Source organism: Papilio machaon, chromosome 19, assembly GCF_912999745.1.
Source record: "Papilio machaon chromosome 19, ilPapMach1.1, whole genome shotgun sequence".
NCBI lineage: Eukaryota > Metazoa > Arthropoda > Insecta > Lepidoptera > Papilionidae > Papilio > Papilio machaon.
Genome location: NC_060004.1, coordinates 5,783,457 through 5,927,341, shown reverse-complemented (window position 1 = coordinate 5,927,341; position 143,885 = coordinate 5,783,457). Strand labels below are relative to the sequence as shown.

Here is a 143,885-nt window from a genome sequence, read left to right as displayed (position 1 = left end):
AAAGTATCATAAAAATAATCGCCGTCTATGGTACTAGGGCTGTGTTAAATAATTTAAAATGTCGATGTTTTGAATTAATATTTAATGAAATAAACTTCTCAAATCTTCTCAAAAATGATACGAACCTATTTTTTTAATAAGTAGAAAGTACGTAAAACCACTTTGGTAATAATTGGGCATAAACGCAAAGAATATCATTACTTTTTGTATCAGATTCCGGCCCGCACAAAAATTATTGAAAATATGTTCCTTATAAAATCTAGATTACAATGATAATATAATTTTAAGGTTTGAGGCGCGAAATTACATAAAAACATATTGTAAATTGAACAAAAATGAAATGACAAGCAACCTAAAAATCGTGCGTCTAACAGATGTAGTGATGCTGACGTTCAGATCTAACCAAAGAGTTTTGACGTTAGTCTCTATATAGGCATATATTTAATTGCAATATGAATAAAGACATCGTCTTTCATTTCGACTTATTATAACGGCGCCTTCAGTTGTCAAAAATAAAGTTTGTGCAATAATATTAAATTTAGATTTTTTTAAAGGCATATTTCCTGGCCACTACAATAAGGTGCGTTCGAAAAATGATTTCCTTTCATACGCAAAATAAATAAGTACCTATTTGTTTCTTGTTGAGAGAGTTAATCTAACTGCACCCCCGACCAAAACGAAAATATAGTAAATTTTTTGAAAGTAATTTTAAAACGAAATAGATCATTTTGGGAAGTGGCCCATCCCTAAAAGCCAATTTTGGCGGGCACTTTGACACTCCCGCGCGTAAACATCTTGTTAGTACGTACCAAATACGAACATTTATAAATATAAATAAGGCGAAAAAGCGCGAGGATATAATACTTTACAATACAATGGGGGCTAACAAATGTTCCGCGTCGTTCGTTGTCACTTTTTCTATGTAAATTGCGTACGTAATTTGTGATCGTTCCTTTGTCGCCGGTCTGTAGGCTGTTGGCTGAATGTGCCTTCTTTTTGCGTCGGTGACGGCTGAAAGGAGGTGGGCTTACACCGAGCCTTTATTTAATTGAAACGAAAAAGCTTATGATTGTGTTTTTTCAATTTGTAATCTATATAAATCCATTTATGTATGATAATTTGGTTTTATAATATTCAAGTTTTAAAGATTATAGACTTGATTTCAGATTAGAAAACTGTTGTAAAAACAATTAACTGTGGATGTGGAATGAAGTTACATTTTGTTATAAATAGACAATCCTGTGGCATCTTAACTTGCAATGAAAAATAATCAAAAGATTTCAGAATTAATATACAGACTTATCATTTAATTGCTTTATAAATGTTGCTCTCGCTTGATTTCTATTCTTCATTTAAATACTAAAGTAAACATTTTAGTCTTATTTACATGAGGCGCGTAAAACCTTTATCATTTTATCCACAGACAACGTGTTACATATTTCATTAATTTCACTAGCTTTGATCAATCATAACGCATTTGTAAAGAAAACTCAAATCATTACATCTACTGGGGGTTCTGGACAATGACAAGTTTACGCCTTTGAATCATTGAGTTGAATGGAGAGGGAAATACGATGGAGGATTATTACAAATTGTTGAATAAATAGACTAATGTAGACTTATTATTATTAACTTGATAGGTGGCATAAAATTAATAAACTCATTTAATAATTCTGAGATAGAAAAAAAAATAATTGTCTTGATAAACGTTAGTTGTTATTTATCGATAAGACGTCCGACAGTATATTACTCTTAAATCATCTCAAAACTTTTCGCTAAGATTTTAATCTATTTAAATAACCTAGCTATAAAAATCTACTCGAGAACTGAATGCTTAAATAGTATGTTTATAAAAATATTTATACATCAGTGTACCGTATCATTTATAATGATCTTTATATAAAGCACAGCACCCTCTTCACAATAAAACAATTGTCGTTGTCACAACATTGAATAAACAAACCCCCTAATCTCACAACAACCCATAATCCGTTTATGGTTGTCCATCCCTTTTGTAGGGATTGCTGTTGGGGTTGCCAGAATCAGAACTCGGGAATTAATTCGCTTGCACGTATTGTGTCCCGTGGGTAAAAGATAAGCACATGCCAATAAATAATTGCTTTTTATCTTTGTTTAAAATTTTTGAACAATTTATAATTTTTTGGGTTCGTTTTTATAAGGGAATTGTAGTAGAAATCACGTATGTTTCAAAATGGTGCCTAAAATAAATTGTCTCAATTTAATTGTTTTTCTATTTATCTATTGTTAATTTTATTGGTTAAATATTAAATCAAATATAACCTCATTTAAAATGTATTGGAAGCGAAGATTAAAACTTAAAAAAAAAATACTGGTCGAAACCAGTAGCCGGGTCGAATTACACTTCCAAAACAATCAGTCAAAAGGAACATCCTCCATTATGCCCTAAAAATTAACAAAACACAACAATACACCTCCTTTCTCAGCACGCGCCTTCGTACAAACAAAAAAATATATACGACAATTATAAAATGAACTTAAGCTTTCTTATTATTCTTCTTTAACACAGGTCTCTTTATTACGGCAATTTTAAATCCAATATAAAAAGACTTCGGAGATCAACAAATGTAAAGGACATCAAAGACTTTGGTTGCTGGTTTTTTGTATAATTTGAGCCATACTCTCCAGTTACTTTTAAAGAATTTAGGGGTCTGAGTACACTGGAGGTTGTGTCAGACAATACCATATTGTGTATTGTAGGGCCGTCATTACTATGGTCAGTTTGCGGTTGACAGGTGATGTTTGTCCGCTTGTTAGTCTTTTATGTTTTTTTGTATTTACAGAACAAATTTAATGTCTGCGTGTCTTTGGAGAGTTCCGAAATGTCTTTGCATTTTTCTTTTCTAAAATTTTTTTACACGCACATTTATGTAGGTTAAATAAACATAATTTTTAATTTAAAAGACAAAACTGCGATGTTAAATTTTGTAACAAAATATAATATTATTTTGATAAAATTATTCTATTGTTCTAATTAAAGAATTCTGAATAAATAAAAGTAAATACATGTGAATCATCAATATTGCGCGCGAAAAATCACAGCTGTCACATGTCATATCTTAGTATGAACCATAAATTATACAATTTTTTTTCAACAAATGCCCGCGTGTCCAAAGCTTTGTAAGTGGCCAGCCACTTCCTGTGGCGATCGCATGTAACACTTTGTCCGTCTTTGTATCGGCCCAGGACACGTGTTACAAAATAAACAAACTTCATCCAGGTGTAACAATACGTCTTGTAATGTAACACATTCAAATAGATGTTACATATTTGTTGCAATGTATACAGGTAGTAAAATTGCGTTTTTTTATTACAAACTCCTTGTATATTTACACTTACGATTTAACGGTTGATGTTTTATAATGTTTAATTACACGAATTAGCAAAAACTTCTATATCGTTATGGTCGATTTAATAGTGTAACTTAGTTGTCCGAGTTTGTAACTTCTTGCTACGTTAAAAAAATACCTCATGTATAAACTTTTTATAGCGTAAACATCATGTATGAAGTGCTATTTTCCTGGATTTCGAGGTGGTCATGCATTAAGTGAACTTATGCAGAAACCTTTTTAAAGTAATTTACAAGTAATGATCTGCGGATCATTGTCACGACGAGCATACAAATGACTGCGTGAAAGAATTTCTAGAAATCATTAAAATTACCAGTCATAGAGAGCAGTCTTCGAGTTCGCTCCAACAACAATGAACACATCAGTCTATCTTGTTAGGTCTGCTTTGCACACTTTATTATTAGTTCTTATCAGACAATGTTGCTCCACATTCGATATTATTTTAGACTGCTGTAAGTTCCTGCATATCGGAAAATAGTGCCAAGGATGGTCTTAAACGCTATGTGGAAATACATAGCTTACCACTAGCAAAGAGACGTAGGTGCTTTTATATTAAAATTATTATAGGTAATCATATACTTAAATAAGAAATCTTACAAAACAACAATCCGAACAAAAAACTTTTTAATATCAAATAAGGTATCGTATCTTTTGATACCAAATAAGATAAAGTACGAAAAAAAGGTAACACCTAAAACTAGTTAACTTTACAACGCTTCAACGCTTAACCCAAATCTTTCGCACAAAAAATTAAAAAAAAAACGAAAGACCATCGACAATACTTCACTTGAACGTCACTGGCCGCTCACAAAGGCGGTCATTAATGTCAAAATATTTTCAAAATCCGAACGTTCGTCGCTGGAGGCAACACTTTGGCAACACCGCATGAAAGTGGATTAGTTACCTTTTACAATAGTCCCGGCTTGGGGCCATTTTGAAATGGTTTTTTTGTACACGCTGTGGGACATTTTCTTTTTCATTTGCCGACAAAGTTTGTAATAAATGTAGGTGAATTCGCGTTTACAATTAAAAAAGTTAGTTTAAATAAGTTGAAAAAAGCCAAAAAAATAATAATGTCATATTAAAGACATTTCCTGTTCGAATAGCAAATAAATTGCTTATTTAAAAATACAACAATAAAAGATTAAAATCAACAAACATTTTGTACATTACAAAATTCTTTTTCTATGCTCTAATTTACATATTACCAAAGTTACTCGATCGAAACGATTTTCTATTACAAAATACCTAACCGGATGTTATAAAGTAGCATTATGGCTCGATTATACTAAAAAAGTTCGACACTTCCGCTCCTAAAACACTCTGTGACTGGAATTGAAATGAAAGAATTACGATTTGGTTGTCATTAAATACGGATTGGCTTTACACCCTGATGCCGAATCCTATCCTAGTGATAAAAAAAAAAAGATTTAAACCCTTTATCTATGGCAACAGGAAGGCGGTTATTTTAATGTCAGCATGACGTTACGATTGAATGGCGGGAATAATTATTTATCTTACTAATATTATAAATGCGAATGTTTGAATGGATGGATGTTTGTTTGAAGGTATATCTTGAACGGCTCAATGGATCTTGATGAAATTTAGCACAGATGTAGAACATAGTCTGGTAGAACACATAAGCTTCTTACTATGTTTTTTAATTCCCCGCAGACGGAGTCTTGGGTGACAGCTAGTCTGTCATAAATGTAAAATGATTTTGTGCTAAATTTGTTCTTAATCTTATACGATTTTTTACAGTAGACAATATGAAACTAGTAACTAGCCCGCAGAATCTTAGGACAGCTGGCTAATGTAATGACAGAATGAAAAAAGTCGAATTAAGATTAGATGCAAGTAAAATGTATCATTAATTGTTTCTTCCTTACACTTATATAAATTTTAAAAGTATTTTTTAATAGAAAGTTTTAAAAAGACCTATAAAATTCATGAAAGAGATGTGTACGTGTTATTTAGCGAACTATGCAGATGAACGTCTTTCGACGTGTGCGGTCTGAGTTCGCGCGCTCAGTTGTTTTTTTTTTAATAAGTCAAAGGCCATGACATTTTTGAGACGTCATTTGAAAAATGTCGATCCTGGTATTCGATTTTTTATAAATAAAAATATAATTATTAACTTATTTTCATAGATGTTACGATTTCATTAACTTAATTTATTGAACGGTTATTAATAAACTAAAGCTATTTAAGACACGCAACATTCACATAAAAAGTTCGATAGTTTCCATAAATCAATCGAATCGCATCGATTACTTTTGTACAGAAAAAAAACATTATTGTTCCTAGTGTAGTAATAATTTCACTTAAATTTGCTACTGTTACCGCCATCTAGCGATCTAACGATGTAAATAAAACTTATTTGTAAAGTCATGGACCGTTTTTAAATGAGATGTTAATTTTTGACTTGTATTTGAATACATTCATAAACTAATTCTAAATTTAAAACTTGATTATAAAATAATTAAAGTAAAATAATGCGTTATTAAAAGTTTCGCAAGAAAATAGCGAACATGCCAGAATTTACTACACAAAAAAAATCTTGAAATTCAATAACATAATTTCTTAGATTTTTCTAAAGTTCGTGCTTTATAATTCACGTATGAATAAATAACACATTTGATTCACGAATCAACCATTAAAATCGACGTAGTTTTATTTATACGCTACAAATCGTGAATTCGATAAACCGAAGCAGGATTCGGGCCGTTTCAAAATCGTTAGCCGCAAAAATCGACACCACGGCGCGCCACGGCCGGAACCTTTACACAACAAACAAACAAACGTTGCGTTCTAAAATACAAAAAACGAATCTACAATTGGGTCGTCAAAGTAAGCAGTGCTCAAACTTTATTAAACTGAACTAAGCACTTCTTATTTCAATTACATTAAGTTGTATTTGTAAGTTAATAAACGAATGACAAAAACAAATTAATTATGCAATGAAACTTTTTAAACAATTACACTTATTTTTGAGATGAAGTTGGTTTTAATTTTTTTTATTTACAAAACTGATAACAATATTTAATTGTTGGAACGAAGTTCCTTATCGCGCGTTGTGAAAGGGGGCTAGACGGAAAAAAATCTTACGAAAAGTTGTCACGACACTTTTTGCTATAGTAAGTATGTTAACGACGAATGAGCGCTACTTCACCATGGCAACGACGTGACAATATATAACGAAAATTCATAGAAATAAAATGTACTTCTTGTGAAGACTTAAGTTTTTTATTCATAGAATAAACATTGGTTCCTTCACTAATTAATAGAAAGGAACTTCGTTCCATCCGGGTGTCCCTTGACACCTCTCAAGTTTTTTTTAATTTATTTCAAGGTTATTTCTTGTAATACAATATAAATTTTATTATGATTGTATAATTTTAACTCTCTATACTCTAACATATTCTAATTTATATCTAAAAAATGGCTATCAAATATTTATCAAACGTATATAAGTTTGAGAAGCATTGTCTTAGATACTTATCTACGGGTTCCTAATGGGCTATTGTCTCCTGAACGTCCCTTCGGAATGTCGAATTTAAAATGACTTTTTCTTGCTTCAGTTTAATTGCGGCAATTTTTACGGATGTCACTTGACCCTTGGGCTTTTTAAGGGACTGGGCCCTTTTTGATTTCGCCCATTGTTACTGATTTGTCCGGTTTCGATAACGAATGTAATATAGTATCTTTAAGTAATTATATTACACTGACGGCGCCTGACTCTATAAAAACATGTCTTTGTCGTCCGGAACCGATTATGATTCGGACACCTCTCAATACATGAATAGACTAAAAAAGTATGCAATTTGATTACGTTATCTGTCTTTAGAAAGAATTGCTATGTTCAATTTCATTAAAAGTAATAATTTTTTTACAAACTATTTAAACATATTTTGATGCTTATGCAAATGAGATTTAAGATTTTGTTTTGACTCGCGGTAAAAATAAGAATACATTTTGTAATAAAACTTAAAATTAAAATGTGTTCTTGTTTGGTGCTAACGTTTTCTAGATTAGAGAATTATACAAAACAACAAAATTAATCTTAACTTCACTTTAGTTCTTAAATATTTTCTCACTTTCTGAACGAAATTTTTTCAATTCAATTCAAACGTAAATATGTAAACACTTGAAACAGTATAAAGCTATAATAAATTGTTTTAAACATAAAGCTCGCCGCAACTTACCTGGAACTTTGGTTAAAACAATTTAAAAATAAAAGTATTTTTTAAAAGTCTCGAATGAAAAATGGCGCGAGATACCGATGAGGTTCTACCGAATTTTGAATATAGGATTCGTTTTATTTTTTATTATATTGATATTGTTTGCAATTTAATCTCGTCAGTAACCAGTTATACATAAAACAACATTGAATTTTATGACAAATATGTTAATAAAATTAATTTATAAGTTAACTGCGTTTAAATCCAGCGAAAGAACTTTTTTTTGTAAACAAACTATCTGACAATAAATATTAAAACATATAATTATTTACATGCAAAACTTTAACTAAATAATTTTTAAATATTTTACGGGACCTTTTCTCTGAATAAATAAATACCTTTTGTTTTTTCTTCGTAATTTAATGCCACACCGGTGACGGGGCGCGATAAAATGTTTACCGACTTATTTGCGGCCAGTCTCTCACTGCTTTGTTTTTAATTTATTTAAATTACCTTAATAAATGTTTTACCTCCTTCACTTTGAATACAGTAAGTTTTATAATATATATATTTACAAGTTACTTTTTTCATTTTTTTTTTAAGAGAAGGGGGCAAAGGAACAACACCGAGGTGATTAACGTCACCCACATTATTTAATTTTAAATTTTTTAAATTTCGAATTTTGTAGTTTTTTCTACATTACAACCTTAAATGATATTTATATTAGGACCACTAAACACGAACGGCTTTAAGTAGACGATAGTGTTAGCATTGCCGCCGCTACAAAACTCAGATGGCAGGGTGACTGTTTTAAATTACTGTTGTCGATTGCTAAAAGCTATTCGTGTATGCCGACCCTTAGACAGACTTCCTGATTTGCTATTGTAAAATAATATAAAAAAAACCTACCAAATAAAGACGAAACTTGATACAGACACAAAGGAGTTTCAGCTTGTTACAAAATCTAAGCAACAAGACATAGAATATAAAGAATATAGCAAAAAAAGTCTATCATTTCGTCAGCTAATTAGTTACAGACATTTCGTCCGGTTCACGTACGGGCTACGTTTTTCTACGGATCCCACGAAATGATGATGAGCCTGTGAAAATATAATTCGGGTTCCGTAAGATTTTGTTAATTTTCTAATCAAATTGTGTTTGGTATAATAATAAATTAGGACAATACGAAAAAGTTTCAACCAAATAAAAATTACTAAATTATTAACACAGTAATAGAGGAAGATAGTTAATGGATACACCAGTACCAAATTATTATAGTACAAAAAAATTAAGAGAAATGTAGGTATCTGTTTTGATATTTTTCTCGTGAAACTTCATATATATTAGACTAAACTTGTTTAAAAAAATATTGTTTCCTCGTTCACTTAAAAGAAACATAGATAACAGATTAGTGCAGTTATTTTTACAGAGGAAACTGATGTTAAAATTTTTAAAAGGTTTTTCATGTAACACCGAGGATCCCTAATAAACTGAATAATAAATAAAAACATTACAATACGCGTGTGCGTGTAACTGCATCTGTGTGCGTGATCTCAAGACGAAATTATCACATCTGTATTGTATACAGCGGGCTTGTTTTATTTTAAAATTATATATGTATACATTTTCCATAGATAAAAATCGCCATTTAACTTAAGTACTTAATTAACTTGTGGGTATTAATGCTTACACCGTTTTAATTTCATTCAATTACATGTTTAATTATTGTCTAACTTAACATGTTCTCTTTCGCCTTAAGTTAAACCTTGGTAACTTACTTTGTCGAGTTTACTAATGTAGGACAACTAACTTACCTACTACTGTAAGCAACTAAAAATGTATTGTTTCTTACACTCGTAATTAAAAGTAATTAGAATACTTGACAATTTTAAAGCACATGTGGTTTTTAATTACTTTTTATTATTTATTTATATAAAGTAAATGAAACACCATATAGTTTACACAAAACAGTAATAATCACAAACGAAATGCCGCCCATACACTCAGATAAAATAAAAAATACAACTTGCAACCTTTTCTAACGCATACAAATTATATCAACCTCTCTCACTCTAACCCAAAATGGTCGACCACAATATTAATAATTTATATAGATCCGATATAAAGTGGTCCGGTTTATTGAGACCGTTCCAAATGACAAGGTTCAAGACAAAATGGCCGCGGTCTCATCTCTAGCTCCCACAGAACACATATAATTTACTTAGGCTCCGTAAAATAATAATTATCTGTGGTTTTTTTTTTTCGACGCTGTCATAGAAATGTAGGGTGAATATGCTACAAAATATGGCGGGATTTAGTAATTAAGTGTTGTTGATAACCAAGCGTTGGTATTTTTACTTGCAACTTTATTAACGTGTTTACTGTCACAGCAAAATGTTTTAATAAGCGATGAAGCGCGCCATTAATACTTTATTGTTAACCAGTTCGGATACGTTGCACGTATAATGACAATTTAAGAAACGAGTTTTCATATCGATGAATTATATCGTAACATAAATCGATGTTGCTACTCGATGTGAACGTTACAGCTAAAAACAACTAACATCAGTGGAAATACTACTTAAAAACTCTGTAATACATTAATTCCTTCACTTAAAAGACTGGCCATAATTCTTTTTAATATCAGATTTAAAAGAAAAATAAGCGTTGACTCCTTTTGTGTTTGTTATATAGAATCGGATGGAAAAACTGGCTGGTAAGCTATAGCTTTATATTCGTATTATAAAAGATTCGTGATTAAGATGCGAAGAAATTACGAGACATGAATTAAAGATTTCATGTTAATTTTTGAATCACATTTGTACTATCCTCTTTTTTTATTTATTTTTAGTTAATACCTTATTCATCATCATCATCAGCTCGCGTCCCCACTACGGAGCTCGGAGCTTACCCTAAGTCAGGGGTGACTAGGCCATAATCAACCACGATGGCCAAGATTTTCTTGTGAGATGTGACTGTTTCATCACCTTTTCAGGTTACATCAGTTTTCCTTCACCATAGGATACTTTCTACATTTGCAACAAAATTATAATATTACATTTATAATTTATTGCTAACATCAAAACAATGTTGTCTTTGTCCTGAATTTTTAAAAAATTTCATTTAAACTCTATTCCAAATTCTGGACTATGGTTTCGGCCAATTTTCGTCGGATAACTTCATAATCTATGACCGAACAGATTACTATATATTTTAACTTTTAGTTACGAAATATAAAACAGAATACGTTTCACCACGATCATTGTTATTTATGACGCCCTGGTAGGTTTTAAATTATAAAAAAATAATATCTTATCATCAAACCTCAACCTTTTAAAGTTTATTTTGTATTTAATTTACTTCAAGCTTCAACAAAATTTTTTGCATATAACATACATACTAACTTTTCTTTCAATTACGTTCAAGAAATCAACAATTACAGTTCATTACAAATGCGTTTAATAGAAAAAAGTACATTAGTGTCGAAGTTCTAATACAAAGAAATACCAATCAATTTTCAGTTACAATATTTCATAACAAACGCCTGTGTTCTAGGAAAAATAATTGTAACCTAATTCAAACAGCAGTAGGTACTTACTACTTACTTGTTTATGAGGTACAAAAACTTGATACAATTTGTTACAAATACATATGTTATTTGTTTACACAATACAATTATAATTATACATGTTTTACATTGGTAGACTGAACCAGTTTTTTGACAATTTTCCTATACAAAAAGACTGCAATATTGGAGTTTTCCATCCGTTACATTTGGTACATACATTACGATAATTTGTATAGTAGGTAATAGTCAGGCTTCACAAGCTTAGTTTATTACTAGATTTTTTAATCCCGCACAGACGTAGTCACGGGCTGCTAGTCTGCTTAGTCTTTCTAAAATTTTAAGTGTGTAAGTTTAGATCGATGTTTGATTTGGTATGTTCGGAACGGCTAAAGGGATCTTAATGAAATTTGACACTAAAATATCCAGGAAGAACACATAGGGTACTTATTGAGTTTCCTTTTAATTCCGAGCAGAGTTGCGGGCGACAGCTAGTATAGGAATAAAAGGGAATTAAGAAACAAGTAACAGTAATTTGTACTGTTGTATACATGTTATAATAAAACCGCGTCACTATTTAAAATGTAGTAATTAAAAACGGACCAATCTGATTGCAAATTAAAAATAAAAATAGCACAATAATATACTTTTTAATTAAGAAATCAAGATTAAGTATTAGTATTTATAATTACTTTGAAACACGGAATGTTTTATTTCATTTTGGCGCCATAGGCGATTACTATGGTGTTCTTTTTTTTTACACAGTCTACAACATTCAACTCATTCAGCCAAACGAAAATTTATTTAAAAAAAAAAATTAATCAAACGCAAAATTAATTTATCAAAAGTCATGCAATCACGAAAGTTAAATACGATTTATTGTAAAAATGTAAGAAAAAAAAAGGTTTATTTTGTTGTGTTTTGTCACTTTGTGCGCGACCACCCATGTTTAAAAACACCGCGAAAGCAGTTTTGATATATGATAAAGTCCAGGTAAGGTTCTATTGATAGTAAAAAAAAAGTTTGTTAAAGTCGCCGCGCCCTATAAATAACAGTTAATAATGGACCGGTGGAAATGTCAAAACATTGTGTAATTGCGGGGGGTAGAGTCACAATGCTTTTTTGCGTGTGAATGCGCCTTAAGAAATATATCAAAGGTAATTGTTGTGGCGGCGTTTGTGAATAAAGTTAGTCTTGTTTGGAAATTTTTGCTTATTAGGAATATTGAAACGGATTTCATGTCACGGAAATAATTTTTTACGTGCATTTAAAAAAATATTGCTCTTTTCTAGAGCTACCTTAGGTCTCCGATGCCGAAACAATATACTAAACAGTAGTGTCATGCCAGTTTATTTCTAAGCAAATGGACGAAGAGCGATATATGTTTATAGGTATATCAACTGAAACCTAACTAATATTATAAATGCCAAAGTTTAGATGGATGTTTGTTTGAAGGTATCTCCGAAACGGCTCAACGGATCTTGATGAAATTTGGCACACATGTTAATAGTCTGGAAGAACACAAGTTTAGTTTTAAGTTCTTTTTGATTCCGCACGGACGTAGTCTCGGGCGACAGCTAGTAGTTGATAAATGATAATTTAGTTCTGATTTTTTACATAATTTATTTTGATAACAAACATCTGGAACATAAAATCCTTTAAACTTTAAAAAATAACTGGACAGACTCAAGAACTATCAATTAGAAAGTTTCTCAATAACCGCATATAAGGTGTATAATTTAACGTACATTTGATTTTCGCAAACCGACTGTCATTGCCGGTTTATGACATGTTGTGACCGAATGACCACCGGACGTCATCTGTCGTCACCACAAAATTACGGTCCGACGTCCGAGCATCGAATTACACTAACTAAAAAGTGCTTAAACCCCTTTAAAGTAGATTTTTCATACTAAATCACTTACAGACCCCTTTTTGACCATTAACCGACTCTCAATCCGCCTGTGTCTGTGTCAAACGCTAGTAACCATAAAATTTTGTTTGTAAACTATACCTTATTTGTCCAGTTAAATTAATAACATTAAAGCAATGGACGAACACACCGGATGGCGAAATGTCAGCTTTTTGCACATAACGAGGTCCGGACAACCGCAGACCTCAAATCGCGACCAACGGACCGACATACATAATCATATACGTGGTTAAGTCAAATCATAGTGCCCGACTCGAACTGCAAGTTGTCAAATAATAAGCATTTATAAAAAACCAAAAATGTAAAACAAAGTTGCAAGATAATGTAAAACGGAACAGATTCCGCAAGAGATGCTAAAAGGGTGGTCACAAAATCCCTTTAGTCTAGATCTAGAGTCTCTTGGTCATTGTGATCTAAATAGCACAAAAAATTAATTTTATATTATACTAAATGTCGCTTGCGACTCCATCCTCGCCGAATTAAAAATAAAACATAATAAGTAGTCAACGTTCTTCCGAAGTATGTTCTACATCTGTGCCAAGTTTAATCAAGATCCGATGAGCCGTTACCTTCTGAGAAATATCCATCCATCCATCTAAATTTTACTATCTACCAATTTTTTTATGTTTCACTCTAGTATTAAAATAATATGTAGATTGTGAAAAATTGTTCATGGAAAACTTGCAGCGCCATCTATAAGCGAGGTAATAAAACTTTGTATTTCGACTGAAGCCAATCGTAAATGCAAATAAAAAAACATATAAACATTAAGCAACATTCAAAATAAAATATATGCAATTGAACGAAGCCTGCACACTGCTATTTTATTTATCAACACGTCAGCCATGTTTACTGACCTGTATAATTTATTACATTCGAATGTAAATAGTTTAGCACATAAACAAACTTACATGTATACTGTTTACATTGCGTGGATAATTAAAATAACCTTAATTAACTACTGTTTTAATCTAACGGATATGTATATGTGTATTTTTTACTTGATTCAGTGATTCATTCAAGGATTTAGTTTTAAAATCTTATTGATTAAACTCGAAAATTTCATTCCCTTTGCCGAAGTATTGCTTGTTTTGATTCTGCCATGTGTTCAAGTTACCGGGCAAGCTGCAATTCCATATTTTCTGTCACTCTGAACATTAATCTGCAGTGCAATTCTTATTAAATTCAAGTTGAGTGTCCAAGAGGCAACAGTATAGGGTTTTTTAATTCTGCGCTGACAGACAAGTATCGGGCATCCTCAGGTGTTTAAAAATAAACGCCATCTATTATCCATTAGGGACTTTACTAAGATTGTCAACGCCATCTGTTATCGAATAGCGTACCTACAACGAATTGCAAGTGCGCCACTTTTGTTTCCAGAAAGTATTATTTACTTACATACAAAGATGGCGTTCATTTTAATTTAATTTGCAACATTATTTTCTACATTAAAAAATTGAAAATATGCAATTAAATAGAAAGACGAAAGTCGCACCACGTCTACTACGTAAATAAGATAAGACAGAGTTGAGTCATCAACTCTGCATGTTGCATGTCAATGCAACTCGCTAATTATCCCAATGAAAATTAAAATCTAATAATTAATAAATCTATATATATAAAAGAAAGTCATGTTAGTTACACTATTTATAACTCAAGAACGGCTGAATCGATTTGACTGAAAATTGGTGGACAGGTAGCTTAGAACCAGGAATAGGACATAGGATAATTTTTACCCCCTTTTTTTTTTATTCTGCGCGGACAGAGTCGCGGGAAAAAGCTAGTGTAAAATAAAACAACAAAATGCATGGTTAACATAATATGTATTTCTTACAAGCTATACATAAAAGTACATATACAAACATTGCACAACAGAACAGATACATTATGTGCTAAAACATACATATTTCACAAAACTAACAACAGTTTAATAAATAAAATGCTTATAAACGGCAAAATGTAAGGACATAAAATAAAATAATCAAACTTTTATAGGCGAGAATTGATTAAGCGAGAAACTTCTATAAGCGAGAGTCATTTTCCAGTCATGACAAAGACCTCATAAGCGAGAAATTCGGGTTAGAGAGAAAGACAGAAGTGAGAAAAATATCGCAGTGCTTTTAACTCTCACTTATCCAGCTTCGACTGTAATTAATTGCTAAAAAACCAAAATTAATATATTATTTAACAAAATATTTATATTATGCTTTTTGTTTTATATTTTCACGCTTTGGAGATTTATTTCCATTTATCATTTTTAAAAACGAATTTTTATATTTCAAGGAATGTCAATTTTTTTTTACAACTAGTATTGCATTTATATGAAAAATTGCGTAATTCATAAACATTTAAAACCAAATTTATTTAATAAAAAACACTAATAAACTGTAACTAAAGTAAAAAAATTAAACAAAACCTTTTTCATGTTACAAAATGAGTACTATAAATATTAACTAGCGGTACTCAAGGTCGTTAAACGGTCACTAATTGTTAATTAATATGAGAATATCTTCACTAAGGAAATCCTAACTGACCAATCAGTGAGTAGGGCAGTGATAACATTTTAAACTAACATATAGATAAAGCCAACCTCGATAAGTAAAAATCTACCCAAACTATAAAAATCTTAGCTCTTTCAAAGACAATATATTTTTATCCAAGCTAAGTAAAGTAAATAAGTTTTATCATCACTTTCCTTGTCTTTTCTTCTTCTTTCTCCTTCTCTCACTATACTCACTCTCTACCGTTCCACTTAAATCTTGATATCCTTCAGATTTATGGGTTTCATAATTAGGGAAATTAATTCCTTCCGTCTGTTGATAGTTCTCGGAGAATGATTCAGAAAATCTGGTGCTCAACGCTTCTGATCCGAAGAATTTATTTGGAAAGTCCTGACGATGAAGATTGTGGTATTTATCATGAGGGTAGATGGTGTTCAGTATGTTGGTGGCGAGGCCGGCGGGCGATGATTGCACGCCTTGCTGTAGCGGTCAGAACTTCAAATCCTGAAAGTTTATATTAAAAAAATACAATACCCAGTCATCATCAGTTCACTATACTAGGTCAACCACAGTCAAGTGCGTGTTGACTTCACACATATCATTGAATTTCTTCTCAGATATGTGCAGCATCACGATGGTTTTCCTTCACAGTAATAACGTCGGATAAATGCACATATGTAAATCCAAAAACACATTGGTACATGGCGGGATTCGAACCCAGGACCTGAATATTGCAAGTCAAGTGCTTAGCCCCTGAGCCACCGACGCTGTACGTATTACCAATATTTAATTCAAACTTATTAGCTCAGAATATTACATCAGTTTCTACAAAACACACAATTTAACATGTACGGGGCCGTAAAAAGGGAAGGGAGACATTACTTTCTAAGTACTTATTTTCAAATATAAGAGATTTATGTAGATATTTTTTTTTGGTGCATATAAATAACAATTTAAACAATATCATCTTCAGTAGAATTAAAGAACACTTAAATATGCAATAATTCAAGTCAATTAAACAGCGAACGTAAGGAACAATTTTCCTGCAAAAATTTCAATCATGTGGTCACCTATAGTAAACATTCTCAAAATGAAAATATTAAAAGAAACATACCCTGATAGCCTGCGGGAGATCAGGCAGCTTCATGTCTCTCAGCTGCTGCGGCAGGTTCATACTCTTGACAGCGGAGACTGCGCGCGCCGGCGCAGCTGATATCCCAGCCTGCAACGGAGACTGTAGATATTAACAGTGGTTGAGTGAACAGAAGCATTAGCTGCACAAATAGTCCACACAACTGGTTTAATACAACAACCAGACATACAGATGGTGTAAATCGGAAAAAAAATTCTAACAAGAAAGGTATTGTAAAGGTGAAGTAGAAAGTATATATCAAAATATCCATCTTACTAATATTATAAATGCAAATGTTTAGATGGATGTTTGTTTGAAGATATCTCCGGAACGGCTCAATGAATCTTGATGAAATTTGGCACACATGTAGATAATAGTCTGGAAGAACACATAGACTACTTATTAGATTTTTTCTTAATGTGCGGGCATAGTCACGGGCGACAGCTAGTAAATATATAATTCACAAATGAGGTAAATTTTTTTTGCTAAAACAATTGGCAGGTTGTTTAATTGTTACCTCTGCTTTCTGCATCTTGTTCTGCTCCTGTAAACGGCATAAGATATCCGCCATGTTGGTTTGCAGCACCATGCCGCCCATCACCAGCTCGTCCAGCACTTGGTGCGCCGCGTCCGCATGGAAGATCAGATCCAGTTCGCATACATTCTCAAAACACTTGTCTAACGTTTCAACAAACACCTGTAAATATTAACACTTTCAGTTCCACTCGGCTAGTGAATTCAATTTAGTATACATTATCATTCAATGTGTTACCGTTCGTTTCTAAGATCAAAATCTCTGTATAAAATATATCATTCCTGTCATTATCTTTGACAAAACAAAGATAACATATTTTGGTCTCAGAAACCCACAATTAAAGATATCGTTACCAAAGACCTGAAACCGACTTGTGTGTATGAGTAGATGTATAATAGAGATGTGTCAGGACTACACTAAATGAAAGTTCAAGATTTCTGTCGACCCCTCTAAATTAGGAGTGTAAGTTATATAATTGTTTGTGTAATTGTTACTAGGAAGACCTTTTTGTGCAGCTTTGACTACTGGTTGCCTGAATAAGGTGTTTTAACAGTCAGTGATCCACTAATTTTTACTAGCTTATGCCTCTACTGCTAATATTACTAGAGAAAAATTGGTGAGGACAAAGTTGTGATCTTGTCCGCTAGTTTTTTTGTTAACTTTGTAATGCCAGACGCGACGAGCTGAAAGCCCGACCATCTGCGGCTATCAGCTATAATTACGTGAACGGTGTGTGTGAGTTGAAGACAGTTGCCGTGACCAATATCAGCTGGGACTACATCATCATAACGTATTAATCAAAGTCACGGTGTAATAGAAAGACTAAATTAGTGATTGAAAATTGAAAAGTAGAAAGTTATAAAAGTGATAATTAAAATTCAAAATGATGACCTCTTTAGAAGATACTCCACTGAAAAGAATAAATATTGAAACTTATAACAGAAAAATAATTTTTACTTACTTGTATTAAGTCTAGAATACCAAGCTCACTCTCAGAGGAATCAACACAGAACACAAAGTAGAGTGTAGCGTAGTGCCTGTAGATTAATTTGTAATCTGAACCACCGATAAGGCTGAAAATTAAACATGGAAATGTTTGGTTTATTATTATCAGTATAAATGAATAGATTTTCATTTAGGTTTTTTGCTGAGTTCAATTGATGAAATACTCATACTCAAGAAGGGCATTATTAAGAGCTCCCGAAACTGATGTGCATAATTGCCTAGATGTATGATGTTGAAGAAACAAGAGAAGTACTTTAGGGCTATGCCAAATCGAGGTCCATGGTCTCTGCCTTTTTATATAATTTACTCCTCTAGGTTATTGTTGTATATTGTTATTCAATTCAATTTCCAAGCAGTGGCTTTTAGGTGTGCCATTTTGTTGTTATTGTTGCTTAATTCATGTATATCCAATAAGTTACAAGACATAACAACATATGAAGTTATTTTTATTTTTTATAGTAGGAAACTATAATAGCGAAGTGAATGATATGCATACAGATGTGAAACAAGCTACCAATTTGTTGCCTATCATTAATAAGACAAGGAGAGGATGAACAGAACAAAGATATTTCCTTCTTCCATCATCCTCTACCTGTAATATTGTTCCTAGAGATTCCAACACACCCACAAATCAGAGAGAGGCAGAGATTATGGACCTCCAATTTGTGCGGTCCTGACACACCTCTTTTGTTCATCCGATACATATAATAATATAGTAGTAATATAAGAATTACCCACCTGCCTCCTTCCAGAAAATTACAGACGTTATCATCTCTTTTGGACACCAATTGGAATGTCTCTTTTATTATCTGTTGCTGCATATCCTCATTCTGAAAAAATAATATGTTTTTTTCACTTTTTTATCCAGCACTTACATAGTGCTATGTTTAAAACTGAATACGAGAAAAAAGAGAAAGGAATTACAATGTTACTTACAAAATATTGATAGAATTTCGATAACCGTGGTTTCCCATGATTGTTGAAAACGAGTATGGCTTTAATCATTGTGAATTATATTAACAATATTAGAACCTAATACAATTTAGTAGATATTTATCAACTTATATTCTAATAAAGTTAAGATTATTTTAAAAATAAAATACAATAATCATGTACATTGATTTATTTCTTTTCTAAACAGTTGTCAATGTCAATAAAATCAGGTTGCAAGCTGTCTTGACAGTTGACAATTGTTTTTTTTCCGTTTGAACTTTTCCGGTTATTATCAACTAAAATATAAAATGTGTTATTTTCACTAATTTTAGACCTTAAAGAATTCCTTGGATGCCGAAAGTGGTGGGCCGCATATATTTTTGGATTATTGACATGATGCATTATTTTACACGTATATTTTACTATATCTATGATGGAAATAATTTTGACATTTTTTATATTATCTGTTGTGTTACGCTCCAGCGGTCGGGCTGATTGTTGGTTTCCGCGAGTGTCACAAAAAGAAATTCGTAAAAAATAAATGATTATTGTGTGAAATGAACTGAATTTGTGAATGTTCGTTGTTTTTTTATAATATACTGTTGAATGGAACCTAAATGTGACGTCTTTGAAACTTTTGATGCAAAAAAACAGGTCAGTATTTGTCGAATGGTAGACATGTCATACTTTTATGTCTTTATTTGGATGCCGGGTCGCGGTTCCAGCGTTGACGGTTGGCTGATTATAATTGCTTCTTCTTCTATCTGTGACGGCTTATAAGATAAACCCACGCGCACCGCATAATAAGTTTATGTATAAATGAGTTAGTGTACAGTTTTAGAAGCGCCTACTTAGTAAAATTATCGGTTTTAACATATAAGTTGAAGTAAAATGTAAACAAACTATAACTCTATAAAATATAGCCTTTAGAAATAGGATAATAATTTTTAATTCAGGAGAAAAAATGCTAAATTATCATACAACCTAATTTCAAAATATGGGTCATTACAATTATTAAAAAATAATTTCTATAGCTATCTTAATTGGATGTAGATTATAATGAAGCCATATTTGCAGTAAGCAATGTAGAAACTTCGTGAAATTATTATAAAAGGTATATTATATTCATTCAGTTGTTTTATCTTTAAATTAATTTTATTTATTTTCAGTAAAAATTTTAATTAAACAGAAAAGAAACCTATATCACTTTACATCAGTCAATAATGTAAGGAAATAAAGTATCCATTATGTATTTAAAAAATAAAAGTGCATGCACCTACACTGAGATATCATGCTATAAATTTAAAAAAATAGATTGTCCATTTAAAAGATATGTTGATATGATTTTAAATTAACTAAATCTTTGAAAAATTATTTGTTACTTTACTAGCTATTTTTGACAGTTTAAGGTCATTAACTTTCATATTTATTTTCAAACTTTTACTATATATTTCACACCAACACCATTGTGCAATGAAATCCTACTCTAATGGTTAAATTGGTCAATCTGCTGTCACCACTGTGAAACTCTACTAGTGTTACACATAATACCAGTATTGATATATAACTATATCCAATACATAGCAGACATTATAAAGAAAAAAAATATCTTAAATTTTCATGTCAACTTACTCTATGTCTATGTCCAATCAGTATGAATATACATAGAACACTCTTTGACTCTTTGACATACTAATTAGAAAGCATATTCAAAATATATTAATAACTACATTCATAAATATGAATTGATGTAAAAGAAGTATGTAAACTTGTCTAAAAATATTTATATTATTCACCTGCATCAGAATTTGTCATGTAAATATTGTTTTGTAACAAATACGAGATTCCGACAAAAGCGTTCTATCTACGCTGTTATGTATTCATTGAATATCTCGACGTTTTGTATTAGTGCGTATACATTGCGGCGCGGGTGTGTCATTTTATTGCGTGTAGGTCAGTGGGCCGACGATGTAGTGAACGTCATGTATATATTGTGGTTACGAAAATAGTTATTTTTACACTGCGCCGTCGTTATAACGAGCTAACATCGTAATGTGACGCTTCACGATTGCTATTTTATTCATGCGATTATGTACTCTATTTTGTACCGATTAAGAATGATTATTCTTTAATTGTTTTTATCTTTAATAATATAACTACATCCGAAGATGAATTTAATATTTATATTTTTACGTATCACTAAGCGGCAAGTGTTATAAGTTCGACTCATTATAACTGACGTAATTGTTTAGGCCTGTATGTTAAGTAAAAAGTTTATTTTCTTTAATAGACTATTCTTCGAATATTACGCTCCGCATAAAGGTAATTTCTGTTGCATTTATTTTTGGGACCTATCTTGTGTACTTAATTAAATCGCATCTCCCAAAATACAATATTTAATAATACTCAAACTAAATCTGTAAAATAACAACATGATATTTAAGAGTATGAGAAAGAAAAAAGATTAATGTATGACAGGTATTACTCATTTCACATATTTTGCCGGCTCAAGGTCATTAGCGCGTTGTGTCGTGTCCTCCCCCCGCGTCCTGCTACGCCCCGCTCTAACAAAAATTATGTTATGCGCAGCGACTCGCACGAAGTTAAGAGCAGCCAAGATATCTAAAAACTATAATATTTACATCGTCACCTGTTCGATTTTCAAGGTGCTAATTAGCGAACTTTAGTGGGTTGAGGCCGAAATTTGTGGTCAATAACCAGTTTAAATTAAAATGTGTTATATCTATTTATTTATTTATTTTATAGTTCAAAATTAACACAGTTTAATCAGCCATAAAACTATTTAAAACTTCGACTACTTCAAATGTTACCCCAGGTTAAGAAATATACATAAAATGGTAACTGGAGCGCGTTGGTAGCGGGTGTGATGGTTCGTGAGTGTAATACCAAAATATCCACGTCCGATCCGCACACGACACGTCACTCGGCTTGCGTAATAGATACCTAAGATTTAACTACAAATACGACACACTTCTTTACTACTACAATCAAAATGCCTAATGCCTTGTTTACATTATGCCAGTACAGTAAGACAGTAGCGCAGCGCTGGCATACAACTGGCTTAATGTAAACACTAACTGGCTCCACTGTGCCCATAGAATCTATGCTAGGCCATAGTAGCGGACTTGTCCTATTATACTGGAATAATATAAACCACTATAGGTTATAAGGGAACCGAAAAAAAAATGGATGGATTGTGTAAATAAGACGAAATGTGTAAGAAAACAGTAGTTCAACAGTTGTTTATCCCGCAACAATATTTGTTGGGTGCACGAATGTGCCAGGTCGACCGATGCAGTAATACCACGACCACACAGAAGACAGGTGTGAAGTGAAAGCAACTTCGCATTTCGTCAGATGAGTGTGTACCTAGGCCTAATTTTGATCCCTTTCACACCCTTTTCTTATAAGGAAAGGATGGGATGGGGAAGTGCATTTGATGAAATACAGGATGCATAAGAAGGGAAAATATTATTTTTCTGTGCGTTCCTTTGTTGATTAAAGGTAGGTAACGCATCTGCAATTGGGGATGATTTATTGGCAGCGGTCGCCTCGCTATTTCTGCGAATTCATACATCCACTCGCTCGTTTGTCACCTTATGATATTAAAAAAACTTTTACAGTTAAATGATAACAATTTTTACAAAAGCTAGTAGTGATGTCAGTAGTAATGTGAAATTATATGTATTAATATAATTTTTGTATTATTTTACAAAACTTCGTCTATGCATTTATATAGGAAAATCTGCTAGTTAACTCTGAAACTATCAGACGACAGATTTTCAAAGAAAACCTTTTTCACACTAAATTGAAACCCAAGTTAAATTTTACTAATATTATAAATGCGAATGTTTAGATGGATGAATGGACTATGTAGAACATAGTTTGGAAAAACACAGGCTACTAAGTTTTTTTTTTAATTCCGCTCGGACGTAGTCGCAGGCTAAAACTGGTACAGTTATATTTATACAAATCAGTATTTTTTTTACATTACAGATTATACAAAAGATTCTCTTGTAATATTTTTTATCTCATTTAAAAATAAAGACTGCCACTGTCTTCCTCTCAATTAGATTTTAAAAGACCTCTTTTATAATACTCAACTATTAAAAAAAATATCAATCGACCATTGATGATTTGCTTCAAGTCAGAGAATTAAATTTGCTACCCACTTTAAGATCGAAAATTGTCATCGTATGAATTTAGCTCTAACTTGCCTTCACAAGATTTTGACGTAATAACATTATGATCGTCAATTGACATTTCGCCGAGATGGGTAAGAAATAAACTTCCTCGATTGTAGTAAGTTAGTCATCGAAATACTCTTGGATTCGAACCCGCGACCTTGGGGTCAGGGCCCGTCGACCAATGCCGCGATTATCATTCCACTAGCGGCTTGAGGCGTTACGTGACAACAGCACGTATTACGTGATACGAGGACTTATCGCTAACAGATTACAGGAAATCGATTGCCAGCTACTTTGCTTTAATGATCGATGTTTGTGATCTCTGCGACCCCTTAATTAATATGTCATCCAATTGTAAGTACAAGACTAGAAGTCTAACTAGTCTTATGTATACACCATGGTCTACATCAGAGGTGTCAAACTCTATTTTGCATAGAACCATATATTGAATTTTTAATTCGTAGGTGGGCCAGATTGTAAAAAAATGAACTGAATTATTATAACATTTTATTTATAAAATTAGAATCGAATAAAGTATAAAAGCTCTAAAAACATGATTCTTTTTCTCTGACATTTTGCGATTGCGGGCCGTATTGATACGGCCTAAGGGCAGCTTTCGGCCGTATCTTTGACATGACTGGTCTACATTGACATGGATCCATGGGAGACTGTCCATGGTCCTGTCTGACTACGGACAGTTAGGACATGGTGTAAAAACGAATGCCAAGAAAGCCTGATGACCTGTTTAATGTACAATATTTACGATAAGTCACTAATTATTTAATATCACATTACCTTACATTAACAAAGTGTGTCATAACATTAACGATGCATATAATGTAAACTCGTTACATAATTAATTAAGCGATTTTGTCGTAGTTCAGTGTGAAAATATTGTTACATTATGTTATTACTAGCAGTCGCCCGCAACACCGTCCGCATTAAAAAAAAACTATATAAAATAAGTGGCCTTTGTCTTCTACAGACTATGTTCTACATCTGTGCCAAATTTCATCAAGATCTGTTGAGCAGTTCTGAAGATACTTTCAAACAAAAATCCATACATCAATCCAAACATTCGCATCTATATATACATGTATACATGTACATGTGTGTATAAAAGAAAGTTGTGTTAGTTACACTATTTATAACTCAAAAACGGCTGAATCGATTTGACTGAAAAATAGTGGGCAGGTAGCTTAGAACCAGGAAACGGACATAGGATAATTTTTAACCCGTTTTCTATTTTTTATTTCGCGCGGACAGAGTCGCGGGTAAAAGCTAGTTTATAATATTAGTAAGATGAGCCACTGATTGGCACCGTTACACGGCAGTCTAGTGTCATCCCTTATCTCGTTTGGGCTCATTACACCGTGTAGTAGTTGGGCTTCGTATGCAGATAACTCGATTAGACAATCTATTTTTAAATAAAATCTTCTACTATGGACGGAGTCGCGTGCGACAGCAGTATATAAATGTGGAGGTACACCGGTAGGGTTAGGAGTCGATGGTTACAACATTACAATAGTGGTTTATTTTGATACTTTACAAAACATAAAAAAGACTATGCGATGCGCCAAAATTAATTGCCAACTTAAATTAAGCTTTCACGTAATGTAATAAGCCGCAATGAAACATTTTGGCTGGGGATTAGAAGGTAATACTTTCATGTCCGACCTTCGCTTTGTTTACATCACAGATAATACTAAACTAGTAAGTAAACATCTGTTTATATCGCAGTGCATATCGCGTTTCCCTCCATTATGCTGTTTCATAATTAAAAACTACTAGCATTCGCGCGCGTCTCCGTCCGCGCGGATTAAAAAAAACATAATAATTAGCCTATGTGTTATCTTCCAGACTAAGTTCTACATCTGTGCCAAATTTCATCAAATTTCGTTGAGCCATTCTGGAGATACCTTCTAACAAACATCTATCTCTATCTAAAATTTATTAGTAAATGCATTAGTAATATTAGTAAGATAAGTATATTAGTTTTAGTTAATCTTTTATTAATCTATATATATAAAAGAAAGTCGTGTTAGTTACACCATTTATAACTCAAGAACGGCTGAATCGATTTGACTGAAAATTGGTGGGCAGGTAGCTTAGAACCAGGAATAGGACATAGGATACTTTTTACCCCGTTTTCTATTTTTTTTATTTTTTTTTTATTCCGCGCGGACGGAGTCGCGGTAAAAGCTAGTAGGTTTATATACTTTACACATAGCAGTGCACCGTTATAGCAAATGTTACGTGATACTGCCAAGATTTAACTGCACTGTAGTACTTTAAGAAAATTTATACAGTCCATTAAACGAGTACACAGGTGTCGCTAGTGCGTTCACTCATTTATCATTGCGTGGGTAACATTACGTTGGAAGTAAGACTACGTATACAATGAGTGCTTAAACGCGCGTTTTAAAAACCTTCAGATCCCTTACATTGGTACACGCCCAACAAATGCGCTTTTCACTTGTTTTAGACTCGATAGATGCCTTCTTTAATACTCCCACTAGATCTCCTTCCAATTCAAAACTATAACTATAGACAAACCATAGATTTAATCTCGTAAATACTAAAATATTTCTGGTAAAACATCTTTTGTCTTATACATCTAAAAAAAGCTTTCCGTACAATATCACTTTATCTACTCGCATCTATAAATGGACCGGCTATAAGATGTAATATTTTGTACCTATTTGATTATCTCAAAATCTTCACAAAATAACTGAAAAAGTGAAATATAGTTATACCATGCATGGAATTTGAGATTGTTTTGATTACTTTCAGCATTGGATCGTAAAGAAATTTTATTCACTAGTGTGTACTCGCTTTAAAATATACAGTAAGTTTCCACCATCGTTAGTAAAGCCCTGATGCAATTGAAAACAAGTAACTACATGGGTTTATCTGTTGAAATACTGATATGAACGAATTTATTCAATATAGGCTGTGGTTCTAACGGCAATACATGTATTTTGTCAGCGTCATATTGCTGTTAAAATTCCTGGTAGTGAAATATAAATATTTAATTTGTGTGCTAAAAACTATTGGCATGAATACGACTCATCTCTGACTGCACACGTATTGTAGTTTATAATTTGTTTACTCCGAAGTCTTTTTTACTTTCAAGAAAAGTATGACTCTACGTCTAAAATTGTCTACCCGTGAGTTATTTTGTTTTTAATTGGGAGTCATGACATTATGTATTTCGTCGTATGTAACGAATAGATTTTTTTGCAATATATTAATACCTTTGTTCTGTATGAGCGCGAAAATCTCAGTCAGTCACCCGTCAACCTATTAAGACGTAAAAACTACCATCACAAGAAGGGCCACAAAAACAGCGGTAGCCGTCTCTTTACATTACACAAGACTCGAGGAAATTAATAGACAATCATCCAATAAACAGATAAACTAAAAAAATCGACTCGAATGAAAGTTTTTTTCGTTTCAATCAAGTTAACTGTGATAAGAATGAAAACTTTACAATTGTCAACAAAGGGCGTTAACAATTTGCCTAATGGACCGTCCGATTTCGATCTCATTGTAAAAACGCATCCTTCCTGCTTCCGTATTGGTCGGCTCGTTTTTCCCGCGCTTTTCAATATAAAATGGTGTACATCGATTTGGTTTGAATCAGTTTTTGAATGTCCATCATTCCCAAAGGTTCACTGTGTAATCGTTAATGTATTTGTGTATTTGGATTTGTGCTCTTTAAAATATGTGAGTATTAATAACATATGATCTTGTAACACGATGTTATGTTTATCTTTTGATCCGATATCAACGAGCCATCGTACAATCGTTGGTGTCATTTGTTTGAATGGTCTATAAAATATTACGACAAATCAAAGTATTACGTATGTTCTTGTCTTATGGTACGAGAATTTGTGAACTTTCTAACTGTAATATTCCACACCTTAGAGTGAAAAACATTTAAAAACATATTATCGTCCCGCTCATACTCTTTGAAAGAACATGCGACTATATGCTTTTGTACAAATATATAATCAGTGCAAACTCTCCGCAATATGAACAGCTTTCAATAAACTAAACCGAATTTAAAACGAAAAATGACACATAACGTCTAGACTAGAAAGCTGGCTTGAAACAGCCCTAATAATAACTAAATTTAGGGTCTGTTTCAAAATACCCAAGTCCTAATTAAGTTTACTCGGAACTTATTTGTCAAAGGCCATCGTTGGCGTTACACAATCTCCAAAAAGGATGTGAAACAAACTATTTTGATAATTTATTTGTGAAATACTAACTATCGCCCGCGACTTTGTTCGAGCGGAATTAAAAAAACTGAATTAGTAGCCTATTTATACTTCCAGACTATGTTCTATGTTTATGTCAAATTTCAGCGAGATCCGTTTAGCTGTTCCGGAGATAGGTATCTCCGGTAACAAACATCCATCCATACATCAAAATTGTATTTATCTATACATATAAAAGAAAGTCGTGTTAGTTACACTATTTATAACTCAAGAACGGCTGAATCGATTTGACTGAAAATTGGTGGGCAGGTAGCTTAGAACCAGGAAAAGGACATAGGATAATTTTTACCCCGTTTTCTATTTTTTATTCCGCGCAGACGGAGTCGCGGGTAAAAGCTAGTTTATAATATTAGTAAGATTCTAAACCGTGTTCCGGAATCTCTAGAATTGTTGGCGAACCAACGAACCGATAAAATAACAATACGAACAATAAACCGTCGCTTTGTCTAATAGGAAAGTATACAAAAGCCATATTTTTTACTTTTTTTTTTTTTTTCTTATTTGTTCCGACTCAGGTCACCTAATATTTCTCTTGGCTTATATTTCCTAACTTGCTCAGTCTGTTAGTTTTAAAAACTAAATCATTCTATAATTTGTCCTATAAATTAATAATTAAAAAAGACTTAACTCACATAACAGTTTTTTTCATCCTGAAAAGTTTTTGTTTCAGACTCGTTCTTTCGACGAAGTATTATTTAGCAATAAGTAGTTACTTTTTTATTCTTTAAAAATATCTAATTTTCAAGTATGTATTTTGATGAGTTTTAAAACTAAATTTTGGGGCAATATATATTACTACTGGCTGTCGCCCGCGGCTCTGTCCGCGTGGCAAAAATTATTGTCGTCACGTCCAGACATTACGTGGGTAAAACTACCATTAGTACCATAGTATAAAATTAGTATAACATTTTACATCTACAATAAACCTTATCCCTTTCTCCTTCCCACCCTTTTCTTATTCGGAAAGGATGGGAAGGGGAAGTTAATTTGGCGGAAGAGGGGACGCGTAGGAAGGAGAATTATCCTCTTTCGGTGTATCCCCTTCTCCCTTGATTAAAGGTAGGCAACGCATCTGCATTTGCGGATGTCTATGGGCAACGGTCGTCTCGCTATTTCGGCGAATCCAGGTGGCCGTTTGCTCGTTTGCCATCTTATGATATAAAAAAAGGAACTTATTAGGTAACTATAAAACTCTAAGTTTGCCAGTTATCGTAGTTTATTTCTTCCCGGAACTAGCATCTTAAATGTTTCAAAATTGCCAGAATAAAGTTTTGTAAGTTTTTAATAATAAAATCAATTGATATTTTAGAAAGTTTATAACTGAACAAGGTTAAAATATTCAAATAATTTAAAATTGGCTAAAGTTAGTTAAACACGTGTTTTAACCCTTTGACCGCCGATTGATATTGTTGACGTCAACGTGATATATTTCACCATAAATATGTATTACCACAATGCTTTAGGTTCAAGTACTTCGTTATTTATTAGTAAAGATAGCATTTCGCAAGCCTACGAATAAAAATGTTTCAATAACTATGATTTGTCAAAAATCCAAAACAGTTGCTAGAGTCACGGTATAAAAAGGTTGACGTATGTTTAAGTTAGAATGCATTTGAAACACTAAGTTTTTTTTATGGTTAGGCCAATATATTTTAAATTTTTATTCCAAAACTTGGTATTTCAATTAAAAAAGAAAGAATACAATTACGTAAGCTAAGAACCTTGTTATTGAAATTACTGTAGTATAAGTCAAGGTATATAAAGCCTTTGTTAGGTAATGTCAGCAGTATGTATAAATATAGACACCGGTAACAATTGCCCTATTGTATTGCATGCAATATTACATACAAACACAAGACGAAACTAACATGCAATACCATAGGTATTTGCTTAGTTTACTATAGTCCCACCAACTTATTTGACCCGCTGGGCATAACTGTTACGAAATTAAAATACTTCAATAGCGTCGTCCTCTCAATGTCTACGTACCACAAGAACCTTGTCGGACTGTACCTGTCTTGAGTATAATTTTTTTATGTTTTTTTTAGGTTTTAAATATTTTCTCTAAGAACTAAATGCGATAACAGCGTCTTTGTAACCGAGCCATACGAATTTGTCGCACCATATACCACGAATAGAGTACGAACCATGAAATTGTATTTACACGGCCTCCAATGCTGCCGTGCAGACTCGATCGCTTTTTCCTTACCTTAACTATGTTACGTCATTGATCAGACATGCTCGCAGAATGGCGAATAGGCAGAAAACTATGTCAGGCAATTGTTACGGCAATTTGAATAGAAATAATCAACAAATACAGTTATGCTACATTTTATTTCCTGGTTTTTATTCATAATTAAACAGTTCCTATGTAAAATGTCCTTATACGATTGATCTATGGATAGGTTAGTCTTTAAAAGTGTGTAGACAAGTTTAGTACATGATGTGATAACTGAAAAATAGTGAATTACTGTTATTAATTAATAAAATAAAGAGGATTATGTATAAATGTTCCTTCTAATTGGTTTATATCATTATTTCCCTCAATACTTTTACCTTATCAACATACGTAACTTTTAGGTAAAAAAATGCACGAATCTCAATGGTTTTGCCGCGTCTGTTTTGCATAATCTATGTCCGTATAACGCCGCCGTGCGTTACGTTACTCGGCTAACGGGCGCGTTATCGTTGCGATAGAGTTATCGGCAGTCGATTACTCGTTATGTTTACTTAGCACACGGCACGCTGTGCTCGCCGAGTCTCGCGCGTTTGTCAGCAACGAAACGCAAACCGTGCGATTGTTAGCTGCCAGTATTTTTTATTGGTCTGTTTTTTAACTTTTTTTGTCGTGTCTGTTTTTTATTTGTTCTGTGGTTAAGTGTCTGTGATGTAGTGTATTGGTTTTGTTTTTGTTTTTTTTTAATATTCGTTTGTCATGTTATTGTAATTACTCTGCTTGTCCCTTTAATGATTTCGGTCGTGTCTGATGACGTCATCAGTTTGATTTGTTCCCCACATTGTTTATTAAGCGAATTTAATTGCAAATTATTTTGCCTTTGTTTTTATGAATGGTTTACAAGTCGATTGTTACGACTATTTTGTGATATATTGATTAGAGTTCCGCAGGCAAATGTGTGAAAATGATAACATATTATTTATTAATCAAATTAGAACTGATTTATCTATCTAATTATTGTAGTAAGGTCAAAGTTGTTTGAACTAACTTTACGTTGGGTTGTTAGAGATACGTGGTATTCCCGTAAATGACGAACGTAAATTTAAATGAATGTAAACATGTGTTTAAATATATGCCATTTTAGAGAGCGGCAAGCCTTTATGGATTTTAGAATCTTGTGATAAAAAACACTATACACTTTTTCCACTTGTCTCTGTTTATACAAAGGCAGTGTGAGGGATGACAGCTTTTTAATTATGTTTCGGGAGTGCAATCTCGGAATTATACCGAACCATCTACTAAAATTCTAGGCGCGCTTAACAGTTTAGTTTTTTTATCGGTCTTGTATTTAACGATTGTATAATTTTTATTGACATGTTTTACTGCCAACTGTCAATAGTAAGTTATATCAATGTTACTTGTGTTATTTGAAATATTACATCCGCGAAGAATAAGGTTATATCTTATATGGGTTCTCTATGTAAGATGTTGCTTTATTCGTCACAGGGGTCAATTGTGATTTACCATGGGTTTTCACTGCATATAACTGTCGTTCCTCTAATTCTCTTTTTAAAAAAGATAACATGTCTTAGACGGGTGTCTCGGCAATGGAAACCCAAGGTAAATGTGTTAATTTTGCCTTTATTTCTTGTTTCTTTTTTAATTATTATTAGATTCCAAAATTAATGCTTGAAATATTTTAAATTTTTAAGTCGCAACGATTTATTTATAATTCTATTATAATCTACGATTAAGATAGATTTTGGGTTGACTATTTAAAAATATAAAAAAAATCTAGATCAAACTTGTCCTTTAAAACTTTAAAATGATGTACATTTTTTTTATTTTCTTTTATAGTGGAAACGTGCACGTGAATATTTTTAAACTCGCTATCGATCCGTAGCCATCGTGTGTTTGACGTCAAACTGATGAAATTGATTTTGCACACACTTTTGTATAACTTTGACGTCTTTAAAGTTTTCCTACGTATTTTTATACATATTTTTCTTTTTAACCATTCACATTAAAGGATCTATTAACATTTTTATTTAATAAAAAAAACAATAATAGATAATCAATGCGTGGAATTCTACTATAGTCTGGACATCCTTAACATAGAAACCAATGTATTACCATATATTATCTTACTTCTTACTAATATTATAAATGCGAATGTTTAGATGGATGTATGGATGGATGTTTGTTTGAAAGTATCTCCGGAACGGCTTAACGGATCTTAATGAAATTTGGCACAGATGTAGAACATAGTCTGGAAGAACACATAGGCTACTAATAAAGCTTTTTTTTTAATTCCGCACGGATGGAGTCGCAGGCGAAAGCTAGTGCGTACATAAATATATCTAATATCTATCGAATCTGGTTTGAGACTTGTGTATTCAAAATAATATAAAAATCATCAAAAACCAATTAAAACTTAATCACGCTTAGTGATTAAAATATAACTAGTTTAAAAACAACTGCGGTATTCCATCACAGCATACGTCAGTTTAAACATATTTCGAATGTACACATTAGGGCTTTCAAATTATGATGACGTAGACTCAAAGATTGGCAACGAAATAAAGACGATCTGTGGCTAAATCAGCTATGAACCGAATCAAAAGTTCAGGTCATAGAGTTGAATAGTTGAGCTGCGGCTCGACAAATAAATTGGCAACTCACAGCTCATTGCGTTGTAACAACTGTTACTAGCAGTTCTCAGCTCGAAACGAAAATCATAACTTTATGCAGGTACAAATTGAGCAGAGATGTGAGCCGGATCAGCTTCACATATTTGAACCGCGCGCTGAACTGCAGATCTATTTTAGATTACACATGACAATCTGTGACCACTTGCCAACCTTTGACTCTAGTTTTACACCACAACATACTGACTCGAAGACATTGATGCCAAACCTGTTGCCTTAAAATTCAGGTTAAATCCAACCCTACTTAAGATTGGTCAAACGCTAGTTATAAAATTCATTGTAAAAAATCAAAAACAATACCGTCTGTTAGTCTGGCTTTATAACATGATTCTTATTACCTTCGAATTAAATATCAAAATCGATTGAGCAGTATTGTTTTTTGGTAGACAGATTCATAAAATAATGGAAAAAAAACTTCATACCGCGAACCAAGGTGTTTGCAGTTCAATGTACCAAAGGAAGGACGCCTGTGGTTATTTCAACGTCTGCGAATGCGGCCCGACTGTTTAGAGTTTAAAACAGGGGTCCGCAAACAACGGCCCCTTGTTGAGAACCCCTGATAAAAGTACCAGTGTAGTAGGGTATTTTAAATTTTAAAATGTAAAGAAAATATAATATGTCTATAGCATTCAGCTTCGTTGAAAATTGAATAAAAGTAGTAATCTTAGCTGTCTATGCATGATTTATTCAGCCGTCTAAGAGTTTATTGCTCGTTGCACCTCCGTTACAACGAGCAACGTGGCTATTACTGTTAACCATTTTGCATATTTCTTAGTACAAACTTTTCTGCTTACTGTACTCACTATTACGTAATGAGATTGAAAAATTATTGGACTCCAAATATTGTATATACATTTTCTAGGCTTCACATGTGAGTCTTTTTCATGTATTTTTGATACCATTTTGTGATTCATGACCAAAAGTTACAATGACATATGTATTTTGTTGGTTAGAATCGATTTCGTATCAATTTTCGATAATGGATGCAAGTTTTTTCACTGTAGCCTAACGAATTTATCATTATTTCGTTAGTCCGCAACACGAGAGCTGAGTCACGCGGTTATAAATGTAGGTACGTTGCGATTCCGTTTCCTATTCGTTAACTTGCACCAACGAACCCCTTTATTATAACGGAATAAAGTTTATTTTCGCTTAACCCGTATATAGATGCAACTTGTATACTTGTGACGTGAAAACAAGTGGCATCAACTTTAAAAGTATAGGAATAGAGTTCAATATTGTATGACTTAGCGTTTGTTTTAACTTTGTCATGAGTTGTAAATTCATATGGCATGAATGTGTCCATAACGTATGCTCTATGCGTATGTGTTAAAGTCCATTTTACCTTGATCTTCGGTTAGTTTAAATTGGTTTGTCTTCCGTCCTTGTCTTTCGTTGGAGGCAAGCGGAGGCTGATGTATTATAACGCCGTGTAACGACTAACGGGGAACATTCAAATGCCTCCGTTGTATTGGTAACGTATTTTATCGTTTGTTCATCCTTGAAGTTTTACATCCGTAAGCTGAATTACGTGAGTTTTTATTTATTTTAATACTATTTATAATATGTTTGTTTAAAAGGTTAATTCAAGCCTGAAACCTACTTTTACATGAAAGATTATATTCTTTTTTAGTTTTATTATTAAAATTATAACCTTTTTTCTTAATGACTTTATCTGCGTTTCCAGAAAGCACAATTCGATGCTTCTACAGTTTCCAACCGGAAAATTCCTACATAAAAACCATCCAACCTCGCGTCTGTCCGTGCATCTGTTCTACATATCAAAAACGTCAGAATATTTTATTAATTCTGTTCACGTCATCTTTCAGGCCACACTCTCTTTACGCCTTGGCCTTGTCATTTACCATCAAAGCATATGTAATGACACATTGACTAGTTCATACCCCTGCTACGCTCAGGGATAATGTAGAATTTTACCGGTACAAAAATTTATGAAATCGGTCCAGTAGTTTTTGAGTTTATTCTTCTATCTATCTTTCCTTTTTAAAAATATTAATCTAATATATAAAATTCTCGTGTCACAGTTTTCGTCACCGTACTCCTCCGAAACGGTTTGACCGATTCTCATGAAATTTTGTGAGCATATTCAGTAGGTCTGAGAATCGGCCAACATCTATTTTTCATTTTTTTTTAACTGCGCGCGGACGGAGTTGCGGGCGGCAGCTAGTGTAGATATATAATTTTTCTAATTATGAAATATTTAGTATATGGAACTAGTAGTTTTAGAGTTTATCACATAGTCAAAGAGTTCTAGTCCACTTAACACATTTGGTTACTGTTTAGGTTAGGTACTATTTGTGAAAGGCCACGCTAAATATAGGAAGCGGTAAAGTACTAAGTAATCTAGGTCGTTAAACTGTTCGGAGCGCGCCTGGTTGCGCAACTTTTCAGTTTAAAATCACAAATTCAAACAACTATATACACAACGTTATACGTGAAAATTGCAACCAACACGCGGTTATAACGCGTTCGGTTAAATTGTATCGCGCGATGTTTGGTTGTTGGTTTCGTGCGAATTGTGGGTCAGTGGCCGGCCGTTCGCCTTATACAAGGTAAGTCGAAGTTCCAAAATGGAAGAAGTATTGTTAGTAATTTAGATTTTTGGCACGTGTTAGTTAAAGTTAGGAATTGGTATCTTACTTATTATAAATGCGAATGTTTAGATGGATGGATGGATTGATGTTTGTTACTAGGTATCTTTAGAACGGCTCAACGGATCTTAATGAAAGTTGGCACAGATGTAGAACATGTTCTGTAAGAATACATAGCCTACTTATTTAGTTATATTTTAAATTCGCGCGGACGGAGTCGAGGGCGACAGCTAGTTTTTTGATAATTACAACATGGTTTGAGTTTGATAACGTGTAAATATGTTCAATAGAAATAAATAAGTTCAATAGAAAAAAGCTTACTTGTATATTCCTACTTAAGTTACTTAACGGTATTGATATAAAATAAACAAACCTTAACGATATCTCTAGCGATGGAAGTGAAGTGGTCGCGATATACTTTAGATTTAGATATAGTTAAGGCGTTATCAATTTAAAAGGTGTTACGAAAATATGTTTGTCCGTTCGTATGTCACCTAGTTTTAGCACGGGAAGTTGATAATGACGTGCCACTAACCCAGCAGATATCTGACTGGTATCGTATCTTTTCTTAACAAATTTATTAAGAGAAATTTTAAAGAGCATTAGACGTGTAACATGTAATTTTTTTGTATTTGTATGTCTGTTTATATCGTTTAATACAAGCTGTCGGACGCGACTCCATCCGCGCGTAATTAAAAAAATAACTTAGTAGGTAGCCTATGTGTTCTTCCAGACTATGTTTTACATCTGTGCCAAATTTCATCAAGATCCGTTCAGCCGTTTCGGAGATTCCAAGGTAATCCATCCATCTAAACTTTCGCATTCATAATATTAGTAAGATCCTATTAGTCTATTTTGTTACTATTAGTATAGTAATCGGCAAAAAATATATTCTATAACCGCTATTAAGGTGAAAATATGGCTTTGTTTTGTCACAGTTTTCTCTCTCCTTCAAAATTACGTCACAGTTTATAGGTGTTATTGATTCGCAAAAAAAATCAATTCATGAATGGTGGGTAACAAATCTAGAATGTTTTTACATTGCATTTAAAATAGATATTTATTAAGTAACTGATATTGATTGATATAAAAATCACACTGCCACACTCATAGTTAGACGCTTAGAGTGAATCTACACTTAGGAGTGATCACTTATGAATTCTGAGTGACTCAGAAAATGTTGTGTTATTCGCTTTCTTATCTGGAGTATCAGGAATAAAGACTAATTATTAATTTATTAAGTATAGCGGGTAATAATAGTTAAAAAAAAAATTCACTATCATTTTAACAAAATGTTCTTTTGACACGACAATCTCTAGACACTGCGTTATTGCCATATGAAGGTTAAATATGAGTTGAGTAAATCAATAATAAAACTTTTAACATAGCGACGTACCGTTTTCACTATGGCAACACTTGTATTTGTTTTAATGTTATGTCTATATATGTAACAGTCGCAATATTGAGATGTTGTAATTTTGTGCAAACTTTTATCCAAATTATAAATTCGTATCTAATAACCTAGTCTAATATAGAGCGAAGTTTTAAAAACTAACTTTCTAATATACTTACTAGATTTTACACCTATTTTTGTCTAAGAGTACATAAAACTTATTTACCGGAATATGAAATACCAACCTACATAAAATAGACTGCATAATTAGGGTCCGTTCAGAAGAAAGCAGATTTTTATTTTACTAATGGAACAAAGTTTAACTTTACGCGTCTTTTATACGCTTGTTCTTGAAAAAAAAACTTTATTTTAATCCCATAAAGTGATCTTTATATATTATTATTTGCGACGAAAAAACATACTTTGCTCTCCGCCCCGGTCTGTCTGAACCCTTAAAGTTATTACGTCGACTGCCAAAACACATTTAAAAACAAAATGTCTCTGTTCTCTCAAAGTGCATGAGCGAGGTAACAATATGTGTCAATAAAGGTGTCTCTGCAGTCGAAACTCATTGAAATATTGTCTTTGGTATATCACGAATCCAGTAGTATTGTTTGTTTTGGTGTCAATCATAAAGATATGGCTTCAGATCGAGTGTACGTTCGGTCGTTGTAATGGCTCGTTAGTTCACAATGAGCGGCGGAACAAATCGATTGGTCCCCCGCTGCTGACATTGGTGTGTTCAGCTTGTCACCGTAGCATTAGCCCTCAATGAAGACGACCTTCGGAAAAGTAAACCCATTGTTCATCGTATTGAGAACAACATTTTGTAAAGTGTAAAATGTTGTGGTCATACATAGCTGTTTGATTATCTATTAAATACTAGATTTACTATTAAACCAATACTAAAGGTCTGCTTAAATAATTAATTAACTCAGTCTCTCGTACGTACATTGATTATTGAAACTTATTTATTCGTAGTCACATTTTCTATACACATTTATCTGACAGATATGTTCTCGAAATTATTGTGTTAAAACATGTCACTGTTTTTTAAAAAATGAGAGAGATGGCAATATATTTTCGTTCAAGTATTATGGTAGTCGTAACCCACATTAAATTAAAGAGAAAAATAAAAACTTGACATATGTCTGCAAAGCTTAGTTTCACAATAGCAACACGATAGAGCGTAGTGGAACAAACCGATCGATCTGTGTGTCTGTTGGTATATTCAGTGATTATAATGTCCGTTACTTGAGCTCGTTAAACCTGACAAGCGACAGACTTTGTCATCACTCGTCGATATAACAACGCTAAGTGATCGACAGATATTGAAATTTTTGTTATACTAAACTAGCTTTTACCCGCCACTCCGTCCGCGCGGAATAAAAAATAGAAAACGGGGTAAAAATTATCCTATGTCCGTTTCTTGGTTCTAAGCTACCTGCCCACCAATTTTCAGTCAAATCGATTCCGTGACTGAGTGATCACTGCTATCCTTGTAGAGGTATTTACAGCTTCACCTTGAGGTGGCTGGGCGTTTAGTCTAAACCTCGTTTACGAGTAACTAGGCTCGAGGGAGTTACTTCGTTATTATTACCACATTGGGTGAAATTCGTCACGATATTGATAATCTGTGGAATTATTTGTTCTACTTTTGCTATTGTATTTTTGTATTTAATATTTAAAATTCAAAATGTAAAGATACCTTTTATCTGCAACTAATCTAGATATCAGTCAGACATTTTTCATTTTCGTCAACCTAAGCCAAAGTAATCCGGGTTTCGAGTTACTTCTAAAGACAACGATACTGTTTAAACATAAATATTAACTAATCTTAGGAGTTGTATTACAATTATCCCGTAGTTAAATATCAAATGCTCAGCAATTGACATTGTACCCCACAATGTGTGGCCCTCGTAATATGAAGAGTGAATTATAAGTTTTCACTGACGATCAAATACAAATACATTTTGCTGTATCCGTTTATTCAATGAGTATGAGAGAGATGACTGTTTTTGTACAAATGTTTCAGCAGTGGAACCACACGGTTAGAGTAGTCTGATATTACACGTGTTTAGCATTCGAGAAGTTTCCATATCGGGACACTAAACGCTCCAATTTAAAGAAGCGTCTGTGATTTTTACGCGGCGTCCTATCTTGATACAGTCTCAGAAATTTATTGAGATCAAATATGTAATTAGACCTACTTTCGTCAAACTTAATTAGTAGCCTATGTGTTCTTCTAGATTATGTTCTACGTCTGTGCTAAATTTCAGCGAGATGCATGCAGTCGTTCTGGAGATACCTTCAAACAAACATCGATCCATCCAAACATTCACATTTATGATGTTAGCAAGATAGTTATTTTTATTTTGGGATTGTGTTTTGTTTATATAAATATTTATTTTTATTTAGTAACGAAAATATGCAGCTTTAACCCTTTATGAACACATTATTTGCAATTTATCTAGTGTTTGTGGTACATCTAGGCCAAATTAATCAGATCGTAGGCAGAAATATGAATTAGTAATTTGAATATTGGTGGTATCGTTTTGTACTTTGAACCGGCTTAGAGTAAGTAACTCTAATCTTTTAATGCTAAATTTAGTATCTTAATTGTTCACAGATCGAGCTATGTTAACATCGTGACGTTTCAACAATTTAATATATAGATGGATTAAGATCCATCACAAAGTACAATAGCAACGATTATTAGATAGAGAAGGTAAAGATGTCACACCATCTTGTGACAGTATGCATGTTTTGCCTGCTCTGTGCAGCGCACACCTGCGGCTCACACGTTGATATACACAAAGATATCGTATCCTATGAACCAGAAATACAAAACACCGAACATATGATGGCTGACCTTGGTAAACGAAGAATAGACTCAAGACAGAGGTATCAATTTAAATTGGACAAGATACGAAGAAAGAGAGATGTCAGAAATGTGAATCCAAATGCGTATGTGGAACAGATCTTCAGTATATACGGTGATGCGGGCACAACTACAATGAATATGACTGGTTTTAATAGGATGTTGCAAGATCTGGATCTGCATAAATTAGTTGAAGGTGGTGTGCAGAAAGTCGAGCGGAAAGTGTACTTCTATGGTGAGACTGAAGCCAAAGAGGATGTTGTCAATGTAAGTATCTATTACTACGAAAATCCTGGATTCTAAAATGAAATTGTACTTGGAACTATGTAGGTTTTTTTTTTTACATTATTTTTTTTATTTCCAGTGTGTAAGCAGTGAAGAGCTTGTTACGACAGTAAACACAAGGTTAAAACCTCACGATCATGACCACGATGAACATAGTGCCTCTGAACACGAAGCAGATACCTCCGTTTCAGAGGACACGTTACAAGCCATCTGCCCTATCCTACTTTATCAGAAGCTAGCTGGTACCTCTCTAGAAAAGTCTGGCTGTGTCAAAGAAGCTAACATACCTTATAGAATAGACTATAAAGATCTCAAACCTTTAGAGAATGCGTATTCTAAAAATATGTATACAGTTTGGTTGTATTCCTCTTTAAGTATATTTGCGATCAGTGCTTGTGGATTGCTCGGTGTCGCTGTTATTCCTATAATGCACAAAACTTATTACAATCATCTTTTACAATTCTTAGTCGCGTTAGCTGTTGGTACATTGTGTGGGGATGCTCTCTTACACTTGATGCCCCACGCCATGAGTCCCATGGAGCATGAACACAGTAGTCACGAGGAAACCGGTGTCGATGTTAGAGCCTCACACGATGACGGCATGTGGAAGGGTCTGGCAGCTATGTTAGGTGTAGTATTCTTTTACTTTACTGAAAAAGGTTTAACAGTTGTTGTCGAGTGGAGAAAGAGAAGGCAGAAGTTGGAAGAAGACAAACTACCGACTAGAGTCCGAGTGCTAAAAGACGAAGCGGTAGGCTGTTCGGATGGTAAGCCAACAACGAATTCCACATCGAATAATATTATGAAGATCTTCAAGAGAGACGAGAAAGGAGATCCGACAATGAAGACTTGCAAGCACAAGTACTCTGAGTACCCTTACTGTTACGATGAGATTGATACTGACACACACGATGAGCATCACGTGAGAGATGGTCTACCACCGAGTCCAAAGGCCCAGAAGAAACACAACAACTCCGTCAGCGTGGTGTCATCGAATGCTCTCAATCCTGAAGGAAAGGAGAACGAGCCGACGGCGAAAGATTGGCTGTTAAAAGCTGAGACCACTCCTGCGGTCGTCGAAATGAATAACATAAACCATAAAGAAGAAGGAGCTAAAGATTTGAAGGATGGTGACAGTTATACAGTAATATTGAGGTGAGTGAATCGACCATTTTGCTTTCTGTTGCTTTTAAATTTACAGCTCAAAATGATAGGATAAAAGAAAGTTGTAATGTTTTTTGTACATAGGGAGCACTCGCGTGCACACCACGGGCATTCGCACGCGCACGGACACGTGCACGCCCCGCCCTCCTCCATGTCCTCCGTGGCTTGGATGGTCATCATGGGTGACGGCTTGCACAACTTCACCGACGGCATGGCTATAGGTGCGTCACATTATTGCTAAATTGCAGCTAATATTTCGACTTTAATATTAAACATATTGGTCCTCCGAGCCGAAGTTTCTAAGAAAGTAATTGTTTGTATTGTAGGTGCGGCGTTCTCTTCAAATATCGCCGGTGGTTTTTCGACTGCGATTGCGGTGCTCTGCCATGAGCTGCCTCACGAACTGGGTATGTACTAGTAGCAATTGAACAAGCGTCTCACACAAGTGGTCAATCAACTTCCCTAAGATATGATGCTCGTATAAAGGTCATAAAGAGAAAAAAGTGGTAATGCTCAATGTACTGTTGAGGTAATATACGTAGTGGTCATAGAGGGGTTTAACATAGATGGGGGTATAAACCCGCATTCCAGGTGACTTTGCGGTGCTGCTGAAGGCGGGCATGTCTGCGCGGCGCGCGGTGTGGTACAACGTGCTGTCGTCAGCGCTGTGCCTGCTGGGCATGGTGTGCGGAGTGCTGGCGGGACACGCGCCCTCCGCCACCAGGTGGCTGTTCGCAGCCGCTGCCGGCATGTTCTTGTACATCGCACTCGTTGACATGGTAACTATATTACATAGTTATTTTTACTAAAAACATGTTCTTTAGACAATTTCTAAACAGGCAAGGACTTTATGTCTGAATACCGCACTCAGAGTGGATAAGTGGGCACTAAAAGAGTGTTTTAGTATAGTATTTTATACTCACATACTGTTAATATTTGAGTTAATCACATAAATGATACTTTGGTTGTACTATGTAAAAAAATTAAATAGGAGCAAGTAACTAATGGAAAGTTCAAAGTGTCTGCTCTTTATTAAGATATTATATTTAAATTGTCAGATGCCGGAGCTGAGCACGTCTCACAGCAAGGAGGGCACGCTGTGTCAATGCTTGCTGCAGCTGATGGGACTAGCCACCGGCATTGGTGTCATGCTCGTCATCGCTCTATATGAGCATGACCTCAAGAACCTCTTCGGTGAATCCTGAACATCTACGGAGCAGACAAAACACAACCAGCCAGGTTGAACCTCTTTGGTTCAATCTGAACCTTGTTGGTAAAGGCTGAACCTTTCCGATGAAGTGTGTAATGACAACAGTGATATGTGTTATAAGTGAAAATGTTCCCCTAACCAGTGTCAAATTATATAACCAATTGTGAACTTAAAGTGAATGCACTCAAAGTGAAATGTGTAATGCGACGAATTTTTTAAATGTAAGTGATTTTTTTTTCCTTAATTCAATGATATTGGGGTCTAAAATCCCCGACTGGTCATATTGACCATATAAGCTATTAACAGTATCAATCGAATACAGTAATCGAATCGTGTTAAGTACAATAAATTGAGTGTCGACATCTATTTTTAATATTTTTTTGAATTATTGACAGGCAAGATTTAAATACATATATAATTGACATACAAAAAATACTATGTTAATGGAATTTTCATATTAATAATGTCCGCATACAATAATAATATTTATAAATGGCTCACCCACAGTTTGAACACGGAAACAGTCTTTGGAACATCAAGAAAAAAAAGCTACAAAATTATATATTACTAAAATAAAAATTCCTGTATTCATATCATAATTATTAACATAGTAGAAAATGTATGTATTTTTTTTATATATGTTTTTAAATCATAGTTTATTATGTTTTTTGCAAAACTAAACTAAAATGTAAACATTTAGCAAATGCTATATATATTTATGAGCCATCTGACATTTCTATTGCATTATTTTTTTCTCTACAATGCTAAAAAAAGGTGCTTAACACTAGTTTTATTTTTTATTTTTTTGGTAAGCAGTTCCTAAGTATATGTATTATTTCTTAGACATACTCCTCAAGGATTGTGTTCTCACTTAATAAAAAAAAAAATTGTGATGTACTTAGGCAGTGCTCAACTTCCTTGTAAAGTTTAAGCATTAATTTAGATAACTTAATCATGTAACAGTTACTTAATTAATAGAATTTATAATAAAAAAATATATGAATTTGTGCATAATTTATTGTTTTGAATCCTTTTTATACACCTATTTCTACATCTTACATGATTTTTGAGAGCGCCGGTGGCTCAGGGGTTAAGCACTTGACTTGCAATCTGCAGGTTCGAATCCCGCCATGTACCAATGTGTTTTTCGATTTACATATGTACATTTATCTGAAGTTCTTACGGTGAAGGATAACATTGTGATGCTGCACATATCTGAGAAGAAATTCAATGATAAGTGTGAAGTCAACCCGCACTTGGCCTGCTTGGTTGACTATGGCCTAGTCACCCCTAACTTGGGGTAGGCTCCGAGCCCCTCATTGGGGACGGGGGATGTATAGTGAGCTGATGATGATGATGACATGATTTTTAGTTATAAAATAAAAAGTTAGGTAAGGACAGTGGTAGACGTCAGCAACAACAACATCAGTTGCACGAATTGTCCTCGCTCAGTGAAATATCACGACCTCACAGAAGACAGACGTCAAGTGGAAGTAATTCCAACTACAGTCTGATGAGTGTGGTACCCGAGGACTCATTTTAGTCCTCTTCTACTTCACATTCTTTTCTTATTAGGAAAGGATGAGAAGGGGAAGTGAATTGGGCGGAAGAGGGGACACATAAAAAGGCGAAATATCCTCTTTTTGTGCGTCCCCTTCTCCGTTGATTAAAGGTAGGCAACGCATCTACATTTGCGGATGTCTATGGGCAACGGACGCCTCGCTATTTCGGCGAATTCAGTTGACTGCTCGTTTGCCATCTTTTCATTAAAAAAAAAAAGTTAATTACGGATATAAAACATTTTATTGACAATATATCTTAGAAACATATGTAAATACAAAGGATAAATATAATATTAGTTCATGGTGTTACTCGTTTGGGGTCTCTCGGGAACAGAGATGTCTTGCGAATGTTGTCGAGACCTAAATACAGCATTACTACACGCTCCAGACCTATACCACCGCCTGGAATTAAATACAAATTGATTTGATTATATATCAAACTAGCTGTCGCTCGCGACTCCGTCCGCGCGGAATTAAAAACAACATAAGTATCCTATGTGTTCTTCCAGACTATATCTATGCCAAATTTCATTCGGATCCGTTCCGGAGATACTTTCAAACAAACATCCATCTAAACATTCGCATTTATAATATTAGTAAGATTTATTGCTGATACTGTATCTGAAATATGGTACTAAAAATCTAAGATCTAGATAAAAAAATATTTACCTGCATGCGGAGGACATCCCAGTCTGAATGATTCAATGTAGGCCGCTATCTTACTGATATCTGTGAAGTTACAATAATAATTATAACACATGCCATTTACAAATTACAAAATATTAAATTGAAAATGGTTACGTTGCTTTAAATTACTAGTTGTGTTATTTTCACGAAGATCGTTCTTCATCTATATATATATATATAAAAGAAAGTCGTGTTAGTTACACTATTTATAACTCAAGAACGGCTGAATCGATTTGACTGAAAATTGATGGGCAGGTAGCTTAGAACTAGGAAACGGACATAGGACCATTTTTACCCAGATTTCTATTTTTTATTCCGCGCGGACGGAGTCGCGGGTAAAAGCTAGTATATATATATAAAAGAAAGTCGTGTTAGTTACACTATTTATAACTCAAAATCAGTCGAACTGATTTAGCTGTAAATTGATGGGGAAGTAGTTTAGAACTATGAGACGGACATAGGAACTTTTTTTTATCTTGTGTTCATTTTTTTTTATTCCGCGCGGACGGAGTCGCGGGTAAAAGCTAGTAGTTTATAAAATGACATCCCATTTTATTATGACACGAGATTAAGTCATAATATCCTATATTAAATTGAAAACCAACACATGGAGACTTTAGTCCTTCCTTACTTCATTGAGCTGTCTTCCATTTACCATACTTTTATACATATATTGTAAATTTGTACCTTTTTTTTTTGTTGTGTGATTGGTAATCCATTTTTTCTTTCTTATTTACTTACTAGCTTTTACCCGCGACTCCGTCCGCGCGGAACAAAAAATAGAAAACGGGGTAAAAATTATCCTATGTCCGTTTCCTGGTTCTAAGCTACCTGCCCATCAATTTTCAGTCAAATCGATTCAGCCGTTCTTGAGTTATAAATAGTGTAACTAACACGACTTTCTTTTATATATATAGATTGACTTACGTCCGCACGGAATTAAAAAAAAATAATAATAATCTATGTGTTCTTCCGGACTATGTTCTACATCTGTGTCAAATTTCATCAAAATCCGTTGATCTGTTCCGGAGATACCTTCAAATAAACATCCATCCAAACATTCGCATTTATAATATTAAGTAAGATAACTAACCAATGCCATGATGTAGTGCTCTCTGCGCCAGGAACTCAGGGTCATGTATCCGCTGAGCACCACTCAGTATCTCCTCACCTCTCATAAACATGTCATATGAGTTTGACACCCTCTGTAAAAAACACATATGAATTTCCACCAACGAAACATGTATAAAAACAATATGGACCCTCATAATTATATACTTTACGAAGTTAATTAGAAGAGAGATGCATCACAAGATAAATGCTTACAAAGATTGTACCTTTCTATCATTTGTTCCGTGCTCTCGTTTGCACGTTGACAATAAGTTAACGATGTTCATTGTTTTAAAAATATATTATTTAATAACAAATTTTGAAGTTATATTCAAAATCTACTAGTCTTCTGGTTATTAAAAAAAATGGGACTCATCTGCAAGCACTTCCTTTCTATTAAAATAATTTTCATCAAAATCGGACCACCAGGGGCGCGGTAACACACATAAAAAAAAAAAACAGTCGAATTGATAACCTCCTTCTTTTTGAAGTCGGTTAAAAATACAATAAATAATTGATGTTTCTGAAAAAATGGTTATTGTGAGAAAACTATAAAAGATAGATATATACTATCGCGGACTTTTATTTAGCACATTTAAAGAGCTACAATTCGCCATACATCATTTTGATGTAGATCTTATAGTTTAGCCTACGTAAGCGCTGAAAGCAATATTGTCCCTAGTTTTCGCAACAAATTTTAAAGCTAAATTCAAAAACTACTAGTCTTCTAGTTATTTAAAAAAAAAGGGACCCATCTGCAAGCACTTCCTTTCGATTAAAATAATTTTTATCAAAATCGGACCACCAGGGGCGGAGTTTTTCACTTCTTCACAGTAACACATATAAAAAAAAACAGTCGAATTAATAACCTCCTTCTTTTTGAAGTCGACTAAAAATACAATAAAAAAGATCTTGTTAACATATTGAAAGGTATTACAAACCGGGTTGTTGGGATCTGGCATTGTATAAAATGGTCTGACAGCGAGCGGATATTTATCCAGGATGTAGAAGTCGGTATCATACTTCGCCTTCACCAGACGACCTAACAGCTTCTCATCAGGAGTAGACAGATCATCTTCCTCACCCACAGTCACACCTGATAACATAGTTCAAGTTAGAGGTGACTAGGTCATAGTCAACCAGAGTCAAGTGCGAGTTGACTTCACACATATCATTGAATTTCTTCTCAGATATGTGCAGCATCACGATGTTTACCTTCATCGTAAGAACGTCGGATAAATGTACATATGTAAATAGAAAGACATTAATAAATGGCGGAATTCGAACTCAGGATCTGCAATTCCAAATCAAGTGTACAATTTAATATTTAAGGAATTTTATCTATTGTCTCTTACCAGCTTCTTTCAACATCTGTATCGCCTGCGGGAACTCCAGACGTAGCGGCGGCTCCAAGAACTTGAAAGGCTCAACGCGGAACTGCTGGCCCACTACCGCAATCTCGCGCGCGTATCTGTAATACGTAAGTTGGCACACCAATTACAAGATTACTCTTGTTAACGACGTGCCAAATCAAACGTGAGGTGGGAACTTTAGAAAACTATTTTAAAGATTAGACTGTGTGAAATTCAGCAAATACACTTTAAATTAAAAAATTTCATACGCAATTTAATCAAAATTATTTACTTTGTATGGAATGCAGTACAAAAATTATCCAATAGTCTTCAAAAACATAAATCCACCTACGGAACGTAGGTAAACGTAAAACTAAAAAAAACCACTAACTGTTCCTGTAATCCTCTGAATATCTCAGTGAATGTGTCAGCGATGGTATCAACCACCTCATGGTAGTGGTTCTTGAAGGCCATCTCGAGATCCAAACCCACAAACTCCGTGAGGTGACGGTGCGTGTTGGAGTCTTCTGCGCGGAACACAGCACCCACAGTGAACACCTGGACATATATCAAAATATTTTTTATACGAAAAACAAACAAAAAATCGATTAAAAATAATTAATCCGACTCCAAAGGACCTGTGACATTCCCTCCTCTGCCAATTCTCTTTTTTCCTTATAAGGAACAGATGAGAAAGAAGAAGAGAATAAAAATCTGGTCTCCAGCAGAGTATTACTTACACTTGACATCTGTCTTCTGTGTTGCTGCTTTGTATTCCATTGTCCAATTGGTATTTAATTTAGGCGGGATTTTAAGAAACCCACAAATTTTCCAAGAGTGGTAGACCCCAGTAATAATCATCATCATCATCAGCTCACTATACGTCCCCACTGAGGGGCTCGGAGCCTACCCTAAGTTAGGGGTGACTAGGCCATAGTCAATATCTGTTGCAAAATGGGCTCACCCGGTGAAATACCACGACTACACAGAAGACAGGCGTCAGGTGGAAATAATTCCGCCTAGTCTGATGAATGTACGTGCCGGAAACTTATTTATAGTCCTGTCCCCTTCCCAACCTTCACTTATAGGGAAGGGGAGGTGAATTTAACAGAGAAGGGTGAAATATCCTTTCTCTGTTCGTTCCCACCTCTATGTATTAAGGGAAGGTAACTCATCTGCATATGCAGATGTTTGTAGGCATCGGTTAATTCACTATTTTAGCGGATTCAAGAAGCCATTTACTTATTTGCCACTTTTTGCTATAAACACTTTTATATGGTTTAATTTCTTATACAAGAACCAAATAACTTCAAACCTGTAATCTAAAGGGGTAGACAGAGACAAAGAACCTGTATTAATTAAATTTATAGGATTATCAAACCTTATCGAAGTCAGCGGCGATGGCCATCTGCTTGTAGAGTTGCGGGCTCTGTGCGAGATACGCAGATGACTTGAAGTAGGAGACAGTGAACACGTTAGCGCCGCCTTCAGACGCTGCTGATATTATCTTGGGCGTGTGGATCTCCACGAAACCTACAATATTCATTTTTTAACAAGGTGGCAAACGAGCAAACGGCCACATGAATTCGCCAAAATGGCGAAGCAATCGCTGCCCATATACATTCGCAATTACAGATGCGTTGTCTACCCTCAATCTACGAAGGACGAGACGCACAAAAAGAGAATATTTAACCTTCCTATGCATCTCCTCCATCAAATCCACCTCCCCTTCACATTCTTTCCTTATAAGAAAAGGGTGTAAAGGGAAAGAGTACTAAAATGAGTCCTCCATCACCACACTCATCAGACTGTATGTGGAATTACTTTCACTTGAGGTCTGTCTTCTGTGAGGTCGTGGTATTTCACTGAGCGAGGCCAACTGATGTTGTTGTTGCTGGCGTCTACCACTGTTAAATGTCATATCTTACTAATACTATAAATGCGAATGTTTAGATGGTTGGATGGATGTTTGAAGTTAAATTAAACATAAAATCATACGTCGACGTAAACACCAACAACAGTTTGTAATCGCGCTCAGTTTAAAATTGAATTAAATTAGTTTATTTGGTTAAAACGCAGTGAAAAGTTGTTATCAGAACTGTTATTTATCTTGGTGATGTGATAGGCTAAACATTATAGTGCTTAATCAGTGCATTAAACTAATATAGACAATTATTACATATAACTTAAAAAAAGTGTGAAGTGCATTCGTGTCAATCGTCGTTGTTTACTGAAACGCGTAAGCGACGCGTTTTACACGGCGCTTACGACCTTTAGAACGGAAGAATCCCCTAGCAATAGTGCACTGACGACCTTGTTAAATTACCGTTTGCGCTTCATTACGTTTTTGAATTTACAAAACGAATATGATGAATACCGAAGATAAATGTGCCGCTTGTCTGAACGAGTTAAAAGATACTTCTGCAATGTATTGCACATGCTGTAAAGATAAGTTTCATTTGTTGTGCCTAAACCTGTCACAGAAAGAATACAATGCTCTCACCGAAGATTCTATAGCAAAGTGGACGTGTGATATGTGCCGCAGCAAGGGCCGCAAGGGCGGTGATAAAACAAACACTCCAGTTCGTGTGCGTACTTCTTCGCCTCAGCTGAATTTCGTCACCCAGCGCAATAAGTCGCGACCCGCCCCAAACCCATCAAACCCGTCAGTTTTATCTGCTAGCGACATACGCGAAATCATGCGCGAAGAGCTTAATTATTTCAGGCAACAAATAAACCCACAGCTCTTGGAAGTCACTAACGCCGTGTCGACCTTGCAAGCCACGATATCGTCATTTAACAATGAACTTGAGACGTTGAAAGCGGAACACGCTACGCAGCTTTCAAAATTACGAGATATGCAGGAAGAAAATTGCTCTTTACGATCTACCGTGCAATCACTTTCAGCACGGCTCGAGCAGATGGACCAAAACTCACGTTCCGCAAACATCGAAATACAATGCGTCCCGGAACATAAGCAGGAGAATCTTGTAAACATGGTGCAGCAACTGGGTAAAGTGATTAAGTGTCCAGTCAATGACACTAACATACATTACTGCACCAGGTTAGCCAAGATGAATAATACGTCCTCTCGGCCGCGCTCCATCTTAGTTAAACTTAGTAGTCCACGACTACGAGATGAGTTTCTCGCAGCTGTCAGTAAATTCAATAAAAACAATCCGGATGATAAACTGAAGTCTAGTCACTTGGGTATCGGTGGAGACAAGAAGGCCATCTTTGTTGCAGAACATCTTACCCCTGCGTTAAAATCATTGCACGCCGCTGCACGTAGCAAAGCGAAGGAACTTAAATACAAATATGTCTGGATTCGCGACGGAAGGATCTACATGCGGAAGAATGATGAATCAAACTTTATCTTTGTCAAAAATATTGAAGCACTACATCGTTTGTCATAATACCGCTAAATTTGCTTATTTTTACTAAAGGGCATGTTAACAATTTACTATCAAAATGTCAGAGGTTTGAGAACAAAAACTCAGGATACATTTAATAACGTTATTTGTAACGATTTTGATATTATAGTTTTTACTGAAACATGGCTGAACAGTAGTATTTCGGACAATGAGTTGTTTGATAGTCGATATGTTGTCTACAGACGCGATCGTGAAAGTAGCGGGTTCCACAATAATAAAGGAGGAGGTGGCGTTTTAATAGCAGTCTCAAAGCGACTAACGTCTGTCCGAATGCGTGCTTACGAGTCCGATTGCGAGGATCTTTGGATACAAATTGAGCTACCAAACAGTAAAGGTAAAATCGAGAATTTTTACATATGCGGCATTTATATTCCCCCTCCTGTTCAAAAACATATCTTAGAACATTTCATAAATAATTCAAACTGTATCATTGAGAAACATGAGAGCAACACAATAGTCGTCGGTGACTTTAACTTTAGCAACGTAGCTTGGAAAAAGATGGATAGTGGTAAAGTCATACCTGTAATGTCTAATAGCTTTATGTATAATACGCTGATAGACTTTATGTCTGTTAACAGGCTCTCTCAATATAACTATTACTTAAACAATAAAGATAATATTCTTGATCTAATACTCAGTACTGTCACAATTTCTCAACTAAATTTATCCGCAGATCCTCTCTCAATCACCGACCCTTCGCATCCACCCCCTTGAATTTTGTATAACACTAGAGTCTCAAGATAAGCTGCTCTCAACTTCTGAACCTAGATATTACTTTCATAAGGCAAATTATGTAGAAATCACGAACGAATTGCATAATATTCCTTGGGAAGAAGAATTGTCTAAATGCCTAAATGTTGACGAGATGGTTGCGGTCTTCTACAAACATCTAAGGTTAGTCATAGCTAAGTACGTGCCTAAACGTTCACCTCGTAATCATAAATATCCTATATGGTTCTCCACTCCATTAATTAAAATATTAAAAGAGAAATTTAAATTTAGACAAAAGTTTCGTAAATATGGTAACCCTCGCGACTTGCTGACCTTCCAATTACTTAGAGAGAGAAGTAACAAAATTTACAAATTAAATTACAACAAATACTTGCAGCAGCTAGAATCATCTTTGACATCGAACCCAAAATATATATGGACATTTCTCAAACATAAAAGAAGAGGCAGTTGCACTTTTCCAGCCTTAATGACCGCTGGGGATAGAATCGCAACCGGTGGACCCGATATTTGTGACCTCTTCGCAAAGCAATTCTCGTCAGTTTACGCCCCCAATACTCCCATAAACGTTCCTAGTAAAAACGAATTCTGTGCGCCTACCGTCTCAAACTATTTCTCGTCCCTATCCGTAACCAGAGATCATTTCTACAGAGTTTTAAAAAGACTTGATTCTAAGAAGGGAGCTGGATCCGATGGGATACCGGCTGTCTTTCTCGTAAACTGTGCTAGTGCATTGGCTTTCCCTCTCTGTTTAATTTTTAATAAGTCCCTTACATCTGGAGTTTTTCCAACAGCATGGAAAAGTTCTTTGGTTATTCCGCTCTTAAAAAGTGGCGATGCTAGCTGTGTCGGAAATTATAGGCCTATATCGTTACTTACTGTATTTGCTAAGGTATTCGAACAGATCATTTATCCATCACTATCGTGGCATCTAAAACAGTTAATTGCTCCTGAACAACATGGCTTCTTTAAAGGAAGATCCACTTCTACAAATTTGTTATCTTTTGTGGAGGACCTTGCCGAAGGTATTGACGCTGGTAAATCTTTTGATGCAATATATACAGACCTCAGTAAGGCCTTCGACAGTGTAAATCACGATATACTCCTGAATAAGCTCCAGTCTTTTGGTGTATCTGGTATTATGCTGCATTGGTTCAAATCTTATCTTCAAAACAGAACGTCGGTAGTCGTAATTGGGGGATATAAATCTAAGTCATTTACCGCGTCCTCAGGCGTTCCGCAAGGCTCCCATTTAGGCCCTTTATTATTCAATTTATTTTTTAACGATGTAACCAAGTGCTTTAGCAACTCCAGGGTCCTTATGTACGCGGACGATCTAAAATTCTTCAGAGAGGTAAACTCATTTGCAGACAGATCGCTATTACAGAGTGATCTGGACCAACTATCTGAGTGGTGTAGAAGTAACGCCATGTCCTTAAATGTAAGCAAATGTTCGTCGGTCCATTTTTCGAGAACAAAAAGTTCCATTTCACACACGTATAATATTAATGGCACGCTACTGAATGTCGCTGACCATATTAATGACTTAGGTGTAATACTTGATAGTAAGTTGCAGTTTAATGTTCACATTGATGACATAACTAAAAAATGTCTTAAAACTTTAGGCTTCGTATTACGAAACTGTAAAGAGTTTAAAGCTCGTACAAAAATAAGTCTGTACTCGTCTTTAGTTCGCAGCCGCCTGGAGTATTGCAGCGTCGTGTGGAATCCGCACTATGATACATATATCAAGCGCTTAGAGAGAGTCCAAAAAAGATTTCTAGCGCATTTATCGTTTAGGACTAACTTAGGTAATAAACTTTCGAGTTATGACGACCGTTTCAAACACTTTGGGATGGAATCGCTTTACCAGCGAAGAAAATATCTGGACGCCATGTTTCTGTACAAACTGATTAATGGTTACAACGACGCTTCTAACTTATTATCAAAATTGTCCATCTCTGTACCTTCTAGACTACCTAGATATAAAAAATATAAGCCGTTTCTCACTAAGGCAGCTCGAACAAACTTAGGCTTATATTCACCAATTAACAGATTAATGACTACATACAATGTATGGCATAATTCTTGTGTAATAGAAGACCCTAAACAAGATCCTGGTAGTCCAAATATCGCACAATCCATAAATGATGCGTCTCAAATTGATATCTTCTCTAACAAATTGTCTAGATTTAAAAAATATCTTCGAGAAGTTATGATTTGATTTTAGTTGTTCCTCTTTTTTATTACATAATTAGCTTCATCACATATATCTTACTAATTTTGTTTATATAAAGTTTTGGCGTTTCCGTTTGTTGCTTTATTATACTTGTATGATGTGTACACCTATAATTTGGATAAATTATTATTCCGTTTTAATTTACTTTTGTTATATAAGTTATTGTGCATGTGTTATAATTTACCTGTTGGTGTATCTAAATAAATAAATAAATAAATAAATAGGTAAATTTGGTACAGATATAGAACATAGTCTGGAAGAACACATAGACATTAAGTTTTTTTTCAATTCCGCACGGACGGAGTCACGGGCCACAGCTAGTTTATAATAAGATTAATAGCCGCGTTTTTTAGGTTATAACGACATTACAGTTATTAAAATCAAACTAAGTAATATTAAAAGATATTTTTTTAAGTCAGTTTAAGTGTTTATGTAATCCGCCATTTTGTGAATGCAGCCATCTTGTATTTTACAATGAAATCAAAAATTCTTTAGACCTTTAACAACGCTTCAAGGAAGAAAGGTTAAAGGTTGTTTATCATCACGCTAAAATGCTTGGGAGCTGATCAGAATGAAAAATATGTAGTAATAGAAGTAAAATCAGAGTACAGATAAGGATATGATATGCTGACCTTTCCTGGTGAGGATGTCACGGAAGAGTCTGCAGACGCCGGCCTCTACGCGGAAGATGGCCTGGTTGGCCGGAGTACGCAGGTCCAGGATGCGGTTGTCCAGCCGCGTGTCCTGGTTCACGCGGATCTTCAGCGCTTCCGGGTCCTGTACCACAATATCTATTTTCACATCCCTTCCCCCATCCTATCCTTGTTACCAAATATTGGGAAGGGTAAAACGACAGACTCATCAGACGAAACGCGGAATTACTACTTTGAATTGACACAAAATAAACGGAAGTCAGAAGGACTGTGATATTTTTCTGACTTATAGAGTTTGGGGAAAAATGACTCTCGCTTACAGAAGTTTATCACTTATTCAATTTGGACTGTACTCAATTTCATAAATCCTACAACTAATTTAATAAAATTTGTATGACTAACATCATTCTTCTCCGGTCTGGAGGCGTCTTCTATCTGTAGCGGCAGTTGCGCGCGCGCAGCTGACACCTGCCACACCTCCTCGGCCACCAGCTCCACGTCGCGCACGCTGCACGACTCCACAGGCGAGCTGGTCTTCACCACACGACCTTTTACATCCACTATGGACTCCTTTGTTATGCTGGTGGTAACACATAGCTTGGTGAAGTCAACTTATGTTATTTGGTATTTAAATACATACATGGGAAAAATAGCGCTTGCAATTTTTTTCTGTAAAGTTACTATAAAGAACTTTAAGAGTTGAGATGTCATCTTTTTTTAATTGTGTTTAAAATCCATATCTTATTAATATTATAAATGCGAATGTTTAAATGGATGGATGTTTGTTTGTTTGAATGTATCCCCGGAACAGCTAAATGGATCTTAATAAAATTTGGTACAGATAAAAAACATAGTCTGGAAGAACACATAGGTTACTTATTAAGTTTTTTTTTTAAATTATATGCGGGCGGAATCGCTGGCGAAAGCTAGTATTCCATAATATGTCAATAGTCTATTACATGAAACAGCACCTATACGAAAATATCAGAGTCTTTGGTTGAGATTAGAAGCTGACTTGTTTTACTGCTTTATTGATGACATTTTATCTCATCTCGATCACTGACCTGCCAACAAACTTGACCATCTGCTTGCTGACATTCCTCTCCTCGCTGACGCTGACCAGCATTTGTACAGTGCTGGAGTTCTGGCGCAGCACTGCGAAGCACTGTTTGCCTTTAGCGCGCGACGTGTGCAGTCGGGCTGGGAATATTGTTGAGCAAACATTACGTAAAAAAAAACAAATTTTTACAAATATTATAAATACGAATGTTGAGATGGATGGATGTTTGTTAGAAGGTATCTCCAAAACGGCTCCAACTGACATTGTAGAACATCATAGTCTGGAAGAACAGATAGGCTACTAATTAAGTTTTTTACTAATTTTGCGCAAACAGAGTCGCAGGCGACAGCTAATGTAATGTAATCTAGAACGATATTAAAGAACATAATTTGATCTACATGTTCATCAAAGTCAAACCCTGTCAAAGTATCATCACAATCGGTCCAGCCATTCCTGAGATAACAATTTCAAATTACATACAAACATTCCAATTTTATTAATATGTATAGAGATAGTTCTCACCTCTGACCCATACATCTTGTCCATCCAGCGCAACTCCAAGATCTACCACATCAGTATATACTCTATCACGGTGCTCCCCTGAAGATTGTATCAGCTTTCGAACCCCATACCGACCCTCAGAGCAGTCAGACTCTGGTGCCTCGGTAGGTTGTTGTCCTGATGCTGCCTGGTGATAAAAATTTGCTTTTTAGAAATACTGAAATATTACAAAGTAGCATCAGAAACCAAATGGTGACGTCACACAGAGTGGCATTGTTAGATGTTAAGAATTCACACTCAAACAACATGAGGTCATGGGTTCAAATCTTCAATATAACTTTAGTTAACATCATGAGATATCACCTTTTTTTTAGTACAGAGTAACGTTTTTAATAATATTTAAATAATCTTTATGTAAATAAAGTAATTATTAAATTTACCTTATGCTCTGTTTTCTTTTGTTGCTTTTCCGCAGCTTTAGCTGCTTTCTTTGCCGCTTTCTTACTGATTGCCGCATCCCCCTCTACAGTGGGCTGTGTTTCTTCTGACACCACCATATTTTAATACTAGGGATAGCAAGAATTTAATTACTGTTTTGCACATAAACTTGATAAAATTGGCGAAAACATTTACTCTTAAGAAGTTAAATAAGTGAATTGACTCTTCACATTGGATGGGCCAAAGTTTGGATTATCAGTCATTGATTACCAAAGCAGTCTTTAAAAAAGATTTCTTATAATAAATCTACACTAAGCATCCTCCTTAGTGACCACAACTACACTGACTGTGGCAGTATATATTCATTTATTAAAGAGGTACACCAATTGCATGTTCAACAAGCATGAACAAGTACAAACACAGATAATAAATACAAAGGTACATACAGATAACAGGTGTAATCAGCATTTACAAGACAAGGTTCAGATATATTTTAATAATTAATTAATTAAAATTGTAATTTTCAATTATACTTATTCATTTAATAATAAAATACTTAGGTTTTGTCACTCACCAGTCCAAAGTGGATGTTATAAATAAATATATCTTATCATTTAAAAATATAGTACATTATATTCATCATAATATAAACATATTAGGTCAGTACTTGATATGCTGTATGTTGTCACTACAATGTTACTATCCACTTTGCATAATAAGAAGCACATAGAATATATAAGGAGTTCACATAAATGACACATGCATGTACAATGTATAACATTAATTGTTTATGTATAATGTATGCAATATGTTAATTAGTAAATAAATAGAACTTTGCAACCAAATTAACATAATTATCTACAGAAAAAAATGATTTAACCATGTGAATATATATTTAGGTAACAATAACAAGTGTTAGTAACACAGAAAAAGTATTTATGACTCAGAAAAATTTTACGCAAAACTTTAATACATATATAATTCATTTAATAACATATTATTTATAATTAATAACATCATTGTATCAAGTCTATCACAAACTTAATGTTATAAATAATATATTTTAAATCTGTTAAAATCGCTATTCTACATATAAATAAATTAAAAATTGACGAAATGTTTCCGGGAATGCGAAACAAACTTTGGCTAATAAGTTGCCACATTTTACAAAACACTTAATAAACGTCTTACCTATAAATTTGTAGGTTTGTATTAATTACTATTTATTATTTATTGGATTACAATATTTGAACTGTTGAGGCAATGTTTAATTTTATAGGTTATGTTTGATAAGTAGGTGACCTTTTTGACTTTGACATTTAAGTGATGTTGACACAATCACACATTTAAAATTCTGCCAACCTAAGAATTTTATTGCCAATTTTAATGTCTTCTTACAAATTGTTTAAAAATTGTCTGAAAAATTACTAGCCTGCCATTTTCATTACATGGATTATTCAACTCAAATTTTCAATAGACAAAAGTTTGACAAAGAAATTTCTATATTTTTGTATTGGATTCATTCCCTACGTTTATAGTTTAAAGGAAATAATTTTTCTTATATAGAGTTTAATACAATTTGTGGCAGGTGTCACATTTTTACACATTCGGTATCAATATTTATTGATTAACAAATTATACAAAAGACATAAACATCGCTGTTATGTTTAAATTATTTGTTCAAAATGTCAAAAGATATTACTTATACTGACCTGGATACAACTGCTGCGAAATATTATTGTAACGGTGCAAATCTTAGAGTAAGATGCCTGTCTTTACGGCTAATATTCCCGCTTTGCTTAAAGTTGGCGACAAAATTGAAATTGGTGGAAAAATTAAGGACAACGCCCGAAAGTAAGTCAGGGTGAAAATCACTGATGAAGTTATGATGACCCAAATGTGATAGGCTGTGAGCTTCTCACATCACAAGCGGAATATGTCCCATTTGCCGCAGTATAGAATCATACTACTAAAACAATGTAATAAAAATAGCTGAAGCGGAAAAACACAGTGAAATTGTTTATAGTTCTGTTATAAGATGTCGTATAAATCCTGTGACTACAGTTGGCGTAAAAACCCTAATACAATAAGAGGCTTTTGTCTCTGGTTATCAACGAAGTCATAAGTTTCAAAGACATCTTAATCGTTTTTTTAAATAACATGAGTGTTTTAATTTTAGGATGTCGGTTAATCTATGCGCTCAAGAAGGCGAAGAACCAAGGGACGTGGTGCTGCATTTCGATGTGAGATTCCATCGCGACAATATTATTTCGCTGTCAAGGAAAAATGGTATCTGGATAGGCAGCGGCAACTACGATACTAACTATAACATGTTTGTACCTGGTTAGTTCATAACCGATTTTTACTTTGTTACTTTCATAATTTTTGAATAATCTAAAGAGGTACTCTTGTACTCATATCTTCATCTGAGTCTATCTAAATTTTTTCAGGTACGATATTTAGGATAGTTTTCGAAGTGAAGGACACAGATGTGATCACAATCTATTGTCAGGGCAAATTCCATTCCAACTTTCTGCCAAAGATACCGCTCAGTATGGCACGGTACATCGTCGCCTGGGCCGATGTCGAAAAAGTATCGCACTGCTACTTCCATTTCGGGTATAAAGTAAGTTGCGAAAAATTATTTCATATTTTGTTATATCGGCAAAAAATTAAGATATAAACACATATAAGTACTTCTTATTCTCATCATCAGGGCGTTGGTGACGAAGCTGGGCCAGGGTTGCCGCCAATGCAATCACCCCGAGCTCCTCCAAATATGGTAGCCGGTGATAGTAAGAGATGGTAAGCTCCTATTACCTCCTTGAACAACGCGAAGCATTTCTTAAAATTCACGATACTAAAAGACATATCATTTGCAGTCAAAGACCTCATAAAAAGTTAACCGGATCGCCAGCCCTTCACTCCTCCAACGAAAGTTCAGATGAAGAACACGGTAAAGGAAGGGCGAAAGCAGAAGGAAGAGCGGATCGCTTTTTTTACGAAACATTAATGTGTCAAGCGCCAGACTATTCTAAATTCGTGCATGACCCGAAATGTAGACGCGAAAAAGTACAACCCCGCGTGAGAGCAGAATACAGCAAAAAATACAGGGAGATTTCTGATAGCGAAAAGAACGACACGGAGGATTTTTCCGAGGAGCTCGTTTCCAAAACCATGGATTCGTCCATGATCGATTCGGAAGAAGTACCGGAAATGATGCTGAAAAAAAGATGTCGCAGAGGAAAGTTCGCGCCACTAGCCCAAGTCGTAAATTTTATGGGAAAAACAAAGAGGAACTAATTCTACGTCATCGCGGCCAATTTTTCTACCATTGGTAGTTTTTTTACACGACTTTATTTATTTTTACGTACAATTGTTTTTTTTTTTTTACCTTTGTGTATCTTTGTCTTAAACTTTAATTAAAAATGTATTTAGATTTTTTCTAGTCTGATGGATCGTCTAATATTTTTTATTATTTGCCTATATGATTACAATCTAGACTTGAAACTTCAAATAAAGGAACAATATTTTTTGCACGGAAATATTACTGCGCTGAATTTCTCAAATTTTTCGCCGCTAAACAAAACATTAAATTCAGAATCGTGCTGATCACTAATCTTCTTCTTATAGTGTCATCTTCTTTCGAAGGTCTTCGATCATTAATTTAAAAAGTTATTTTATTTTTTTTATTTTATTTATTAAGGCAACTTGCACCATTGACACCGCGGCTTTGAAAAGCGAACGGGAACTCTTTCCAAACCACTGGCGTAGGTTCTTAAGCCAGGATGTTCGTCTTCGACCTACACTTCGCTTTCCTGATGATCACTGATACTCTTACTTAAATAATATCTACAGTAAATGAAACATACAAAAGATATACACAGAATAACTTTAATTTTGTAAAACATGTATGTACAATGAACAACTTCCATCAATGCAGTGACAAGAGGCTATATTGAACATAAATGAACAATTATTTAAGGCTTTAGGGGAAAACAACTTCGATCAACAACAATATTTGTTACTGTTGATCGAAGGAAGACAGTTTTAAAATTAACTAACTCAACGTTTTTACTGGTGTTAATCGTACCTTGCCATCAGCCTAAACTTATTTGGTTGTTACTAACACAGTATCTATTTATATAATAATCATTTATGTATTTTCATTTGTATCTATGTACCAAGCAGTAGAATATTTCTTGAACTTAAAAATACTGTTCTTTTGTAGAAATTCTACAAATTCTTTAAAATGTCATTACTTAACCATAGACACAAAATATACCATAGACTAACAGCGCAACGTCAATGTCATGTTAATCTTTGTTATTGTGGTTGTGGTACGTATTTTAGTAAATATTTATCAATTACTTTAAGCTTAATTTATATAGAATTAATATATTAGAGAAACATTTATCAAAAATTTACCTTTATTTTATTTTGTTCGTAGTTTAGTGTGACTTAAAACAATAATGTTGAAAAAATCAAAGATTTTGTAATCATGCGAGTTAGTTTGTAGCTTTGCTTTTATTCATAGTAAAAAGTATTACTAGTTTTATGTTATGTGTAAAGTGGAAATAAATATAAAACACTAAAACAAACTCTTTAAGCAAAGTTTACTTTTACTTGTTACATTGTTTAAACATTTTTGAGATCACACGAAAAATGTCAATAACAATAATGCAATAGGACGTTAAATATTGAGCCAAAGAATTTGAAGTCAATTTTTATTCTTAATTTATGTTTAAAATGTACCCCGTTGTTCATTTTTAAGTACTTTACAAATTATTTCTTACATTAAACTTTCACCAAATATCAAAAGGCGGCAAGTTTCGTAAAAATAATTTATACACAAAATATGTCAACACATAAATAACTTTGTGTATAAATTATTAATATTAAATTATAACAATTTTTATTTACAAAATAGTATACATTAGCTATCTCTTATGAATATTGAGACATAGTCTTTTTACTACTTAGTTAATTCATTGCTTTTTACCTTCATTGCATGTTTATTATTAAATTTGTTTTCCACTACACTTGAATTACATGTTTAATGATATTGTCAATGCTATTATTATAGATATTTTATACATGGATATTTGCAATGGAGACCCATTCTAACAATATATTATCTTGCAATTATTTATTTTTTTTAGATTTTATGTGAATGTTAAATTTATTATTGCATGCTTTTTGAGCAATATATACTTACCCCAGCGTAATATTAAAACAAGGTAGTGAACACATCTTTAGATCAGTAATTATTACTATAATATTTTATTACCATTCACTTATTCTTTCAAAGAGAATAGAGGAATGACATTGTTTTTATACAAGTGTTTTACAATGGAAACAAACAGTTACACTAACTTATATAGGAACGGCTAAAACACTCACATATATATATCCGGTGTCGTCACCGACTACTTTCGAGTCCTTCGGGGCCCTTCATCAGGGTGACAACAACGATATATATGTGAGTGTTTTAGCCGTTCCTATATAAGTTTATGATAATGTCTCACGAAAGTTTGAATAATTTAAACAGTTACACATTTGGAACACCACTTTTCAGCACATTTAATAACTTAAAATTAATTTATACATGTTTTTCTTTGCACTTTTGTCCGTAAATCCTAAAACACTTTATCTCTTAACAAAATCACAGATAATATCAGCATGTTCTTCACTAATACCAATACTAACTAATTGGTTTTTCGATACTAAATATAAAGATTCACCGTCAATTTCGTGTTCAAGTAACACTGACACTGTTTCTTCCCATTCATATTTTACAAGATGTTCCGTCAATTCTTTTACCTGAAAGTTGAAATTCTGGTTAAGTGACTAGTGCAGTATTATAGTTATTTCTAGGTAAACTCTAGAACTTTTCTTACTTTACTCTACTACTCAAAAATGTTCAAAATAAATAATTACAGAAGGTTCTTTTTCCTACGAACACTGATCCATAGATTCATAACCTATAGTTACCTAATCCGGAGAACAAAATTGAGACAAAAATGGCATCTAAGGGCATTTGTTGGGATAATTTCCTGAAGTGTTGTCATTTACAATACAAAATGACATTTAAAAAAAAACTTTCGATTAGATGTCAAGCTTGTATTAAAAACTCCATATATTTTATATGCAATAACAATGATCAGAAGTGAAAAAATCAGTGGGTAAAAATATCTTCATTTTCAATGTAACTGCAAAACATCTGACTTTACTTTTGCGTTTCAGGTTGCCCAAAAAGAACAAAGTTAATGATTTAATTCTAAAATCTTGATTATTAATTTTGTGTTTTAACTAATTTCGTTTATATAAATCCTGGTGCTATTTAGTACTATGATTATAAAATTAAATAAAACACATACCGTCCAGCTTTTCACTGTTTCCGTCTTAAGTTCTGCAAATGGGTTATCTGAAAAGAAACATATGATAAATTTCTTGTTGCTAGGAATTGAGATTTCTAAGGAAAAAAATAATCTTTAAATTGTTAGAAGAGATTTTAGTAGGCTTAAGTTAGCTTAACAGTGCCGTTTTAGAGCTACCGGTGCCCTGAGTGAGATTACTACGGCGCCTTCTATCTTTTCTTGACGTTTCAACAGGGTAAAGTGAGAACACAGTCTCATATAAGCCAGTTGCTTTGAAAAAGCTCTTTCCATATAGAGCTTACAGTAGTATAGCCTCAAAAATATTAAACAAAACATACATTCTGTTAAAAGTAGAACTCTGAATTGAATTTGTTTGTTTATAAAATAAGGTTATACTGTGGATTTCCATTGATAATATAAGTATAAAAACATGTTGCTATCCCTCTATAGACATGTTTTTTAAATACAGGTTTAACAGTAGAATTTTGTGTTAAAGAGTCATTTGGTACCATCAACACGTCTAGAAAGTTCACTTTAGCACGAAAAAATTGTGGCATTGAAAATGTTAAGAAAAAATTAATGAAAAATTTTACCTTTTTTACTAACACTTTCTTTACAGTCTTTATTTTCCTCTTCTTCAGCCAGTCTTTCCTTTTCTTCGGCTTCGTTTAAATTCAAATTTGATAAATTAAACATCTTGGTGTTGTTTTCAGTTTTGACTTCTTTGGAATCTTTCTTGACTTCGGTGATTGTATTTGGTGGCAGTGTTTTTTCTTTTAATGGTCTTCGGATCTAAAATAGTTAACAACTTTATATAAAAAAAAATCTTTTCGATGAATGAATACTCTGAAGTTCTTACAAGGAAGGACTAATAACTAATAAAGCAACCTCCACATATCTACGAAGAAATTCAAAAGATATATGTGAAGTCAACCCGCATTGGGACAGCATAGTTGATTATGGCCAAGACACCTCTAACTTGTAAAGTAAAATAACAATAAAAAATACTTACAGGGAAAGCTATATTAGATTCTTGTATAACATAACCGTCAAGTACATGTGTCAAAACAAAACCGTTCTTATCATTTGATTTACTATTGCCAAGTACATTTATTTCTCTTATGTTTGGTTTTATCACATCATTTGCATCTTTGCCAATCTTTTCTTCTTTTGTTTGTACTACTGGATTAGTGTCTTCTTTTTTGGTTGCTTCTTTATGAGTTTCTTCCTCTTTTTTGATTGAATCTATTTTATTTTCCTCCTTTTTGACTAAAACTTTTTTACTTTCTTCTTTTTTAACTAAGTCTTTTCTAATTTCTTCTTCCTTTTTGATTAAATCTTTTCTTATTTCTTCTTCTTTTTTGATTAAATCTTTTCTAATTACTTCTTCTTTTTTGATTAAATCTTTTCTGATTTCTTCTTCCTTTTTAACTAAATGTTTTTTAATATCTTCCTCCTTATTAATTAAATCCTTTTTGCTTTCCTCCTCCTTATTGATTAATTCTATTTTATTTTCTTCCTCGTTTTTAACTACATCCATTTTACTTTCTTCCGAATTTTTGGCTGTTTCTTTTTCAAGCTCCTTTTTAAGTATTGATTCAGATTTAATATCACTAGTGATAGTTTCGACTTTTATTACATTTGTACTAATAATTTCTTGTTTATCAGCTAAAACTCTATTTCTCGCTTGAGTGAATACTGTATTCCTTAATAATTTCTCTGTTTCACTTGGCGATGATGTTTCTTTGACCGTTTGAACTTCCATTCTTTGTTGTATATCTTTTATAGTTTCTTCGTTACGTATTAAACTAGGGATTCTGGTAATATTTGGGGGCATTTTATGTGTTTTTTGCATTGGCATTGTATTTACGCCAATACTACTGACAGTATTTGTTTGTACTGAGGAGACCACAGCAACGGGTGAATTCTTTTGTGGTACATGATTGATCATCATTTTCTTTTGTACCTCATCAGGCGATTCACTCTTTCTCTTTCTATTAAACATACTCTGTTCAGTGTTGGTATAATTTGATGTCATCACATAGGTATGTGGGTTTGCGTTGTAGGATAAGGGCTGCTGCAATTTGGGTGGACCTTTTATTTGTGTCTGAGTGTTAGTAGGTATTATATTGGGTGCTATATTTCTTTGTTGCTGAGGTCTGGGTTGGATAGGTCTGTAACTGTATGAAGGAACATTTTTTGGTACCGTATTAACTAATGTGTTTACAGTAATATTACCTTTTGGTGTGACTGCTGCTATTTTTTTTACTATTCGTTCGTGTGTCGAATTTGTAATTGTATTTCCTGTTGGAGGTAAGTTTTGTTTGTTGGCGGCCAATGTTTGCATTGGTCGTATTTGTGTAATTTGATCTTGTGTATCGTTAGGTCTTTGAAGCGATTGTGTTGGTTGGATGGGAACCATTGTTATTGACTGTGGCAGCGATGTTTGTATCATATTATTTTCGTGCTGGAACGTTTGCTGAACTACTGGTCTGGGTATATTTTGCTGCATTTCAATATTTCTTTGAAAGTTCATAACGTTCGTTGTCGTTACAGCCGGTCTGGGTGGAGTTTGTACGTTTTGTACGATTTGTTTGTTATTAACATTTGTAGGTAGGAAATTGATTTGGTTTTGGTTAATTTGATTTTGCATGTAGTTTGCAGGTATTACACTGAAGTTGGCCGTGGTATTGTTTTGTGTAGTCTCGCTCTGTGTACCGGTATTGTATGGACTGGCGGTAGGCTGCAAAGTTTGTGCTGGATTTCTCTGCAGCATATTAGCCATTTGTACATTTGTCGTGCGCACTTCTTTGTGTTGTGCTTGAGATAAAAATTGTTGCGGTATCATTTGCTGTATGTTGTTGTAGTTCTGGTGGATGTATATTGGATTTTGCGTCGAGTGTTGCTGAATTTGTTGCATGAAGTTGTTGGGCGCCATCTGTTGGACGTACATTACGTTGTTTTGAGGTCTGTTCTGTATCCATGGCGGAGGGTTGTGTGGGTTTATAAATATCGTTTGATTCGGTTGTATTTGTTCACCTGGAAAACGAATAAAATCAGTTAAAGAACCAGACGCTGAAGGTCAAATAAATATAATTACTTAGAAGTACAAAAAGAAGATTAGAAATAATTTGAAGAGTCACTCACCAGGTTGAACCAAGATTTGAGTCTCGTATACTAATCTGACGGGGCACAGGAGCATCTGTTGACCCGCACCCTGTTGCCCGCTGGAAAAAATAAAATGGTTTGTTAGAAAAAGAATTTAGGTATCAATTAAAAGAAGAAGCTCTATTTAACACTTGCTGCGTTTGATAGGCCTAACCATTTCCAGGTAGCTAAATAAATCAATAGTGTTCATGGTAGAATTAATTGACAGAGGAGGGAATAAATATAAAAGGGATATCTTCCCTAGTTTTATCATCATCGTCAGCCTGAGATCCTCCACTGCTGAATGTATTCCATTAGTTTACTATACTATATTATATTTTACGCAATAAAGAGATAAGTTAGTTGTAATGTTCGTACATTATCAGTTACAAGAGTTTAAAGTTTCTTACCTCTGCTGGTCCTGATAAATTGGCTGCTGCATCTGTAATTAAAAAAAAAGATAACGTTAGTTTTTTATGGAAATTTCTATTTAATTTGTGTCGTTAACTGTGCGGTACCACTGTTTAAAAACATTGGGTCACGTGACCTAGATATATTTTAAATTAAGTAATATTCGAGAAATGCAGAATATACGACAGATTTACACTGGCAACAGGTAAAAACCGGAACAACGGTTTCTGACACTACGGGGGATGAATAGGAATCGAGTAACACCTAAATCTTTAAAAGCAATCAAGCATAAGTTACAATTAGTGTGGGTTTCCACTGTATACACAATTTTAGAAATAAATATTGTTATCCCTTATATTCTCTTTGTTAAAATAGAGAAACAAATATTTTTTAAGATAGGTGTAACGGCAGTTGGCTTCCACGATGAGACGAAAGAAAGACGTAACAATACACTCAACTTTGTGGCTCAACCATCTAATATAAAATGTACTTTATAACAGACCTGTGGTAAATATAAGAAAAATGACCTAATCAATTTCGATTTTACAGAGTAGGAGTGTGAAGCTCCGTTCGATTTTCACGAGTATGTTGGTCAGTTTATTTAAAACCATACTGGAAAGAGTTGCCTCATTACCTCCTAAAAATATAGCATTATGAAGAACGAAAAGCCTACGCATCAACTTCAATCAAGACTAGACTATAATTTGGACTGTATTTATATTTTAAGGCATAAGTTATTTTCGAGTAAAGTTTGAAAGCGATGTTATTTCGTTGAACCAAGACCTGTCGATAATCGTTTAGGCCTATTATAAATGTAACAAAATAAAAAGGCGTTCCTGCAGACGAAAAAAAAGTCTCGTCCAAACAAGCCGACTTAGATTAAAAACATTCCGTTTTGACAGCTGTCAGTGAATATAAAAAAGGTAAAACAACTGAGTTAAAATGTCCGAATGTAGCCGGAAATGGATTACGTCTTAGCGTCTATAATCTGTCTTAGCATTATAATGTATGTATTATTAATCTTTATATGAAGAATTTATGTAATAATAATAAGTTGGGTACAAAAAAAAATGTGGTTCAAACAGCTCAATAACACATGGTTATGCTTAACCTGTTACTGAACACATTAGCATTTTGTTTACTTTTACCTACCAAGTAATAAAATTGTTACCAGTTTTACAACTCACTTGTAATTTCTACAAAACATCGCTCCCCAAACCGAGCCATTGGCGCTTACCGTCAGACTCCATTTTTCACCCCACATAAATTATTGTATAGAACGCAACAAAAAAAACTATGGAATTGTCTCCATCTTAAATTTGTATTATTACAACTTGATATAAAATTTCAAGCGAAATTGAACTTTATTCTTTAAGTTTAAGGTAGAAGTGTGCTTGCCATTTGAAAGAGAAATATTTCAAAGGGACGTTCTTGAGATTAGAAATTGAACTCTATTGCGTACTACATACAATATATATTCGTTTATTGCAATTATTATCGTCAAGCAGTAGTCCCCTTTGCCTCAACAACGGCAGACATTTTTTGTACTAGTGTTGTACCGTTTCATATTTATCGATATTTAATAATGATGATTTCATTCAACTAATGACATTTCAAATTAATGTTGATTAATATTAAATACATTAAGTAATATATAATAATCATTAATGAACCAACTTTATAGAAATAAATGAATATAAATGAGACATATCGCAGATAAATAAGATAATTAACATATTCATCGTTATTCTCATTTATGTCTGTTTTATCAATAATTATGTTTTTTTTTCACATAAATAAAGTTTAAATAAATATTGGAATACTACTGAATTCAATTTGCTAATACTTATTTTCATATCTTGGTTATAACCGTTATACATAAATATGTACCTCTAAGTCCATCTTTTGCTAACGTTAATTTTTAGAAAAAGAAGAACAAACCATCAAAGGAACCACCTGTTGTATGCGACCACTGATCTACATCAACATTCGCAATTATTACGTAAAATATTTTTGACAGCATTTGTTAAGACAGACGAGGAGAGTAAGTAAAAGAAATAATGTATTAATGGTAAATAGGAAGAAACTGCGACATCACAAGCTTCAAGGACAAATCATCAAACAACAGTTAGTAGAATTAGTCTTTATATTACGGTTATGCGATATTGATCATGAAAATTTGTATTTCAACTAGTATTTAATCCGAGTGTAAGTATCCAAATTAAACCTCACTAATACGAATATTTGAAAAACACGTCGCTCTAAAGGGCTACAGAGGGATCCAATGACTGTCATAGCCTTTAAAGGCGCTCGTAATTTGGCTACGTTTTCATTTTAAATTCTATTTATTACTTTTGTACAAAATGTAAAATATATTTAATTAAAGTTGACGCTCATAGCTGATTTCATTTTGAAGAAATCGATTGTTAACTTTTAAAAAAATATTATACTTTTGCATGCAAAATATCGATAAACTCACTTTTATCGACAAACCCAACACTAAAACAAATATAGAGCGCCCTGGGGGGCAGCGCGTCCCTCGCTCGTCCTATAAATAAATCACAAGAAAGAAAGAGAAACTTGCCCCGGCACTGCTAGCACGGCGAACAGAGACACCCTAAGCAAACTAATTAAGTAAGGCAGTCAAATAAATACCAACGGGAAAATCAACCTTATTCCCATCGCACTAAGAACCTAGAGTGTAACATACTATGATGCTTAAATCAAATACATGTCATATGACACATTATACAAAAACATGTATCAAGTTACAGACAGCATGTTTACATTACTCTCTACATTAAATTATAACTTAAACTACCAAAAATACAACCTTAACTAATTAAGGTGAATACAAAATCATATCGATTCAAACATAACACTACAAAGTTATTCCTTTATCGTTCCAAATATAAATTTCGAAGAAATTCTCCAGTCTCGTTCAAATTTTGAAACGATATTTGCAACGTGACGTGTAATGCAACAAAACACCAACGTAAACAATGTCACAGAATAAAAACTGGATCAAAATGGACGGATGTTCGATATCAAATTCAACAAAAATCACTTACCTCTGTGAAATCTCGTCAAAACACAGCTCGGTATGCACAAAAAACCACGGAGAACGAATTCAGAACGCCATAAATACGGTCACTCCGGACATCTTTCGCGACGAAATGGCGGCACGAATAACGTAAAAGATTCATCCTCCAGTGAGCGACATCGGTACCATGCGACCGAGAGCGATAACGTCGTTACGACAGTATCGCTCGTTTTGTACGAAGAAGCGTTGCACGCTATCGATTTTACTGAAACGTGACGTTTTCTGGTACCGGTTAAGTCTAGCCAATGATAAACCGCTGGTTACGAACGCACCGTATTGGATGAAACGTGTTTCGAAATTCAAACACGTGCTGTGACCCCAATACCCTCTCGTTAATTCAATTGTAAACGAGTTTCGTATATTTATCTCTTTCTAGCTCGTGCCATTTTTCAATAGAAATGAGCGAGAGTATAAAATCTTGGAACGTCAAACTTGCAATAAAATATCTTTTGTTGTTTGATCGCATGGAATATTGAGTTTTATTCCATCTTGGTAAAGATAATATTTCAAGCCAAGTAAAAAATCATTACTTCGTTACGTATTTATTAATCTGTGGTGATGTCATCACTATTGTATGGATTCTATGTGCACAGACAATGAAATACTTTGAGCTCAATTTAGTAACAATAAATCATTTATTTTTATACATATTAATTTATATTACGGACATAAGAGGGTCGATAAATTTTATTGTGTTAATGAGGTTTGCTGTAAAAATTATAAAGGAAACTGTTAGAATATAGGCTAATAATAATGACACGAAACTTATCTTTTGTTTCAAGGTGAGAAGAGCAAACGCGATTCTGCACGGTTTTATTTTAAAAACACTGAGTTATGATGGCTGAATTTATAAAGAGAAAGAATTTCTATATTTAGTTTATGATTTCTTATATTGCTTTTATATTAGTACGTTTTTTTCTTGTGTATTTTTTGTATTTAAATATGTTAGCTTGGAGACAGTGTGATCTGTTCTTAATTAGTCTTTTTTTTCTTAAAACGTAGCGTAGTTGATCAGTCATAAATAAAAATACTTATAAATATGTATTTCTGTATCTATTTAACCTGGCTAGTGAATGTCTTGTGTTGTTACGTTTTATTATGACCAGGTATTATATTTTAATAAGTTGGGAAATACAATCCAGCCCATCTAATTCCGGGTTGTAAAAAGAGGCCCTTATTCAAAGGGCCCTGATGGTCTTCCAAAACGATCAAGCAAGACGGTGACATAGCGGTCCTCGAAAATTCAAGAACCCTCTTCTATTGTCAATCGAGATTGGCTAAGAAGGCAGGTTAATTTTTTATGACTAAACAAGGTCTTGACAGAAACTATGCAGCGCTTATCAACCTTATAAAAAATATTCATCCTTTGTGTTGCGCTAATTTTGCCGTGTCTATTAAAGTGTAGCCTTTCTTACTTACAAAGAAGATTATCGACGCTAAACTTCAACGATTTTATTTATAAATTTGTTCAATAGATTATAACGTTACGTCTTAATGCGTATTTATACATCAAGTAGATTTTTTTAATGTCCCCTCCAAGGAAAAGTCTTACAAACCAGACACTTTATTCTATACATAAATTCAAAGATAATGAAATTAAACGAAAAGCATGAAACCTATTAATTTTTCTAAATTATTAAGTTAACATGGGTGTCTAAACCAAAATCTCCGTTTAAAATATATTGTTATGTCTGTTTTGTCAAAGATAATGACAGAGATGATGATATCTTTTATACAGAGATTTTGGTCTTAGAAACCTAGGGTTAAACGAACAGATCCTTCATAAACCGGGTATGCAGGAGGTTCAAGGTCTCCGGATCCTGGAGTCGCTAGCCATAGGACGTATTACTTTTCGCGCCAAACTAATTTTCGCACTCGGGCGCCTGTTATGGTTAAGACTGCCGTGTTAACGAGTTATTTAAATGAATTTTACTTTGTGGAATACGAATTTATTATTTCTTGGCAAAGCGAGAGAAGGTTTATCGAGTAATCTATGCAGTATCTAATTATTACGCTTAAATGTCGTCGAATTTGGTGAATTTTGATATATTTACTTTATACAGAGAGTAAACGGCTATAAAACAACAATAATCCGTTTCTTTTTTACAATAATAAAAAAAATCAAATATGCATATCAACTTAATAGACGATGTTTGTTATGATAAAAAATAAATGAAGCAATTATTTCACTTCGTCAAAATCTCACGATACAATCCTGAATTTTGAGACAACTTCCCGTGGGTTTTTGAGACCAAAATCTGTTTATAAAACATATTATGCCTGTCATTATCTTGTACAAAACAGAGATAACACGTTTTAAACGGAAAATATGGTCTCAGAAACCCAAGGTAAGTATGAGTACAAAGTTAAACGGGATTTACTGGGTTAATTCTGTGAGTTCTCAACTTGAAGTATTGCTATTTAAATCCGTAAGGCGTTATGTGTCAAATATTCATTAAATTTTTCCATCTAATAGAAAGTAATTAGTTCACATAATAACACATTAATTATGTCATAGTTATAAGTTTTTCTATTGTATTAAATTTTCAGCAATACAGCAGGTTTCTGTGCTTGCAAGTTTTATTGAAATGAGTGGAAATAACGTCTGTTATCGAAATGTCAGTGCGAAAGTAAATTCAATGCAAAAGCGTATTATTTATCAAAAGTTTTTGGTTTGGTTTAACGATTTTACACGATTTTTTCACGAGTGGTGTAAAATCTTGTCACCTCTTTATTGAATCATAAATCTAAAATTGTCATTTAAAATTATTATCGCGAAGTTATTGAGTCGCTTCACCACAATTATTTTACGTAGACGCGAATTGATGACTTTAATATTGATATTGTGCCCAAATAATCTTACCTGGAAGCATGAATTTTGTATGCTATACTGAAAAAAATAATTATAACCTACACGATATGATTTTAAATCTGCAATGTTATCAGAAAACACTTACATATGTTAACTAATATATATTTGGAGGTTACACCGAGTGTTCTTTGCCAAAGAAGAGTGCTTCGCTTAATCAGTAAAAAATCAGTGATCAAACACATTTCGTTTTAAAGCAAACAACTTGCTATAGGTTTAATTCTCTATTCGATTAAGCCCCTTTTGTTTTTTCAGACCAAGAACGATCATTTTCTCATTGTTAGATGAAGCAAGCATTTTTTAAATCAAATATCTGCCAATAAGAGCGTCGGTGGCTCAGGGGTTAAGCACTTGACTTGCAATCTGCAGGTCCTGGGTTCGAATCCCGCCATGTACCAATGTGTTTTTCGATTTTCGATTTACATATGTACATTTATCCGAAGTTCTTACGGTGAAGGAAAACATCGTGATGCAACCTGCACATATCTGAGAAGAAATTCAATGATATGTGTGAAGTCAACCCGCACTTGGCCAGCGTTGACTATGGCCTAGTCACCCCTAACTTGGGGTAGGCTCCGAGCCCCTCGGTGGGGACGTATAGTGAGCTGATGATGATGATGATGATGCGTTAGCATTTTCTTAATTCTTACAAACCTACATTCTTATTAGCTATTGATCTCTTCTATTGAGTTTACCTTTAATCGACAGAGAATAAGACGCTCAAAAGAGAATATCTCCCCTACCCATGCGTCCTCCTCTGTTAAATCCACTACCTGTTTCCATCCTTTCCTTATAAGAAATTGGTAGGAAGAGAAAGAAGACTACAAATTAGACCTCCGGCACGCATACTCATTATACGAAACGCTGAATTGCTTCCACTTGACGCCTGTCTTCTGAGTGATCGTTATTACACCGGACAAGCCGGTCAATTCGTGCAACAAATATTGGTATGTCAACCACTGTTAAAGGTATACAAAATAGTCTGCAATAACCCATAGTATATTTTTCATCCTATTTTTTTAATGCGGCAAGGAAGAAGTCGCGGTGGCCTTGCACAACCGAAATTTATACCCGTTTTATTACTTTACTAGTTGTATAAGGGTACTACATCGGTAAGTATAGGAATGGAATTTTAGATTCGTAGGTAGTAATAGCGAGCGTCGGTGGCTCAGGGGTTAAGCACTTGACTTGCAATCTGCAGGTCCTGAGTTCGAATCCCGCCATGTACCAATGTGTTTTTCGATTTTCGATTTACATATGTACATTTATCCGACGTTCTTACGGTGAAGGAAAACATCGTGATGCAACCTGCACATATCTGAGAAGAAATTCAATGATATGTGTGAAGTCAACCAACCCGCACTTGGCCAGCGTGGTTGACTATGGCCTAGTCACCCCTAAAATTGGGGTAGGCTCCGAGCCTCTCGGTGGGGACGTATAGTGAGCTGATGATGATGAGGTAGTAATATAAATTTTCTCGTAATAAAAATGTAGCTAATTGAATCATTTAAAAGTTAATTGCACCGTTAATGAGATAACGTTGTCACTATTAATATAATAATATAAAATATATAAGGCACTTAAATATGCGAGACTTTACTCTTATTTTACAAAAAATCAATTTCCCCAAATTCATTAGCATTCATCAAGATTAGAACTTGCACTAATTAAATATGTAACCCCAATAGTTCGATAACCGGAATTTACCTTCAGCAGTAATTAAATTTATTTGATAAAACAACTACTAACAAAGATGTAAGCCGATTTCGAAATACTTCAAGCGATGTTGCTTCCAAAGTAATATAGGTTAAGCACCCCCTGCGCTCTAGTAACTCAAAAACAAGTTAAATACGTAAATAGGAGTATAAATAAGAGCTTTTATTAGTTATAATACGGAGTTTGTATAGTAAATATGTGTAAAACTAATGTGTGTCCAAGTCAAAAATATTAACACGGAAGAAAAAATATTACGAAAATGTCAAGCGGCTACGAGGACGAAATGGAGACGACGCCACCCAAAAAAACGAAAAAAACAATAGTAAAACGACCATCTAACGAAGAATTGAAAAGTAGTAATGAAAATGAAGAAGTGCCAAAGAAGTTGAGCGTAAAAAAGATGGTCCACGAAGCACTAAAAGACTTAAAGAGTAGAAAGGGCACTTCATTATACGCTATTAAGAAGTATATGCACGAAAACTATGACGTCGACGTTGTTAAAGTGAACTATATCATAAAGAAACTGATTAAAAATGAAGTGGAAGCTGGAATTATAGTACAAGTGAACGGAATAGGTGCGTCAGGGTCATTCAAACTCGCACCCGCCGCTGACAAACAGAAAAACAAACCAAAAACAAAGAAAATCGAAAAGAAAATCACCGAAAAAACTGACACAAAAACTAAAAAAAGTGATAAAACAACAACTGACGTTGAAAAAGTAAAGAAAAAAGGTATTATAAGAAAGATGGAAATAACCGAAGGGGAAAAGAAAGAAAAAAATGTTAGAATCAAAACAACAAAACAGTCAAAGATGAAAAAGATACAAACTCCACTTAAAAAGAAAACTGCGATGTCAAAAAGAAAGAGCATCGGCTCGATAATAAAACCGCCCAAAATGAAGCCAAAAGCGTAACCGTCAAATATTTAAACATCATCGTAAACAACATAAAATCAAATATATCAAAGCTTGTGACCTGGATGGTTCAGCGGTGCACGGAAACTTTTTTATTTATTTTTAAATTGTATAATATTTGTAAAATAAATAGTAATCAAAATTAAAGGTGTTTTTCTTGTAAATTATCAATAAGTGACCAATATGCATCCATTCAAGTAAATACGGTGTTCTTGCTTCTTAAGTTTGTATTGCATACGTCGATATATTCTGCATTATTCCAATTTATTAATTGACATGTTTTGAAGTTAAAATACTTTCAAACACTATTAACTTTCGTTTAGGCTACTGAGTCGGTCGGTATAAAAAATACTGTTTATTTTTTACTTTTTTTAAAGGATGACAATATCTTTCTTCAGGTATTTGGACACTAGAAATTCGGTTTACAAACACTTATATTTGCGTTTATTTGCTTTATAATCGTTTGCTGTTGTATTCGTAAAACTCATATTTATATCGGAGGCGTACCGTGTGGGTGTCTTTTACATCACAATGTTCTCAGTAGTTAAAAAAAGTTAATCCTAATATTAAATATATGTTAAAATGTAATTTGTCGAAAATTGTAAACGTTTCTTATCAAAATGATTTGATAATTTCTAAATTTAGTAGTACATTGAATAAATACAATCGGCGTCACATAACGCACATCAGAAAAAAAACTAAATCCTATTTTTCGTCGTCTCGCCAATAATAATGACTTAGTTGTAGGTATCATTTAAAAGGTAACTTCATAAACTTTCAGAAATTACTCAAACATATGTTTATTACAGGTAATTTCGTGTTACGCGAAGTGTGCAGCAATATTGTATACTTACCATTATTAACCCTTTAACCGCTTGGCATTTTATCAGCTGCCGTGCCCCCAGCGCCCAGCTCGATACAACAGAAAAAAATACCTACTACAAAGAGGGTTGTATGTAGTTTACCTATTAAAATATCGATAAATAATATCGAAATTTGTTGCAGCGCGATGTTAATTATAAATCTGTGCTTAAATCCAGGGCAACATTTTTTTTACTTTTGGTAGTAGAAAGAATTGAATGCAAAGCCATTAAATATTGTTAATGATTTATTAATTCTCAATATAAAATCAGTCCAGAAATCTTCTTTTAATTTCCCAATAACAAATATATACAATAACAAACTTACATAATAATTCAGTCGTACGTTTATTTCCTAATCAGCCTGCAGTTTAGTCTAGGGATGGGAACACTATCATTCACAATTGTCGACATTTGACAACTTATTTGCTTATTTTCAGAAGAATTCAATAAAACTATGTAGAACTATTGTAAAGAAATATTTATTAGTAATTAATTTATTTGTTGTTCTCTGAATAAGTTAATATTAAGAGAACTGCTTTGATGTACATTTTTTTTACATGTTACTCTTTGAATAATGTCCCAACACTAGTGTCGGATTTCTCCGACGCGGGCGTTTGGCACTAATGAAATTACAAGAGAATATTATCAGTTATTTCACCGAACTTCTTACTTCTTAATATGGCTTTTTAGTACGAACCAAAAGTGTACGACATTACAAATGATTGCTTTATGTATTAAATCTTCATATAATAACATGTTTAAGGCAATATAAAACATGACGAGTCGGAAAAGCCACTAAAAACAAACACAGCTATTTTGTCGGATATATACGACCTAGGCGAAATGGACACGATAACATTGGTCGGATTAATCCGACTCTGGCGGTTAAAGGGTTAAAGGGACACCCTTTTTACTTTTTTGATGCAGTTATTTAAGACTACCTTCATATTGTTCCTACCTTTTGTTATTCACGCAGTAAAGTTAAAAATATTTTATTATTTTACGTTTTTTATACAACAAATTAGCAACTGGCCATCTGATGTCATAACTGCGAAGAAATCGACAACTGCATACATGTCAAGTTTTCTTTATTCCAGTAAATGCTCTAAGGATAATAGGTTGAAAATAAAAACAAAACTCATATAAATTCGGCATTTATTCATTTAATTTATTATTTACAGCTTTAATTAATAAAAAAATACTTTACTTAAAATATGCCCTTTATATAACGACTAATAACTTACATTTATATGTATATATTACATTAATATTAAATTAATAAAATGCATGCAAAAGAAAACGGTAACAAATTATACTTATATATGTACTATATGTTGCATTGGTTTATTTATTTATTTCTGACAGTGGAATTCATATGACGTAAAACTTTAATTAAAGATTGTCTTTAATATAGTGTTCCGATCACTGACCTTTATAAATGGACTGGCTATAAGACCTAATATTTTGTGCCTATTTGATTTTTGTCATTTTAGCGCTGTTGTTATTAATTTGTAGCGATGGTTTGGTTTTGAACTAGTACTATAGATAGAATTAACTGCCAGTAACATTAAAGAGACACGTTTAAATCGAAAAAAAAGCTGTAATTTCCAAGAAATTCCATCCATTTATGGTCAGTGGTTTTGAAGATCGTGACACTTGAAAGAATCTTGTCTCAGTTCTTTAAAAGAGAATGTAAGAGACAAGGAGATACAAGTTTTCCTCGAGTCGAAACCCATAGTAAAATAAGGGTTAACTAGACTCGTTAACTTTTCGAAAATGTCTTTGAAAGTCGAAATTATTACTCAGTGTGTGCCGAGAGGAAGTATGGAGCAATGCAGTAACCTTAATTCCGTTTTTTCCAAGCACTATTTACTTATAGTATCTTGACACATGTATAATTAATTGAAAAATAACTAAAGAAAGTCTATATAAAGAGTAATTTGTTATATAAAAATGTTTGAGCCAATTTTAATTCCTCTGCCTACCTTACTTTAGGTTATAAAAACTCTCTTGTAATATTTCTTTCAAAACATTTCACATCAGCGGTTTTAGGTTTACTTATGTCATTAAGGAAGACAAATTTAGATGAATTCAATAAGCTTCATTAACAAAAATAATATCAAAATTACAAGCGAAAAGAATATATCGATGGCTCCTACGAATAAAGGACAATGTACAAATTGACATCTTTACAGCAGAGGCTCTCAAAGTATCAACCCTACGACGCCCCCACCGAATAACTCCGTAATAGGAAAAATCAAATTTTTCAGGAGAAGCAAAAACCGTATTTCTTTAATAACTTCATCAATAATTATTGTACAAGAATCTTTTAGACACCAAAACAAAGCTAATTTTTATAGCTTCATTGTATTTAATTTTCATTCATATATTCCGGGCGTATTCTGTGCTATGAAGGAAAAATTATAATACCGGAAATAAAAAAAAATCTGTTTCAATAATGACTTTTACGATATTATTCGTGTAAAATCCTACTTAAAGCATTTATCAGTAAGATTGCATTACCATGGAATTCCTAAGAATATTTTCATCATCTGCTTTTACGCACTAACACGTGTAAATTTGTATTTGTATTTAGTGCACGTTGTTAACTAGACAAAGACTTAGCTTTTAACATAGAAAAGTCAGAAACATCAATTTGTTACTTTGGCCCTTTTACATACGACCCATCGATATAGTCAAAGAAGAATATCTCCCCGATGAGATAGGCGCAGCTAAATTGGTTAGTTCTGACAGAAAATATAAGTAAAAATATAGTAAAAAAATAATAGTAAAAAAAAAGAAAAAAAAACATGACAGCTACAAAGAACTTGTGATACTTTAACAGGAGGGCGCTAGTGCACTATCATAATTTAGTTTAACTTATTCCCACTTGGTCAGATATCCTTAACGGTCTATAATTTAATTTGATTTAACTTGGGTAGGAAATAAACGTCCCCGACTGTACAATCTGTTATTAGCAATCACAGATTTATCACCAACATTATAAATAAATTCTTACGTTAGTCAATTAGCTATTGACAATAAGGTTAACCTCCTTTAAAAATTTTACTTAAAAGTTATTCAAGAAGAAATGTCAAATAAGTCGAAATACAATGAAGAAATTGAAAGATAAAAGCCAACAAAATAAAAGAAATGTTCGTGATAATGAATAAAGAAATGTAAACATGCGTAATTTTATAGCTTTTTATACTTTTATAGCTTGTTTGAATCGAATTTATTACAAAGATACCATAAACAACAAACTCACTCCTGTAACCGAGAGGGGTAGGCAGAGATTACGGAACTCCATTTTCAAATGAACCTCCGGAATCCATTTTTCGCCGTTTCGGGAAACGGAACGTATCAGGTGACGTAATAAACATAGTATAAAAATCCAAAATATACAACGAATTACATTAATAAAGATTTAGAAAAAAAATATATAACAGCGATAATAAGTAAAATTTAATGTCTATTTTAGTTATTATAATTATAAGAATATAATGTAGGACATATATCTGGAGAATATATAAGTTTATGTATTTCTTATACGAAATTAAATGTTCCCTTTTTTAATTAACTTTATGTAGATAAACCTATTATATTATTGTAATTATATCGAGGGGTGAAAGGCTATTTGTTTTAAGCGACATTTTTTGCGATACCCGACTTATATATATATTCAGAATCAGAAAAATTCCCTGATTCTGAATACATATATAAGTCAATATCGCAAAAATGTCGCTTAAAACAAATATCCTTTCACCCCTCGATATGTAAAATACAAAAGTAAACATATAAATATCGGCGGTGGAAATTCACGGTATATATGTCTAGTTGTAGGGGAAGGTAAGTGGGGATTTTTGGATTTACACGAACGTGGCTCTCTTGTATCCAAACAAGTGATCCTAACACAAATGAAATGCTCTATAAAGAGCGCTTTTCAAGTCGACTGTATTTTTTTTATGTGCTCCGATTTTGATAAAAATTATTTTAATCGTAAAGAAGTGCTTGCAGATGGGTCCCATTTTTTTTCTAAATAACTAGAAGACTAGTAGATTTTGAATTTAGCTTGAAAATATGTTGCGAAAATTAGGGACATTTTTGCTTTCAGCGCATAAGCGCTATCCGTTTAAGATATTAAGAAAAAAATTGGTTGTTATAATAAAAATTAAAATTTTAGCTCACTCGACAATGTCAAAATGGCGTTATTTATTATATAAATTGCCAGAAATTTAGACTTTTCTTTATGTCATTAAGTCATCCTATGTTAAACTGATACGATGTATTATTTATAATAATAGATTTTTTTATTTATTAAGTTGATCGGCTGCTCTTAACCTTATATTTGGTGCAAGGATCCCCCCTTAAGTTCAACTGCCACGCAGTAAATCCAAAAATCCCCGCTTCCCCTCCCCCACTATGGGTCATATAGGATAATCTAGCAGACTTAATATTAACTTGTGTGGTCTAGTATCTAGGAGTTCTAAAATGCATGTGTCATGGCATTGAATTAGTAATACGTACTTTAACATCAGATCAATGTCATTTTTGAATTCGTGTCAATGTTTCAAAAAAATATTTCGCGCCATTTTAACTGTCAACATCTTTTTTAATGCCACATATAAAAATATTACATGTTTTTAAATTTGATATTATATAATTCCAATTTGTATATTAAAGCGATTATAGTTTTTGCTTTATTTAAATTAAACCCAATCGTATTAAAATCAAACCTGGATAAGCGAGAAACTTTTATAAGCGAGAGTCATTTTTTATTATTAACTAGCTTTTACCAGCGACTTCGTCCGCGCGGAATTAAATATGCACACAAGATAAAAAAGTTCCTATGTCCGTCTCCTAGTTCTAAGCTACCTGCCCACCAATTTTCAGTCAAATCGATTCAGCCGTTCTTGAGTTATAAATAGTGTAACTAACACGACTTTCTTTTATATATATAGATATTATTTTTTATAAAGGTGCCAGGTAAAATCCAGTGCAGGGGCAGTTTAGTCTGTCCCTGCTTCGCTGAGCTGGCTCCCTTTTGTCACACTTTGTGCCTTGTATGTGTGTGTTTTTTTCTTTTTTGATTGTATTTTTTGAGTGGCAATAAATATTTTTTCTTTCTTTCATTCTGTCTTAACGGACAACCTCCATAAGCTAGAAATTCGGATAAAGTGATAAAAATAATGCGATCCTTTTGAATCTCGCTTATCCATTGACTGAATTCGTTTTATCGTAGTACATATTTTTAAAAACCAATATTTTAATTTTTTTTTTGTGCATTAAATATGACCAATTAAATCAACGCATTTATAATATATTTATAAGTTTTCCACTGCAATCAAATTTGTACTATTATATTACATATTGTTGTCTCTATTCCATCAAAGAGAAAAAAAAAAAGGATAGCAATGAGTCACAGCAGTGGAAATCCACTGTTAAGGTGTGTATAGACTAGAGCAGTGATTGTCAAACTTATTTTCTTTCACCCTTTGAAAATCAATTATATTTCAGAGCCCCCTAATTTTAGCCCTAAAACTTGAAAACCACAATTTCATTACTTTAATTAATTTCAAAGCCATTTTTTGGGCCCCTTATCGCCCCCTCCTAAGTTTCAAACGCCCCCAAGGGGGTATTATCGCCCACTTTGGGAAACACTGCACTAGTGTATATTCACCTTTATGTTATCTTTCACTTATTATACGCGGGGTTTTGAACTAGCTAACAGCTATAAAGCACCATATTATTCAGCTACCTGAAGTTAGTTAAAAGAGACCCTTAGCTTTAGATTCAGCAGCGAACTTCCGCACGTGAACTATGTAATCCAACATGACTGTAGCGAATGCCGCGTCCAGGACGAACTGGGGAATTTTACCTGGAAAATTATATTAAATTATAAATCTACTAGCTGTCTCCCGCGACTCCGTCCGCGCGCAGTTAATAAGCTTATATGACACGTTCGTAGATTTACCATAGCAGCGCCATCTATTGATTACTTACTCAACCCAGTCGAAAGGTATCGACATCTGTTAGAATCATTTGGAGTTAACAGATAATTGTGACTGTCAAATAATAACTGACAAATAATTAGCAATAAATTAAAATTGCGACTATAATTTGAGATTTAAACTATCCTATCTCTCAAGTTGGATCGAACTGCACATGGTGTGCGAATTTTATTATAATCGGTTAAGTGGTTTAGGAGTCCATTGAGGACAAACATTGTGACACGAGATTTATATATATTAAGATGGCTCCTACGTAAACTATCGTAAGTCAGAAATTCAAATTTTGAAAAAAATCATCTCCGAGCTCTTTTCCCATTCATGTGAGATCGGTACATAAGGTTTTATAAACCTTAAAGTTTTAGCTTATGTTTTTACAGCCGGCCGTCTGTCTGTCACCAACCCTACTTGGGAGGAATAGAGGACTTTTTTTTGGAACTTTGAGAGAAGAGATTGATTCTCTTACCTTTAAGATCACAGCACATCAGCCAATGGAATATAGTACATTCTTCAATCTTCCCACCAGGAGTCTGTGTTGATTTGGGCTTCATCACCCAACTCCCAACTTTATTATGTCCCCTGCAATAGTTAAATAATCTAGATAACCTCATGTTGCATATTTCTTAGAAACATGAAAATGGCCTTATATTTAGGTACAAAAGGTCTTTTATCGAAAATCAAAATAAAAAATCTTATTAAAAGTAACCCTTAAAAAATATTGTATTGATTCTTGATGATTTTTTTAAATTTAAATATAAAAAATGCTAGAATTTAGATGTATGGATGATTGTTTGTTATTACGTATCTCTGGAATACGTAAAGGAAACTCGTTGTAATTTGGTATATATGTAAAACATAATCTGGAAGAACACCTAAGCTACTTATAAAGTTATATATCTTACTTATATTATAAACTAGCTTTTACCCGCGACTCCGTCCGCGCGGAATAAAAAATAGAAAACGGGGTAAAAATTATCCTATGTCCGTTTCCTGGTTCTAAGCTACCTGCCCACCAATTTTCAGTCAAATCGATTCAGCCGTTCTTGAGTTATAAATAGTGTAACTAACACGACTTTCTTTTATATATATAGAAGATGCGAATGTTTAGATGGATGTATGTTACAAAGTATCTTCAAAACGGCTGAATGGATCTCAATGAAATTTGGTATAGCTATAGAACATAGTCTGAAAGAACACATAGGCTCCTTATTAAGTTTTTAATTCCGCACAGACGGAGTTGCGGATGACATCTAGTAAGTTTATAAAAAAAATACATTCTTCGTATTCTAATAAAAATATGACTTGTGTGTAACCGATAAAAATCTGTGCAGTTTTAAAACTCGGCAACAATGCAATTGATAATATATCACAAATTACCTTATGTTTGTACGATAATAAACATATCTATATTCAAATATATCTATATCTTGACCTTAACAACGGATTAAAATAAAAGATAATAAAATCCTTAACTTCCATTGTATAAAGAAACATAATAGACAGATATAACAAGTTAAAACCTATATTAATACGTGAACGATTAAAAATCGCTACTAAAATATAGATTTTAACAAATATTTGCATACTAGCTGTCGCCCGCGACTTCGTCCGCGCGGAATTAAAATACTTAACAAGTAGCCTATGTGTTCTATCAGATTATGTTCTATATCTGTGCCAAATTTCAGCAAGATCCGTTGAGCCTTTCTGGAGATACCTTTCAACATCCATCCATCTAAACTTTTGCATTTATAACATTATGGTAAGATTTAAAAAAGTATTTGCTTAACTTTTTTTTAAACTTTGAGATTCAAAACATTTTTTCATTTTGAGAAATGACGTCACAACGCACTAATACAGAACAGGTAAAGTGTTATCTTATTATATATATAAAAGAAAGTCGTGTTAGTTACACTATTTATAACTCAAGAACGGCTGAATCGGTTTGACTGAAAATTGGTGGGCTTGTAGCTTAGAACCAGGAAACGGACATAGGATCATTTTTACCCCGTTTTCTATTTTTTATTCCGCGCGGACGGAGTCGCGGGTAAAAGCTAGTTTGAAATAAATTATATGACATTTACCTGACCATATCCTTCTGAGGTGGATATCCGGGCACCTGTACACTGATCCCACTGGTCATGTAGCAGTAGGGCTCCGTGTCGGTGACGCGGCCATCCCGCGACAACGCCGCGGTGCGCCGCAGGATGACAAAGTCCCGCGGCGCGATGATGCCGCGGCCACCACCCGCTGTCACCTGATATGATAGGTCCACGCCTGGACCTATCTCCTGATAGATTCAGGTACACAGAGAGGTCAACATTAGTTGGTTATCGAGGTTATCTACTGCACTTATAAATGTGATCTGTACAGCGATTGGTGTGTTATTTCGAGCCGCCAACTTGTTTTATTTTTTTTGATAAATGAGATTCCTAACATTTGGCTAACACTAGTTAAATTAAATTCCAAATGACTCGTAGAAAAAGTCATCTGTCTAATATTCTCTGAAAAACCCATAATATGTTTTTGCATAAATAATTCACAGTGGAAGCCAACGTTTACAAATGCAAATTACAATTTGGTGCAATATTCAATAAGCAGTTATACAAGGAACTGTATATAACTAGTATTAGTTAATAGGTTATCCATCTTAGATAATGCATTTATAGCACAATGAGTTCATATCAAAAGTGACGGATGATTTGACTAAAGGTCAATAAGCCAGGTGCAGTGTATGTGATGAATAACTCTATAATACAAATAAGTCTAGTTATTCGTAAAGGGAAGGAGGGACACTGTTAGACTATTTTTCCACCAAGCGACTAGCTACTCGTAATTGCTATTTGTATGAGAGCCGTGGTCAATAGAAATGGAAAATGGAGTCAATAAAAATGTCTTTTTCCATACTTAGCTAACACAGGCGCGAGCGTCAAAATGATAAAGATATTAAAGTCTTGATTAGCGAACTTTATTTATATCTAAATGATACGTAAATCTTACCTTAATAAATTCAGTCTTTAATATAGTAGGGTTCCATTCCGGTAACTTGGCCATATTGTTTTTGAATTCCTCATACAGGAACTTTGCCGGACAATCCACTACACCCTGAAAAGGTGGAATATCGTAATGGCGGTCATATATAGATTTTGACATTTCTTTGTTTACTAGTCCAACTTACGGTGAACCTGTAGACTTTGCCAAGCTGGTCTACATTGACTGACTCAACCACGTCGCCGCGGTGCGAACCTCGCTTCTCCAACCGCCATGTCGGCAGGTTGAGGATGCGCCATGATGTTTGTAGGCTTTCCTCTGCTTGCTGTTTATATTCGTCTATCTGTTTACAGAGAGATAATTTTTTATTAAAGCGATGTACATCTATGACCCAATCTTCCACCAACCTGCCCTGGACCAGCGTGATTGACTATGGCCTAGTCACCGCTAACTTAGGGTAGCCTCCGAGCCCCTCAGTATGGACGTATAGCGAGCTGGTGGCGATACATCTATGTGCATCATGGATATCCGTTCCATAGAGGAAGAAAAAAGACCAAAGCCATAATAAGTCTAGTGCGATTTCCTTTTCATCTTGTTTTTTCCTCTAACCGTGTGTCTCCACTGTTGAAACTATACAAAATCTTTGTTTTTCTTCTTATTTAATTTAAAAAAAAGTAACAATTTTATATAAAATATTTAGGCTGTTACAAATAATTATAGTAATAATTTATTTCTAAATTAAATACGAGTAAAGAATCGTTAGAATATAAACATTTAATTTTGCTTTTATTGTCTTGTTCGTACAAAATCATTGCATTTATCAGTAGGATATGTTCGCGTGCAATAAACGATAGTGGCACGATACGTAATGCTGTGATATGTTTTATACAGACAACTATCTGAGCGGAATTAAAAAAAAAAACTTAATTAGGACCCTATGTCTTCTTCCAGATTATATTTAATATCCATGTCAAATTTCAGCTAAATTCATGCAGCCGTTCTGGAGATACCTAGTAACAAACATCCATCCATCCAAACATTAGCATTTATAATATTCAAATAGACTTTGTGACACATACGCTTTATTTTATTGTTTATTTTATTATCATATCGTGAACAATGTATTTAGTTAGTGTAATAATGTTTGTTTCATTTCACATTAATCTTAATAATAATTTAAATACGAAAGTTTGAATGTTGTGTAACCACGCAGCTCAAGAACGAATGAACGGATCTCGATGAAATTTTGTACAGATATACGGTTTGGAATAACGTAGGTATAGCTTATATCCCAAAAAACTACGGCCCCGTGGAACTGGTTGGTTTCTTTTTTCCCTAGTATCTCTAATTCTATTACTTAGCAACGATTCTTAACACAAAGAACAGATACGTAAATCTAATATATAAAATTCTCGTGTCACTATTCCTTCCCGTACTCCTCCGAAACGGCTTGACCGATTCTCATGAAATTTTGTGAGCATATTCAGTAGGTCTGAGAATCGGCCAACATCTATTTTTCATTTTTTTTTTTTTAACTGCGCGCCAGCTAGTAACATTATAAAAAGCTATGTGTATTATTTTTGTGAGACATTAGCATTTTTTATCGCTTTTGACACAAACTTTGGTGATTTACATATCTATAAAAAAACTACTTAGGCATCGTCTTCTCGTTTATAACAAGATTTCATGATGAGTCATTTTCGCACGGAATAAAACCTGAGACGTACAATACGAGTACTAAACTTACGGATAACCAAACTGCTTTAAATTCTTCATTACTACTTTTGTTAAATAAACTCTTCATCCAATTGGTTAAAAAGAAACCGCCTTTCATCAAATTATCCAACTTCTTCTCCATCTCCTCTTGAGTTTCAACATTCTCTAACTCACTTAAATTCTTTTTGAATTCTTCTTCCGTTATCTTGTTCGCTTTTTCTTTTAATACTCGCTCCATTGTTTAATATTTTATTTATTTTTAATTAACAAATGAGTTACACTTTTACAAAAAAAAACTACGAAAATTTTAAATAATATTAATATTTGTTTAGTCTAAACACATATGTCTGTTCGTTATGAACAGTAGAGCGCTACTGGCAGTCTTTGTCTTCAATCTAATATTTCGACTTGGCCAATTATGAAACAGACAGACAGATAATAATCTTGTTAGTACTGTGTACAGTCGTAAACATAGTTAGTATTTATTTTTTAAGTGCATTAAGTTAATGCTGGTTAGTAATTAAGATAAGATCTTTACAATATTTGAGGGACGGCCTAATGGCTTATTTGTTGCTTCAAACAATTTTTTAATTAAAAAAGTATTTATACCAAGGACAAAGGTCAAAAAGATTATGCCGTAAGATTAAAAACATGTGAGCTTACTTTTTAATAGATTTAAAATGAATTAACTCCACATTTTCCATGCGTAATTTATGTTACATGTGCTTTTATTCACGACTGTACAATTTTTATAAATCTACATTAAATTGCAGCAAAAATTAGGCACTGATAATCTATGTAAAAATCCGTTTATTAATGACTAGCTGTTGCCCGCGACTCCGTTTCCGCAGAATGAAAAAAAAAAAGTATTAATTAGCCTATGTGTTCTTCCAGACTATGTTCTACATCTATGCCAAATTTCTTCAAGATCCGTTGAGCCGTTTTGGAGATACCTTCAAACTAACATCCATCCATCTAAACATTCGCATTTATAATATTAATAAATTGACAACATTTTATCTTAATAAACGCATTATCTATATCCTTATAAAATAATGAAAACGTGATATGAGTTTAGCTATCTTACAATACACGTGATTCATTCGAGTCTTTTTTCTAAAATAGTTACACGAGTAAGAGAGATCTGAAGACGGAAGAAGACCGCAGAAGTTTAAAGCAGTTGGAGAAGATATATGCGCAGTCTTTTTTACCTTTTGTTATTGCAACTTTTAAAGATGCAAAATTGCACGATTAAGCCAAAGAATATATAAGAATATATATAGCCATACAATATAAAATATAATAACTCATAGTTATATAGAGTATACAAATTTCCTATATTGGATAGATATACCTTTTTTAGTTTCATTTATGGGATGTAGAAAAAGTAGCAGCTAAAATAACTATCACGTAACAAAGATAATAGAAATTAGTTAAAGAAAGGGTTGCAAAGTTTAACGTAAGTTTTTATTACCGTAAACTTGTTTATTCACACCTCTTATACTGTTTAAAAAACAAATATATGTTATTGCACAGTTGCAATGGAAACTGACGGTTAAGAAACACGTGCAGGTATTACGGGGGCGTTGAAGGCTTCATTAAGTTAGTAATTCTTCAAGTAATATTAATATCTCATTGCAATGCCATCTGGTGTATACAAGCTGTGCCTCCACACATTTACTGCTAGAATATCATGCAAGAAAAATGACACTTAGGCCTTACGTACAAAAGGTACTTAGCTCTTCGAATACTGGCGATTTTAGTCGCTTATAGTCAAGATCGTCTTGAGAAAAATCGCTGCAATAATTAAAATGGCGGAGCAAATCTGTACAATTGATATGTAATTGTGTACAATACTGAATAGACGATATGCATCGACGATTCAACGTTGTGTGTACGGAGCGTAAAATTGCAATTTTCATGGCCCAACCATATATTAGTATGGACGATTTACATTGCCTTGTGTACGAAAGGTCTAAGGAAATATTTGCTTGGATTAGATTCGTTCTTTATTTTACCTCAATTCCCATTTCTACTCTATTATCTTTATTTTTTTTCGAAGAGAGTGAAAGAGATGGCGAAATGTCATGATGATAGCGTTCCGATAGTAGATATCCAAGTTTAAATTCATAATACTTTGTGTTCCAATTCGTTAATTCTTCTATTATAGTATGTATTTTAAAACATTGAAAAAAAAAATGTCAGACAAACAGTATGTTCTTAAAGTGTATAGATATACAGGAGGTTTTTAATCTCATTTAGTTTTAATGAGATATAATACCTTTATATTTGTAATGAGTATGACATATATTAAAAGGTTTTATTTTAATACCATCTTATTATTTTAACCTTCATTAATAGACGTCAGGTGATATCCAACACAAGGTGATAGTTTAGTGACATTTAATTTAATATAGTCTGACAAGATGTATCTGACCCGGTGGTTATAAGTGAAACGAAATTCCGATACCTCACCCACAAGATTGTGAGATTGTCTATCCATAAGTAGGTTTTACATATTTTCTGACAGAACTAACAGCGCCGCAATTACCGGGCCAGATAAGTTTGATGCACTATATTGTGGTGTTAAATTCTTCATATAAATGACACCTCCGATATTCAACGAAACGCTTAAACATACCAATGGTTTATATTACGACAAGCGGTAACCTGTGACTCCGTCTGCGCGGTATAAAAAAACGTAATAAATAGCCTATGTATTTTTCCATACTATGCTCTGTATCTGTCTTTTTTCATCAAGATCCGTTGAACCATTTCGGAGCTACCTTCTAACAAACATCCATCCAATCATCTAAACATTCACATTTTACTATCTTACTAATATTATAAATGCGAATGTTTGAATGGATGGATGTTTGTTTGAAGGTATCCGAAAGGGTTTAACAGATCTAGATGAAATTTGGCATAGATGTAGAATGTAGATCATCGTCTGGAAGAACACATACTTACTAACTATATTACTACTTTTTTTAATTCCGCGTGGACGAACTCTCGGGCGACAACTAGTTTATAACATTAGTAAGATTGTTTAGTTTAGGGAAGTTTAAACATTAATGTTTTTGGTAATAGTTCACGCACAATTAAACAGTATTCAAAAGGCTAATAACTGAATAAAAACTGTATGAAATAACCAAGGACAAAATTGTGGATAAACGACTTACCGTTGGTTTTTGAGACCAAAATCTCTGTATAAAATATATCGTCATTTCTGTCATTATAATTTAAACGAATTTTTTGGTCTCAGAAACGCTCTATTAATGTATTACTGCTTAATGTATTTCCACAGTAAATGGACAAACAAAAAATCAACTGATTGAATCTAAAACTATACGTATTATACAAAGAGAAAAATCTACTATCGATAGGTCGTTGGCCCACTGGTTTTATAAAAAAAAAATTATGTCTGAAGTTACAACTCAGAGTTAGTAATTATTGTTTAATGTTTAATTTAATGTAAGATATTTAAAGTAATTTTCTCAAATTTACACTCTTTCTAAATACCTAACTAGTACCCTATACATTCTTCCAGACTATGTTCTACATCCATGCCAAACTGCAGCGATATCCATGCAGCGGATCTAAAAATACCTTCAAATATCCATCCATCCAAACATTCGCATTTATATTATTAGAAAGATTAATATGAACTTGATCTGCGTTAATTCATTCTTAAAGGAGCCGACATTGGCTTTACATTAATGGCTTATCCACGTGCGGTATAGCTGATTGAAGCTGATTGTTAGCCAATTGACCTCGATATACACATGATCTCAAATCAATTGGGTGATATAGACCTCATTTGTATTTACCAATGTACCTTGTAGAAATATAAATACAACATGACTCAAAGCCTATCAGGTTGTGCTTATTCACAATAGCGAGGCGACCGTTGCCCATAGACATCCGCAAATGCAGATGCGTTGCCTACCTTTAATCAACGGAGAAGACGCACAGAAAGAGGATATTTCTCCTTCCTATGTGTCTCCCTCATGTGCCAAATCCACTTCCCCTTCCCATCCTATCCTAATAAGAAAAGGATGGGAAGGGAAAGAAGACTAAAATTAGGCCTCATAATTAGGATTATCGTCAATAATCTGTCTTCCATAAGCCTTTCATCAAAACCAGAACATAATACTCTACTGATTACTATGGGTTTCGACTACCGAAACATGATTATTCTTTCAAAGAGCATAAAAGGGAAGGAGATTCTTGTATATGGTAGTCTTGTTAGACAATTATTAAGTAATACGGAAAAAAATTACGACAGAAATAATATGTAAATCTTTAAAAATTAAGTAGGATTAGTAAAATAATGTACAACATTATATCACTTTATGTGATAAACTACTTTTAATCTTGTAATTACAAGATAAATGTATAGATAAGAAATACAAATGTATAAAATATGCTAATATTATGTGATTTTGTAGAAAAAAAAAACAGATTAATATTCGTAAATAGATCTGGTGTAGCTTTTGTTTCAAATCTTTGTTCCGCAAGTTACAATGTAACAGTATTTTATTATCCATTAAAAATGTTATTTAGTGTACATTTAATAAGAAAAATCAACACTAAGGATATGTTAAATAATTAATCGATTCCTAAATGGGGTAGACAGTACTATAGGTTAAAGGTTTCACACAAGATGTCGATCACATGCTTCGATCAACAATATTATTTAACTTACTAATATTATAAATGCGACCGTTTAGATGGATGGATGTTTGTTTGAAGATATCTCCAGAACGACTCAATGGATCTTGATGAAATTTGGCATAGATGTAGATCATAGTCTGGAAGAACACATAGGCTACTTATTAAATTTATTTCTAACTAGCTGTCGCCCGCGACTCCGTTCGCGCAGAATTAAAATAAAACATAATAAATAGCCTATGTGTTCTTACAGACTATGATCTACATCTATGTCAAATTTCATCAAAATCCATTGAGCCGTTCTAGAGATACCTTCAAACATCAATCCATCCATCCATCCAAACATTAGCATTTATAATATTAGTAAGATTACCGCGTGAATTACCTATATGTCAATACTAGATCACTTTGTTATTCACTTACCAACTCCTGTGTCAATATAACTTGCTCTCCAGGCAGTCTAGGTCTAGGACTTGCTTCAGGAGTCTCGACTGGTGAGAACCAGTTCACAGTTGACTCTCCATACGTGGAGTGAGGCACTGCAGGTCTCACCGGCTGCAACAATGGAGTCCGCTCTGATACTGTCGGCCGGTGACCTAAGAAATGAGTAAGGCTCTTCGTACACAACTAATATTATAAATAGACAAAATTTGTTTGTTTGTTTGTATTGACTAGGCTAAAATCTACTGTACCCATATAAAAATATCTTTTATTATTGGGAAGCTACACTATCTCCGGCTGACACAAGCTATAAATGTTATTACACTTTTTAATTCCGCACGGACTAAGTTGCTATCTTATATATATATATATATATATATATATATATATATATATATATATATATATATATCTATATATATAAAAGAAAGTCGTGTTAGTTACACTATTTATAACTCAAGACCGGCTTTATCGATTTGACTGAAAATTGGTGGGCAGGTAGCTTAGAACCAGGAAACGGACATAGGATAATTTTTACCCCGTTTTCTATTTTTTTTTTATTCCGCGCGGACGGAGTCGCGGGAAAAAGCTAGTATTGTATACTTGCATCGCAGTATCACGTAGGTTGAGTCGCCGACGCAAGTCTATTCGATCAGTAAAGGCATGGCGACTACATATCAACTGTATAAATATACTCCGCCATCTTTTTAAAGTGAATTTTTAAAAATTATTTTGTAACAAAAAAAAACTAAAGTAGCACTCACTACTGGCTCCCATTTCTAGAGGCAGTACCCTAAAGTCTAAGAACCAGGCCTCGCCCCAAGCCAGCGTGAATGAAGTCAGGATCAGGAACACTTGGTACACCGGCTGAGAGGCATTTGGCCACTGTAAATATATTAAGACTATCAAAAAATCATATTGTGGATGTCTATGGGTAGTTAAATGGACGGGCTATAAGCAGTGTTATTTTGTGCCGATTTGATTTCCGCCATTTTGCGTTGACAGTCGCATTTGGTTGCGGTGATGAGGATTAAAACTAATAACAGAGATAGAATCAAGTGCCAGTAACATCAACAGGCGCGTTTGAATCTAAACGAAGCAATAGCTTTCATTTCCAAGCAGCTATCCATTTAATAGAGACACTGATCTCTATTAAATGGATAGCTTAAAAAGCTCTTAAAAAGTAAAAATTATGTTTTTTATTAGTACATAGCTTAAATATATAATTAAATTCAAAATGTGAGTTATTTACCTCATACTTACATCAAAAACAAACACTTTGGCTATTAAAAAAGCACAAGTCCCACCAGTCGACAGCTGAAACAAAATCAACATTTCAAGAAAATATTTACATGTAAAAAATAAAAGATGTAATGTTAAAAAATATTTTTCCTACATCTAATCTACACTAGCTGTCGACCGCGACTCCGTCCGGGCGGAATTAAAAAAAAAACTTAATAAGTAGCCTATGTGTTCTTCTAAACTATGTTGTACATATGTGTCAAATTTCATCAAGATCTGATGACCCGTTCCGGAGATACCTTCAAATAAACATCCATCCATCTAAACATTCGCATTTATAATATTAGTAAGTAAGTAAGATTTAAATGAAATTGGAATGTTTATATCGAAAAAAAAAACATATTTCGTACACGTGATGTATTTCCGTTCCTGATAACGAAAAAGCAATTATATTTTTGTCCATCTGTATTTGTTCCGGGTAATATGTAGAACGGCTGGACCAATTTCAACAATACTTTAAATGGAAGGTAGCTATTGCATGGCATATTATAGGCTTACTAGTTGTCGCCCGCGACTCCGTCCGCGCGCAGTTAAAAAAAAACTTAATAGGGGTATGAAAAATAGATGTTGGCCGATTCTTAAACCTACTGAATATGCTCACAAAATTTCATGAGAATCGGTCAAGCCGTTTCGGAGGAGTACGGTGACGAAAACTGTGACACGAGAATTTTATATATAAGATAATTGCTGCATATTATAGGCTGGATGGATGGATAGATGTTTGAAGGTATCTCCAAAACGGCTGAATGGATCTTGATGAAATTTGTCACAGATGTAGAACATAGTCTGGAAGAACTCATAGGCTACTTATTACTTTTTTTTATTCCGCACGGACGTAGTCGCGGGCGGCAGTTAATTTTTTTTTAATTCTGCGCTGTAAAGTCGCAGGCAACTGCTACTGTTTTATATAAAGTTGACACAGTTTAAATATAGATCACTCAAAGCAATATTAAAATGAATCATATGTTTACTTTAAATAATAAAACATCGCAGTTGTACAAACATTATTCACTCTGATAAAATATACCAATTAAATCACATATTGCATATACAAAATAAAAATATATAACATCTAGTTTATTTTACTTCTTACTAATATTATAAATGCGAATGTTTTGATGTATGTATGGATGAATGTTTGTTTAAAGGTATCAATTGGGACTGCTCAACAGATCTTGATGAAATTTGGCACAGATAGAGCATAGTCTGGAAGAACACATAGACTACTAATAAAGTTTTCCTTAGCTAGACAGCTAGTATGTAAAAAAAAATATTTTCACAAAAGAATAAACAAAAAAAAATATATATTTTTGGCTATATCCAAAACAAAAATTTAAATATTTCGTTGTTAGCAGCAATGTTGACTATGGAGGTGACAGGATGACGGCTCTAGGAAAGAAAGAGATCTGTGGGTAGACTACCACGAGCACAAAATATTGATGCAATAGTAAAGATGGTGTGAAGCAGTAGATTGATAAAGTCTGATGATGAGGATGATGGTGAAAGGGTATACTTACAGCAATAACACTCCAATTATTAATATACAAGGCTGCATAAAACAGGATAAGCACCAGAAACCTTAGTATAGCTACCAGGACTACATCAAATAGAGATGTCTTTATACTGTATTGTACTATCTCTCTGTTGAATATCAACACTAGCGACTCGCCTTTCATCTGGAAACAAAGAACAAAAATTTTATGTCACTTTTTTTATAACATAAGATGGCAAATGAGATGCGGTAACACCAAGATGATCATTGACTACTATGGATATCCACAATATAAGAGAAATTGCAGATATGTTAGGGGCAAAATTGCATATTGAATGAATTCTCTCAGCATGCAATTTTACGAAGTCTTTATAATGGTTCACCTGCTGTGTCACATGTATTAATATACATTATACTCTGTTTCGTCAAAAAGAAAAAAAAAAGTGGAATTCTATTGGTAAGTTTTTCCGAAGCAATTTACAAAAGTGTGGTGAGTTTAAGCTTAAAATATATTGTGTTAAACTTACCATAACACATATCAGCCACATGAGACTTGTGAAGAGGAGATCGAATGTGACAAACAGACAGAAGAACCTTCGGACGGACGACATCCTGCCATACGGGCGGTACCCGGCAAGCAGGTCCTCCGTTGTTAGATTCACTGAATGCGTTTGTGCTGGAAATGCATAATATATGTTACAGAATACTTCCTGAACCTTGCATACATTGTACTGTGTCCAAAAAAGGACTGACACAGGTTGGTAACAATGTTATAAAGTGTACAAGCTGTAAGTTTCATAAAATTAATTAAATAATTTTGTGATTCTTACAGCAGCTATTTTTGATATTTTAAGGACAGCCTACCAAATTTCTTTACAGTCTATCTAATAGTGAAAAAGAAAAAAAAACATTTATTGAACAAAAAAAAGCATACACAAGGCATAAACTTGGTACAATAGTGTAGCAAAAGGGAGCCAGTTCAGTGAAGCAGGGACAGACTAAACTGCCCATGCACTAGTCTTCACCTGGCACCAATAAAATAAATACAATACCAAAGAAATTAATACTTACAAACAGTTCTATAGCGTGTATTTGATACACTTTCCAATAAAGATTCAGCCGCTTCCCTGTAGTGATGGTCAGGCATTGTGACCCTGTAACATATTCTATCTTAATAACATAGCAAATACTAATGTATTGTAAATTACAATATCATGAAATGTGTACAAGACAATGTCTTTGAATTTTATTGCTTTGTTCACTGTTATCTTTAACTCATTATGATTGTATACAAATAAACAATGGCTTCATAAAAATTACTTTACCTTGAACAATGTTTGAAATTAATTCATCTATAATTTGGTTATATGAATTTGTTTTATAAATGTGAATATTAGCAATTTATTTACAGAAGTTGCTTTATCTGAGCAATTAAGCTGAGTGTTATCAGATTGAAAAAGACACTAAAACATTTTAATGTCCTCTAACCATTTTAAAATGAAAGCCTTGATTTGTTACGAAATGATGAATAAAAAACCAATTCAGATTATATAAAGGTTGAGGCTATAAATGTACAATGGTTTATGATAACTCAGAAACAAAGCAATTAAAATGACCTAAAATAAGTTTGAAGCAAACTATACGTATACTGAAATACGCGTAGTTAGTGATAACAAGGTTATTCTTTAACAATCATATATTTTTGCATCAAATAAGTTTTAAATAATATAAATCTCTTGGGACATGTATTCAGATTTCTAGAACGTATAAACGAATGTTATAATTAAAAGTCCACATTAGATTCAATAAAACAAATTATAGTGTAATAAAATGTATTTGTAATGAGATACAAACAAAGACTTACTTTAATTATTTGTTATTAAATGAAAAACATAACTGTTATCACAATCACTTATTTATAAAGTAGTGAAGTTATTAAATCAACAATTGTTTAAACATCGTGTGCTTAATACTTCAATCACAACATGTCATCAAATACTTTTAATTATGTTATCAAACTAGAACAATAACTCGATAACTTCTAAGAGAATTAGAATTGACAAATTGACAATAGATTTAAAATGACGTTTAATTATCTAAAAAGTTATGCGTTCCGTTACTCGCATACTTCTTAATCATTCCAATCTGATCGAAAAATATTTTTTTTTTACTATTAGCCAAATTAAGCTAATAGTTAAAAATAACTGGGCTGAAATGCAATAGAAAAATTCCTTTATGTTTAAACTATAGTCTTGGTTACGGTGACTGCTAATAGCAACAACAACAACAAACGCCTGTAAACCAGACGGGCAGGCAGAGACCACGGATTTCCATTTGGCGCGGTCCTTACACACATAGCGGCTAATAGCAATCACTGTTCTCATAACAGTAGCGATTAATAAATGTCAAGGTCATAATATAAACATCCAACCGTATTTCGTATATTATGAAAAAAAGCATGGTTTCTTTGTTAAAGCATCGTAAAAGGTTTTATCAATATCCTATTTCCTGTATAAGTTTAGCACAGTATAGCTGTACATTGATGCTGGCAACTAATTCCATTTGTATACTTCGTTTGCTTCATCTTTATTAATCTTCCATTTACCAATGCAATGTTTTTATATAAACCATAAGTCATAAAAAATAATATATGTCCCAGGCCTGCACGGCTTGCCAGCGGGAATGTGGTAGCAATATAAATGTGGTAAAAAAAAACAATCAAATATGTTCGATATTAACTTTATTACACATTTTAACATTCATAACATCATGACCTCTAAAGGTTTTTACTGCTGTAACAATTTTACAAAAGTAAATTTTAAGATTTCTGTTTTGATTAAATAAAAGAATGAGCGGGATGCGGGATGACATGTTTTTGTACAAGTATAAAGGTGGAAACTCGCGGTTATGTTTTACATTACAAATGTATGCATTTTGTGGTTTAAATATATCTACTTACTTATACAGAGATACTTATCTTAAAAATTTTACAAGTTAAAATATAATGTTTACATATTATTTTTAAATTTAATTTCAGTACATATTTGTATAACTGAATACGACGTCATAAAGAAAACTATATAAATTAAAATCCATTCTTTGGTTAATTAAACTAGTACATATTAATGCTTTTGATTGATATTAAATGATATATTCTATATTTTTATTCTTAGAACGTAATACAAGCAATAAATACTTACCTTAACAAATTATTATTACTTAAATGATTACAAAACATATAAGTAATAATAATACAAGTTACAAGTTCACAAACAACATTATATTTTAAGATATTTTTTTTTGTAAAGGCTAAAGGCAAATGTCATTGTAGTCATTCAGCCAACTGACTTCAAAATGTACACCAAAGTGTTTTAATACCACCTCGTTGTACCGACTCTATTATCAGGTGGGTCTCTTGCACAACAATATGAAGCTAAAAGTCCTATTGTAGCGAGACATAATGAGAGAATACTTATGCTACATACAGCTCCTGAGGTAATATCGTTGAGGGCTGTACCAGGCAATGGTTGTACAGATAATAAAATTAAAAGACCGAAAGCACTGAGTAAAGAAAATGAAGACAGCACTATGTAACCTGAAAATAAAAATAAATTGTTAAAAATATGGATCAAGTATAGTTTAAATTAAAAATTAGCTCGGTAAAGATAAAATAAAGAATTGCGAGTTTGTAATATTATTATCTTAGTGTGTCTAATAAAAAAACGTTGCGGTTGAACTGTGTATGCGGGCTTCCCGCCATTCTAATTTCATTGGTAATAAAATAATTTTTCCATAGTTCACCTACTTGTAAATTATTCTATGTCTATTCAGAAACGTACTATTATTAATATATTTACCAGATATATAGTTCCTGTTTGGCAATAACTGATTCCTGCGGGACCTCAAGCCAAGCATTCCTAATAGGAAACATGTGAAGCCGGACAGGACTCCGAAATCGAGGTAGTAGCGACGACCCATCTGAAAATATAATATATTCAGTACTTATTAAGCCTTTACTAACCCTTGTATAATAATATGGATCTTTGTAGTCTGAATTAAATAAACATTATTATTATTATACTTAATATACTTACAGTATACATCATATAGAAGCTCAGCCCAGTAGTCAGACCGCCGCACAACGTTAGCATTAGAGCAGCAATGGTGAGCGATGCAAACGAACTGTTTACCGCTTTTAGGGTTGACAGAGATTTGTACGTCTCCTCTGAATATACCGATGGGCTCTGTGGCGCGACTCTGTGTGATAAACTGGTAATTAATAAAAAAGCTCACTTGGCTATACCGCTACGACATAACTGAGTAACTTTTCGATGAATATTACACCTGTTAAGCCATCTGCGCCTAATTGTTGACAAGGTGTGCATGCGCATCTAATAGTTACTATGTGAATATCTATCTATATGTACTTAATTGTGAAAGCAAATGATATACAACATTCGCAAATGTACGTTTTCGTTGTCACATGATTATTAATATAAAATATAGACTGGCTGGCTAAAAACGTCGATAATTATTAACATAATAATGCAGTAAAGATTAACACATACCTGGGCATAATGATCGCGGTATTTTTATCTCTTCTTTGACTATCCCTTCCTCTATTGTCGTAGTTTCTTCTGCTCTCTCTACTCGCTTCTCTCCTATCCATATCAAGGCTTCTGTCGCGACTCTTGTCTCTAAAACTAGTAACGAACACGTCCTGTCTTTCAAATTCATCAGATAAACCATAATTTAATTTCTGTGGAACTTTTGGTGAAATAGGAGATGTTGCGCTCCTCATTATTGATAAATTGGCACAGGACTTAGAAGGAGTAACTCCTTGGGTTGGTGTGCTTGATATTAATTTCTTCGGAGTGTCAACATAGACGTTAGGGCTTGTTTGTTTATTAGGTGTTATCCTTACGGAAGGTTGACTCGCATAACTCTTCAACTTCCTCGGCGTCGACAGTAGCTCGTGTAGTTTCTGAGTAGCGATCAAATTCTTCTGCGACATGATCGGTGATGAAAAGGTAACGTTCATTTTCCTCGGCTCCTCATCATCAGAGGGAACAATGGCGTACCTGTGCGTCTTACCGTTAACCGTCTTCACTATTTCCGTTGGTATTTCTTTCATTTCGTTTTCATCTGGTCCGTCAACATTATACTCTTCGATTTCACTGGCATCCGCTTCCACTATTCTCTTCTTTGTCGGTGAGTAATCTAAGCCGTCATCTATATCTCTGATAACTTCATACCGGTGCTTCATTCTGCTATCTTCCAGGCCGTCGTCGCTCTCAGCGTTTCTTTCATACTTGTTCCTCTGTGTCTGCCTCAACTGTGCCATTTCTAAATCCTCGCTGCGTGTTCTACATCGTACGATTTGTCTCGTCGGCTTACATATTAGTGACGCCTGCCTTTGGAACTGCCGCTGATACTTCGGAGGTTTGGGCGGTAGTTCCGGTGGTTCATCTTTCATTCTTCCAGCTGGTGTCAATCGCAACGGATTATCGGATATATCAGTTCTGACTATTCGGTTGTCGATTTCGTTTTTCCTCGGTGAATTCCCTCCTAACGGAGGCATCCTTCGACTCGGGGTGACCAGCTTTGTTACACATGACTTTTGTGCAAATACAACCTCGCTTTGGGAACAGAAAGCGGGATTTGAATAGTACTTGTAAATAATTTTTGGCGAATCCATATTGTAAGCAGTTTCTTCCCCCACGTCTGGACTTGAATTATAAACACGATCGTCTGACCTCTTCCTGTCTTAAGGGTGCGCCTTGGAGCGGAACCGTCTCGGTGGTCCGGTTTCCATCCTTGTTTAACTTGAATTTACACAGGTTTAACTACACTTGTTACGGTAACAACAATCAAAGAAATTATTTCACGAGAAAGATCACGAAACTTTAAAAATAATTTATGCTCCTTTAAATGGAATTAAATCCGAATTCTATGCAATTTGAGACTACACTCCGTCTGAACTGTTCAACGATTAACCGTCAACTGAGCTGATGTAGGGGATAACATAAAAAAACTGGCTTCGGAAACGGCGCAAACGCAACCCCTAGTAAACATACGAGCACGCGCCCTACGCATTCCATTTTCAAATGAAACTTTCATTGTATTTAAAACCTTAACTTGATAAGGATACGGTTTGAATTACAAAAAAGATTTTTTAACATAGGCGAACTTACGTTTGCACAATTACTGAATGACTTCCAACAATGGGAAACGGTCGACGTTGACTTGAATTAAAGTGGATTAACAAATTTCTTAAAAGTTTTAAGTTAAGTTTGATGTTTACTTAAATAAAATTTTACGATAATAAAATGTATATTGGATAAAACGTAAAGTAGTGCTCAGATTAATACCAACTAAGGACGGTCTAAATAAGATCATCTTAAAATGTAACACCAAATGATTGGCCTAATCAATAAAATATGTTAATAGACAACTCTTAATTAGATCTTAGGATTAAGAATATCAAAATCTATGTAAATGAAAACGTAGTGTATGTATGCAGTTATATTAGAAACGAAGTGCACTTGAAAACTTCATAATAATAATATTTGAGGGGCGAAGGGTGAAGGGCGTAGGGCAAGGCACGTGCTCACCGCGCGTAACGGTCGCTCGCAGCTGCGCGTACAGCTGCGGACAGGGGTAAGCAACATTTTGCAACACGCTTTTTACATCGCACTTAAATGAATTGACAGAGTTTAAAGATAAATGAGAAATGTTTTTGTAACTTATAAGATTTTTATTATTGAATTGAATTATACTCGGAGTTTTATATATTTTTTTTATAACGATTGTTATTGTTGTTACTATTAAATTGGGAAAGTTATACGATTCGAGTATGCATAACAAATGTCAGAAAGTATGTAGTAAAAATGTAATGGATTAAAGATAAACTCAGAGATAAATTTTAATGCCCTGTAAATACTTTTAACATTAATCTTATCTAGATACCTACCCTTTGTTGTGATTCTATTTATATATACATTTCGCGTACATCTAGTTACATGTATTGTTGTTATTCGTAAATCTGCAAGCAATTTTGAAATTATTAATTTGTAACACAGTAAGTTGTGCACAGTGAAATTTAAGTATTCGTTTCTACAATTCAAAATATACTGCGCGTTTACTTGAAATTATATGAATAAAAGCAAATATTTGTCAAGACCAAAAATGTTGTTGATGTCTACCCGCGCACCGGTCGTTATTGGCCGGCCCGCATTGAAAAATATCGACCAAAAAATGTACGAAAAAATTGATTACGACCTTGACGTATTGTTTTTATAGTTTTTTTTTGTTATTGCAATTTTCATTACAGAAAACGTTGGAAGTGTTCCTAGTTCCTGTGAACCTAGTTCTGAAAAAATATTACTAAAATATCAAAGTTTAACCTCTTGACAAGAAAAATAACTTAATAAAACCCCCATTCGCTTAAGTCCCCGCTGAAAATTACAAAGTACAGCAACATATGTCGAGTGACAGAACGTTGATAAACAGAAAAAAAACAATGAAACCGAAGAGCAAAGCTAAATCACGTTCCTCTCGTGCTAACATTACATTCCCAGTTGGTAGGATACACAAGATATTAAAATCTGGGAACTACGCGCAAAGAATAGGCGGTGGAGCTCCTATATACCTCGCTGCTGCAGTCGAATACCTGGCTGCAGAAATATTGGAACTGGCGGCGGAAGCTGCTAAACAAAACAAGAAGTCCAGAGTCATACCTAGACACATTCTCTTCGCTATACGAAATGATGACGAACTCAACCAAATGCTGAGCGGAGTTACCGTGTCACAGGGTGGTGTAATACCGGCGATACACCCACATCTACTGCCTAAGAAGACTATGAAGAATATGTCACAAGAGAAATGATTGCTACTCTATGAATGTTTACGTGTGTTTATATTATTGTGCGTGATCTTAAGTTATTTATTTTTTTGACTAATGTAATATTTAAATACAACAACGCCTTGATGGGTTGCATTTATGTTTCTGAATTGTATGAACATTTTTAATAAAAAATAATTTGATTAATAAATAATGTAAGAAATATAATGAATTTTATTACTAAATAATAAAAATACTAGAAATAAAAGTGACCAAATCCTTGCCGTGTGATCTATGATTATGAATTCGTTTTACCAAGTGACTTGCCAAAACGATTTTTTGGTTATATTAAGCTTAGCTTAGTTAAAAACTGATTTGGTAATAGACATCTTTGGTTGATGTTATAGATTTGTAAAAAAATTTTGACATTCCATCGAAACATAGATTTTTTGTAGCCCTGAAAAGGGCTTTGTCATATAACTGTTATTCTTAAATAATTTATTAAAGTTTTATTGGAATAGGTGCGAATCAAGCGCGTTCACCACGCACTCTTCTTGCGAGTTGAATATCCTTCGGCATTATTGTGACTCTTTTTGCATGAATTGCGCAAAGATTTGTATCTTCAAACAGTCCGACAAGATAAGCTTCACTCGCTTCTTGAAGCGCCATTACTGCTGAACTCTGAAACCTCAAGTCAGTCTTAAAATCTTGAGCTATTTCTCTAACAAGACGTTGAAAAGGTAATTTTCTTATTAGCAACTCTGTACTCTTCTGATAACGTCGAATTTCCCTTAACGCGACCGTACCAGGTCTGTATCTATGAGGTTTCTTGACTCCCCCTGTAGCCGGAGCACTTTTTCTAGCCGCTTTCGTCGCTAGTTGTTTTCTTGGCGCCTTCCCGCCGGTGGATTTGCGGGCTGTCTGCTTGGTTCGCGCCATTTTATCTGTCAAATCTTGTTGTAAATAACAATCGTACTAGTTAGTGATTTATGAAGTGTGGCTTTATATAGTTACACTCACTACCATACCAAGTTGAAATGGTGGGGGGTATTAACAGTATTTACTTATGTGCATAAAAAAATAATCCACAGCCGAAGTCCCAATTTTCCCCCAGGGCTATAATTCTAGAGGACTATTTTTTCATAATTAATAATTGATTAAGTATAAAGCCATGAATCTATACTGAATAATAATAAAAGTCTATATAATGATTAGAATTACATAGTAAGATTTCATTGACTTCGAATTTAATGAATGAAACATTACGAAAAAATGTAACGTTTAGGATTGTACATGTTACAATTAAGAAAAAAACAACGGACGTTTCAAATCTCAATAGAAACCAAGATAATTTGCGGTTCTTAAAAGAACCTTGTCTTTTCTCCATTTTTAATATATCAATTTATTTTATTCAAGTTATATTTATTTATATTATTTTAAGTTAACCACCGAAACCGTACAAAGTTCTGCCCTGCCTCTTTAAAGCGTACACGACGTCCATCGATGTCACAGTTTTTCTCTTCGCATGTTCAGTATAAGTTACGGCGTCACGTATCACATTTTCAAGGAAAACTTTCAAAACTCCTCTTGTCTCTTCGTAAATTAAACCAGAAATTCTCTTCACTCCACCGCGTCTTGCCAATCTTCTTATAGCAGGCTTCGTTATACCTTGGATATTGTCTCGGAGTACTTTTCGATGACGTTTCGCGCCTCCTTTCCCGAGACCTTTCCCGCCTTTGCCTCGACCTGTCATTTTTGCCGCGCACGATTGACTGACATATAGTGACGTGCGTTAATTCGTTGCGTTGCTTTTATAGCGATAAATATCGATAATTGTGGGTAGTTCGGAGTTGGAGTAAGTTTTATTTTAGATTACCTACTAATTAACGAAATATATGTGATAAAAGGTTTATGCCCCTCAGATACTTAATATTATCAAGTAAAATGCATTTACTTTGAAATATACGATTTTTTTATTCTGAAACTTTTTCGAACTTGCTTTTATATAACATACTTAGTTTAAAATCATCTATATAGCATTTAAATGAGCGAGATGTTCAAAACAATTTTATTTCAGATATGTATAGTAATTTAAGTTTTTTTTACTTCAAAATTTCTATAAATGCTTTTTAAAATATTTTTACATACATTTTAAAGGTTTTTATGACTAACTAGCTTTTACCCGCGACGACTTTAAGTTAGAAAATGTCAAAACGTTTGACAAGAAAATAATTTGATTTATATGCGTTTTATTACCCCCTTTAACTACGATATCGTTCAACCAATTATACCGTAAAGTTAAATCGAAAAATGTATGATTACAACCAAAAACTTTTTTCACACCAAAATGGCGCCGGTGAAAAAACCGAAGAATTTATTGAAATCAATGGAGAAACCGATCGAAAAACCTATTATAAAAACTAAGATGAAAAAAAAGAATTACCATAGCTTCTCTATTTACATATATAAATTATTGAGAAGTATATTGAAAGAAAATTTCGGTATATCGAAGAAGTCTATGCAGATAATGAATAATTTCGTTAATGATATGATAGAGAAAATAGCTGAAGAAGCTGGGAGACTTGTCGTTCATTCAAAGAGGAGTACATTGGGAAGTGCAGAAATTCGTACCGCAATCAAACTTCTTGTTCCCGGAGAATTAGCGAAACATGCGTTAGTTGAAGGAGCTAAAGCACTTAAGGCGTATAGTGACAGTAAAGAAAACTCTGACTGATCCAAATAATTAGTGCAGATTTTAATGTTGATTTATGTGTTTTTTTATCTTGATGTCTATGTAAATATATTTATGAACGAAATTGTATGTTAACGAATAATTAAATTGACTTAATCTTATGACTTGTTTTATTTGTCCTAAAGTTCAATAAAAAGTTCCGATATTAATAGATTAATGTCCGAAGCTTTGTTCCGAATGTATGGGAACATCTCTTCAAAAAAATTAAATAAACTACAAAATTATAATATTTAAAGAACAAAAATGCATATACGCATTAATATTTACAATTAATTCGAAGTTAGAAAATTGCTGACATGTTCCAAAAAACTATAAAATCCAAAACTACCTCGCATTTAACAATTTATGAACCATTTAGCGTTTTAAAACACCTATTGGTTAGGACATCGTCATAACAAGTATAAATGGCGCGCAAATTTTACAACATGATATATACTGTCTGTTCAAAATACAAAATGGCGCCTGTCAAAAAACCGAAGAACGTTCTAAAAACAATGGACAAACCGATCGAGAAACCGATATTGAAAAATAAAAATAAAACTTCGAAAAAGAACAGTCGTAATTTCGCGAGTTACGTCTACAAAGTATTGAAATCTGTGGTAGAAGACAGAAGTATTGGTATTTCAAAGACATCTATGCTTATTATGAATAACTTCGTGAATGATATGATTGAGAAGATAGCTGAGGAAGCTGGGAGATTAGTTCTCCACTCTAAGAGAAGTACATTAGGTGGCGGAGAAATACGAACAGCTATAAAACTGCTGATTCCCGGAGAATTAGCTAACCACGCCATGATTGAGGGTACTAAAGCTGTTAAAGCATATTATGACAGCAAAGAAGCATCTGACAATATTGATTAAAAACTCCAAAAAAAAAAAAACTGATGAAATATTTGATATGTATTTTTTGTGTTATGACTTTTCGATGAATTCTAGATATTTGTAAGTTTATTATTTCAATAAATTCATGTAAAAAAAATGTCGTTTGTAAATAAAAAAAAAAAATATTTGAGTGAAACTTGGATGTATTTAAAGGGTTAGAAATATTCAACGGAAATAAGGGAGTTGTAAATAGTTTGTTTTTTTTTTTTTTATTATACAAAATACCTTATTAATATTAAAACTACCTTATTTCTAATATGCTAAAAGTGAGCAATTATTTTCAAAACTATAAAATACAAAATTACGTACAAACATACATTTTTAAATAGTAAATAGTTTAATAGTCAGAGATTATTTTTCATCTGTAAGGATTTCAATATTCAGTGCAAAATAAAATATTTAGTAGACTAAGTAGGTGTCAGTAGAACAATAGACTATATCAGTAGACCAGTTGAATGGGTCGGTGTTATTAGATTAGTTCGATGCCATTACACCAATACCGGGTTCGTGTCAATAGACCAGTAGACCGATTCTCAGTAGACCAGTAGACCAGTAGACCGTTGTCAGTAGACGCCGATGTTGCTGAGTATGTGTGTAAGTATCATCTGGTGCACGTCGCGGAAGACGGTGCGTACATTGTGTGTGTCAGTTGCTGTGGTGAAGTGGAAGTAGCATTCCCGAGCTCGGCTCGCCTCCAGTACCACGAACCTTTCAGCTGATGCTATGATTTGGCGACGTTCTCGCTTCTTTGTCGTTAAGTTCTATAAAGAAATACTTTAAAACTTTAACATTTACTGCTGAAATCAGTAATCGACTGGTTAATGTATTAGAGTACAGAAATTATTCGATAACCCTTTAAACCAGTGTTTCCCAACCTTTTTTGTATGGACATCCATGTCCCATTTTTTAGTATGGACATGACTATTGCCCCCTTATAAATTTTGTTTAGAAATAAATTTCTCTTGAGGCATAAATTTACAATATTAGAGAAATAATTATATACTACTTTTGGCTGACTAGATCAATTTCATATAAAATTTTTAAACACGAAAACACATATAAATAGTTTAAATGCAACGGATTGTCTCTAAAACGTTTTTATATACTTTTTAGCACTGGCTATGATTGTAAGGATGTAGCCTTAAGTTTTTAAATCTCCGAATTGCCCCCCTCTAAATCCAAATTTCAAAATTGGGAAACACTACTTTAAACTGTAGATCACTATATAAAGATTGGTTAAATTTCAACCAAATGGATTGAAAATAGTTCATCATCATCATCATCATCATCAGCTCACTATACGTCCCCACCGAGGGGCTCGGAGCCTACCCCAAGTTAGGGGTGACTAGGCCATAGTCAACCACGCTGGCCAAGTGCGGGTTGACTTCACACATATCATTGAATTTCTTCTCAGATATGTGCAGGTTGCATCACGATGTTTTCCTTCACCGTACGAAAGTCGGATAAATGTACATATGTAAATAGAAAATCGAAAAACACATTGGTACATGGCGGGTTTCGAACCCAGGACCTGCAGATTGCAAGTCAAGTGCTTAACCCCTGAGCCACCGACGCTCTTTTTTCTTCTCAATTTTTTTTGACCCAATTAAGCAATTAAACGTAAATCAATTAATAAAATACTTTGAGTGTAAAAAAATAAAAACTTACAACAAAAAGACTTCTAATGAATAGCTTTGTTCTCGTGTACTCGTCTCCTGAGGCCTCGAAATGGTTATATTTGGGAAAATATGGCGCTATACTTCTGCCTTGTTTTATCTTTGTCTCTAACAGATCTTGTTTGTTGAGGAACACTATGATACCAGCTTCGAGGAGGAATCTGGAACATGCGGATGAGACTTCAGACTTCATCATCAAGTAAAACCATTAAATGTATTCATTTTTCATGACTTATAGTAAAAAGAGATCTTCATCCTCAAGTCTAATTGGTCAAACATTTTGAACGAGTTTATGCCCGCGACTCCGTCCGCGCGGAATTAATAAAAACTTAATAATTAATCTATATGTTTTTCCAGACTATGTTCCTCATCAATGCCAAATTTCATCAAGATCTGTTGAGCCGTTCTGAAGATACCTAGTAATAAACATCCATCCATCCATACATCCAAACATTCGCATTTATAATATTAGTAAGATTAAAGGCCGAAACGCTGTTATTTATTTCTAAAATCAGGAGATAATTGTTTGAGATGTCAAATTAACTTGGTTTCATACAAAGTTTTTTTTTATTTAACAAGAGTGTAAGTTAATGTAGGATAGAACAATAACCTGCTTTGCCAGACATCTTCGAATAAAATGAGTGCTTCTTTAAGTCTATTCTGTGAGCTGTCTTCTCGTAATGTCTGGTCAAAATCGCTGCACGCAACAACAAACCAGATCGCGTGGATACCTTCAAATACCTGTCAATTGTAATAACTTTGAAGTATTAATTAAACTAGCTGTCGCCACTGACTTCATCCGTGCAGAATTAAAAAAATAGGAACCTATGTGTTCTTCCAGACTATGATCTATATTTATGCCTTTCAGTTAGATCCGTTTAGCTGTTCTGGAGATATTTAGTAATAAACATTTATCCATACATCTAAACATTCGCATTTATAATTTAGTTAATACACGCAGATATGAAAAAGAAAAAGAACAAAGAAATAAACCATTACATGTTAGTTAAAGCGTTAACTTTCGTAATATAACTATTTAAACCGTAAACTAACCTGTATCCATTTTTTTCTCTCCCCCCTCTGGCCTCCGACGTCGAACATCCAGAAGTCTTGTGTACCACCATGCATGGATTTTGGAACCTGGAAATCAAAATTCATTCATTCTGACATCAGATTTTGACAAATATAATGTACAGACTAACGCTCACCCGCGACTTTGTCACTGCATGCACCTTCCCGTCAAAGTCCCTTGCGAACAGTCAAACAGACAAAAAAATTAAATATAAGAAACTAGCGACTACGTCCGCGCGGAATAAAAAAATGCACACAAGATAAAAAAGTTCCTATGTCCGACTCCTAGTTCGAAACTGCCTCCCCATCAATTTTCAGATAAATCAGTTCGACCGATCTTGAGTTATAAATAGTGTAACTAACACGACTTTATTATATATATATATAAGACTAGCTTTTACCCGCGACTCCGTCCGCGCGGACTAAAAATAGAAAACGGGGTAAAAATTATCCTATGTCCGTTTCCTGGTTCTAAGCTACCTGCCCACCAATTTTCAGTCAAATCGATTCAGCCGTTCTTGAGTTATAAATAGTGTAACTAACACGACTTTCTTTTATATATATAGATGAAATTTGATTATAGGAGTCATTGTGCGTAATTTTACTTTAAAATCTATTAACACTTATTCAGAACTTTTAAAAAATTGCGACATATTTTAATATATGAAAGAATAGATGGCGATGTGTCAAATTACCTTAACTTTGAACTCGATCTTCTGTATGCCGGTGGTCTTCCTGCGACAGCGCAGGATGTCCGCGTCTGAAGGTACGTAGTCTTCCTTGCCGATCAGATCTATTCTGTCTAAGAAACTGAAAAAATAAATATACAATAAATAATAGACCTCTTTATTGATGAAAGAATTTTAAAAATCGGTTTAGTAGTTTTTTAGTTCATGTGGTATAAACTAAAAAACTACTAGTACCAGAATGTGCTTAAACGTTTTTTCTTATATGTAATCGTAATTCGAAAAAATATGATCTTTAAACATATTAAAATATAATAAAACTAGCCGTCGCCCGCGACTCCGTCCGCTCGGTATTAAAAAATAAATAATAAATAGCCTGTATGTTCTTCCAGAAAATTTGGTCTACAGGCTACAGTAAAGAGATATCTGAACTGGAAAGTGATTATATTTAAATGAAGTTTTTTTTTACAGTTTTTTACATACTAGCTTTTGTCCGCGACTCCGACTAACGGAATAAAAAAAACTTAATAAGTAGCCTATGTGTTCTTCCAGACTATGTTCTACATATGTGCCAAATTTCATAAAGAATCGTTCCGGAGATACCTTCAAACAAACATCCATCCATCTAAACATTCGCATTTATAATATTAGTAAGATTGTACTTACTATTCAGCGCTGTCAATCAATTGATATTCATTTGCTCTTCGGAAACATTCTCTAACTCCGGCGTCCTGCCACAGATCTCGTACGTTGTCGAAATACTCCTGAAAAACATTACATCCCGCTAACTCTTTAAATAAACATTGAGATGACAAAATGTACAAGTGTTTCGGTAAAGGAAACTTTCTTATCTCTATATAAAAACAAAACTGGTACAGACATAAAAATTCAAATTCAAAACATTTAACAGTGGTAGATCCCGCAACAACAATATTTGTTGGGTGCACGAATTGGCCTTGTCGTCTGGTAAAATACCACCACCACACAGAAGACAGGCGTCAAGTGGAAGCAATTCCAAGTACAGTCTGATGAATGTGGTACCGGAGGAATAATTTTAGTTCTCTTATTAGGAAAGGATGGGAAGGGGGAGTAGATTTAACGGAGGAGGGGACGCATAGAAAAGAGAAATATCCTCTTTCTATGCGTCCTCTTTCCCTTCCCACCCTTTTCTTATTAGGAAAGGATGGGAAGGGGAAGTGAATTTGGCGGAGGAGAGGACGCATAGGAAAGAGAAATATCCTCTTTCTGTGCGTCCTCTTCTACGTTGATTAAAGGTAGGCAACGCATCTGCATTTGCGGATGTCCATGGCAACGGTCGCCTCGCTATTGCGGCGAATCCAGGTGGCCGTTTGCTATCTTATGATTAAAAAAAAAAATCACTCGTAAATAATTGAAAAAACAAGAAAAATGTTTTACTTTATTTAAATATTTTATACTATGTATTGATATTACTTAGTCGTTTATCTAAATAAACAAGACACTAAATACCAACCTCAGTGTACTCATGAGGTCCTTCAGGACCGACTTTCAGTAGATATTCCTGGGCGCGCACGTGTTTAGGATTCTGCAAACCTATACTGAGTACTGGCATATTGTGTATTATTTCATAAATTGCCTCGTGTGTATTAAACCTAATGTGAGGAATCATTGCCGTTCGTTCACTGAAATAACAATTTTGAAAGATATCATAGACAAGGTGATCTTGTTTTGAAATATTAGATTTTATTGTATTACGAGATTCAAACTTTATGACGGCTCCGCATATCATGTGTGCCCCCATCTCCTTACGTCCTAGAATTGAATAGGCACTTAGTAAATTAGCGCTTTTGACCACATTACCAATAAACATCAGGTAAGATCTTACTAATATTATAAATGCGAAATTTAAGATGAATGGATGTTTTTTTTGAAGGTATCTCCAGAACGGCTCAACGGATCTTGATGAAATTCGGCACAGATGTAGAACATATTCTGGAAGAACACATAGGATACTTTTAAGTTCTTTTTATAATGCCGCGCGGACAGACAGAGTCGCGTAAGTCGTAAGTCTCGTACAGAATTTTTGGCCGCCATAAAGGTTGTTTAACACTATAACAACCTGTGACTAAATCCTTTTACGTGCAGAATCTTCATTTGTTTTATAATAGTCGTTTTGCCGCTTTCACCTGTGCCCAAGAGTAGGAGCTTGATTGCCTGCAATATTGTATCCATTTGTAGAATACTGATGTAAGGGTAGTGTCTTTACAAGTATGAAAAAATGTTTTACTGAACGGACTCTGAGAGTAATGTTTTACACTTAGTGTTGGTTTCTGAGACCAAAATCAAGTAAGGGAGCCAAGTAGCAAAGGCAGTAAAGGAGCCAACTGAAAACCAGCGCAGGGACTGCTTTAGGCCGTCTCTGCATACGCTGAGTTGGCCCCTTTTTACCACATTTCTCTAAATTATTTTCATAAATATGTGGTGTGAATTTTTTTTTCTCTTGTACTTGTGTGGTAATAAACGAGTTTCTTTTCTTTCTTTTTTTCTTTCCAAATCTCTGTATAAAACATAACATCACTTTTTCATTATCTTCGACAAAACAGAGAAAAAAATATTTTAAACGGAGGTTTCGGTCAGAAACCCACGGTTAGTCGGTCTTATTGATTTTTAACTAGTACGGCATATCTTTAAAAATCACTGAAGTATAGGCGGAAGTATTTGAAATGTTGATTGCATCAAGCTCGTAAGCGCCTATCACGAATGCATGACGCATCATAATCACAAAGCGGCATTTACTATCAGATGGCGGTGATTATCATTCCATCGGCAAACCGGTTGATATCACTAGAAATTCTTTAAACAACGATGCCGACGATGATAAAGCTCAACATCAATCTAAACAATCTTTAATATCCCAATTCTTGAAATTATTTCCTACTCGATTATTGGAAGTTTCCATGGTTGAAAAAAACGTGCTTTGATCACATTGAGGTTATGTTGATCTTAATGTATGTAAAATGTGTTAGTGAACTTGGACATGAATGTCAAAAATTGAAAAAAAAGTACGAACAACAAAAAAATTGCTTACATGCGGTTAATGCACCGTATCTGAATAACCTACTTCATATTGCATTTTAAAAGTTTTTATCGATTTTGAAGGAATTGTACCTAAAGTACAGAATTCTTTGCCTTTTCTGAGATATTACAGGGTTAGTCAATGGATTTCTACAGTAATTTAAATTAACTATTTGAAGATATTAATATGAAGTATCACTTATAATCCGATCCTTATGATTTAAACGAGCACTTACGTGTTAAAAAGTACCACCGCCTTATGTATATAATTTAGTATATAACTTATTTGTTTTTATTGCAAAGTAATGCCGCACGCAATAACGTTAAATGTTCACAAAGGGAGTGGGCAAAGTTTAGTATTAATATGAGGAATCCACACTAAGGCAGTCGTGATTATTTTCACTCACCTCATTATATGTCTTGATCCATTCTTTGATCTCTCTGTCTATCTGCTTTGAGTGATCAACACCTTCGTCATAAGACTTTATACAGGGTAGAAGACGCATCTCTTGTCTCTTGATTGATTATTTCAGCACTTAATGTAAATTTCCACTGCTGAAACACACGCATAAAAACATATTGCTATTTCTGTTTTATTCCAAGAGAAATGGGATGACTATTTTTATACTCACGATAATTTTCAAACTAAAATCGAGGGAATTACAGTTTACGCTCCAATTGTTAGAGATAAAATAACATGCTCATAAAAAAGAACAAAACCAAATATAGATAAAATTGATAATCTATATATATAAAAGAAAGTTGTGTTAGTTACACCATTTATAACTCAAGAACGGCTGAATCGATTTGACTGAAAATTGGTGGGCAGGTAGCTTAGAACCAGGAATAGGACATAGGATAATTTTTACCCCGTTTTCTTTTCTTTTTTTTTTTTATTCCGCGCGGATGGAGTCGCGGGTAAAAGCTAGTAATATAAAAAATTATGATATGCTATGAAAATTAAATGCTGTGATTTTTTTCTTAAATATTTCTAAGAAATGTTAGCACACCACATACACCTTTAATAATCAAAATACTCAAAATATTAACTAATAAATATTAGTGAAAATAAAACCACTATATTATTCTACAACTTTACATTATTCTCCGAATAATGTGGTATTTCTACACTTTTTATTATTTACTATTTCACACATGAAACATTTTTAATTAATTAATGAAATTCGTGTCATTATTTAAAAAAAAAACAACTAAATACTTTTCGCTACATGTCTTTCAAAAATATACAAAAAAAAATCTTGTAAAATACTCAAAACTTCAACTTTACCTGAAGACGTCTGGCCAAAACAAAACCCGACTAATATTTTTACTAATCAAATCTGTGTTGTGTCGATTGTCGGACTGTTTTTCATCTTATCAATGAGAGATAACGTTATCTATACTTCGATTAAAGATACTAAGAATCATATCTTTGAATTAAGTATTATTTAACAATAGAAACACTAATCTATGGTATGTTAAAGCTTAAGATTCCTTTGACTGTTTACCACTTTATAATTTTTTATATTTCGTACATACAATACCCTGAAACCAAAATGCGTGGAAAGGTGTTCCAGATCCGCGCCTAATTAAACTCCGCAATCTGTTTACTCCTTTAGGTTTTAGGCGTGAGTTGTGTTTTACATATTAAGAGACAAGAAAAATACTGGTTGCTTTTTTGATGTTTTTATTTCACTTTAAACTTAGATACATATTAAAAAAGTAACTATTTATTTCTAATTAAACAACTAAACTTATAATTATCGTATTCCTAGCTGTGGCCTGCGACACAGTCCGCGCGAAATTAAAAAATAATAAGTAGCCTATGTGTTCTTCCAGACTATGCTCTATAATTGTACCAAATTTCATCAAGATCCGTTGAGACGTTCCGGAGATACCTTCAAACATCTATCCATCTACACATTCGCATTTATAATATTAGTAAGAAGTAAGATATTTGTCGCAAGTCAAAAATATTGTTTTAATGTCATACAATCATGTGCCATAGATCGCCATCTTGTCACAACTAAAATAGCAGAATGCAATACATTGATCTACACTCAGCATCACAAAAATCGCACCTCTCTGAGTTTGCGCGAAAAATGGCTGTAATGGCTAAAAACGAATTATATTTATATAAATATTGGTAGGTTTGAAATGGGTATTTGAATAGCTTTACATTATTAATAAAAAAATCATGAAATCATTAAAACATTTATCATTATAGAGCGTCAAAAATAAACACTGTCAAATGCTCGTTAGTAAGGACGCTAGTTACACCACCTAAAAAGGGTATAAAAGGGTCGATCTGGATGAAATATGGGTCAGTCGTAATTTAAACTTTGCAGTGAACACACGTGAACAAGTAACCCAAGTAAGAACAAGTAAAGGTGGACACCAGCTCTGAAGAAGCCGCTCAAGCGATTGCCCTATTGCAGTCGGGGATGCGGCAGTGTGACGTTGCTCGACAGTTCGACGGGTGTTTCAACGTTTTCAGCAGACTGGTGGTTATGTTAGAAACCGGGATCTGGAAGAAAACGGTGCACATCAGAAAGAGATGACCGTTTCATCGTTACGACATCTTTACGAAACTCGGAGAACATCTGTGAGTGTTTCTACGATAAGAAGAAGGTTACACGAAAAGAGTTTAACAGCCCATAGACCTGCTAAAGGTCCAAAACTTACTGCACAGCATCGCAGAGATCGCCTAGAGTTTGCTCGCAATCATTGCGAGTGGACTCTAGAAAAGTGGCGGACCGTACTCTTCTCTGATGAGACGAGGGTCTGTCTCTTCTGCAATGACAGACGTAGAAGGGTCTACAGAAGACAGGGGGAGAGGTTCACACCACCCTGCTTCGAAGAATCCGTCGAATACGGGGGTGGCTCGTGTATGTTTTGGGGCGGCATTTCCGTCGACGGGAAAACGGAACTTGTGTGTGTTTCCCGGACTCGGGGTGGCCGTGGATAAGGGTCATTAAATGCTGGTCGGTACATTACTGAAATCCTGGAGGAACATGTGGTCCCGTATGCTGGTTATGTCAGTGATGAATTCATGTTAATGCATGATAATGCTCGTTGCCACACCGCGGCTATTGTACGGGATTATTTACAGGAGGTCGATATTCCTGTTATGCATTGGCCAGCACGAAGTCCAGACCTTAACCCAATAGAACATCTCTGGGATGACCTAAAACGGCGCATGCGAGCTCGAGATCCAGCTCCAACCACTCTTCAAGAGCTCCAAGATGCGGTACTTAAAGAGTGGGAACAAAACCCCAAGAGGCTGTTGCGACCCTTGTAAGGTCTATGAAAGATCGCATGGAAGCCGTTATCAAGGCAAGGGGGGTAACACTAGGTTTTAAGAACTTTTTTTGTATTTATTAAGTTTTTTTTTAATAATTAATTTGCAAATTTGTACATACCCTGTCTTTTTCTTTAATTTCTCTTTCGTCTCGTTATAATAGTAAAATTCAATTAAAATTCCTGAAAGCTAATGAAATTACCTTTCGAATGATACCCTCAAACCACAACATTACCATTGGCCTGTTGTGTTAAAATAGTATTTAAATTATTTTTTTCGGATGTGCGATTTTTTTGACGCCGAGTGTATTTTGATGCTCTAGAGGAGGGGGGTAGCTGCCTCCATTGCTCCCCCCTGTACGCCCATGAATATTGATCTAATACATTCACAGTGATTTATGTCACATTTATTAGAAAAATCTCGCATCAACAATTTTTAAATCATTGAGGTAGTGTTGTGACTTAGAGCGATGGCAAATTTTTGTACAGGTGTGTCAATAGACACCAACGGTTAGCAGAGCAGGAGTGCAAGTCTATAGCTAGGTCACTGTGTCTTATTCCAGATGTTATCGTCGAGTTGTATCTGAACCATCTGGCCGCTATGCAGCGCGCCTTCATTTAACAGTTCCACGTTCAGTTCTGGTAGCGCCTGGAAAATTAGACGCTACAGTAAAAAAAAATCTGAACTGGATAGTGATTATATTTAGAAGTTTTTTTTTAGTTTTTTTACATGTTATCTTTTGTCCGCGACTCCGTCCATGCGGATTTTAAAAAAAACTTTATAAGTAGCCTATGTGTTCTTCAAGACTATGTTTTACATCTGTGCCAAATTTAATCAAGATTCGTTGAGCCCTTCCTGAGATACCTTCAAAAAACATCCATCCATCCATCTAAACATTCGCATTTGTAATATTAGTAAGAAGTAAAATTGTATTTTACATATATATCTATTCTCTGGTGAAATTTCCCTGCCTCATCGTGACACTTGTTGTTGTCTCTGTTTGTATCAAAGTAAATGAGAGGGATGTTATAACTGATTTTGTCAGACTAAACAGATAAAATAGTAATATTTTGGAGCTTAAATATAAACTCACCTCTCCACTGGTACCGCATGTTAAGGGCACGGAGTACTCATTGACTAATTCAGAGTCGCCATGACCTCCTTGTAGGATCTTAGGTCTTCTTGGATTCTTGGCAATACCTCGACCTCGACGTGCCGGTTGGAACATATCTATGTGAAAACAATTCTCACAAATGAAAAGTTTTGAATGATTAAAAATAATGGAATTAAATTTAATGTTGTAATGGCTTAAATCAGTGATTGTCAAACTTAATTCTTTCACCGCCCCCTTTGAAAATCAATTATATTTCAGAGCCCCCTAATTTTTATTCAGCCCTAAAACTTAAAAATCACAATTTCATTACTTTAATTAATTTCAATGCCCCCCATTTTTTGGGCCCCTTATCGCCCCCTCCTAGGTTTCAAACGCCCCCAAGGGGGCGTTATCGCACTTTGGGAAACACTGGCTTAAATAAAAAAATGTGCGATGTTGTTTGTTATTAGAAGAAATTAATAATTTAACGACTTGTATGTGATTTATTGATGAGAGGTGGTGATGGCTATCAAATATTTATATACACCGGGCTGGCATTAGGGTTGGGCGACTACTGTGGGCGCTGGACAGAAAAGGGACGCCACAAACTACGTATTATGCACTCATATAATCCAGTAACCCCCCCGCCCCCTCCCTCCTAGGAGTTATTAGAAATCTCACCGATCTGAAATCGTTACTGTACGTCAACATACCGATATTAACAGGCGTGGGTGTTTCGCATGTGATCTTTGTGCGAGGCACGTGGCCGAGCAGAGACAGGGCGCGTGCTGTAGTTGGCACTATACTGCTTGTACCCTATATACAAAGTATACACAAAAATCCTAATAGTTTTTGGAACGAAGTTCCTTATCGCGCGTTGTGAAAGGGGGCTAGACGGAAAAAATTCTTACGAAAAGTTGTCACGACACTTTTTGCTATAGTAAGTATCATAACGACGAATGAGCGCTACTTCACCATGGCAACGACCTGACAATATGTAACAAAAATTCATAGAAATAAAATGTACTTCTTATGAAGACTTAAGTTTTTTATTCATAGAATAAACATTGGTTCCTTCACTAATTAATCGAAAGGGACTTCGTTCCATCCGGGTGTCCCTTGACACCTCGCAAGTTTTTTTTTTATTATACATTACAAAACGCTCCAGTTAAACTTAATTCAATGACGTCACTTAGAGCAAATCAGCTCAATTTAAAGAGAACAGCTGAAATTTAATTAAATATTTCCTTTGCTTATGATAATGTTTACTATTTGTTTCTTTTGAATATTTTAACTTGGTATTTCTCTTTTGGATTTACCTTTTCGAAGGACATCTTAGTGATCTCTATGATGCGACCCTGAGTGATGTTATTTTCACGGATGTGTTGCATTATCTCTTCATATGTCGGGTTTAAACCTTTCATCTGAGAATTAAGAGACGAAAGATAGAGAACCATCCTTTAAAGCAACTGCTATTTGTATGTCTACCACTATTCGTCATAGTTTTCTTAGGTTACGTCAGCTAAAGGAATAGAATTAAATTAGAATAAAATTGAAACATGTCAGAAATTAAAAAGTACCTCAAATACGATCATATAAGTAGGATGTTTAAGTCGCACGTGCGTGCGCAGGTCGGAGCGTATGCGGAATCGTTTGGGGCAGCGCGCGCACGCCCATGCACGCACGCCAGAATGGATCAGACGGTGATTACGCATAGCTGTCGACCTAATAAAGTATTTTGTAAATTGTTTTAAACATTACATTATCTGTAAGGCCCTTCGTAAACATGGCAACGTATTTTTTTTAAGATGGCGGAGCAAATCTAAACAGTTGAAATGTATGCGTCGCGGGAATCGCGTTGCACGCGCTCCGGACACATAACTTTAAATCGTCGACGCGCGTGGTTTACTTGGTCAGTACTGAGTCGGTACAGCGATTACAATTGACCATTGTATAGATTTGCTCTACCACCTTGAAAATCGCAGCAACTTTTCTCACGACAATCTTAATAAAGAGGTCGCGAGTGACTTTTTTTGGTGAAGACTAGTGGTCTAACATCTAGACATTGTATTGCGTTAAGAGACTTATCTTATAAACACAGCAGGTTTCAAAAATTTACTTTGTATATTTTTTTATATTAAAAAAGCTAGCGCATGACCACGATTGAAGTGATGATGAGGTTAAAAGATAGTACGCGCTATTTTGTAAATGCCTATTCACTCTACTCTTGAAGGTCCCCACATCGTACTTGGACGGAAAAACTGACGCCGGCAACTTACAAAGGCTCGATTTTGGAGTAGTTAACTTATTTCACTATAATGTGGTGTGTAAAGTGTGTAATAATGTGGAATGTATTGGTGTTACACACCGTCTGAAGGCGACCCCGCAGACGTCACAAGGATAGGGTCTCTCGCCTGTGTGCACGCGCAGGTGCTCGTTGCGTACGGAGGCGGAGCGGAAAGTGCGGCCGCAAACCGCGCATGCGTGCGACCGCCCTCTCTCACCGCGCATCTCACCTTCATGTCCGTGCACCTCTCTAACACATTATACTGAAGCACTTAGACTTGTTAAGTAATCCCTAAAGAGTTTCTTAGTGTTATCACTTTAAGTGACTTTTAAATAAATGATTGCGGCAGAGTGGAAATTTTTTACTAGTCTCTTGTTAGTAAGATATGTTATGCAGATTTTTCGGGCTATAATTTCAACTTCCTTTTTCTTCATATCTCTCTATCTCTATCTTTTTATATCATAAGGTGGCGAACGAACAAACGGCCACCTGTATTCGCCGCAATAGCGAGGCGTCCGTTGCTCATAGACATCCGCAAATGCAGATGCGTTGCCTACCTTTAATCAACGGAGAAGAGGACGCACAGAATTCTCAGAGGATATTTCTCTTTCCTATGCGTCCCCTCCTCCGCCAAATCCACTTCCCCTTCCCATCCTTTTTTAATAAGAAAAGGGTGGGAAGGGAAAGAGGACTAAAATTAGGCCTCCGGTACCACACTCATCAGACGAAACGCGGAATAGCTTCCACTTGACGCCTGTCTTCTGTGTGGTCGTGGTATTTCACCTGGCGAGTCGGCCAATGCGTGCACCCAACAAATATTAATCTACCACTGTTATTATTGATTTATGGACGATAGATATGATTAACTAGAAAGGCATCTATCAAAATATATCAATTATTTACTGTGATGTTTTAAGTGTGTATGACATACTTGAGATGTCGCTGTAGAGCGCTGGGCTCGTTAAAGTTGTGCCCGCACTTGCTGCACGAGGTCGCGAGAGGTGCGTGCGTGCGCACTTGCGCATCCGTACCTATTTCAAACATCATTTTTATCTTAACTTCTTGAAGTAAAATACTTTTTTCATGTGAGTCAAGAAATTGTGGTCATCATCATCAGCTCACTATACGTCCCCACCGAGGGGCTCGGAGCCTACCCCAATTTTAGAAATTGTGTTCAGATGATACAAATTGGTTAATCTTACTAATATTATAAATGCGAATGTTTAGATGGATGGATATTTGTTTGAAGGTATCTCCAGAAAGACTCAACAGATCTTAATGAATTTTGGCACAGATGTAGAACATAGTCTGGAAGAACACATAGGCTACTCATCTATATACATCAAAAAAAGTCGTGTTAGTTACACTATTTATAACTCAAGAACGGCTGAATCGATTTTACTGAAAATTGGTGGGCAGGTAGCTTAGAACCAGGAAACGGACATAGGATAATTTTTACCCCGTTTTCTACTTATTTTTTTTATTCCGCGAGGACGGAGTCGCGGGAAAAAGCTAGTTTAAGATATTTATTTAATTCCACGACGGAGTAGCGAGCAAAATCTAGGAAAATGTAATTACTGATATGCACCTTGTTCATCGCTCATGGTTGTATCACTATGCTCCTTCTGTCTATGAGCATAAAGTGCTGTTTTGTTTGGCAACACCATGCTACAATCCCGACAAGGTATCCTGTGTTAAACGAATAGATTAATATTTGAAATTTTGACTTCACATATATATTGAAAACAAATTACAAGAAAGTTACCAAGGAAAAAAACTTTTTTTTAAACCCTGGATTGTTTGTTACACTGTTATAAAAACAATGGTTTTTATAACAGTGTAACAAACATACAAACTTTGAATTTTAATAGATAATTAAAGGTTTAATATATATATCTAATATAAATTATAACCCGTATATCACCTCACAAGTTGCTGTAAAAAAATTCATAGCGTCTGGACAAACCCGCAATGGATTAATAGACACTGTTTTTTGTCATTTTTCATATTTTATCCTGTTTAATATAAATAAAGACGTACCTATAATCATCTCTAGCTATTTTGGTAGTGCCACCGCCATCTTCAGGTCCAGTCTTCCCGTGCATCTTCTTCCTGTGATACGCCACACTCCAACTGTTCCAGTCCATAGTATTTTGTTAAGAATGCTAAATTTTAATCCATAGTCTGAACACAAAATCTTTAAAACCTAAGTTAACTTAACCATTGTATCATGACCCCTGTATACATAGTTCTTACCTGTTGGGAAAGGTCAGGTCGCACTGGTTACATTTGTATAGAAAATTTTCATTAGCATGTTTCATACGTCGATGTACTTGTAGATAAGTCCAGTGTAAGTAGGACCTTCCGCAATCCTGATACAAAGTTAGTGGATTTACTTAAATTATTCATTAACCCCTTTTCCACTGAGCGACTAACCGTAACCGTAGTACCAGTGGAAATGGAACATATAGTGCGATATAATTAATTGGTCCGGTGGAGCAAAGTGAAGCTAAAAAATACAGACGAATTAAGAGTGTCCTCCTTTTTGAAGCAGGTTAATAGAATACTGTAGCCCAAATGCATTGTCAAAAAGTGCACCAATATCCTTAACGGATTATATTTAGTCTCGTCTTGTTTGTCATTTTCTGTCATTTTTAATAGTAAATCTTACTAATATTATAAACGCGGATGTTTAGATGGATGGATGGATGTTTGGAGGTATCTCCGGAACGGCTAAAATCTTGACGAAAATTGGCACATATGTAGAAGATAGTCTGAAAGAACACATAGGCTAATTATTACGTTTTTTTTTAATTCAACGAGGGTGGAGTTGCTAGTCTATTATATTTTTCCTATTTCCTGGCAAAACTAACTGAGATAGTAACGCCTCTCTCACGTGTCTAGATCAGTTTGTCTTAATATGAACGTCCACGAAATCGTTCGGCAAATCTCACCAGTGGAAAAGAGCTTTAAGGAATTAATTACATTTAAAGTTTGCAAAATATACCTCGCATAAGAAATGTTTGACGACAGGAAATCCACCATAACCTAAAATGCCAGTAGCGGCAGGTCCAGCTTCAGAGGAGCCTGGACATTTAGCTGCTTTCTTGCAGTCTGCGAGAGAACGCTTGTAAAAACCGTGAGTTGTTTTGTGTGTAGTACATCTGAAATACAGATGCTTTAAGTATCAAGTATTAAGACGAACTGGTCGTGCTATACTAAAAAAATTATTCGTGCTAAAAATATTTTTATATATTTATTATTTATATATAAAAAAAGGAGTTTGTTTCGGGTAATCTCCGAAAGGTCTGGATCCATTTTCACTAGACTTTTAAAGAAAAGTAGTTGATTCGGGAGTATTTTTTTAAATTCCAAACTTACGAAGTCGCGAGCAACAGCTAGTGTATGTAATTGTTATCAGCAATACTGTTAGAAAAATATCAAAACTAATCGGTCGTTAAGTTCCAAATTTTTCATAATAAGTGTACACTAAAGTCCTCTTTTACTTAGTTAATACAAAATATTTGACATGGTGAGAATATTGTGTTATATCTGATTTTTTTTTCAATGAGAATGGAAAGAATGTTTGTTTGACTGTCTCATTATTGATAGTAGAACTGTTTACCTGGAATACGTGGCGAAGCTAACTTTACAGATGTGGCAGGTGAATGGATTCTTAATACCTTTGTGGATAACTCGATGACTGTTCAGCGCTTCTTCCAAATAGAAAACACTGCAACAATAAGATAAAATAATAAGAAATTTATGTATACACTAGCTGTCGCTCGCGACTTCGTCCGGGCAGAGTTAAAAAAACTTTATTAGTTGGCTATGGATTCTTCAAAACTATGTTCTACATCTATGCCAAATTTCATCAAGATCCGTTAAGCCGTTATCAAACAAACATCCATCCATCCATCCAAAAATATTCGCATTTATAATATTAGGTAGTAAGAAGTAAGATTATTATTATAATTATTATTTTTATTATTATATTATATATAAAATGTGCACTATTCGTTTAAGTCAGTTTCCCAAAGTGGGCGATAACGCCCCCTTGGGGGCGTTTGAAACCTAGGAGGGGGCGATAAGGGGCCCAAAAAATGGGGGGCATTGAAATTAATTAAAGTAATGAAATTGTGGTTTTTAAGTTTTAGGGCTGAATAAAAATTAGGGGGCTCTGAAATATAATTGATTTTCAAAGGGTGCAGTGAAATAAATAAGTTTGACAATCACTGTTTTAAGTTATAAAAAATATTAATGTTAATCTAATATTATAAAGATGGAAGATTTGTATTTTTATATGTAACGAATAAACTCAAAAATTATTAGACAGATTAAAAAAAATCTTTCGCCATTAGAAAGCTACATTATCACTGAGTAACATAGGCTATATACATTACAATTTTTTTAATTTTGCGCAGACGAAGTCGCGAGCAACACTAAAATAAAATAGTGGTTTTAACTTGTACATTTGTAGCTTACATACAGTTTGCATAGTATTATACATACTCTTCACAGTACTCGCAGCGGAATGCCTTCTCAATCTCGACAACTCGTATGATGATTTTGGCGAAGTCTGTGAGTGTTGCCAGTAACGCGTCACCTTCCGGTCCGCACTCCATTTGCGGGGACTTCGCTGAATATATTAACTTATATAAACGAAATACCACATTCGTATTTTAATTATTATTATTACTTAACCTATTTACACGCTATTTACACCATTTTAACCGTTAAAACCACTCTAAGAACGGTAACAAATCTCGAAAGACTTCTTACCAACAACCGCAACAGTTTGAGTGACCAGTCCAGTGGTCGGGGAAAGCAGGACTGATACTTGGTTCTCTTCTTTAACAGCCGGACTTAACTTCTCTATACACTCTTTTGATTTATTAGCGTGATCCTGTAAGTTGTAATTACTGTAAGAACAAACTGTAGTTATTTATTCGAAACTTAATTATGTCTGTCGATTATGCTTGTTAAGTAATATACGTAAGTATTAACACTTCGAGCGCTTGTTGTTTTCGTAGGCTCTATGCCGCCAAGGTCTGCGGTATTTAACCCTTTGACACCAGTTATTTTTTTTATTTTGGCCGGCGCTATTCCGTCATCTCATTCTCCCCTGGAGTGTTTAGGTCAAAGATGTTTTTAACTTTATTTTCATTAAACCAATATTAAATTTCTTCTTTTTATCTACTTAACGTTAATACAAAAAAAAAAGAATACAGTACAATACGAAGAAATAAATACAACATTTTTTTAAATAAGGCACTGAGTTACTGGTTACCTGAGCGTCATTAGTATCGCGGAAGGCGCGGCCGCACGCGGCGCAGACGAGCACAAGCCGCGGTGCGAGCTCCTCCTCGTGCGCTCGGAGATGCATCCGGAGACGAGATCGTCGTGTCAGCTGCTTCAAGCAGATGTGGCACTGGAACGGCTTTATCTAGAATTACATTTGAACACATTGCAAGACATAACTGGAACACTATGCATAGCATGGAATTTATCGTCACCAACTTGTAAATGTGTGACTCCGTGCTCGTCGAGGGTCTGCTTGTCAAGGAATCGTTTCCCGCACGTTACGCATACATATCGTCGCGTGTCTGTGTGCGTGCGGCTATGTTTTGTTAACGTAGCTCTGTAATAAAGACTTAGATATTAGATTATTTTTGAAAACTATCAGTAGATAAAGAAGTCATACATTTCTCCTGCTCTGTGACGTACCTAAGATAAAAAGTCTTGCCGCAATCTTCTACAGGACATTGCCAGCGCTTCTGCTTATGATGCTGAAAGTGGACGTGGTCGAAGAGCTCGCTTTCAGTGGGGAAATGCGCACCCTCGCACTCCGGGCACGCGTATTGACCCTCCGCAGTCAAAAGATTAGTCGCGTCGTGGAATTGCCTAAAGCAGTGATTGTCAAACTTATTTCTTTCACCGCCCCCTTTGAAAATCAATTATATTTCAGAGCCCCCTATGTTTTATTCAGCCCTAAAACTTAAAAACCACAATTTCATTACTTTAATTAATTTCAATGCCCCTCATTTTTTGGGCCCCTTATCGCCCCCTCCCAGGTTTCAAACGCCCCCAAGGGGGCGTTATCGCCCACTTTGAGAAACACTGGCCTAAAGTAATACGATAAGATTGGAGTGGAAACGTATGAAAATTTACATTTGTAGCATTTTTATAGCATCTAAAATATGTTGCTTTGAATTCGTATAGCAATAACTTACATGTGAAACTTCAGTCTAACTTTGGAGGTAAACGATTCATTGCAGTTGTGACAGGTAACTATTTGCGGATCAGAAGTCGGCTCACGGTTCTTTCTCTTACGAGATCTCTGCACGAAAGGAATAAATAATGATAAAAAATTCCTATACAGTTTATTTCAATACAATTTTTAATTACTTACAACGACCAGCAAATCGTTGTCAACTCCTGGCTGTTTTTGTTTAGGTCTTCCTTGAGCCCTCTGAAAAAGAAAACGGCTAGACGTGGGAAGTTTTAAAGAATAATATCCTCAAACCTCTTTTCGGCTCCAGGTCATCTGTGCGCTGCGTAGTACCCTTCCCCGCACGAATAGTACGATAATATTAGGTCCTTACATATGAAATTGGCGTTTTGTATGGGAGGAACAAAAAGTCGAATATTTTTTAATATAATATATTTAATTAATCAAAGTATGAACCATTATTTTCTATGCACTTTTGCCATCTCATAGGTAGTTCATTGATCCCTTTACTTAAAAAAACCAGTCGGACGGGAATCAATAAAATCTTTGAAGGCGATTTGGACTGCCCCATCGGATTTGAATTTTTTCCCTTGCAAGAAGTTATCCAAATTTCGAAAAAAATGGTAATCTGTTGGAGCAAGGTCCGGGGAGTACGGAGGATGTCTTAGACTTTCCAATTGAAGCTCTTCTAATTAAGTAGCCGTCTGTTGCGCAGTGTGTGGCTAGACCACGTTGTCGTGAAGCAGCAGTGGCGTGGAGCGATTGACCAGCCTAGGTTGTTTAGCCGCTAGCTTTTCCATCATGGTTTGCAATTGCTGACAATAGACATCAGCCGTAATAGTCTGGCAGGTTTGCGAAAACTGTAATGAACAATACCGGCACTAGTCCACCAAACGCTTACAAGTAACTTTTTTGGGGTTAATTTTCGCTTGGGGCAGGATTTGGCTGGCTGGCCAGGATCCAACCATTGCGCTGAGCGCTTTCGATTATCGTAAAGAACCCATTTTTCATCACAGGTAATGATTCGGTTTAAAATACCTTCATTATTGTGCCGGTTTAGTAATGTAACGCAACAGTCGACGCGCGTTTGCCGGTTTGCTTCAGTCAATTCGTGAGGTACCCACCTTTCAAGCTTTTTAATCTTCCCAATTTGCTTCAAGTGAATTAAAACAGTTTTATCACTAACATCGCAGCCTGCAGCTAACTCGGACGTGGTTTGCGATGGATCCGCTTCCACAATAGCCTTCAACTCTTCATTATCAACTTGAGTCTCAGGCCGTCCACGGGGCTTATTCTGCAGATCGAAATTTCCAGAACGAAAACGTTGGAACCAAAAACGAACTGTGTTTTCTTTTGCAACACGACCGCCATACACATCATTCACCCTTCGAGTCGTTTCCGCAGCACTAGTGCCACGGCGGAACTCGTACTCGTAAATAATGCGATATTTTAAGTTTTCCATTTTGTAAAATGAGTGACGCAAACAGAAAAAAACAGAAGAAAAAAAACAAATGAATGACGGTCATCGAACCACAAATACATGAGTCTATAGCTGTACAAATTTGAATTTGGAATTCCTTACCAAAGAGGATAAATTCGTGATTAAAGTGGCCAGTACGAAAAACGCCAATTTCATATGTAAGGCTAATATATCAAAAGGTGGCAAACGAGCAAACGGCCGCCTGGATTCGCCGAAATAGCGATTCGACAGTTGCTCATAGACATACGCAAATACAGATGCGTTGCCTACATTTAATCAACGGAGAAGACGCACAGAAAGAGGATAGTTCCCCTCCATATGCGTCCCCTTTTCCGCCAAATCTACTATACTATATATAGATCATCGACAGTTTAAATTCTCGGTTAGTATATTATATTGCCATATTTCTTTTTTTGTTACCCTAAGAAAGTCCTCTTCAGAGGGAACGAGTAAGACCGAATCATCTTTGGCCGGGCCTCTGCGCTTGCGTCCTCGGCGACGACACTTGTGGGAGATAAGACTTTCCGCAGTTGGGAATATTTGACTGAAACGATACACTTGATAAACTATTTCAAAAATAAATAATCTACATTCTTATTTCATCTTTATTTATATAAAAATTCTAGTCTATCTATCCTAAGATACTTTATATTTTTCAATACAGACTATATCATTATACCTGCAGTTGTTACATTTATTTTTCTTTCTGTTTTTCTCATCTTTGTCTTCGCCCTGAAAATTAGTTTTGGATTTCCATAACGTAGTACTAAGTATACATCGGCAACAGCTAATTTGCTTAAAGTTTAATTGAACCATTTTACGACATCGAAAGTCCCATATTAATTCCATTCAATGCTAAAAGTTAATATCTAAACATGGGCGTCGTCAGGGGAGAGGGATCGAAAAGGGCAGCTGCCTACCCCTCCCCCTAAGAAAATTTAAAAATGTCAAATAGGTACAAAATGTACTTAAAATAAGACCATATTAATGGTATAAGCATCCACGATGGCTGTCGATGGTCATGTTTCTCAAAATCCAGCAAAAGACCATCTTGTGCTCTACTTTTGAATGGATGATGGATGGCAGATGCACAGTTTTATGGTGATCAATAGTAAAGATCTGCACCCAATGGACTCTCATTGGGTAAGATAAGACATTACCGCACCGCATCTTACCGTGGCCACCTTCAGTAAGTTCTCCAGCTGTGCCGAGGGTTCATGGCCAACAGTCTGCACGATCCAGATTGCTTCATCATCACTGCTGTCTAAACATTCCTGTTTCACTTCCGTATTGACAGTCAATGTAGAACCGTTCTGTTATCACAATCGTTCAAATTTTTAGATAACAAATAAATTTGAGACTTAGAAATCATGATTTAACTTACTTTTTAACAGTCACTAAGACGTAAATATTTATCAATTGCAATATTTTCACTTTTATCAACAAAAGATTATGTTGTACTTATTAATTAAAAAAAAAATACTAAATAACATAATATGTAATGTACTAACAGATTCAAGTTTCGTTGTAATGTTATTCGTGCGCTCCATTTTCTCCGGGGACTCTAAATTGTTTGAAAAAAGTACTTTTTATTAAGGTTACATATTAAAAATATCTCAAAGACCAGTCTAATTTTATAGTTCTGTAATGTTCTGGTTTTCACAGTCAAAAACATGTACAAAAACATATCGTAATCATTCTCTTTGAAAAACCGAAGATAACAATATGTTTTTATACATGTTTCGGCAATGAAACTCACTGGTATGACCACTGAATTTAGAATTGTCCATAATTTCCACACCTTTCTCGGTTTCCGTTTCGACTTTTTTAATTGCACTTCTAGTTCTCTTCGCAACGGGAGATGAAGATGGAGAAGTTTTAGCCTCATCTGTATTAAAAAAAAATTATATAGTTTTATAATACCCGATAGACTTAGATGAATGTATCTTTTTTTTTTAATAGCATAGTCGTCGAATGACGGGGTTCGAACCTACGATCACGCACGGGCTAGGTCTACGCGCAGACAGCTATCATTTAAACTGGCTGCGTCCATTCGACTACAAAGCCAGATAAGCACAGGTGGGCACAGTTAATCGAAAAGTTAACTTCGTTAATCGTTAATTCGTTAATTAAAAAATTAACTTCGTTAATCGTTAAAGCGTTTAATTCTCGAAAATTTAACGCAAGTTAAAGTTAATCGTTAACAGTTAACCATATCAAAATAATACATACTAATTTCACACTTATGTGGCGACACTTTTTTAAAATAGTAATTTGACTATACATTTTATAACACATTAGTATTAGAGACAAGTATGGATGCAGTATAGTATATTTCATTATGAGTGCGGAAAGCCTGTCATTGCAATGAGTTCCGACAAACGTCTACCCGAGCCGAGGCGCAGCCGAAGGTGAGGGTTGACAGTTGGAACAAGTTGTAATGACATTTTCACACGTGCACTGAACAACTATTTTTGATACAGTTCCGAAAAAATGAAGCAATTTAATAGAATAATAAAAACACAATAAACTCAACTAACTAAAATGTTTGGAAAATGGCGCCAACCGTAAAATAATACAAACAGATTTTTTTTTGTTTTCTTCGCCCATTCTGGGTAGGCAAAGGGAACTATGCCCAAACAGCCGAGTCTTCAGTAGATTCTTTTTATTGATATGAAATGAAAATTAAATTTAATGAGATAAAATAAAATGAAACCCAATCTAATTCATTGAATCAAATCATTAAATCTGAAATTGTAACAAATTAGGAGCTTCTTTTTAGAAATATTTGCATGAAACATAAAACCTTTAATGATTTTTTTTGTAAAAACTTCGTGGTTGGTTTTTCTTTTTAACAGACATTATTTTGAGAGTTGGGAAAGAGAACGCACGAGTAAAAAAGTGTTTTAATACAGTTGTTCAAAAAGTGGCGTATTGCAGGGACGAAGAGCGTTTGGAATGTGGGCTATTACATACTCGTGCTTTTATTTACTCGTAATGAAATATACTATTTCAAACTTTCTTTTGATTTTGCCCTGTAGATCACGTCTTTCCCGGACGCTCTGATGCATCACACTTGCACGCGAACTTCACATATATCAATTATCAACTCGTTGGTTCACCATTCGAGTCGCCGACAGTCGCCCAACATAGCTGAACTTACGAGCGTGGCGTGGAACGTAATTTAAACAAAATGACAGCACGTCTCCAAGTTCCTAATTTAACGATTAACGAACTTTTATTAACGGAAGTTGAGTTTAACGGAAGTTAACAAAAGCGTTAACACTTTTTGAAGTTAACTTAAAAGTTAATCCGTTAAGGAAAATGTTAACTTCGTTAATTAACGATTAACGGATTAACGAGTTAATGCCCAGCTCTGCAGATAAGCATAAGGCTCATGGCACTTATAGCTTCTTTAGTTGTAACTTTCTATATTTTTCTTTGGTATTCTTATCATGAGATTGCTAATCCAGTAAGTAACCCACTCACTTTTGTCTTCATCGTTATCAGCTTCGTTTTTTATGTCAGTAATTTTTGTTTTGTCATGAGCTGCTTTGAGATGTCCCTTTAACCATTTAAAATTAGAATAACCTAGAAAAATAATAGGAAAATGCTAAAAATACGTTACGCCGCGTATTTATAGAAACCAAATTTGTATTGTATTAAACATAATTCGGAGACTCTATCATAAATTCTATAATTACTTCAAGTAAATACGATTATAATATCCCTCATGTTGTGCTAAAATCCTAACGACTTACTGAATTTCTAGCAATTACTAATGCACTAGGACTAAGAAAATTTAAGGAAAATAAATTCCCTTAAATCTTGGTATTAACTGATTAAAAATAAATTTTTTACCATAGTCACACAATGGACAAGGGAATACTTCTCCATCGTCTAAATTATGTTTGTGTTCCTCGCCATGATCTATAACCTGGCCGATTTGTTCAAAGATGCTGTCACAAAATCTGCAAAATTGATAAAATCGATTTACGACTCGATATGTTCAATGGAATAATCGATAACAATTGCTATTAGTAACATATAACTCTGACGATGTTTTTTTTTATATCATAAGGTGAAACACGAGCAAGCTGACATCTGAATCCGCTTAAATAGCAAAGCGATCGCTGCCCATAGACATCCGCAATTGGAGATGGGCGCAATCGACAGAGGAGGGCCATACAGACAAAGGATACTCTTTCTATGTGTCCCCTCCTCCGTCAAATTCCCTTCCAATCATTACCTAATAAAAAAAAGGGTGGGAAGGGAACGTGAACTAAAATTAAGCCTCCGTCACCACACTCATCAGTCGAGGCGAGGAATTGCTTCCACTTTACGCCTGACTTCTGTGTGGTCGTATTGCATCTGTCGATAATGTGTAAAGAGGCAAAACGAACCTGCATTTTAATTCCTTAATCTCAGTATTATTATCACAATGATATTTCCCCAAAAATTCTTTAACGTCCTCATCGGCTTCTTCCAAATTATCTATAATATGATCGTCTATATAAGGTTCATTTTCTATTATTTCAACATCACTTGAACTATCTTTTTTCTCATCTTTCACAATAATAACGTCATCTGATGACCTTGTATCATTGTCAATACATTTCGTTACGATTTCACCATCGGAACCTATTTCTACTTTCACAAATTCAAGTTTATCATTCTCTTGGGTATCCTCGAGGTTTTGATCCCGTTTATCTGCGATATCCGAAATCGGAGCCAATTTAAAATCAATAACCTTTTGAAATATAAATTGCTGGTTATTTTTTATAACTAAGAACTCATCGGTACTAAGAGATTGTGTAGGACTTTTCATACGACTAGGTTTAAAATTTTCAGCCAAACAATGATCACATATTATTTTCAATTGAGTCGGATAATTTCTGGGCGATGTACATCTATGTAGTTTTTGATCCTCGTTATCAAACAAGTACAACTTTTCTACGTTGTTATCGATTTTACCACAAATGAAACAGTTTTGTCTACCTTTCTCTCCAGGTTTTACGTCTACGTAAGGTCGATTATTCCAATTTTTATGAAGCCGAGATGGGTCGGTTTTACGTACATGGCGTCTTTTTTCGTTATGATTTTGGTTCTCTTCGTAAGGCAAGGATGCGACGGGTGAGTCTTTAAACATATTAAGAATTTCTTCTCGTGTATAACTTCCGAAATCATCTTTGTTACGCTGATAATTCTCATCGTAATTTTTGTAATTATCACTTATTAAACTTTTAGGGGACTTGTTTCTATTGGTTACAGGATTCAAAGTTGTGAATGTTCTCGTGGTACTCGATTCTAAGTACTTTGTGAATTGGGCTTCAAAGTTAGAGGTATTCGAACAGACAAGTTTGAAAGGTAAACTGTTTACGAAACTGCATCTAGGACTGGAATTTCTACTTTCCCAACGTTTAACAGGACTTTCGACGATGTTTATTTTTTTAGTATTTTCAATACTTTGGTCTACGACTTCGTTTTCATCTTCACTATCATCGGCGTACTTGACGAATGGTATTTGTTCCGCTATGAGGTCTACAGGGGGATCCTCGTTATCAAAATGTATTTGCGATGCTCGTATTTGTGTGCCGTCGTCTAAAACGTATACAAACCCATCAGGGCTATGTGCACCCTGTTCTGGTGTGCGTTGGAAATTTTCAGTACCAATTTGTGGATCAGTTTGATAATTTAGTTCCGAGTTCAGGAGATAATGATAAATGTTTTCATTTAATGATACAGGTTGTTCGCCAGTAATTGAATTAATGTCTACATCGAAACCTAGGGTTGATCTGAAATAGAAAAATACTACATACTGTAGTTTTAATTACGTACACTTTACGAACATTCATAAATTAATTTGGACTTTTTTCGTTGATATTTAGCATGTTTTTTTAATATATATCAATACATCAAAGAAATATGCTTAGGTCAGTTCTACAGGAAAGGTTAAAAGGATATGGAATAAAGGTAAGGAAAGGTACTTGGCTTTATCCAGGAATGTTTGGAAATCATCATTGGGTCCAATACTAAGGGATACTTCTTCTCCATTCATATTCTCCATACAAAGTATTAACGGTGGAAGCTGGGGTTCCATGCTTAGGACAGCTGAAAAATATGTTGATTGTATCTCTTTGTGCAAAATTCATGCCTATCACATTAAACAATTTTTAATTTCAGTAGAATGAAGGTTGTATATTCAATTTAAATAATCTAAGTACAAAGATATTTTGATATTATAAATAGGCAATGGCATTGTAAATTACTGTTTTATAATGAAGTATACTGCTATTGTAGACCATAAGATCCATGGTCCATTTTCAATATCCCAAAAAAAGCATTTTATTACGAACTAGACCAATATTTAAACAATATTTTGAGGTGATAAAACTTGCAAATGTATAAAAAGAAGAATTACTGAGATAGCTAACTACTATAGCAACTTACTTTTGTAGCATAATAACTTTAAATACAAGATTTGGAGACATATTTGATTTTACAATATTTAGTAATGACAAAATATAATACAATAAAGAACAAGTTAGGTTTGGACATTGCCCCAAGTACATGGACACTGTAGTTCTTAAATTTAAGAATATTAATATGATGGAACTGTAACAACCATTGTAAATGTCAGCTAAAAAGCAGCTTTGTGGAAACATAGTGATGTTTAAGGGGCAATTGTTTCAAAAAGTAACTATGCTGACTAGTTTAAAAAGAAAACTAAGTATTTTTATCTTGATTTAAAAATCTATTTTAATGCAATAATGACCAACTGCTGTTTTATATTATTAGTTATTTTATTTGAAAATCAGAATATTTAATATTAAACAGGGCATTGGTCATTGTTATTATAAAATGGTAATATTTGGAGATTTAATTATGGAGATTATTAAATTAAATAAAAAATACAAAAGAAAATATAGACCAGTTTGACCAATAAAAAGAAATGAAAACAATAAAGAAAAAAGTTATTGATCTTAAATTGAAAAATTACGAAGACGCGTTTTCCAGCCAAGCTATAAAAGTCAAAGCGGGAAAATTAAAATATAATTTTGTGACAGGCCACTACAATAACAATGATGGCCAGTAACAGTACCCAATAGGAATACATTTTGAAGGCATAGTCTATAGGACTATTATATAGTACAAAATAGAAATACTAACCAAATAATATATTGTCGTAATATAGCAAATGAATTTTCAGCAACTGGCACATGAAGAATTAACAAATGAAACAAAACAAACAAAACAGGATGGCATTTCAAATTCAAAACAAAAACAGAGTTACCATATACAAAATGAAAATTTCCTATTTATTATCCAATTTTTTGTGAAATACCTCATGTTCCCTTTGTTCGGAGTCAAATAATTGCATTGTTATTTTTATTTTTAAAACGTTCTGGTTAGATTTTTCCTATCTATATTTAACTATTTATGAAATATGTTTATTTCAAACGTTTTAGTCTTCTTTAGCAGTATTTATTTTCCGTCTCATTTTCTTATTTTATTCGAACTTGACAGCTTAGGAAAATCTAGTTTTTTATGATTTAAATTACAAACTTTCGAACGAAAAGTAAATGCTTCAAATTTTTCCTTAAAATTCTGCAAAATTTGCAGAGCTGTAAACACCAACAGTTATTTACCATAGACAACAATTGTTGCTATTGAAAACGGGAAACACCGGAAGCACTACAAACAATCCTTTAATTATTTTCGGCTCACATAATGATCAATAAGCTAAGTAATTATGCTATATAATGTGTTTGTACATGGAATAATTACATTTTTTAATAGATGCACTTTTAAAATAATATTTAATGTTTAGGACTTTTATTCCTAATAATAAAATCTGACAGATAAATGAGAAATGTTTAATTCACGATTGTGTGTTGTATTTTAGAATATTAATCTTAAATTTTAAAGGTAAAGAAGTATGAAATTTACTCAATACTGATTTAAAATTGAATCATTGTTTTTATTTGTACAGGAAATGTAAGGAAAATTGAATGAAGGATTGTGATTGGCAACTTTGCTGTCATTTTCCTATCTATTCTGTTAATCACATTCGCAAATTGTAATTGTAATGGCCGATAAGTTAATTTAATACAATAAATGTATGAAGACTTTAATGAAAAGTGTGCATTGTTTGTTAATCTAATGTAAATTAGTTTCCGTGAATGACTTAAAAAGTGAAATTTTGCGGAATGTTTCCGCGAACGCCGCCTGTAGTGAAACGACTTCTAGAGTGGAAAAAAGGTCCTGAAGGATCGTCTGCTGCAGAAGATAAATGGTCAGAAAAGGCTGTAAAAAGTTTAGTTAAGAAATTAAAGAAAAGTGAGGCTCTCGAGGAATTAGAAAAGGCTATAACTAGTCAAAGTAGTCATACTAAATGCGTCACAATTCCCAGGTTATTTATTGATTGCTTTTTGCTTTATTTTTATTTTGATAACAAAAATTTTGGTATATCTAACAATGACCTTGATTGCTGAAATTTCCTTTCCCCGGTCTAATCTTGTTAATAGTGCACATAAAGTGAGAAAAGTTTGTTATTTGATCTTTGTTTGTTGATTTTTGTTCACACCCGGAAATTCCAATTATGATATCAAGTAAGTTTTAGCAGTAGGCAAACGAATTAAACAGGACGTGAGTATTATAAAATCATACATTGCTCTAAAATACATCACGAAATAACTTACATAAAGACTGTGTTATGTCTATAATTTTAGTTAAAAATTACGTTCATAATTTTATTTATAAGCAGTTATTATTAGGCAGTCTTATAAGCGCTACTGTATGTAAATCGCGTTTAAGAGAAACTTTATTATTAATTAAGTACTCATTATTACTGCCTTTCGTAGAATATAAACTTGCCAAAAAGCAAAGTAGCAAGAGCACATTGACCTCGTAGAATGCAATGACCATCGTATTTTAGTTACATAACCATAGACAGGACGCAAAATCCAAAAAGGAAGGTCAAATCGCCGTCAAAACAATCGAAGCTTTTTTATCAATATGGCGGCGAATTTTAGACCTCTGCTTTATTAGTTTCCGCACGAAATAATTGTCAATATCCGATAAAATTTGCAAGTTTAGTACTTGAAGATTTTACTTCATTGATTATATGTCACGTTCTAAAGTTACTCGTTTTCGTCTATAACCCAGGTAATACATTTTCTAAAGCATTATATTTGTATGGATTTAACTATTTCTTCGTAATTACGAAACGAAAACCGCATGGAAACGTTTTTATATTAGTGTTAATTTTTCTTATTAGTTTCTTATTTGGTTATTAACATTTTAATGCTTAGTTTGGTTATTGACCTTGTGTTTTCATTATCATTTCTTATTAGAATATTATGTCTTTTAACTGCAATACGTGATTTAGTCAAAATGTTATCATTTGTTTCAATTTTTGTTTTCCAATTTATTTTCGTAGTTCAATTGTTTGTAGTGTTAAAATTTTGACAACTGTATTAAAAACAAATTCATTTATGAAACTGGTTTCTTGCACTGCTGCACTAATGAAGTGTTTTGATTAATGTTTTGTTTTTATTTTATGTTTAATTTTATGTAATTGATTATTTACTTAAGTGAATTAAATTTACATTGTCATTTTGATAGACTAGTCTATCTAGTAATATTTAATATTTCGACTTAAAAGTCAAATTCCTTGAGGTTCTTTCTCTGGTTAGCTGCTGTCAAAATTGTGTTTTATTGAAAATAGTGTATGTAATGTCTTAGTACTCATAATAAAAATATCTATGTTATCTTTTAGATAAGGTTTGCAGCAAACAATATCATAAAATCTTACAATAGCATGTAATGATTATTCCACTGCAAAGTTAAAGTACAAAATTTAGAATACAATTGATACATATACAGTCAAACCTGGATAAGCGAGGATCGGCATATTTTTTTTTTTACTTATAGAGGTTTCTCGCCTGTTCGGTCTTTCCAGTGACTAACTTTGAGAGGTTTCACGCTTATCTTGGTGTGACTGTAATATAATTTTAGCAACAATTCATGAAAATATGTGTACTTATAGCTAGTTTCTTTATTTTGTATATTTCTTAACTTAAATATTTGTATTTTTTGCAGAGCAAAACCAAGTGACAACATTGTGAATGGTCAATATAGAAAAGGGTTGCCGCATGTCATCTACTGCAGGCTGTGGCGCTGGCCGCAGCTACAAGTTAGTACACTAAAAACTGCATTAAACAATATTGTTTAAAATGATATTTCGGTCAAGACTAAGCCCTCATTCACAAATGGTTAGGAAGGTTAAATCCCTGCTGAATTTTCGTTTTTGGAATAAGGATTGTTATAGATAGTATGAGATAGACTAGTTTTTAACTTTACTTGTGGATAATCTGGTCCAAAGACTTATTATTTTTGTCAACTTATAAAAGTATTTTCTATGAAATTGTACACCAAAATAAACACTATTCAACTTATTACTCCAAGGTCGTCTTTGTGTTTATATGTATCTTATCCATTTTTGTTCAACCCAATTTATATAAAGGACTTTAAACAGCACAAAAAATTTTTTCACTTTTAATTTTGTCTGTACTAGTTATTTTTAGTGTAAACATGTTTCAACTTTTCACAGTTAATATATATCTTTTATGCAAGTAATTGTTTAGACTTTTTACTTGTATTAAAGAAAAGTTGTTTTATTTTCCAGAGTCAGCATGAATTAAAGCCAGTCGACCACTGTATTTATGCATACCAGTTGAAAAAGGACGAAGTGTGCATTAACCCTTATCACTACAATAAGATTGACTCGCCTGGTAAGAATACTCTTCTATATTAATGTTATAAACAGAAAAGATTTGTTTTTTTGCTTGCGTTGAATATGCTCGGAAAGTACGGAACTGATTTGAATAATTCTTTCACTGTTAGAAAGCTAGGCTATCCCCGGCTGCTATAGGCTATATTTATTACTAGTTTTTTTTTTAATTCCATGGGGACGAAGTATTTACCGGTAACAGTTAGTTATAAATAAGTTTTATTGCAAAAATTATGTCACATACTGTGCAAAGCTTGATTGTGTACAAGATGTTATTTATTGGCCATAAGTAAGTAGAGAGATTCTTAAATACAACAAGAGTGATCACCTCATTTATTTTCTTACAGATCGGCTTAAGCTAATCTGAAGATAGTGATGACTATGTCAGTCTTGTCTTCATCAACTACACTGACAAGGTTTCTGAGTGTTACTTAGGTTTTTAAATATTATTGTAATGTCCAGCTCTGCCGCCTATTTTGGTACCTCGTTGCGCGGAGGGTGAGATCCGCGCGCCGCCGCCCTACACAGACTATCATCAGCCACATCACGACCATACCGACGCGTAAGACATTTTTCTCTGCATGTAGTTACTATGACGTATATTTTATTTAAATATCAATCAATTAATCAAATAAAAAAAAATATTTTCTTTCCCGATATGTGAAAATTTTTACAGTGCACACTTTCAATGTTTGGCATTGTCGAAATTTCTCTCTAAGATCTTATGTGATAAGTTACAGGTATGACCTTGCTGAATAATGCCTGGTTTACATTATGCCAGTACAGTAGGACAGTAGTGCTGGCCTGGCCTATGCCAGTGAGCCTTTACAGTCCATACTGTAAGAGCCCACTTGAGCCAGTGATTTTGAGCGCAACTTCCCTGCTGTACTGTACTATAAAAATTAAAAAAAAGGAAAATTGTGCAGTTTGTCGCTGGGCGTGATGCAGAGCGGCGGCGTGGTGGGTGTCGGCGCGCACAGCGCCCTCTATCTGGAGGCCACGCTCGCTCAGCAGGTGCCCGGCAACACCACTGTACACGTGTGAGTTGTCACCACTAACCGTGGGTTTCTGAGACCAGAATCTCCATTTTAAACATGTAGTTATCCCTGTTTTGTCCACCAACAGTGACTGAAACGAATGGTACTTACCACAAACACCAGCCGCAGCCACATCATACATTCTCACTATAACAGACCAGTTAACGACTGAGTGTTCCAGTAATACAACTTGCAACATGTTTTTATACAATGTTTCAGTCCATACTCTGAGAGTTTCCATTGCCAAAAACAATTATACAATAACTTACGTTTACTATAGTTTCAATAAGAATGAGTGGGCAATATATTTTAGTGGGAATGTTCCAGCAGTGGAAACAACAGTCTCTTCTTCGTCGCTGCAGACTTTTCAGACCCGCTGTACTAAGCGCCGCCACTCCCTACTCTGCCTTTTTTGTACATTTGTACAGAGGGACATCTACAGACGCTCTAATCTGTTCGGTCAATCTGATGGGCGATATACCCTGTGGTCTGGTTCCCTCCAATATCCCCTCCACCACCAAGTGCTCGATAGACTCGTCATGACGTCTGCAGACATCTGCAGTAAGTGGGAACAACAGTATGGTTGATATTGTTTAAATATTTGTGTAGGAGTTCATCGACAGTGGAGACTCCTCCCCCGGGCTACATGAGCGAGGACGGCGACCCTATGGATCATAATGACAACATGAGTGAGTTTGTAATCAACATTTTATTATTTATAATATAAAAATAATTATCTGTTTAGCTTAATAATTGTCCAAACCTAAATAGATTGCTAATTTAAACTTTGTAAAGTGATTCCAGTATCATTATTATTTCAATTGACTTATAAATGTTTGAAGGAAATGATGCGATGAAGGAAAACATCGTGATGCAACCTGCACATATCTGAGAAAAAAATTCAATGATATGTGTGAAGTCAACTCGCATTTGACTGTGGTTGACTATGACCTAGTCACCCCTAAGTTAGGGTAGGCTCCGAACTCCTCAGTGAGGACCTATAATGAGCTGATGATGATGATGAATAAATGCTTAATTAACGCTTAAATATAGCATAATATGGGTTTTTTTCATATCATATTGTCCTCCACAAACAGTTACCAAGACAATGTTATTTAAAATGCTGTAACAAAACCATTATTCACTCGAGGTCTAACACGACTGACGCCGTCGCCCCCGGGACTGGCTACCGAGGCTGCTCCAGTTCTGTACCACGAGCCCGCCTTCTGGTGCAGCATCAGCTACTACGAGCTGAACACGCGCGTGGGGGAAACCTTCCACGCCTCGCAGCCATCCATCACTGTAGACGGCTTCACAGACCCCAGCAATAGTGAGAGGTGATTTATACTAAGTAATTTAAGAAAGAGGATAGATTTGTATTTTTGTATGAAATGAAAAACTCAACAACTACTGGACTGATTTCAACAATTCTTTTACCATTATAAATGCGAATATTTAGATGGATGGATGGATGGATATCTGATTGAAGGTATCTCCAGAACGGCTCTCGATGGAATTTCACATAGATGTAGAATAAAGTCGGGAAAAACACATAGGCTACTAAGTTTTTTGTTCCGCGCGAACAGAGTCTCGGGCGACAGCTAGTTTTCTATAGGTTTATATATATATTGCAGGTTCTGCTTGGGTCTGCTATCCAATGTGAATAGAAACGAAGTTGTGGAGCAAACGCGACGGCACATTGGCAAAGGAGTGAGGCTGTATTATATCGGAGGTAAGATCATTTTCAACTGTATCCCATACATTACATATTTACATTACAAACTTTAAATTAAATCATAGTTATTAATACTTACTAATATTATAAATGCGAATGTTTGGATGTATGGATGAACAGATGCTTGTTAGAAGGTATCTACAGAATGTCTACATGGATATTGCTGAAATTTGGTATAGATCTAGAAAAGGGATTCCTAAAAGAGTCGATATCGACGGTAATCCTCACTTTGTCTTCTTCTATTGACCTAAGTCAGAATAAATAATAATAAATAATAATTGATCTTAAAAGTAGGTAATTTGGCCATGGGGATCTATGATAACGGTTCATTTTGGAAAACGGGGTCACTTGTCCAAAATAGTTTGGGGATCCCTGATTTAGAACATAACCTAGAAGAATACAAGCTACTAATTAAGTTATTTTTTAAGTTAGTAACACATAAGCTATACTGCAATGGTTTTAAGGGTTTCCTTGTGACATATTCCAGGCGAGGTGTTTGCAGAATGTCTCAGTGATTCGTCAATATTTGTACAATCTCCGAATTGTAATCAGCGCTATGGATGGCATCCTGCCACTGTTTGCAAAATACCTCCAGGTAAGTTTATCTTGTTTAATAAATGCTTGATTTTCTATTGTTATCCATACACATACATACAAACAAAATTGGTCTTCGAAACGTCAAATGGTTGTTTGTACCTAAAAAATTAGCCTTAAACGTGAATACATAGAATATTGTAGTTTTTAGGATTCCGTACCTACTAGAAAGCAAAAAGCGGAACACTTATAGGATCACTTTGTTGTCTGTCTGTCAAAACACTTTTAGAGGAAGTCGTGGAGATATAATCTGGAATTTATTATATATTGTTAAAATTTACCAAGTTGACAGTTTTACGTAGGAAAAATCCGCCAGATAAAGGCTTAGATGCTTTGTTTTCTCTTTTCGTTTCATGTATGTGTGTATGTTGTATGTGATCAGGTTGCAATCTGAAGATCTTCAACAACCAGGAGTTTGCAGCTCTGCTGTCACAGTCTGTGTCTCAGGGCTTCGAGGCGGTGTTCCAACTCACACGCATGTGTACTATACGCATGAGCTTCGTTAAGGGTTGGGGCGCAGAGTACAGGTAACAATAGTATAAACGTTTATTGCTACACAAAAAAAAAAGTTATTAATCTATATATATAAAAGAAAGTCGTGTTAGTTACACTATTTATAACTCAAGAACGGCTGAATCGGTTTGACTGAAAATTGGTGGGCAGGTAGCTTAGAACCAGGAAACCCGACATAGGATAATTTTTACCCCGTTTTCTATTTTTTATTCCGTGCGGACGAAGTCGCGGGTAAAAGCTAGTTAATATTAAAACCCAAAGATTAAGAATGTGGCAAATGGTGACCAGTTCAGCTGATTTTTTTTTATTTTTATATAACATAAGGTAGCAAATGGTCGACTGAATTCGCCGAAATAGCGAGGCGACCGTTGCCCATAGACATCCGCAAATGCAGATGCGTTGCCTACCTTTAATCAACGGAGAAGAGGACGCACAGAAAGAGGATATTTCTCCTTCCTATGCGTCCCCTCTTGTACCAAATCCACTTCCCCTTCCCATCCGTTCCTAATAAGAAAAGGGTGGGAAGGGAAAGAGGACTAAAATTAGGCCTCCGGATACAGGGATAATGATACAGGGACGACATCAGCCCTCCTTGCGCTGGTTCTCAGCAAGACCCTTTGCTCTCACATCATTTGCACTTAGGTGGTAGGGTAACTAAATATAATAACAAAAAAAGACGTAAGACTTAGGGTACTTTTCCACTAGCGCAACTAGTCACAAGACCGGTATTTCTATGAGAAATGCTTAATTTAATTAAGGACGTAAATATAAATGTCAAGTCAAAAATGTAGGTTTATTAAAACTGATGTAGCTTAAATTATTTCTTTATCTAAGTGCGAATAAAAGATTACAGTCGAATATGGATAAAGGAGAGTCCAAGGGACTGTGATATTTTTCTCTCTATAGAAGTTTCTCGCTTAACCAGGTTCGACTGTATTACCGTAAAGAATAGTTTGTCGTTCTCATTTATAAAGATTTGGGTATTGATTGTGTGTTCAGACGACAGACGGTGACATCGACGCCATGCTGGATCGAGCTGCACCTGAATGGACCTCTGCAGTGGCTGGACCGTGTGCTCACGCAGATGGGTAGCCCTCGTCTGCCCTGCTCCTCCATGTCCTAGGTCGGTGCTACTACTTTATATCTTAAACAAAAACGATGACCTGGATAAGAGAGAATCAAGCGATATCAGAGTCTTTTACTCGAATTTCTCAGAGGTCTTCAATCAGGACCGGATAATGATTCTTGTGGTTTATCGCTTATCTAGCTTTGACTGGATTTGTAATGGAAAAGTTAACTAAGCTAACTATTAACATTGGGCAATTACCAAATTTATCTGTTTATTATCATTTCCTTGACCTTGTGCCATTTACACATTTCCGTCCTCCAATCTGTCTGCCGTCATCTCCATTGTCACCTCCTTGATTGTCACCTTTCACGTAATCCATCCATCTCTTCCTAGGTCTACCTCTTCTGGTGTACCTCCACACCCATACTTAAATTTCTCTTTGCCACATGAGATTCTTCCCTCCTCATAACATGTCAATACCACCCTAACCTTTTACATTATTACCAAATTTATCTATTTATATGAAAACTATTTATATAGAAATTATCAATCAAATCGTCTTATTTAATTAATTTCTGGTTTAATAAAATAAATTCGCGATATTTTAAGGCGTGGTATTAATACCAGTGGGCATTACAGTGCTCCTGTGACTCCAAACACGTCCAAATCTTTCTTTGCTGGAAGTATATCGTTTGATATTTGTCATCATCATCATCAACCTGCCCTTATACATATGGAGGGTCGGCACAGTATGTACTACTTCTCCATACATCTCTATCAGCCGTCATATCTGAATTTACCCCCTTCTTACGCATATCCTCTTTTACACAATCCATCCATACTTTCTTTCGTCTTCCTCTACCTTTATATCCATCCACATTCAATCTATTTACTTTTTTGTTTATATGATTATCAACCCTTCGCATAACATGTCCAAACCACGCTAACCTTCTGCTCCTGAATTTCTCGATAACTGTCGCTACTTTCAAACTTCCTCCGATATACCTTTTATCGTTTGATGTTTGTGTTTTCAGATATTGCGGCAGAAATAAATTCTGAATTCCCAGTACATTGGCCATTTCAGTTGTATTAAATATATAAAGGGTAGCTCAAAACAAATACCTCCAAAATGAGTCTTAACATTGTTTTATTGTAGTTTATTATAAGTTTACATTGGAAACATGTTTCATCATAGAATGTAAGATGCAAAATTTATTTTAATACATTTAAGGTATTCGAAATTAATGGACTATTTCACATTTGTGATAAAAATGTATATTCATATAAAATTAATAACATTTTAGAATTTTAAAAGCTTTTTATAAACTTTTTTTAATATAGACGACAAGTTAACTAGTCCACGACAAACATTTTAGTCATTTTGTAAAAATAATTGATTTTTTGAAATTAATTAAACTAAATGTTTTTTTTTTCGATGAATTGCTTTAGTTCGTGTTGGCAACACTATTTCAAATAATATTTGTATTCCAAAATGTGTTAAAAAAAAGTGTTTGTCGTGACTTCACAATGTCTATGGTTTTACGATTTGTAAATAATCTGTTTTTTTTTTTTATAATATCTCGCCATTGTATAAGCATTTACAGTTATCTAGAGAATTGTTACAGTCACTACAGTAATTAGATTTTTTTTTTATATTTTAAATAGTTTTAAAAACATTATACAATACGTATGTATGTCTATTTGTTTGTTCACTTTAGTTTATAATTTGCTAACGTATATATACGTAGGTTAGATATATACGTAGGGTTGTCACATAAAAACCATTTAAAAATTTAAGAGATGTTGGTCTCAGAAACCCACTGTAAGTCCATTTAATACAATGTTTGTACTTTTTTTTATTACATGTTTGTCATAAGGAATAATGTAATTTTTATCGTATT

At 34.2% G+C, this 143,885-nt stretch overlaps 16 protein-coding genes across 19 annotated transcripts; 7 read left to right on the top strand and 9 right to left on the bottom strand.

Annotated features, from left to right (window-relative positions):
• Positions 1-15,743: 15,743 nt before the first annotated feature.
• On the bottom strand, positions 15,744-19,367 carry LOC106709478 (AP-3 complex subunit sigma-2). 2 transcript variants are annotated; one of them, XM_014501289.2, is made up of 6 exons: positions 19,178-19,367; positions 18,980-19,071; positions 18,198-18,309; positions 17,219-17,398; positions 16,684-16,803; positions 15,744-16,073 (listed from the first exon to the last, which is right to left on the bottom strand). In XM_014501289.2, exons 1-6 carry the CDS (start codon positions 19,244-19,246, stop codon positions 16,059-16,061), a joined length of 588 nt encoding a protein of 195 aa, XP_014356775.1. In that variant the 5' UTR covers positions 19,247-19,367; the 3' UTR covers positions 15,744-16,058. The 2 variants fall into 2 exon arrangements, with proteins under 2 accessions (XP_014356775.1, XP_014356776.1); XM_014501290.2 differs by having other exon boundaries at positions 16,684-16,791.
• Positions 19,368-19,657: 290 nt separating this feature from the next.
• Positions 19,658-42,491, top strand: LOC106709480 (zinc transporter foi). 2 transcript variants are annotated; one of them, XM_014501292.2, is made up of 7 exons: positions 19,658-19,828; positions 39,187-39,705; positions 39,803-40,878; positions 40,972-41,108; positions 41,214-41,294; positions 41,479-41,666; positions 41,946-42,491. In XM_014501292.2, the coding sequence occupies exons 2-7, from the start codon at positions 39,292-39,294 to the stop codon at positions 42,090-42,092; spliced, it is 2,043 nt and encodes a 680-aa protein (XP_014356778.2). In that variant the 5' UTR covers positions 19,658-19,828; positions 39,187-39,291; the 3' UTR covers positions 42,093-42,491. The 2 variants fall into 2 exon arrangements, with proteins under 2 accessions (XP_014356778.2, XP_014356780.2); XM_014501294.2 differs by lacking the exon at positions 19,658-19,828 and adding an exon at positions 34,062-34,083.
• A 1,429-nt stretch (positions 42,492-43,920) lies between these two features.
• Positions 43,921-57,137, bottom strand: LOC106709469 (aspartate--tRNA ligase, cytoplasmic). The gene is made up of 13 exons (XM_045682473.1): positions 57,054-57,137; positions 55,865-55,990; positions 55,446-55,611; positions 54,928-55,063; positions 54,266-54,443; positions 53,843-53,987; positions 48,190-48,341; positions 47,200-47,366; positions 46,812-46,927; positions 46,398-46,552; positions 45,440-45,551; positions 44,329-44,388; positions 43,921-44,061 (listed from the first exon to the last, which is right to left on the bottom strand). The coding sequence occupies exons 2-13, from the start codon at positions 55,979-55,981 to the stop codon at positions 43,958-43,960; spliced, it is 1,608 nt and encodes a 535-aa protein (XP_045538429.1). The 5' UTR covers positions 55,982-55,990; positions 57,054-57,137; the 3' UTR covers positions 43,921-43,957.
• Positions 57,138-57,582: 445 nt separating this feature from the next.
• Positions 57,583-59,209, top strand: LOC106709468. The gene is made up of 5 exons (XM_014501276.2): positions 57,583-57,716; positions 58,042-58,205; positions 58,313-58,488; positions 58,579-58,667; positions 58,745-59,209. Exons 1-5 carry the CDS (start codon positions 57,628-57,630, stop codon positions 59,163-59,165), a joined length of 939 nt encoding a protein of 312 aa, XP_014356762.2. The 5' UTR covers positions 57,583-57,627; the 3' UTR covers positions 59,166-59,209.
• A 2,243-nt stretch (positions 59,210-61,452) lies between these two features.
• LOC106709457 (interaptin) lies at positions 61,453-68,988 on the bottom strand. The gene is made up of 8 exons (XM_045682654.1): positions 68,872-68,988; positions 65,800-65,831; positions 65,390-65,469; positions 63,627-65,281; positions 63,255-63,503; positions 62,836-63,034; positions 62,243-62,337; positions 61,453-61,685 (listed from the first exon to the last, which is right to left on the bottom strand). The coding sequence occupies exons 2-8, from the start codon at positions 65,829-65,831 to the stop codon at positions 61,512-61,514; spliced, it is 2,484 nt and encodes an 827-aa protein (XP_045538610.1). The 5' UTR covers positions 68,872-68,988; the 3' UTR covers positions 61,453-61,511.
• A 4,759-nt stretch (positions 68,989-73,747) lies between these two features.
• Positions 73,748-74,401, top strand: LOC106709458 (histone H1). Its single transcript, XM_014501264.2, has one exon. It carries the CDS (start codon positions 73,748-73,750, stop codon positions 74,399-74,401), a length of 654 nt encoding a protein of 217 aa, XP_014356750.2.
• Positions 74,402-80,916: 6,515 nt separating this feature from the next.
• Positions 80,917-95,924, bottom strand: LOC106709475 (steroidogenic acute regulatory protein-like). Its single transcript, XM_014501284.2, has 12 exons — positions 95,750-95,924; positions 94,957-95,039; positions 94,413-94,561; positions 93,911-94,069; positions 92,355-92,408; positions 91,856-91,976; positions 91,074-91,246; positions 84,448-84,603; positions 84,270-84,374; positions 83,354-83,559; positions 81,739-81,851; positions 80,917-81,142 (listed from the first exon to the last, which is right to left on the bottom strand). Exons 2-12 carry the CDS (start codon positions 95,030-95,032, stop codon positions 81,033-81,035), a joined length of 1,422 nt encoding a protein of 473 aa, XP_014356770.2. The 5' UTR covers positions 95,033-95,039; positions 95,750-95,924; the 3' UTR covers positions 80,917-81,032.
• Positions 95,925-97,220: 1,296 nt separating this feature from the next.
• On the bottom strand, positions 97,221-100,019 carry LOC106709477. Its single transcript, XM_014501288.2, has 4 exons — positions 98,454-100,019; positions 97,980-98,142; positions 97,743-97,863; positions 97,221-97,480 (listed from the first exon to the last, which is right to left on the bottom strand). The coding sequence occupies exons 1-4, from the start codon at positions 99,581-99,583 to the stop codon at positions 97,257-97,259; spliced, it is 1,638 nt and encodes a 545-aa protein (XP_014356774.2). The 5' UTR covers positions 99,584-100,019; the 3' UTR covers positions 97,221-97,256.
• Positions 100,020-101,372: 1,353 nt separating this feature from the next.
• Positions 101,373-101,788, top strand: LOC106709470 (histone H2A-beta, sperm). Its single transcript, XM_014501278.2, has one exon. The coding sequence runs from the start codon at positions 101,408-101,410 to the stop codon at positions 101,771-101,773; it is 366 nt and encodes a 121-aa protein (XP_014356764.1). The 5' UTR covers positions 101,373-101,407; the 3' UTR covers positions 101,774-101,788.
• Positions 101,789-102,072: 284 nt separating this feature from the next.
• On the bottom strand, positions 102,073-102,769 carry LOC106709479 (histone H3). Its single transcript, XM_014501291.2, has one exon. It carries the CDS (start codon positions 102,665-102,667, stop codon positions 102,257-102,259), a length of 411 nt encoding a protein of 136 aa, XP_014356777.1. The 5' UTR covers positions 102,668-102,769; the 3' UTR covers positions 102,073-102,256.
• A 400-nt stretch (positions 102,770-103,169) lies between these two features.
• On the bottom strand, positions 103,170-103,569 carry LOC123722077 (histone H4-like). Its single transcript, XM_045682511.1, has one exon. The coding sequence runs from the start codon at positions 103,479-103,481 to the stop codon at positions 103,170-103,172; it is 312 nt and encodes a 103-aa protein (XP_045538467.1). The 5' UTR covers positions 103,482-103,569.
• A 506-nt stretch (positions 103,570-104,075) lies between these two features.
• On the top strand, positions 104,076-104,462 carry LOC106709459 (late histone H2B.L4). The gene has a single exon (XM_014501265.2). It carries the CDS (start codon positions 104,076-104,078, stop codon positions 104,460-104,462), a length of 387 nt encoding a protein of 128 aa, XP_014356751.1.
• Positions 104,463-104,935: 473 nt separating this feature from the next.
• Positions 104,936-105,340, top strand: LOC106709460 (late histone H2B.L4). The gene has a single exon (XM_014501267.2). It carries the CDS (start codon positions 104,936-104,938, stop codon positions 105,338-105,340), a length of 405 nt encoding a protein of 134 aa, XP_014356753.1.
• A 395-nt stretch (positions 105,341-105,735) lies between these two features.
• On the bottom strand, positions 105,736-113,203 carry LOC106709461 (guanine nucleotide-binding protein G(f) subunit alpha). 2 transcript variants are annotated; one of them, XM_045682515.1, is made up of 10 exons: positions 113,137-113,203; positions 112,256-112,403; positions 110,893-110,987; positions 110,287-110,455; positions 109,461-109,558; positions 108,804-108,918; positions 108,091-108,177; positions 107,648-107,778; positions 107,030-107,198; positions 105,736-106,122 (listed from the first exon to the last, which is right to left on the bottom strand). In XM_045682515.1, exons 2-10 carry the CDS (start codon positions 112,352-112,354, stop codon positions 105,925-105,927), a joined length of 1,161 nt encoding a protein of 386 aa, XP_045538471.1. In that variant the 5' UTR covers positions 112,355-112,403; positions 113,137-113,203; the 3' UTR covers positions 105,736-105,924. The 2 variants fall into 2 exon arrangements, with proteins under 2 accessions (XP_045538471.1, XP_045538472.1); XM_045682516.1 differs by having other exon boundaries at positions 112,256-112,400; positions 113,137-113,201.
• Positions 113,204-115,684: 2,481 nt separating this feature from the next.
• Positions 115,685-132,341, bottom strand: LOC106709464 (zinc finger protein 91-like). The gene is made up of 28 exons (XM_045682471.1): positions 132,229-132,341; positions 130,645-132,036; positions 130,103-130,212; positions 129,731-129,832; positions 128,043-128,129; positions 127,753-127,805; positions 127,407-127,554; positions 126,921-126,960; positions 126,662-126,785; positions 124,942-125,001; positions 124,763-124,869; positions 124,257-124,433; positions 124,050-124,170; positions 123,820-123,975; positions 123,312-123,435; positions 123,042-123,168; positions 122,155-122,262; positions 121,537-121,693; positions 120,786-120,901; positions 120,570-120,662; positions 120,118-120,218; positions 119,461-119,560; positions 118,611-118,778; positions 117,823-117,967; positions 117,562-117,666; positions 116,966-117,058; positions 116,243-116,395; positions 115,685-115,797 (listed from the first exon to the last, which is right to left on the bottom strand). The coding sequence occupies exons 1-28, from the start codon at positions 132,339-132,341 to the stop codon at positions 115,693-115,695; spliced, it is 4,485 nt and encodes a 1,494-aa protein (XP_045538427.1). The 3' UTR covers positions 115,685-115,692.
• A 1,949-nt stretch (positions 132,342-134,290) lies between these two features.
• Positions 134,291-143,228, top strand: LOC106709465 (mothers against decapentaplegic homolog 3). Its single transcript, XM_045682413.1, has 12 exons — positions 134,291-134,654; positions 136,346-136,439; positions 136,932-137,037; positions 137,499-137,598; positions 137,963-138,076; positions 138,683-138,762; positions 139,224-139,410; positions 139,708-139,805; positions 140,296-140,403; positions 140,785-140,929; positions 141,915-142,038; positions 143,019-143,228. The coding sequence occupies exons 1-11, from the start codon at positions 134,452-134,454 to the stop codon at positions 142,036-142,038; spliced, it is 1,359 nt and encodes a 452-aa protein (XP_045538369.1). The 5' UTR covers positions 134,291-134,451; the 3' UTR covers positions 143,019-143,228.
• The last annotated feature ends 657 nt before the right edge of the window (positions 143,229-143,885 follow it).

Coding starts and splice junctions, on each gene's coding strand:
- LOC106709458 (XM_014501264.2), top strand. CDS start 73,748: ATGTCAAGCGGCTACGAGGACGAAATGGAGACGACGCCACCCAAAAAA.
- LOC106709460 (XM_014501267.2), top strand. CDS start 104,936: ATGGCGCCTGTCAAAAAACCGAAGAACGTTCTAAAAACAATGGACAAA.
- LOC106709469 (XM_045682473.1), bottom strand. CDS start 55,981: ATGGTGGTGTCAGAAGAAACACAGCCCACTGTAGAGGGGGATGCGGCA. Junction 47,367..48,189: donor TCGCCGCTGACTTCGATAAG/GTTTGATAATCC, acceptor ATATATGTCCAG/GTGTTCACTGTGGGTGCTGT. Junction 45,552..46,397: donor TGCCAGATCCCAACAACCCG/GTTTGTAATACC, acceptor TGTTTTTTACAG/AGGGTGTCAAACTCATATGA.
- LOC106709477 (XM_014501288.2), bottom strand. CDS start 99,583: ATGGATTCGCCAAAAATTATTTACAAGTACTATTCAAATCCCGCTTTC. Junction 98,143..98,453: donor ACCGCGATCATTATGCCCAG/GTATGTGTTAAT, acceptor TTTATCACACAG/AGTCGCGCCACAGAGCCCAT. Junction 97,864..97,979: donor GCTTCTATATGATGTATACT/GTAAGTATATTA, acceptor TTATATTTTCAG/ATGGGTCGTCGCTACTACCT.
- LOC106709470 (XM_014501278.2), top strand. CDS start 101,408: ATGAAACCGAAGAGCAAAGCTAAATCACGTTCCTCTCGTGCTAACATT.
- LOC123722077 (XM_045682511.1), bottom strand. CDS start 103,481: ATGACAGGTCGAGGCAAAGGCGGGAAAGGTCTCGGGAAAGGAGGCGCG.
- LOC106709475 (XM_014501284.2), bottom strand. CDS start 95,032: ATGCCTGACCATCACTACAGGGAAGCGGCTGAATCTTTATTGGAAAGT. Junction 84,604..91,073: donor TTATATTGACACAGGAGTTG/GTAAGTGAATAA, acceptor CTCTGTAAACAG/ATAGACGAATATAAACAGCA. Junction 81,143..81,738: donor GATGTGCTGTGATCTTAAAG/GTAAGAGAATCA, acceptor ATAATTTTCCAG/GTAAAATTCCCCAGTTCGTC.
- LOC106709480 (XM_014501292.2), top strand. CDS start 39,292: ATGTCACACCATCTTGTGACAGTATGCATGTTTTGCCTGCTCTGTGCA. Junction 39,706..39,802: donor CCAAAGAGGATGTTGTCAAT/GTAAGTATCTAT, acceptor TTTTATTTCCAG/TGTGTAAGCAGTGAAGAGCT. Junction 40,879..40,971: donor AGTTATACAGTAATATTGAG/GTGAGTGAATCG, acceptor TTTTGTACATAG/GGAGCACTCGCGTGCACACC.
- LOC106709465 (XM_045682413.1), top strand. CDS start 134,452: ATGTTTCCGCGAACGCCGCCTGTAGTGAAACGACTTCTAGAGTGGAAA. Junction 139,411..139,707: donor GACCCCAGCAATAGTGAGAG/GTGATTTATACT, acceptor TATATATTGCAG/GTTCTGCTTGGGTCTGCTAT. Junction 139,806..140,295: donor GAGGCTGTATTATATCGGAG/GTAAGATCATTT, acceptor GACATATTCCAG/GCGAGGTGTTTGCAGAATGT.
- LOC106709468 (XM_014501276.2), top strand. CDS start 57,628: ATGCCTGTCTTTACGGCTAATATTCCCGCTTTGCTTAAAGTTGGCGAC. Junction 58,489..58,578: donor ACTTCCATTTCGGGTATAAA/GTAAGTTGCGAA, acceptor TCTCATCATCAG/GGCGTTGGTGACGAAGCTGG. Junction 58,668..58,744: donor GCCGGTGATAGTAAGAGATG/GTAAGCTCCTAT, acceptor TATCATTTGCAG/TCAAAGACCTCATAAAAAGT.
- LOC106709457 (XM_045682654.1), bottom strand. CDS start 65,831: ATGCAGCAGCCAATTTATCAGGACCAGCAGAG. Junction 65,470..65,799: donor ATTTATCAGGACCAGCAGAG/GTAAGAAACTTT, acceptor TATTTTTTCCAG/CGGGCAACAGGGTGCGGGTC. Junction 63,504..63,626: donor ATTTAATCAAAAAAGAAGAA/GTAATTAGAAAA, acceptor TTAGTCAAAAAG/GAGGAAAATAAAATAGATTC.
- LOC106709478 (XM_014501289.2), bottom strand. CDS start 19,246: ATGATTAAAGCCATACTCGTTTTCAACAATCATGGGAAACCACGGTTA. Junction 19,072..19,177: donor CGAAATTCTATCAATATTTT/GTAAGTAACATT, acceptor TTATTTTTTCAG/AATGAGGATATGCAGCAACA. Junction 18,310..18,979: donor AATTTTCTGGAAGGAGGCAG/GTGGGTAATTCT, acceptor TTTAATTTTCAG/CCTTATCGGTGGTTCAGATT.
- LOC106709459 (XM_014501265.2), top strand. CDS start 104,076: ATGGCGCCGGTGAAAAAACCGAAGAATTTATTGAAATCAATGGAGAAA.
- LOC106709479 (XM_014501291.2), bottom strand. CDS start 102,667: ATGGCGCGAACCAAGCAGACAGCCCGCAAATCCACCGGCGGGAAGGCG.
- LOC106709461 (XM_045682515.1), bottom strand. CDS start 112,354: ATGCGTCTTCTACCCTGTATAAAGTCTTATGACGAAGGTGTTGATCAC. Junction 109,559..110,286: donor GACCTCATGAGTACACTGAG/GTTGGTATTTAG, acceptor AATGTTTTTCAG/GAGTATTTCGACAACGTACG. Junction 107,199..107,647: donor GAAGATGTCTGGCAAAGCAG/GTTATTGTTCTA, acceptor CGCATGTTCCAG/ATTCCTCCTCGAAGCTGGTA.
- LOC106709464 (XM_045682471.1), bottom strand. CDS start 132,341: ATGGAACCCCAGCTTCCACCGTTAATACTTTGTATGGAGAATATGAAT. Junction 122,263..123,041: donor CGCTGCGAGTACTGTGAAGA/GTATGTATAATA, acceptor TTATTGTTGCAG/TGTTTTCTATTTGGAAGAAG. Junction 117,059..117,561: donor CTAAGATGTCCTTCGAAAAG/GTAAATCCAAAA, acceptor CTTTGTATATAG/GGTACAAGCAGTATAGTGCC.